Source organism: Gopherus flavomarginatus, chromosome 11, assembly GCF_025201925.1.
Source record: "Gopherus flavomarginatus isolate rGopFla2 chromosome 11, rGopFla2.mat.asm, whole genome shotgun sequence".
NCBI classification, from domain to species: Eukaryota; Metazoa; Chordata; order Testudines; family Testudinidae; genus Gopherus; species Gopherus flavomarginatus.
The window spans coordinates 13280550-13424728 of record NC_066627.1 but is presented as its reverse complement, the minus strand read 5'-3'; the positions used below and the strand labels follow the sequence as shown (position 1 = coordinate 13424728).

Here is a 144179-nt window from a genome sequence, read left to right as displayed (position 1 = left end):
CAAATGGTGTTACTATACTGTAATAAAACATGACTAGGATACAGCAGAGAGTGGAAGTGGGGAAGGAGCGGCTATACATTATAATCAGAGGGGTAGCCGTGTGAGTCTGGATCTGTAAAAGCAGCAAAGACTCCTGTGTCACCTTGTAGACCACTGCTTCTTGTTCTATCATTGGAGGCTAAGGTGAACAAGTTTTCTACCTCCTCCTGATGACACTCTTTTAGATACCTGAAAACTGTTATCATGTCCCCTCTCAGTCTTCTCTTTTCCAAACTAAACAAACCCAATTCCTTCAGCCTTCCTTCATAGGTCATGTTCTCAAGACCTTTAATCATTCTTGTTGCTCTTCTCTTGACCCTCTCCAATTTCTCCACATCTTTCTTGAAATGCGGTGCCCAGAATTGGACACAATATTCCAGTTGAGGCCTAACCAGTGCAGAGTAAAGCGGAAGAATGACTTCTCGTGTCTTGTTTACAACACACCTGTTAATGCATCCCAGAATCACGTTTGCTTTTTTTGCAACAGTATCACACTGTTGACTCATATTAAGCTTGTGGTCTACTATGACCCCTAGATCTCTTTCTGCCATACTCCTTCCTAGACAGTCTCTTCCCATTCTGTATGTGTGAAACTGATTGTTCCTTCCTAAGTGGAGCACTTTGCATTTATCTTTATTGAACTTCATCCTGTTTACCTCAGACCATTTCTCCAATTTGTCCAGATCATTTTGAATTTTGACCATGTCCTCCAAAGCAGTTGCAATCCCTCCCAGTTTGGTATTGTCCGCAAACTTAATAAGCGTACTTTCTATGCCAACCTCTAAATCGTTGATGAAGATATTGAACAGAGCCGGTCCCAAAACAGACTCCTGCAGAACCTCACTGGTTATACCTTTCCAGAAGGATTGGGAGCCATTAATAACTACTCTCTGAGTACGGTTATCCAGCCAGTTATGCACCCACCTTACAGTAGCCCCATCTAAATTGTACTTTCCTAGTTTATCTATAAGAATATCATGCGAGACCGTATCAAATGCCTTACTAAAGTCTAGGTATATCACATCCACCACTTCTCCCTTATCCACAAGGCTCGTTATCCTATCAAAGAATGCTATCAGATTAGTTTGACAAGATTTGCTCTTTACAAATCCATGCTGGCTATTCCCTATCACCTTACCACCTTCCAAGTGTTTGCAGATGATTTCTTTAATTACCTGCTCCATTATCTTCCCTGGCACAGAAGTTAAACTAACTGGTCTGTAGTTTCCTGGGTTGTTTTTATTTCCCTTTTTATAGATGGGCATTATATTTGCCCTTTTCCAGTCTTCTAGAATCTCCCCTGTCTCCCATGATTTCCCAAAGATAATAGCTAGAGGCTCAGATACCTCCTCTATTAACTCCTTAAGTATTCTAGGATGCATTTCATCAGGCCCTGGTGACTTGCAGGCATCTAACTTTTCTAAGGGATTTTTTACTTGCTCTTTTTTTATTTTATCTTCTAAATCTACCCTCTTCCCATAAGCATTCACTATACTAGACATTCCTTCAGACTTCTCAGTGAAGACCGAAACAAAGAAGTCATTAAGCATCTCTGTCATTTCCAAGTCTCCCGTTACTGTTTCCCCCTCCTCACTGAGCAGTGGGCCTACCCTGTCCTTGGTCTTCCTCTTGCTTCTAATGTATTGATAAAAAGTCTTCTTGTTTCCCTTTATTCCCATAGCTAGTTTGAGCTCATTTTATGCCTTTGCCTTTCTGATCTTGCCTCTGCATTCCTGTGTTATTTGCCTATATTCGTCTTTTGTAATCTGACCCAGTTTCCATTTTTTATATGACTCCTTTTTATTTTGTAGGTCACGCAAGATCTCGTGGTTAAGCCAAGGTGGTCTTTTGCCATATTTTCTATCTTTCCTAACCATCGGAATAGCTTGCTTTTGGGCCCTTAATAGCGTCCCTTTGAAAAACTGCCAACTCTCCTCAGTTGTTTTTCCCCTCAGTCTTGATTCCCATGGGACCTTACCTATCAGCTCTCTGAGCTTACCAAAATCGGCCTTCCTGAATCCATTGTCTCTATTTTGCTGTACTCCCTTCTACTCTTCCTTAGAATTGCAAACTCTATGATTTCATGATCACTTTCACCCAAGCTTCCTTCTACTTTCAAATTCTCAACGAGTTCCTCCCTATTTGTTAAAATGAAGTCTAGAACAGCTTCCCCCCTAGTAGCTTTTTCAACTTTCTGAAATAAAAAGTTGTCTGCAATGCAGTCCAGGAACTTATTGAATAGTCTGTGTCCCGCGGTGTTATTTTCCCAACATATATCTGGATAGTTGAAATCCCCCATCACCACCAATTCTTGGGCTTTAGATGATTTTGTTAGTTGTTTGAAAAAAGCCTCATCCACCTCTTCCATCTGATTAGGTGGCCTATAGTAGACTCCCAGCACGACATCACCCGTGTTTTTTACCTCTTTTAGCCTAACCCAGAGACTCTCAACACTTCCATCTCCTATGTCCATCTCCACCTCAGTCCAAGTGTGTACATTTTTAATATATAAGGCAACACCTCCTCCCTTTTTCCCCTGTCTATCCTTCCTGAGTAAACTATACCCATCCACACCAACATTCCAGTCATGTGTATTATCCCACCAAGTTTCAGTAATGCCAACAATGTCATAGTTGTATTTATTTATTAGCACTTCCAGTTCTTCCTGCTTATTACCCATACTTCTTGCATTTGTATATAGGCATCTAAGACACTGGTTTGATCTTTCTTCCCAGCTTTGCCCTGACTCTCCTTTCTCTCTGCCATTATAGCCCGTGCTCCCTCCTGTTTCCAACTCATATCCCAGGTCTTGTTCCCCACTTACCTGTGGGGTTTGCTCACCTGTCCCCGTCGAACCTAGTTTAAAGCCTTCCTTACTAGGTTAGCCAGTCTGTGCGCAAATAAGGTCTTTCCCCTCCTCGAAAGGTGAAGGCCACCTAGGAAAACTGTGCCTAGCAGTCCTTCCTCGAATAGCATCCCGTGGTCGAGGAAGCCAAAGCCCTCCTGGCGACACCATCTTCGCAGCCAGGCATTCACCTCCACGATGCATCTGTCTCTGCCCAGGCCCCTACCTTTGACAGGAAGAATCGAAGAGAATACCACCCGCGCTCCAAACTCCCTAACCCGTACTCCCAGAGCCCTATAGTCACTCTTGATCTGCTCAGTGTCACACTTCACAGTATCATTTGTGCCCACATGGATGAGTAGCATGGGGTAGTAGTTAGAAGGCCGGATAATCTTCAACAATGCCTCTGTAACATCTCGGATACGGGCCCCTGGCAGGCAGCATACCTCCCAGTATGAACGGTCAGGGCGACAGATGGGTGTCTCCATCCCCCTCAGCAGAGAGTCTCCAACCACCACTACCCTACGTTTCTTATTATCAGTGGTGGCAGCAGACCTCCCAGCCTTTGGGGTACGAGGCTTCACCTCGTTAACTGTTGGGGGTGATTCCTTCTCTCTTGTATCAAGAAGAGCATAACGGTTATCTAGTACCACAGCAGGAGGGTTCGCAGCAGGGGTGGAGCACTGCCTGCTGCCTGAAGTAACCAGCTGCCAGTGTCCACCCTGAGCCATCTCCTCCTCCACTGGTGTGTCAAATACACCCTGAGCCATCTCCTCCTCCACTGGTGTGTCAGTAGTCCTATGATCTGGGACAGCTACATCAGCTGTCTCCACATGGATACTGTCCAGGAATTGCTCATGGATGCGGATGTTCCTCAGCCTAGCCACCTCCTCCTGTAGCTCTCCCACCTGCTGCCTGAGAGATGCCACCAGTAGGCACCTTTCACATTGGATGCCACCCCCAGCCTGGATATCAGTAAGTGGAAATTGCATACATACACATTCTGTCTCTGTCTCTCTCACACATACATACCATTTGTCTCTCTCTCACACACATACACACTCTTTGTCTCACACTTACATACACAGTCTCTGTGTCTCACACACAAACACATGATCTCTAACTCACACATATATACACACTCTCTGTCTCACCACACACACACTGTCTCTGACACATACACACACACACACACTGTATCTTTCAGACTCACCTCCCAACATGTGTTGCTGTTGTTAGTTCCTGCAATGCATGTATATTCTTTTAATTTTATCCTTTCAAAGTGCAGTTGTTGTAATTTTTTAATGGTCTATGCATTTCATACTTTTACTTCACTATTATTCTTAAATTGAATTCTTTGAGCAATGAGTTCTAAAATGCCTAACCTGTTCTGAATGGAGTAATTATCCATATTGTAAGTTTTTAAAAATATATATTATATCTAGGTTTTTTGTTTCTACTGGTAGCACACATCCTCACATTAACTCAATATTGGTGCACATTATAAAATTAATTCCATACCTGGATGGAAGAAATTAAAGGGAATATTGGCATGGGAGAATATACTGTATATGTTGGATGGGAAAAGTGGAGGTGGATTTCTGTGTTATCAACACGAATGTTGTTTGTGACTGTTTATTTTGACAGTGGACAATGGAGACATGGATTAAAGCCCATATCAGATGAGGAGAAAATAACTGTTCCCTTTGCCCCTAACCCTAGCCCTAAGGAGTTCCTATGTTTGGAGACTAAAACAAAATCCTTTGTAGTCAATGACTGAGAGCCTTTCCTTTAAGGACTTTGAATCTGGCTCATGACTGTAAGATACAAGATGTTGGAGCATTGGAGCTATAGTGAGATAAAGAATGGTTTGGCCTCTCTTTTGAATCTAGTAACAGGATGACAACTTACACAGTAGGGGGCTGGGTGGTGATGGGGAGTTGACTCTTGGGTAAGAATTGATCTGATGATGTGCACAAACAAGTCCAACAGATACCATTCTCTCTCTAGTTATATTACAACCAATGCAATGTTACTTAGTGTTGATGAACTGTATAGTAAATTGCTTCACCCACTTTGGTTCATTATAAAAAATATTTAAGAGACCAAATAATCAATGGCGGTCAAGTTTATTGCTATAAACCAGTAATAGTATGATACAGGAAAAAGAGAATGGGTGACAGGGAATGGATCACTTGATGATTACCTGTTCCATTCATTCGCTCTGAAGCACTTGGCATTGGCCACTATGAGAAGACATGATACTGGGCTAGATGAACCGTTAGTCTGACCCAGTATGGCCATACTTATATTTTAAATCTGAGAGTCATTCATTGCTCTTTCTTAGGCATGTTTTGTTATAACCCATCTGTGATGGATTCACCCTGAGGGCACTACTTGGAACTGGAGTTCCCCGGAGCACTGTGACCTACCAGTCTGGGCTCCCTCTCACACTGTGCTGCTGTGGCAAGCTTCAGGCTCACTCTTGGTCCTACATTTCCTCCAGAATTCACACAGGTAGGGACACACCCAGCTGCAGTTTCATGCAGCTTTCTGACCAGCCACTGCATGAACCAACAATAGAGAAACTACAGTTAAGATAACCAGTAGTTCCCCAGCCAGAGACCCCAGAGCTGTACCACCCTGCCAGGGCCAGCTCCAGGGGTTTTGCTGCCCCAAGCAGCCAAAAAAAAAGCCCCAATCGCAATCTGCGGCAATTCAGAGGGAGGTCCTTTGCTCCGAGCTGGAGTGAGGGACCCTCCACCGAATTGCCGCTGAATACCTGAAAGTGCCGCCCCACTCCGGAGTTGCCCCCTCAAGCACCTGCTTGTTATGCTGGTGCCTGGAGCCGACGCTGCATCCTGCCCTGGTCAAAAAACTGACCGGTACAAATTTTTTACCCAGTTCACTTCTCAGTTCAATGTGGAGAGAAATATGTACATTTGTCCTAAGCCAGCTGAGATTTTTCCCCAGACACTTCACTTAAAGGCACGTTGGTTTAGGTGAAACTACAGACATGTTTATAAACTGCAAAAGACAGACTGTAAGTGATTATAAGGGACAGCAAACAGACCAAAGCAGATTACCAGCAAATAAATAAAAACTCAAACTAAGCATAAAACACTGGTTAGACTGACTATGAATGAGCAGTTTCTCACCCTGACTGATAATATCAGCAGTCTGGCAGATTCTCATGGCACAAGCTGCATTTGCTTTGCTACTTGGGTTTCTCAGGCTAGAAAGTGCTTTAGCCTGGGTCCAGCACTTCACCCAATTCAGTCTTTGTTCCTTGGTTCTTTCCAGCTGTCCTCTTGTGTGGACAGTGAAGAAGAACCAAGGATATTACTCCCTGTGTTATATAGCTTTAGCATAGGGTGGTAACACTTTGTTTCAAAATTTGGTTCCCAGAACAGTTTGTGAAAAAATACAGAGATCCCAAGATGGTGTCCAGAGTCATGTGGCCTAGTCACCCGCCTTTGTAGAGTCATAGCCACCATTAATTACAGGCTCTCTGGAGTGTTCTTAGAAAGACTCACCAGGTGGGAGATAAGCTCTCCTAAGGCTTATTGTTTTCCCTCATGGGTCATTAGCCTGAACAGACCCTTCCCAACCAACTATCTAGACTGTTAGCATCTTGTCTAGTGGGAGATACCCACTCTATTTAAAATAGATATATAGTCAATATTCATAACTTCAGATACCATAATGACACCTGCATACAAACAGGAAAATCATATTCAGGACATCATAATTTTTCCAATGACAGTTTCAATGACCCATCTTGCACAAAAGACGTAATAATTATGCCATAATCATATCATAATAATATCACTTGGAAGAATGTGGTGGGCAGTGTCACAACATCTATCTTCATTTAATTCCCCCCTAGATTAAACAAACAATTCTATTCTGTTTTATATGGAGGTGCCTGAGCGGGTATTTTTCTTTTCTAAATCAGATTATTCATTTTGACTATGCTGCTTTACCTTTTACATTGATGATCTATTGCCAGCTGCATCCTTATCCTAACGCTTCCTTCAGATTTTCTGAGATAAGGTTATAGTCCTTGCATTACCTTTTCCATTCTCTTCTACTATTGATGCTCTTCAATTATCTCAGGAAACTGAGCTTTGGGTTCCTATCTGGATGCCTGGATCTTACAGTGCTTCTTGGTGTCTTTTGTTATTATTCCCTTTCACAGAAATTAATGTCTCTCCTGGTTTGTAATTTCGCCTTCAGATGAGATGATGTAATCTCCCCTGATATTGCTGCTGGTGGGAATTTGAAATTATTGCCTAGATGAAAGTTAATATTTGTTTTTGAAAACAATAGTACAAGAACAATTCTATTACTAACCTCACAGGGGAGGTCATGGAAAACAACTGATTCCAAAGGGAAAATAATTGAGACAGAAGAACTTTGAATGTTAAAGGAAGTTGGGCACCTAACTTTTCTATGCTCCTTTGAAAATCCCCACTTTGATTCCTGATGGCCTAACTTACACCCATCCTTCTGGTCTTTGCTGAAAGAGCAGGGGGCTGCTTCTCCCAAAGTGCAAGGGACTATACTGTGGATGTGGGATGGGAAAGGTGGAGGTGGATTATTGTACTGTAAAATGTGAACATAGCCCATATGAGACATGGAGAAAATAACTGTTGCCTTTGTCCCATATGGGGCCTGACACAAACCCCCTTGTAATAAATAGACTCATAGACTCATAGGTCAGAAGGGACCAATCTGATCATCTAGTCTGACCTCCTGCACAAGGCAGGCCACAGAACCCCACCCATCCAATTTTATAACAACCCCTATCCCAGGACCGAGTTATTGAAATCCTCAAAAATGGTTTGAAGACCTCAAGCTGCAGGGAAACCACCAGCAAGTGACCCGTGCCCCACGCTGCAGGGGAAGGCGAAAAACCTCCAGGGCACCTGCCAATCCGCCCTGGAGGAAAATTCCTTCCCGACCCCAAATATGGCGATCAGCTAAACCCTGAGCATGTGGGCAAGAGTCACCAGCCAGCACCCAAGAAAGAATTCTCTGCAGCAACTCAGTACCCATCGCATCCAACATCTCCCCGCAGACCATTGAGCAGACCTGTCTGGTGGTAATTCAAGATCAATTGCCCAAATTAACGATCCTATCATAACATCCCCTCCATATACTTATCAAGCTTTGTCTTAAAGCCAGGAAAGTCTTTTGCCCCTACTACTTCCCTCGGAAGGCTATTCCAGAACTTCTCTCCCCTAATGGTCAGAAACCTTCGTCTAATTTCAAGTCTAAACTTCCTAATATCCAGTTTATACTCATTCGTCCTCGTGTCTACATTAGTACTAAACTTAAATAATTCCTCTCCCTCCCTAACGTTAACCCCCTTGATATATTTATATAGAGCGAGCATATCCCCCCGCAGCCTTCTTTTGGCCAGGCTAAACAAGCCAAGCTCTTTGAGTCTCCTTTCATAAGGCAGTTTTTCCATTCCTCGGATCATCCTTGTAGCCCGTCTCTGAACCTGTTCCAGTTTGAATTCATCCTTCTTGAACATGGGACACCAGAACTGCACACAGTATTCCAGATGGGGTCTCACCAACGCCTTATATAACGGTACTAACACCTCCTTATCCTTGCAGGAAATACCCCGCCTGATGCATCCCAAAATCGCATGACTGAGGCTTTGGCTACACTGCCACTTTACAGCACTGCACTTTCTCACTCATGCGTGTGAAAAAACAGTGTCGATAATTGTGACATTCTATACCTTGGAGGACCATACTGTAACCCCCATATTGCTCAATTTCATATAATCATAATCTTACTTATAAAGCATGTCTTGTAAGCTATCAGGGGAAAGATCTGCTGAAAGTCTTTTTTCTGTCCATATATGTAGATCATTAATGCATATGAAGTTATGAGAAGTGCATTGTATGGTTGTTACTAAAACATACTGTTAGATGGGGAATCAGCCAGATATTAGCGTCCCAGAGGCAACAGCAAGGAAAGTAACCAACGGCTGGGTGGGGTGTCAAACAACCCATCAACAGCCATTGCCCAGCAAGGGCGCTACAATGCGATGTCTCACCTGCATGAGGTCACACCAGAGGAATTGCTCAACCTTGCTGGGTGACTCAGCAATGCCCCCAGACATGCCTGGACTTGTGTTCTCCAAGCACATGGACTGAGGGTATAAACAGACAAAGTGGACACTACTGGGCCTTTCTCCTGCCCCCAGCTATGCTGCAAGCAACCAAGACACTGAGAAGAATACACAAGAACATAAGAACATAAGAACGGCCATAATGGGTCAGACCAAAGGTCCATCTAGCCTAGTATCCTGTCTACTGACAGTGGCCAATGCCAGGTGCCTCACAGGGAGTAAACATAACAGGTAATGATCAAATGATCTCTCTCCTGCCATCCATCTCTACCCTCTGAGAAACAGAGGCTAGGGACACCGTTCCTTACCCATCCTGGCTAATAGCCATTAATGAACTTAACCTTCATGAATTTATCCAGTTCTCTTTTAAAAGCTGTTTTAGTCCTAGCCTTCACAACCTGCTCAGGCAGGGACTTCCACAGGTTGACTGTGCGCTGTGTGAAGAAGAACTTCTTTTTATTTGTTTTAAAAATGTTGCTCATTAATTTCATTTGGTGGTCCCTAGTTCCTCTATTACGGGAAACAAGCAAATAATTTTTCCTTATCTACTTTCTCCACATCACTCATGATTTTATATACCTCTATCATATCTCCCTTTAGTCTCCTCTTTTCCAAGCTGAAAAGTCCTAGCCTCTTTAATCTCTCCTCATATGGGACCCGTTCCAAACCCCTGATCATTTTCGTTGGCTTTGAGCAGTACAAGATTCCTGAGGTATGGTGCTGGGAGCTTGGGGGTTTTCTCTCTGGTGCCTTTCTCTATGAGATTCAGGAGTGGCTCTGGGAGCATTAATATAATCTATCTGGGTGTGGGGCTGAAAAGTCCTAGCCCCTTGAATCTCTCTTCTTATGGGACCTGTTCCAAACCCCTAATCATTTCAGTTGCCCTTCTCTGAAACTTTTATAATGCCAGTATATCTTTTTTGAGATGAGGGGACCACATATGTATGCAGTATTCAAGATGTGGGCATACCATGGATTTATACAAGGGCAATAAGATATTCTCCATCTTATTCTCTATCCCTTTCTAAATGATTCCTAACATCCTGTTTGCTTTTTGGACTGCCACTGCACACTGCGTGGATGTCTTCAGAGAACTATCCATGACTCCAAGATATTTTTCCTGATTAGTGTAGGTAATTAGCCCCTATCATATTGTATATATAATTGGGGTTACTTTTCAATGTGATTACTTTACATTTATTCATATTAAATTTCATTTGCCATTTTGTTGCCCAGTCACTTAATTTTGTGAAATCTTTTTGAAGCTCGTCACAGTCTGCTTTGGTCTTAACTATCTTGAGCAGTTTAGTATCATCTGCAAACTTTGCTACCTCACTGTTTACTCCTTTCTCCAGATCATTTATGGATAAGTAGAATAGAACTGGTCCTAGGACTGACCCTTGGGGAACACCACTAGTTACCCCTTTCCATTCTGAGAATTTGCCATTTATTCCTACCCTTTGTTCCCTGTCTTTGAACAAGTTCTCAGTCCATGAAAGGATCTTCCCTCTTATCCCATGACAAGACTTCTACACTGGAGCCCAGGTTTGGGGCAATATCTGTATCTGAAGGGCTGCAATATTCTGTGGGGTGAGAAAAACTGCTTAATCTAGCTGCTGCTAGTGGAGTAGGGCTGAGAGTATAGACTGCGTGGTTATATTTTATTTCTTCTGGTAACTAACTCTGACTTTTTGCCTATCATTCAATATTATTTAAAATCAACCTTTTATAGTCAATAGATTTGATTACTTGTTTATCTTTGCCAGTGAGTTTGTATGAAGCGTGGGGCACTGATGAAGTGGTGAACCAGTTAATAAATGTGCATTGCACATCTTGAGCAGTGCAAAATGGTATATTCCTGGGGTACAGTGCTGGGAGCTGGGGGGATTTGGATCTGGTGCCTTTCTCCATGAGATTCACAAGTGGTTCTGGGGGCATTCGTGTAATCTATCTGGGAGAGGGGCTCCACATGCTGTTGTGCTGAGTGATCTCAGCGCCTGGAGGGGCTTGCTGCTGGTCACTAGCATGGCATTGTGAGAAACAGCCCAGGCTAGAGAGAATTCAGGACGTACTGCAGTTCCACAGTCCCAGACTACACACCAGGACGATCCCATCACAACTATGCACCAGCTACTCCCCTCATGGGAGTGGTATTTTTTACACTGCTGGGGAGGTGCCATGACTATACAGCCATATTAAAGTGCTGCCATGATAGCGCTGCCACAATCTTTCCCTTAGCTAGAGCTGGCTCTTGGAGCTGGCTCTTTATTATAAGATGCACGATGTTGGTGCATATGAGCCATATGATCCATGGTGAGACAAACAAATGGTTTGGCCTCTATTTTGTATCTATTAACAGGACGACAACTTATACAGTAGGGGTCTGGTCTGTGATGGGAAGCTGACTTGTGGGGAGGGGTGATCTGATGACATGCACAAACCAGTTCAACTGATACCATTTGCTCTTTTATTATATTTCAACCAGTACAATGACACTTAGTGTTTATTTATCATATAGTAAATTATTTCACCCACTTCGGTTCATTAAAATTACCTTCAGGAGACCAAGTAATCAGTCAGTCAAGTTTATTGCTATAAACCAGTAATAATAAAGTATAGGGAAGGGGGGGGGAGGGATAGCTCAGTGGTTTGAGCATTGGCCTGTTAAACCCAGGGTTGTGAGCTTCATCTTTGAGAAAACCATTTAGGGACCTAGGGCAAAAATCTGTCAGGGGATTGGTCCTGCTCTGAGCAGGGAGTTGGACTAGATGACTTCCTGAGGTCCTTTCCAACACTGATATTCTATGATACCAATCTCCAAGGAAGCCATCTCATGTTACATTCACCTGATGCAGAAGATGAGCTCCAAAATTTATACTGCGATGCCCATCTTTTTATACCTATCCTGTTTACAAGTAACAGATGTTGTATACATCATTTGAAACTGATCAGAGTTATACCTCCTTTTCTAGTACCATGCTGTACCACTTATCTCCTTGGTCTGAACAGATGCATTTGAAGTACCGAAGGGCATGAAAGCACCTGCTAGGCCTCTCCTAGGGCAGTACAATCACATGTTTTGTCCTCTTTGGGTTGTTCCAGTATAGGCCTGTAAAAACAATTTCCTACCTGTCGCTATAATAAAATAATTATCTGTCCTGTTTTGGACAACTGTCCAATCTACTTCAGCCAAAGCTGACTTAAGATAATGCAAGGAGTTGTGGGATACTTATCATAAGAGAATAGCAGTAGAGTTAAGGTGTAGGCCAATTTAAGCTGTATAACTGCTATGCTATTTGTGCCTACTATACACTAATGTGCAGATGGTTTGGATAATCCATATTTGTACCTAAATCATCAAAGTGCCAGTTGGTGTTGTATTCATACACCATGTATCACCAGGTCTTGAGAGATATTAGGTGCCTGACAATTAGAACTGAGCAAAAAAAAATTATATATAGGTCAGTGGCTAAATAAAAATATCCAGCAAAAAAATGTCTCATTTGAAACCAGAACTGGGCATTCGCCAGGCTGCTGTGTTGTGTCCCAGTACTCTAGACATGCCTGCATTAAGCTTTCCTGGATCTCAGCAGGCTGCAAAATGGTTTCTCCTTTCTAACCCTTCATGGAAATGAATGATGTGGCCCAGTTGTCTTTTCCTCCAGGCCCAGCGCTGATGCCCCAGAACCCGTAGTAGGTCAAGCACACCACACCCCAGAACTCCGCCCATATAGCAGCTCTGAGTTTATAGATTCCTCCAGGGGCAGGTGACAGGTGAAGCAAAGAGGTACACAGGCTTTGCAAAAGTCTCTAAACACAATTATTCTTTACTTAGATTGCATGAGAAGTATACTGTGGTGGAGAAAACAATAAAACACTTACATGCATTTCCCTGCCTCAGTTTCCTCACCCATCTGGGGCATTCTTAGAGCTTGGTCAGGAGTCCTTTAGGGTACCCAAGATTCCCATTCCTGCAGTTCATGGCCCCTTCTGTGAATCATGGACATTCTATCTCTGAGTGTCCTACTTTCTTTCTTAAATAACTGGTGAGAGACTCTCTATTTATAACCTCCGATTCCCTTTGTCAAGTGACCACTTCCAAATTCAGACCGATCATGTGATCAAAGCCTTGGTCTACGCTTAACCACAACCCCCAAGCAATACAGCTAAGCCAACAAAACCTCTGGGGTAGACACAGATATGTAGACAGAAGAGGACTTCTGTTTGCGTAGCTGGCATCGTTCAGGAGTTGCTGTTACTACACAAGCAGAAAAACTCCTTCTCTCAGCATTTGCTGTGTCTAGATGAGGGGACTCTGCCAGTATAGCTGTTGGTTAGCTGTAGCACCATAGTGTAGACACTTCCTTCATTGGCAGAAGGATGTTTTCCATGTAGTTAATCCACTTCCCTGAGAGGCAGTTGCTAGTTTAGTGGAATAATTCTTCTGCCGAATTAGCTTCATCTACACCAGGGGTTAGGTTAATTTAATTCTGGCACTCAGGGAATGAAACTTTTTACAGCCCTGAAGGACATAGCTAGGTCCATCTAACTTCTAAGCTCACTGAATAAAAAAAATAACACTGCTCAGCTATTCTCACCTCTTGAGTGTCTTCATGTTTCTTAGTTCTGCTCAAAATTTTCCCCTTGTGTCAATGGGGGGCATCAGTCACTGCCAGACTGGCGCCTCCTCCTGGTCACTCTGGGAATAAGCTCAATGCCAAAGCCCCCGTCTGACCATCACTCCATCTCTGCCTGTGCCTGCAGCCCCTCTCGCAGCTTTAAGAAGCACAGCACCATCTTCAAAACTAAGTACTTTACACTTTTCTGACAGTTCAAAACAGCCATTCATCATCCTCATCAGTAGTAGTATTTTACTAGCACCAAGGATCACCATTAATCAGGACCCCATTGTGCTAGGTGTAGTACAGAGAACAATAAGACAGTTCCTGCCCCACGCATCTTGCAGTCTAAGTAATGTCAATTTCACTGGGCAGTCTGCTCTGGCTGTTTTGCACCACTCAGGAGCAGCCCAAAGCAACTAGGGATTGCCAGGGAATTAGGACCTAAAAGTTTTTAAAAATCACAAAATGTCTGTGGGGACCCTGGTTGCAGGTCTGTACTTAAACAGATTCAACCTCTGTGTCATTCCAAGACAACATAACCTGCGCAATCTTGAGCGTATTGCCAGTTACACACAACACTATGCAGTAAAGGCTGATAACATGTATCAGTAATTTAGAGTAAACTATATTAGAAGGAATTTGTAATTACCCCAAAAGTAAGCACTGGAAACCAGGACAGTTTGTTGACAGTTAAGGTGAAACTAAAAAGGAATACAAGGCACTAGGACATTTCCTGACAGTTTGGAATTGATTGGATATGATTTTCAAAACTTGTTAGATAAATACAGACAGACAGACAGTCAAGGCTGATTCCCCACTTTGGCACTTTGAGTGCAGAAGGTGAGGTCCGCAAGGACTCTAAAAATTAACACTGGCCACTCCAGGCTTGTATTAAACTCCTAAGGTTACATGTTTTTTCTGATCTTGGATTGGTAAATGCTGCCACCAGCTGAATGCAAAATCCCTCTGGGAATCCAGGAAGGCGCTCTTGGGAATTCTTCCCTGTAGGGTACCCTCAAGTCCTTTCACCCTTCACTTCGGGAAGAGCTGAGAAAGAAACCAAAGGAAATCAGCTGTTGCCACCAGATAATTAAATAACTTGCACAAACCTCTTCGGACACAAAAGTCCAATCCTGTTCTTAAAAAATGGGAAATTTTATTAAAAATAAAAAGAAAGAAAACATCTGGAAACACAGGCTATTGCTAGATTTAAAAACAAAACAAAACACTTACAAGGATTAATGATCAAGAATAACTTTCTTGAGGTCCAGCTGAAAGGCTGACAGCAAAACAAAAGCATTTGAGGTTAGCACAGAGGAGTCCACAAGCCATGTATAGATAAAAGGGATTAACCTAATCGCATCTTCCTAAACATTTCCTCATCTCCTTACGTATCTTGGCTTTTAAATGAGTAGCTTCTAGGTATAATCCTAATGATTGTTTCATACCTGGCCCCAACCTTCTTACAGCATTTTTTTCCTGTTCCCTTGCTCTGGAAGAACAACAACAGATAGACAAAAGGGGAGTCTTGTTTCAATTTTAAAAAGTTCTATCCCTCCCATCGGCTCTCCTGGCCAGGTGCCCATTCACTTCTTTTAATCCTTTACAGGTAAAGTAAGTAGAGAACAGCTACTAAGATGGATTTTATAGCTAATTAGCTGGCTGGGTCTATAAAATGGAGCTCCCCCCACCCCGCTTCATTTATCACACAGACAGAGAAATGCCATCACACTGATGGCAGGGCCTCGCTTCCCTCAGCCAGCTAGGTAATGTGAGGGTTATCATATGGCCGGGTTTGTCCAGAAATGACCTTTCTTTTGATTCACCACCCTCCGTCCAGGTGGATTTTTCAAATAAGAGGAAATGTCTGGGAAAACTGTCACTGTACCACAATTGGTCCCTCCCCTACATCCACAGCTGCTGGATCCCACCCACCGCAGCCCACCCCACACCACCAGGTAAGCGTAGCCACCAAGCACCTCTAAGCCGGGCCACCTGTCCCACCGCGGGGCTTCAGAGCCTGGCTAGGAGGGGTGAAAGGGCCAGGCCCCACCTCCTCACCCTTGGGAGTAGGAGAATCTCGCAGGGAGGTGCTGACTGATGGGCTGGTGCTGTGTCTCAGGTCTGTGCCAGCCACTCTGCCACCATAAGAGGAAGCGACTCTGCCTCCCATCTTCAGTATGTGCCCCCACCCCAGTTACCTCCTACCGCACCCCCAAATAACCCTCCCAGTACACACACCCCTCCAGCTCCCCCTAAATATCCCCATTACCACCCAAATACTCCTTCCCAGTAGACACCCCCCCTCCAGTTACCCCCAAACATCTCCTGAAATACCTCTCCTGCACCCTCAATAGCCCCTTCTGCACTCCCCAAATACTTCCTTCCAGCACCCTCATTGTCCCTCTCAGGATACACACACCCCTCCTACACACCCCATATACTCTGTCCAGCACCTCCCAAGCACCATCTCCCAGTACACACACACTCCTCTAGCACCTCGAAAAAAACCCTTGAGCTCCTTCTCCCCCCTACTTCAGTGTCCCCTGTTAGGGAGCTTGAAATGCAGGTGAGGTCACCCTGATACAGGTGAATTGTAAAGGGGGTGTTTCTGTTCTCGCTCATGGAGTTACCGCACCAGGGCCGGGCTCTGGAAGTCTCAATGAGCTCCGATCCCAGCAGGTTCCCCAGAGGCAGTTCCCAGGCAGGTGGGGTGATTCCCTGCATAGACCAGGCAGAGGCCGTGTTGCCCTTTTCTTTCCTCTCATTCCGAAGGCTCGGCCCGGAGCCGTGACACAAGGTTGCTGGGCTGGGGACATGGTGGAAAAAGCTCTGAATCGGGGGCTCAGGCTGGTCGAGAGGGGAGCAGAGCCCGCAGGCCCCTAGCCTGGCTCTCTCTCTCCTTCTCCCCCCTCCACCTAGTACCTTGTGTCCCCTGCTGCGGCTGGGCTGAATCTTGCTCCAAGGGCCCAGCTGAGGGACATCCCATCTCTCTCGTGCTCTCCTGGCTGGGGGTCCACCTAATTTCATGCAACTGTTAAAGTTTATGTAGACCTTGACCAAGCTCTCTTGATCAAGCTCTTTAAGTAACCTCACTCATTAAGATGGGGAAACTGAGATAGGCCACAGCAGAACCATCCTCTGCTGCATGGAGAAGTTTGGGAGGTGATGGTGCTCCTTCTACAGTGCCAAAATAATTGTTCTTTCAATATAGTTGCAGCATTTTTTTCATGCTCCTAGCCAACCTAAGGACACCAGGAAATCTTTATTGTGTAGCACAAGCTGAAGAGAAGTAAGCAATCTTCTCCCATTAGTTCCTAACTCCCATAATCTTATTTGTAAATCTCAGCCATAGTCAATATAATTAATGACCAGGGAAGAGATTGGGAAAGTTCTTGGTTACTACCCCAACACGCAAGCAGTGGCATTGATTGGTCAAGCAGTCTCCATTGTCTTTGTGTTCTCTCTGGGAAGTCTTCTGGGATGGCCGTTGGGAAAGTGGATTCCCTTTGATGGGGTCATCAGTGTTTCTGCCTTATCCATTGTTGTACCTCAGAGGCTGGTTGTGGGTGTTCCCAACTTCACAACATATTTCAGTAACACACACAGAGCTAAACTTTGTAACTTCACACACATACAATCCAACAGTAAATCTATGTTGAACAGGTTAAGACTTTTAAAATAATTCCTCACAGGGCATACTTTGTACAAAACATATCATAATTATATGACAGCGGTGAATATAGGGTCTTCAGGGTGCTGTGTCATAAATCTGGTGAAGCTGTCCTCATTTACACTGGTGTAAATCTGGAATAATTCCACTGAAATGTGTTGGAGATAGTTACAATGAATGTGAATCCAGACTAAGAGCAAAATGCTGCCCTGTAAGTAAAATGTCTTCAGTTCCCGCTGTTTTATTCTTCCAGTTTTTCCAAGGACTTAGAGATATCATGTTTTCTGAGTACAGATGTAGAATTCCCACAGGATTTGCCTAAGTGGGTTGACATTAAGGTATGTCCCTGAGCTTGTCTAAAGGCAAGAGAGGCAGTTCCATCACCCAGCAGCCCTACTTTCCATCCATTACCTCCAGGAAAGTGTCTTCAGGTGTACCTTTAATGGAGTAGGAATAGCCAGTTACATGGTGTTTGTTTCCAGTGCACTCCATCTGTGCCATCAAAGCTGAGTGCCAGGAGTCCCACCCCTGGGCACACACACACACACTTTTGGTCCACTGTCTGGCCCCTTGTGCCCTATACCCACCAGTTTACAATCTTGGCATGGTATGGAAATATCTCTGGTATGATGGGATTTGAGCGTGACCGAGTCTATCTTGTTAGGTTCCTTGGGCCTGCTATGCAAGCAATCTGTTAGGGCAAAAAAAGATCATCCTTTAGATGGAAAAAGTTTTACACAACTTCTCAAATGGCATTTTCAAAGGGGCTAGGTAAGTGGATGCTGATTTTCAATGGGAGTTGGGTACTTAAGTCCCTCAGGCCCTGTTTAAAAATCCCAGCCAATATTACCTTGGGGAAAACCAAACTCTACCTTGCTGATAAAAACTTCCCTCTATGAAGAGCAAGCAACATCAGTTATGAGGAAAATGTGGTTAATTTTGTTCAGTACACCAACTCTTTGAACATATCACCACATGCATTGACATAATTTTGATAAATTCAAAATATGTTGATCAGAGCCACTAAAAAGTTTGACAAGACTCGGACATGACTTGAAGGCTATGACAATACTTTGTCATATCTGTCAACATTTGGATGTATATTTGACAGGCTTCTACAAACTTTTATATAACTCTAGCTCTATTACAAAATTTTGACAAGGCTTGAAAGCCCATACCTTCAAAGGTGTTTGGGTGTGTAACTCCCATTGACTTCAGTGGGAATTAGGCACCTAAATACCTTTGGGCATCTGGTCCAAAAACCTTTGCTAAGTCTCAGAAAGCTATGAAAGAAACATGGACGTGGCTCTGATAATTACAACATCCGTTTGACATGTGTCCACAAACTTTCACATGATGCAATTTGTATTTAAAATTATTAATAAAGAAATACTTGTCTCTAAAATGTTGGCATTGCTTTAATGCATCTGAAGACATTTCTATGATGTTCCCATGTCCTTAAAATGTATTTAACGACTTTGACATGTCATTGGAAGCTACAATAAAACTTTGACTTGTCTCTAGAAATCTGTAAATAACTTTGGCATGTCTCTGTAAACTTTGACTTCATTTGACATGCCTCTATAATGACAAAATATTGGAATAATCTCAGAAATCAACCTTACTCAGTTATGTTGCTAAAAATGCTCCTTGGATAATGAAATATCTCTACTGTCTTTGAAAAGACTGTGATGTATCACTGATAATTTTCATGAAAAATTGGATGTAATGTACTGGTATGTTTCCAAAACTATGGCATTTTGACATGTCACTAAAACCACTGACATTTATTTATCATGTTTTTAAAGTCATTAGTATAACATGCCTACACAAAACAACTTGACAATGGTTAGGCAGCTAGTGTGCTGAGATATGTGTCATGATTACCAATAACATAAGTACACAGAGCATGGTTTTGCATCCCTGCCCATCCTGGCTAATAGTCATTGATAAACCTATCCTCCATGAATTTATCTGTTATAGTCTTGGCCTTTATAACATCCTCTAGCAAAGAATTCCACAGGTTGATGCTGTTGTGCGAAGAAATATTTCCTTTTATTTGTTTTAAACCTCCTGCCTATTTATTTCATTTCATGAGCCCTAATTCTTGTATTATGAGGAGGAGCAAATAACACTTCTTTATTGACTTTCTCCACACCAGTCATTATTTCATAGATCTCTATCATATCTCTGCTTATTCATCTATTTTTTAAGATGAAAAGTCTCACTCTTATTAATCTCTGCTCATATGGAAACTATTTCATACCCTTCATTATGTTTGTTTCCCTTTTCTTTACCTTTTCCAATTCCATGTACCTTTTTTGAGATGGGATGACTACATCTAGACACAGTATTCAAGATATGGGCATAGGGTGGATTTATACAGAGGCAATATGGTATTTTCTATCTTGTTATCTATCCCTTTCTTAATGATTCTCAACATCCTGTTTACTTCTCTGGCTGCTGTTCAGATTGAGTGGATGTTTTCAGAGAAATATTCAGTGACTCCAAGATCTCTTTCTTGAGTGGTAACAGCTAATTTAGACCCCATCACTTTATATGTATAGATGGGATTATGTTTTCCAATGTGCATTACTTTGCATTTACCAACATTGAATTTCATCTGCCATTGTGTTGCCTAGGCACTAAGTTTTGTGAGATCCCTTTGTAACTCTTTACAGTCTGTTTTGGACTTAACTATCTTGAGTAGTTTTGTATCATCTTCTCATTTAATTACGTCTTTGTTCTCCCCTATCTATCTGTCAGTATAAGACTGTTGTCTTTTGCCAAATATTTAGATTGTAAGCTGTTTGGGGCAGGATAATTTTCTTGTTCTATCTTTGTACAGCACCTAGTACAATGGGGTAGTGGCCCATGACTTTGGCTCCTAAACACTACTATAATGCAGGCAATAGTACTACTAATAATATTGGGGTTTTATGTCATATTCTTTGATTATAGTTTTACATGAGTTTCACATGATCGTAGTAACTTTGCTAAGGCTTTAATAGACAAATTAAAATTATTGACATTGTCTCTTTCCATGTTTTCTGCTACAATCTGTAACCATCAGGACATCTTACAATGACCTCAAGTCCCCCTGCTGAATACCTTTTTCAAGATCTCTCTGACCTCTTTGTTTCTCAGTGTATAGATGAAAGGATTTAGAAATGGAGTTACTATTGTGTTCAAGATGGTGAATATTTTGGTCAGTTCCAAAGAGGTTTTTATGGATGGTTTAACATGTATAAAAATGGTGGATCCGTACCATATAATCACAACTGTGAGAGGAGAAGAGCACGTGGAAAAGGCCCTTTGCCGACCTTGTAATGAGGGAATTTTCAAGATGGTGGAGATGATATAAATGTAGGATACCAGGGTTATCACACAGGATCCTAGGTTGATGATGGCAAACATGATTAAACAGACCATCTCAACTAGGTAGGTGTCAGTGCGATATGTAACCTGTCACTTAAATCAGCTTCCATACTGGATGCTAGAGGATAACTAATGTGACATTATTTATTTTAAAAAAAAAGGCTCCAGTGGCAATCCTGGTAAATAGAGGCCAGTAAGCCTAACTTCAATATGAGGCAATCTGGTCACCCTAGGAAAGGGACATAAAAGAGTTAAGCACCCAATTCCCATTGACTGTCAATGAGATTTGGGCATCAAACCCCTTCAATTATCTTGAAAATCTGACTTACACAACAAATCTTCCTGTGGAGGGAGAAAATGTTATTTTTCCTCATCTGCAACATGTGAGCACTGAGACAAAGCTGGTTCAATGACAGAGCTAAGAATCAACTCCATTTTGACTCACTGTCAGCCATTCACCCTACCTATAGTTGGAATAAGTAGCTTTAAATGTTCATGACATCCCAGATCTACTGACTCAGAGGTGTAGCTGATTGACTACACACATGGCTTGGTCTTAAAAATGCTCAAGAGACCAAACAATGAATCAGAGCTAAATGTATTGTCTAAATCAAAGCAGTACAATACGAAAGGAGATATACCCTCATTCCTGGAAGCATATTCGTGCAGCATGTTCACCTTACACAGAAGGTGAGCTTCAAAGAGATGCATTTCAACTGGCAGGATTTATAGTACAATTATTCAAGTTGCAAAGCTCCTTACTCAACACTCAAATCCATCCCGCTAGTTTGTAACTGTTCCTAAACTTGCTGCTTTGTTCTGTACTTTTCTAATCTCTCTTTTGGATACTGTATGCTAAACCAGTTGGGTGTAGAGATTCATCCCAACTTGGTCTAGGACAAAGCCATTGGCTTTGATAGGCTTCCTATATCCTAATGCCAAAACTAGCTTCAGTTTTGCAAAGTGTTGTGGGATACTCGACACGGGGAAGCAGAATTGTGGGAAGAGCATAATACATATAGTTAATATAACTTCCCAACACATATATCTGTCAAAGTTCCCCTGATTCAATGGCTCATAGATACATTGCATATTACATTAATAAAGTGTGCATAATATCCATTGATGTGGTGTATGATACGCACAACTTGTATGTATTGGCTAACAACTCTGTTGGGGCCTAATTCTACTAAAGTCAATGGAAAGGCACCTGTTCATTCAGTGATCACTGGAGAGATTTTCCAAGGAATTAAAGGGAGTTAGGGCCAGATTTGCTGCAGAAGTTGTGGCAGAAGTTGGATATTGTGATTATCTTACACTTGATGCTACCCATCAAATTCATAGCAGCAATGGAAATGAATGAAGTTACCTGGACATCAAGGGACTAACACAGAAATCACCAACATCCTCAATTATCTTTGTGAGACTCAGGATCTAGAGCTGAATTTCACATACTAGGTCAGTCATTATTTATAAGTGGATCTGCAGTCATATGAAAATCACAGCACCCAAGTGTAACACCAGTTGGCAGGCTCAGAAGACATGTTAAGGGAAGACAGTCATGGTGAAGATGCTGTTATCTGAGTTCTCACCTAGAGAAATGACCTCCTTTGATCAGTTTTGAAGCACATTGTTGAATGGGACAATCTGGTGTGTGTGTGTGTGAGAGAGAGAGAGTGCTTATATTTTCACTTTTCTCTCCAATTATCTGTCAACCTAACCATCCACCTAATTATCCATCCTGTTACCTATCTGTCCATCAAGATATCTCTCCATTTTTCCTCCCCCCCGCACTTTATCCATCCAATTATCTCTCCATGTGTATTTCTAATTGCCCATTTACACTTCTGTCAATCTGCGATATCATGTGTTCATCTGCCTAATCATCTCTCTGTCCACTTGTCCAATGGTGTTTACATTCACCTGCTTCTATCTATCTGTCTGCTGCTAATTGGTCCATCCCTGTGGGAAATGGACTTCAGTGATCAGAGGCTGTTGACATTTCCTTATTGGTTTTCAAGGCCCTAGCTGGGATGATTTAGTTGGGGTTGGTCCTGCTTTGAGGAGGGGGTTGGACTAGATGACCTCCTGAGGTCTCCTCCAATTCTAATCTCCTATGATTCTAAGACATTTCTCAGTCACGGACACTAAAGGTAATTAAAAAATATCTATCATGATTACTGGTAACAAAAGGATATTCATCCTGACTCTGTGTGAAGCTAATTTAACAGGCAAAGCAGGTGAGAATTGAAGCTGACAAGGGGCTTGCAGTATGACTGTGACACTCTGCTAAGGGCATCAGTGGCAAGGGGATAGGCTGTAATAGGAGGTATCTCAGACCCTGGTGGCTGACCAGACAAGTGGCAATGAACAGTCTGTCCATAGGCTGTAAAGTGCTTGTCTGTAAGGATGCAGCTGTTTCTATAGGTCTGATAGCAGATCTGCAGTGACAGATCCCCAGCATGAAGGAACCCTGACCAGTGTCATCTGAAACATGTTAATTTCATTGACTCTTGCTTAGGATAAAAATAATAATCAGTTAAAACCTCTGCTTCATTATGTGCTCATTTGTAACACAGCTACTAAAGAGAAATCTCTCCAACTAGGCAGCAGCTCTATAAGGATTTACAGGAGGACACACAGGTTGTTATAACTCCTCATGTCATAATCAGCACTCTGAGAAATGTTTTGCTCAGCTGAAACCTGGGCACTGCCTGGAGATCTGACAAACATCTCGAGGAATTAAGGGCCAGCGCCAGAAACAAAGTTACTTTTCATGTTAATGGGTCCCATGGAGGATATTAGAATGGAATCACTGTTGGGAAATGCAGGTTGTGGCAGCAGTCCCATTGGGGCTGATTAGAAAGGAAAGTCAGAGCCACTGATTAATGTTAGACAAAGGAAGGGGAAGGTTTGTTCCTATGGCAAGAAGCCCCCTGATGTGTAAAGTGAAAGAGGTCAAGCCAGTTTGACCAGCTCCTGTGAAGGGTGATCCCTTCATTCATAAATTCCACCAGACTCTCACCTAGCTAGGGGATGTAGTGGGCCGGTGTGTGGAGTGCAGTGAAACTGACATGCAAACAAACCAGAGATTCCCACTGGGTTAGCTGAGGCAGCAGGGCCCAAGTACAGTGAGTGAAAGGCAATTCCAGCTGTCTAGGCCTCAGTGACAGATCAGCCAACGTATCTGGATTGTGACAGGCTTTGCTATCCTGCCCACATCCCCCAGCTCTGCCAGTGCCCCTTAGTCCTGACACATAGCCCTCTGCTTTCCCAGTCCTTGGTTGCCTTCACAGCTGTTCTTATGTACCTCAGTCCTGCCATGTAATACCCCTACTATTCCTAGCCCCAAGCCACTTCCCAGCACCGCCAATGACCATAATCATGAGTTACAACTCCTCTTTCCTGGCTGACCTGCCCCAAACACAACGCTGACAAATAGTCACATTTAGCCCTGCCCCTCTCACTCCCTTCCCCACACAGAGCTCTCTCAGTGCAGCAGAGCTGTGACTTGCAGCTCTGCCCACCCCAGTATTCCAGTCCTGGGTGTGCATGCACACGATCCTGTTGGCACACTAGTCTGCAGCACTGGCCAAGGAGAGTACTAAGGTGACCAGACATCAAATGTGAAAAATTGGGACAGGGATATGTAACCCTTCTGCCCCTCTAAGTTGGCAGCAACAAGGGCCAGGTTCAGTATCCAGGGGTTCCGTTCCAATAACACAATGCATAACCGGCTCGAGCCCCCACTCAGTGACCTGGGACAATTACATACCACCCCCCCCGAGTGCCTCCCCATTCGCAAGCACGGAGTCTGAGTGTAGCAAAATCTTTTTAATAAAGGAGGGAAACAATCACATCACATTAGAGAAACACCACAAACAGGATTATAAACAAACCATGAGCAAAAACCCACCTCCAAGTACGTTTGGCAATGTCCTTTCCTCCTTAGAGTCTTAAGTCCAATCACCCCAAAGTCCAACAACCCGAAAGTCTCTGGTCAGTGCCACCCTAGAGTTCAAAAGTTTATCTGCAGAGTTTTACCTCCCCAGTCTGGGTGGAAATGGGGAGAGGGGCCCACACAGGGTGTTAAGGGGCACCTTACATGGGCCAGGGTAAACTGCTCTGCCTCTCCTTGGAGTTTGCTGCAGTCTTCACCACGACCAGCTCCACTACACCAGCTGTGCCACTCCTCCAGCTGACCCATGAGCCACTCCAGCCGTCCCCGCAAACTGCTCCACTCCGCTCACTGTTCCATGGGCTGCTCCAACATGCTGCAAACTGCTCCACTCTGCCAGCCGCATTAGCGATAGGTCTTCAGGCTCCCCCACTAGTTAACACAGCACTCAGTGATCTCAATTCAGCTCTTTTAGTGATTTCAGCTCTTAGTGATTTCAGTTAATAGTGGGGAGCCCTGATGCTGGTGCACCATTGGCCCAACGTGAATTCAGCTCAGCAGCCTCTAGATGGACTCAACAGTGGAGAGAGGAGGATGTCTAACTGGTGTTCCAGGCCCTCAAAATGGGCCCATACCATCAGGTACACACAACAGTCTCCAACCTCTCTCAGTTCACTGAGTTTTGGAACCCATGTCCCTTGTCTAGCAAGTACTACTTAATTGAGGTTGAGTCATCTCTGTCATAAAGCAGTCTCACAGTTCCTCATTCATATAAACAGGGTGACAACACTTTATTCCTCCTGCCCCAATAACAAAGAAATTAGGGATCCCAGAGCTGCCAAAATAACCATCCCAGGCTGCTGTGGGCTATGCTAGGTGAGGTGGGTGTGCCAGTGCAAATACCTGAAATTCTTTCCGCACTCCCCATAATTCGCCACCAGATGTCAGGGTAGAGCTCATTCTGACTCTGCTTACATATATAAGAAAAAGATCCAAAAATCGAGACATCTGGCCACCCTAGAGAGTACACCTGCACTGCATTTTAACAGCCAGTCTCAGCCTGGGTCTGCAGACCTGGGCCCACAAGGCTCATGCTATGGCACGAAAAACAGCATGTCAGGCTGGAGCTCGGTTTCTGAAGCCTGGGGAGGGGATGGGCTTCAGATCCTGAGCCCAAATGTCTACACAGTTGTTATCAGTGGTATAGCAGGAGCCCAATTCTTTAGATCCAGGCTCCAAGGCTCACTGCTGAGGATTTCAATGGTGGACAGCAGCTAAATACTTGAACATGCATACACACTAAGCAGAGCTTGTACACTCCAGCAGGGGGCAGCAGAAAAAGACACAAAACAAATACACACACATTCCTTCCAGCAGGGTCCAGCAGTGAAACACACACACACACACACCTTTGAGATCTATGGCGATGCCACAGAAGAACCACATCTGGCATTTTGAAAGGAGAATATAGAAATTGGATATCCAAACTCCATTGATGTCAGGTGTCTAATTCCCTTTGGCTCCATTGAAAATCCCAGCCTAATTATTATTTTTAGCCTGAGTCATCCAATTTTGAAAATGTTTGGCCACAAATCAATGTGTCAGTAAATTAGTATGTACACAAACCTTTCTAAATCTCTTCACGTGGGAGGAAAGGGAGGTTACAATTTTCATTTATGGTCAGGGTGCTCCAGGCTAAAAGAATGTTTTCAACACATATTTTATCACATTTTCTCTAAGATCAGGTATACGCTAAAAAACTCCACAACCCTGACCAGCAAAGCTCTGCTGACAAAACTCTCAGTGTCAGGGTGTCATAAACAGATAGCTAAGGGTTAATGTCTCTTTCACCTGAAGCACCTGACCAGAGGACCAATCAGGAAACCGGATTTTTTCAACTTTGGGTGGAGGGAACTGAGTGTTTTTGTCTTTGTTTTCCGTCTGCCTGCCTTCTCTGAGCTTTGGAGAAGTAGCTCTACTTTCTAGTCTTCTGTTTCTAAGTGTAAGGACAAAGAGATCAGATAGTAAGTTCTATGGTTTTCTTTTCTTTGGTATTTGCATGAATATAAGTGCTGGAGTGCTTTGATTTGTATTCTTTTGGAATAAGGCTGTTTATTCAATATTCTTTTAAGCAATTGACCCTGTGTTGTATCATCTAATACAGAGAGAACATTTGTACTTATTTTTCTTTCTTTTTATATAAAGCTTTCTTTTAAGACCTGTTGGAGTTTTTCTTTACTTCAGGGAAATTGAGTCTGTACTCACCAGGGAATTGGTGGGAGGAAGAAATCAGGGGAGATCTGTGTGTGTTGAAGTGGCTAGCCTGATTTTGCATTCCCTCTGGGTGAAGAGGAAAGTACTTTTTGTTTCCAGGATTGGGAACAGAGAGGGAGATTCACTCTGTTTGGATTCACAGAGCTTGTGTCTGTGTATCTCTCCAGGAGCACCTGGAGGGGGGAAGGGAAAAAGGATTATTTCCCTTTGTTGTGAGACTCAAGGGATTTGGGTCTTGGGGTCCTCAGGGAAGGATTTTCAGAGGGACCAGAGTGCCCCAAAACACTCTAATTTTTTGGGTGGTGGCAGCAGGTACCAGGTCCAAGCTGGTAACTAAGCTTGGAGGTTTTCATGCTAACCCCCATATTTTGGACGCTAAGGTCCAAATCTGGGACTAAGGTTATTACATGGTGTGCAGCTGGTGGGACTAGAATCCAGAAGCCAGTAGGAATATTATATTTTTCTTTTCTCTGCTAAGGGCTTTTTAGCAGAGAGAAACAGTTGGTTTTAAAAGGGAACCAGAGAGAATTTTTTTTTCTGCTCTCTCTCGCAGTTTGTGGCTTGCATGTTAAGGGTCTTTTGTCATGCAATAGCCCTCCCATTAGGGGGCAAGTACCGGCACTTATATGCATGCAAATAAAGTGGTTTTTCTGGTTTCCCTTCATTGAACATTAGCTAGAGAGAGAAAGGGAAAAAAGCACTGTTGCTAGGCAGACTTCAGGAGGCAACAGAGAACCTGCAGTTCAGAAAATAAACACCGGAGGGCACCCCAACACAAGAAAACAGGAACCATGACTTCTAAGGCAAAAATTGACGCCGAAGAACAAATCAAAGACCCTGAACACAGGCGACAGATGGAGATGAAAGAAAAGGAAGAAAGCATCAAACTGGCAGCCTTCCAAAGAGAACAGGCGGCCCAAGAGGCAGCACACAAAAGAAAACTAGAAGAAGAAGAGGTGGCCCACCGCCGAGAAATGGAAAAGCACCAAAAAGAAATGGAAAAACAACAAAAAGAAATGGAAAAACAACAAAAAGAGAATGAAGAGAAGGAAAAACAGAGAAAACATGAACTGGAGTTGGCAAAAGCTGGGCTGCATGTGCCAGCCAACCCTAACAACCCGGCGCCCATTATTGCTCCACAGCACAGGAAATTTCCCACCTACAAGGCAGGTGATGACACCGAGGCCTTCTTGGAAAATTTTGAAAGAGCCTGTCTTGGGTACAGCATTCCCGAAGACCAGTACATGGTAGAATTGAGGTCACAGCTCAGTGGACCTTTAGCAGAGGTGGCAGCTGAAATGCCTAAGCACCAAATGAATGACTATAAACTTTTTCAAACCAAGGCCAGATACAGGATGGGGATAACCCCAGATCATGCCCGTCGGCGTTTCAGAAACCAAAAGTGGAAACCAGAGGAGTCATTTCCCAAACACGCCTACTACATTGCAAGAAACTATGAGGCCTGGCTAACAGGAAACAACATTCAAACCTTGGAAGAACTGAACCTCCTCATACAAATGGAGCAGTTCTTGGATGGTGTTCCTGAAGACATCACGCGGTACATACAAGATGGAAACCCCAAGAATATCGCTGAGGCGGGGGAGATTGGAGCCAAATGGATGGAACTGGCAGAAAGCAAGAAAGCTACTGTCAAGGGGAACGATTACCCCAGGGGGCACACAGACCATAAACCCTACAACCGAGGACAGCCAAAGACCCCACATACCACCCAAGTAAAGCCACAGATACCCTACCCTTCAACCTCACCAGTCTCCAGTAACTCACCTCGGCCCAGTGACCCATCAGATGGAAGATGCTTTAAGTGTAATGAACTGGGACATATCAAGGCCAACTGTCCCAAGAACACCATGCGAGTGCAATTCATTACACCACCATCACACCAAAGATCCCCAGGCCCGGATGCCTCTCAAATACCCTTGGAGCGAAGGGAAAATTTGAGAGTGGGCGGAAAGAAGGTTACGGCGTGGAGAGACACGGGGGCACAAGTGTCAGCTATCCACCAATCCTTCGTTGACCCCAAATTCATCAACCCAAAGGCCAAAGTTACAATTTACCCCTTCATGTCACAAGCTGTAGACTTGCCTACAGCTCAACTGCCTGTCCAGTACAAAGGCTGGTCAGGAATGTGGACTTTTGCAGTCTATGACAATTATCCTATCCCCATGCTACTGGGGGAAGACTTGGCCAACCAGGTGAGGCGGGCCAAGAGAGTGGGAATGGTTACACGTAGCCAAACCAGGCAAGCTTCCAGACCCATTCCTGTTCCTGAACCGTCCACAGAGGCCCCGTCTGTGTTACCAGAGACCCAGACAGAGGTAGAGGACCCGGATTCCATGCCTACCACTGAAACAGCCACAGCATCTCCAGTCCCAGGCCCGGAACTGGAACAGCAACCAGCACCAGCAAGTGCAACCCCATCTTCAAACTCAACGCCAGAGGGCGCCAGCGAGCCAGAACTGGCAGAAGCACAAGACAGCCATACCCAAAAGGCTCAGCCAGAGCCTGAAATACCCTCAGGTGCACCAGCGGAAAGCAGTACACCAGCAACGGATACAACCCCATCACCTACATCGCTTCCAGAGGGACCAAGCCCAAGTCCACAGTCTGAGGAAGAACTGGTGACCCAGCCTCAAGGGAACAGTTCCAGACTGAGCAGGAAGCAGATGACAGCCTTCAGAAAGCTTGGGCGGCGGCACGGAGCACCCCACCGCCTCTCAGCTCTTCTAATCGATCCCGGTTTGTTATAGACCAAGGACTTTTATACAAGGAAATTCTTTCTGGTGGACACCGGAAAGAATGGCAGCCGCAAAAACAGTTGGTGGTTCCAACTAAGTACCGGGAGAAGCTCTTAAGCTTAGCCCATGATCATCCCAGTGGCCATGCTGGGGTGAACAGAACCAAGGACCGGTTGGGGAAGTCCTTCCACTGGGAGGGGATGGGCAAGGACGTTGCCAAGTATGTCCGGTCTTGTGAGGTATGCCAAAGAGTGGGAAAGCCTCAAGACCAGGTCAAGGCCCCTCTCCAGCCACTCCCCATAATTGAGGTCCCATTTCAGCGAGTAGCTGTGGATATTCTGGGCCCTTTCCCAAAAAAGACGCCCAGAGGAAAGCAGTACGTACTGACTTTAGTGGACTTTGCTACCCGATGGCCAGAAGCAGTAGCTCTAGGCAACACCAGGGCTAACACTGTGTGCCTGGCCCTAACAGACATCTTTGCCAGGGTAGGTTGGCCCTCTGACATCCTTACAGATTCAGGGTCTAATTTCCTGGCAGGGACCATGGAAAAACTGTGGGAAACTCATGGGGTGAATCACTTGGTTGCCACCCCGTACCACCATCAAACCAATGGCCTGGTGGAAAGGTTCAATGGAACTTTGGGGGCCATGATACGAAAATTCATCAACGAATTCTCCAATAATTGGGACCTAGTGTTGCAGCAGTTGCTGTTTGCCTACAGGGCTGTACCACATCCCAGTTTAGGGTTTTCACCATTTGAACTTGTGTATGGTCACGAGGTTAAGGGGCCATTACAGTTGGTGAAGCAGCAATGGGAGGGGTTTACGCCTTCTCCAGGAACTAACATTCTGGACTTTGTAAGCAACCTACAAAGCACCCTCCGACACTCTTTAGCCCTTGCTAAAGAGAACCTAAAGGATGCTCAAGAAGAACAAAAGGCCTGGTATGACAGACATGCCAGAGATCAGTCCTTCAAGGTAGGAGACCAGGTTATGGTCTTGAAGGCGCAACAGGCCCATAAGATGGAAGCATCATGGGAAGGGCCCTTCACGGTCCAAGAGCGCCTGGGAGCTGTAAACTACCTCATAGCATTTCCCAATTCCTCACTAAAGCCTAAAGTGTACCATGTTAATTCTCTCAAGCCTTTCTATTCCAGAGACTTACAGGTTTGTCAGTTTACAGTCCAGGGAGATGATGCTGAGTGGCCTGACGGTGTCTACTACGACGGGAAAAAAGACGGTGGCGTGGAAGAGGTCAACCTCTCAACCACCCTGGAACGTCTGCAGCGGCAACAAATCAAGGAGCTGTGCACTAGCTTCGCCCCACTGTTCTCAGCCACCCCAGGACGGACTGAACGGGCATACCACTCCATTGATACAGGTAATGCTCACCCAATCAGAACCCCACCCTACCGAGTGTCTCCTCATGCCCAAGCCGCTATAGAACGGGAGATCCAGAACATGCTACAGATGGGTATAATCCGCTCATCTACCAGTGCATGGGCATCTCCAGTGGTTCTGGTACCCAAACCAGATGGGGAAATACGCTTTTGCGTGGACTACCGTAAGCTAAATGCTGTAACTCGTCCGGACAACTATCCAATGCCACGTACCGATGAGCTATTGGAGAAGTTGGGACGTGCCCAGTTCATCTCTACAATAGACTTAACCAAGGGGTACTGGCAAGTACCGCTAGATGAACCTGCCAAGGAGAGGTCAGCATTCGTCACCCATGCGGGGGTGTATGAATTCAATGTCCTTCCTTTCGGCCTTCGAAATGCACCCGCAACCTTCCAGAGGCTGGTAGATGGTCTACTAGCTGGACTGGGAGAATTTGCAGTTGCCTACCTCGATGATGTGGCCATTTTTTCAGACTCCTGGCCCGAACACCTACTACACCTGGAAAAGGTCTTTGAGCGCATCAGGCAGGCAGGACTAACTGTTAAGGCCAAAAAGTGTCAAATAGGCCAAAACAGAGTGACTTACCTGGGGCACCAGGTGGGTCGAGGAACCATAAACCCCCTACAGGCCAAGGTGGATGCTATCCAAAAGTGGCCTGTCCCACGGTCCAAGAAGCAGGTCCAATCCTTCTTAGGCTTGGCCGGATACTACAGGCGATTTGTACCCCACTACAGCCAAATCGCTGCCCCACTGACCGACCTGACCAAAAAGACCCAGCCAAATGCAGTTAAGTGGACTGATGAGTGTCAAAAGGCCTTTACCCAACTTAAGGCAACGCTCATGTCTGACCCTGTGCTCAGGGCCCCGGACTTTGACAAGCCATTCCTAGTAACCACAGATGCATCTGAGCGTGGTATAGGAGCAGTGCTCATGCAGGAAGCAACAGATCACAACTTCCATCCTGTCGTGTTTCTCAGTAAGAAACTGTCTGAGAGGGAAAGTCACTGGTCAGTCAGTGAAAAGGAATGCTATGCCATTGTGTACGCCCTGGAAAAGCTACGCCCATATGTTTGGGGACGGCGGTTCCAACTACAAACTGACCATGCTGCACTAAAGTGGCTTCATACTGCCAAGGGGAACAACAAGAAACTTCTTCGTTGGAGTTTAGCTCTCCAAGATTTTGATTTTGAAATTCAACACATCACAGGAGCTTCTAATAAAGTTGCTGCTGCACTCTCCCGTGAGAGTTTCCCATAATTCAGTAGTTAAAAAGTGTTCTTAAAATGTAGAAGTCTGTTAGTTATATACTTAGGAGTATATGTAAAGGTGTATGTGTTGTATTAATCTGTTTATTTTCAAGTTCTAGAAGGAAATCGCCGCCAGTGAGCTTCCCCACTGTCTGCAATTTGGGGGGCGTGTCATAAACAGATAGCTAAGGGTTAATGTCTCTTTCACCTGAAGCACCTGACCAGAGGACCAATCAGGAAACCGGATTTTTTCAACTTTGGGTGGAGGGAACTGAGTGTTTTTGTCTTTGTTTTCCGTCTGCCTGCCTTCTCTGAGCTTTGGAGAAGTAGCTCTACTTTCTAGTCTTCTGTTTCTAAGTGTAAGGACAAAGAGATCAGATAGTAAGTTCTATGGTTTTCTTTTCTTTGGTATTTGCATGAATATAAGTGCTGGAGTGCTTTGATTTGTATTCTTTTGGAATAAGGCTGTTTATTCAATATTCTTTTAAGCAATTGACCCTGTGTTGTATCATCTAATATAGAGAGAACATTTGTACTTATTTTTCTTTCTTTTTATATAAAGCTTTCTTTTAAGACCTGTTGGAGTTTTTCTTTACTTCAGGGAAATTGAGTCTGTACTCACCAGGGAATTGGTGGGAGGAAGAAATCAGGGGAGATCTGTGTGTGTTGAAGTGGCTAGCCTGATTTTGCATTCCCTCTGGGTGAAGAGGAAAGTACTTTTTGTTTCCAGGATTGGGAACAGAGAGGGGGGGGTCACTCTGTGTAGTTTCACAGAGCTTGTGTCTGTGTATCTCTCCAGGAGCACCTGGAGGGGGGAAGGGAAAAAGGATTATTTCCCTTTGTTGTGAGACTCAAGGGATTTGGGTCTTGGGGTCCCCAGGGAAGGTTTTTCAGAGGGACCAGAGTGCCCCAAAACACTCTAATTTTTTGGGTGGTGGCAGCAGGTACCAGGTCCAAGCTGGTAACTAAGCTTGGAGGTTTTCATGCTAACCCCCATATTTTGGACGCTAAGGTCCAAATCTGGGACTAAGGTTATTACACAGGGGCACTGGAAGGGGCAGGGGGGTGAGGGGGGACAGGGAGCCACGGCCCTTGCAAGTTTTGCCTTGGAACCCACCCCACCTCTTCTTCCCAAGTTCCTGCCCCCCTCCCCCTGGACAGGCTGGCAGCTGGAGCCCAGTTGAGGAGCCCAGGCAGCTGTAGGGAGTTGCAGACCCCACCCCCTGGACTCCCCACTCAAGACAAATGAAGGATCTGCAGCTCCACATAGCTGCCCACACATCTGTTACCATGGCTGGGCTGTGGCTCCTAGGCTCCACCCTCCAGTCAGAGCTGGTTTGGGGTAAGAGCTGCCCAGGCAGCTGTGAGGGGCTGCAGACCCTTGACCTGCCCTGGGCTAGGGGCCTGGGAGAAAGGAGACATGGGCTGGGGGCTGCTCTGGGGCTCCCTCCACCCCACACAGGTGGATGATCCATAGTTCCCCAGAGCTGCCTGGGCTGGGCTCATACTGCTGTCTCGGCCAGGCGGCGAAGCCTCACAGAAGAGGAGAGGAGAGGTGGAGCCACAGAGGGGTTACAGACCCCTGACTCGCCCGCTTTTGGGAAGGCTCTGCCACTCCTGCTCAGTGTATGACATCTGTCTGCATAGGCTCAATGGTGTAGACTTAGGGGAAGATTTGTAAAGGTATTTAGGCACCTAATGAAATTTCGAAAAGTACCTAAGCACCTAACACCCATTGAAATAAATAAGTTTGAGCGGCCCAAGAGCTTTGGAAATTCCCACTAGGCCCCTAAATCCCTTTAAAATCTGGCCCCTGTATGGCCAGAGCCCATAGCACAGGCCAGAGACCCTCGTTCAGCCATTGTAGCATGGAGATGAAGCCGATCTCATGTTTTGGGCACTGGACTGGACTCAGAAATCTCAGCTCAGTTCCTGGCTTTGTCCCAGACTCCCTAAGGGAGGATGAACAATGATTTCAACTTACAATTAATGGGAATTGTGTGTCCAAATCCCTTAGGAAAGTTAGAAAAGCTCAACCTTCATTTTTGTGGGCCATATCGCAAGCTAGTGTAAATCAGCCTTCTTTCCACTGGATTCAGTGGGACCAGATCCCCAACTGGTGTAAATTGACTGTAGCTACATAGGAGTGAATGGAGCCCGATTCCCAGTTGGTGTAAATCAGCCTTCACTCCATTGGAGTCCGATAGGTCAAATCCCCAGCTGATATCAACTAGACCTAGCTCCATTGGAGTAAATGGTCCAGATACCCAAGTGGTGTAAATCAACCACAACTCCATTGGAGTCAATGAGACTGTTAATCAGCTGGTATCAATCAACCATCAGACCAATGAAGTCAAAGAGCAAGATTCCCAGCTGGTGTAAAGGAGCCATAGATCCATCCAAGTCAATAGGGCCCGGGGCTACCTGTGTGACTGCATGTCACTTAAGCTGCCTTGTGCCTCAGTTTCCCCATCTGTGAAATAGGGATAATGGCTCCACCTTTCCTCTCAGGGGTGTTGTGACACTAAATTGTTAATTCTTGTCAGGCCCTAAGGTACCACAGTACCTCGGAAGGTGGCGTTGTAGAGTCTGAGGAATCAGCCATCTGTGCCTCAGCTCCCCTCCCTTTGGAATGAAGATGAAACTCTTTCCCTACCTTACTGACTGTGGAGAGTTGGGATACTGCTGTGCTCTGAAACCTTTAGCTACTTGGACAGACATTGCAATACCAAACAACTGCCCCAAACATGACCCCCCCCGAGAGAAAAGCCAAGCTCCCATTGGCCTCAGGGTTACCAGGATTGTGGCCTGTGGCCTGTGCTTGCTGGTGGTTTAATAATAAAAAGGCAAATATCTGAGCTGGCCTCTGGCCTGGCACACTGTGATCCAGTCCAAGTTCCGAGTGCTGAATGGCACTGGTGTTCTGGAATTATCACTGGCAAATACAGGGCCATAAGGTAAGAGTGAAGAAAAAAAGATGGAGCATGCAGATAGCAAAGAAATTTTGGTTTCTTTGTGAGATCACAAGAGAGCAGCAAAGGAGAAGGAATGAGACAGAAGAGGCACTGGATAGATGGAAATAATAATTCATAGATTTATAGATTTTTAAACCCAGAAATGACCACAGGGATCATCTATCCTGAATTAGATAACACAGTGCAGAGAACTTTTCTGAAATAATTTCTGCTTCAGTCTGATAGGTGAAGGTCAATTAGAGAAACAAATTCAGACAGGGGCAGCTGCTGTGAAATCAGAATGATAATTATGAACACATTAACCATCTCAATATGTTATTTATTATTAATTATTATTATTATTATAGAACCTAAAGCCTCTACATGAAATCAGGATTCTTTTGTAGTATTCACAGTACAGAAACAAAGTGAGAGACAGCCCCTAGGGTTCTGGTGGATTCACCATCACCAACAATTTTTAACTCAAGATTTGATATTTTTGTCTAAAACATCTGCTCTAGGGATTAGTTCAAGGAAGTTCTCTGGCCTGTGCTATACAAAAGGTCAGAATAGTTGATCAAAGGGATCCCTTCTGACCTTGTAATATATTCATCTATAATCCTTGATTACAGCCATAATGACAGGCCTGGGACCATGACTCTGTAGTGATGTATAAGCCAAGCATGGATCCTTCATAAAGTAAGGATGAAAAGGAAATCTCTACTTATTCAAAATAAGTCTGAAGGATACCACAATTTATTGCAATCCCCATTACAGATGATATACAGTACTACCTTTTCCTGTCAATCAGCTGGAATAACTACTAGTGCAATCATTGAGCCAAACAATCAGTTTGACCTGGGGGCAGTCAGGGAACTTCAGTTAAAAAAAATATATTAATGAAAGTCCATGTAATTCTTTTTTCTGAAGATCTATTTTGCTTAATTGACATAATGGATTTCCATAAGTATGATCACACCAAAACTTTGGATCACAGTTGTAGCCCTGATCCAATAATTTATTTGCTTCTCTTTTAAGCATGTGAGTACTCAATTGAAGTCAATAAGATGAATCATAAGCTGAGAATCAAGCACATGCTTAAGTGCTTGGTGGTAGTGGGGTCTATATAATTTAAAAGATTTTCCCCTATGTAACTGCCTCCCCTGAAATATCTCTCTCATCTGAAATTCAATATGGGTTTTCATTCCTACACAGGATTATTCTGTGACTCAGATTTGGCTCTCATTCACATATTATCAACAGCACTACATTCAGAGATTGGGTGGAGTGACACCTGTGTAGCTCCATTCAATCCTCAAGTGTTCTAAAGCAGACCAAAATCAACCTAGCTTTGCATGTTAACACTATTTACTTTGATGCAGATAGGCTGGTGCATTCAGTTGGGAATCTGGCCTGTTGACTTTGTTGAAACAAGCCTGATTTCCACTAGCTCTGGATCTGTCTAATTGACTGTGATGCAGCTATGGTGATTTACACCTGATGGAGAGCTGCCTCATTGACTTTACAGGATCAACAGAGAAGACACTACTCAAAGTTATTAGAAGTTGGCCTAATAATTATATTAGTGAAGACACAGAGGCATTTAACACAGAGAGTGAACTCAGATGATTTTGGACTAAGGATCACTGATAGTAGAAGTCTGAGTGTGAAATCCAGACCGCACTGAAGCCAAGGTCAGCCTTCCCATTAACTCCCATAAATGGGGCCAGGATTTCACGCTGAGATTTTACCCACTGACCTTCACTGATTAATATGGAATCTATCTTTATGGGTAGCACTATGTTCAGAAAGAAATGCATTGATGGAAAAACATGCTTTCTCCTGGACAATTCAGCAGAACAGACATTTGGACCTAAGATCTAAAGGAATTTTGCCAACTTAATGTGGAAAGTTTATTCATGCTGATTTAGGTGACTCCCATTTACCTTCTCCTTTGAGGCCTTGTTTGAGAGTTAACCTTTGTCCAGATTCACAAGGGATGCAAGATCTCCCAACAGAAGGCTGCTATATATGAAGATAAATGAGTCATAATTCAGTCTCTGCGTTTTATTTACAACTTGATCCATTGTATTGGAGGATTGAATGAGAGGTAAGAATATTCTTCTTGCTTGCTTGCTTTCTTCCTTTCTCGTAATTAGTGTTTCCAAGTGAAGTTTTCTGACCTTTTTAGGCTGACATTTCAAAGTTTTTAAGAGACCTTGTGAAATTCAGTGAGTTGAATGATTCATTCATTTTTACTCATTGAAAAATTGAGCTAAATTTAATTTCTGTGTTTTGTTTTCTTTTTTTGTTATTTGGCTAAAAGTTCTTTACAGGAATAAACATTTCCACCACTTGTTTGTTAATATAGGACCAAATGCTGATCTCAGTTTTACCAATAGAAATCTGATGTAAATTCACACATCAGGAAAGTCCTCTGTGTTTAATTGTAGCTGAGATTAAGTTAATGGAGATATAATATTATAATACTGATCTGAGATGTAGAAGATTGACAACTTATAGTCTATGCCCTCAAAAGTATGCAACAGAATTTGAAATGTAACACAATGGGTGACTTTAAAAACAAAACTAACAAAAAAAATCTCTCATATGCCTAGAGGTCATGGAAGTGCCTTCACTGGAGGTTTTCAAAAAGAGGCTGGAGCCATCTGTCTTGGATGGTTTAGACAGAACAAATCCTGCATCCTGCCTTGGGGTCGACTAAATGACCCTCCTAACCCTACGGTTCTATAAATCTATGATTAAAAATGACTCTAATATGATCTCATGATTAGGTAGTTTTGTTGGCCCTGAGGCTCTTCTGGTTTTCAACATTTTTACAATTCGATAACTTCATTGACATATTCCTGTAGGTTTCATAGTGGTAGCTGTGTTAGCATGTATCATCAAAATCAACAAGGAGTCCACATGGTACCTTAGAGACTCACAAATTTATGGGGTTTTTTTTGGTTTTTTTTCTATATTGCATGTGTGATATATACTGAAACCATCCTATACCCAGAAGTGAGTTACAGCCCACGAAAGCTGATGCCCAAATTGATGTGTTAGTCTCTAATGTGCCACAAGGACTTCTTGTTTTCCTTTTTTCATACTGCTGTAGTTTCTGATGCAATACCTGAACAAGACTTTAACCTTTGTTGCTATAGAAGGAACACTCAAGCAATGGAACATAGTAATCACACTAGAGTGACTGAGTTCATCATGAAGGGGCTCTTTGACCATCTTCACCACCAGGGGCAGTTGTTTGGGCTATTCCTGTGCATTTATATAGCTGTCGTCATGGGCAATTCTCTGATCATTGTGTCTATTGCCATCCACCCACCTCTCCACACTCCCATGTACTTCTTCATTGCCAGTTTAGCCCTGGCTGATATTTTGTGCACTTCCTTGGTTGTACCTAAAGTGCTGGAAAACCTGATGCAGGAGAAGAACATCATCTCCTTTGGAGGCTGCATCACCCAGCTCTTTGTCTTTACATCATCACTGACGACAGATGTTCTGCTGCTCACTGTCATGTCATATGACCGGTATGTAGCCATTTGCCACCCTTTGCATTATGTAAAACCCATGAACAAGGAAATTTGTATTTGTTTAGCAGCTGGTGTCTGGGCTGTTGGTACCATCAATTCACTTGTCAACATGTTGCTTCTGCTCCACCTGGATTTTTGTGGGTCCAACCTAATCCAGCATTTCTTCTGTGAGTTCCCAGCAATACTGGTGCTGTCCTGCAGCTCCACCTATGTCAACGAAATTATGATATTCATGGCTGACATTTTCCTGGCCATGGGGAACTTCCTTCTCACTATCATGTCCTGTAGCTTCATTGTCATCACCATCCTGAAAATTCAGAGCTCCAAAGGGAAACAGAGAGCCTTCTCCACCTGCTCCTCCCACCTGCTTGTGGTCACTTTGTACTACTCCACCATAATCTACACCTACAACCAGACAACCTCCAGTTACTCATCGGATAAAAACAAGATGGTGGCCATAATGTACACCCTAGTCACTCCCACCCTGAACCCTGTGATCTACAGTCTGCGCAATAAGGAGGTCAAAGTGGCCATGAAGAGAATCTTTTCATTCACCACAAAAAATAATTTTTTGAAGTGTGAACCTGATTGTCACCTGCCTTGTTCCTTTTAAGCCAGGTCCACAGATGTTGTAACTTGTTGCAAATCTATGAACTTCTTTAGACATTAATATTCACCATGATTAATTCACTTGAATAGAACTACAATGATTTACACCAGGTGGGAATGTGTTGCACTGACTGCAGTGGGGCTATGGTGATTTACATTAGTTGGGGATCAGGCCTCATGGAATATACTAGTCACACTAGCTGGGCTGTCATATTAGGTCAGGATTTTAAAGGTATTTAGATACCCTGTGAGATTTTCAAAGTCACCTAAGCACCTAATACGCACTGATTTCAGTACATATTAGGAGTTCCAATAAAACCTTTTAGGTACTTAAATACTGATAAAAATCTGGCTCATTGTGGAGCACATTATGAAAAATGCTCTGTCTTCTTGAGTAAATATGATAAAAAATATCAAACTGACTTTCTCTCTGTGTCTTATTTTCTTAGCAGGCATTAAACCCCAGAAACTTTTCAAACACATATTAGTTGAGTTCTGCAGGTCTCCAATCCATGTGTCATGGACTCAGATCAGAGATTTTAATACAAGAATTTCTATCATCTAACTATTTTTTTTTCAATAGACAAGTTGTGTTAGTAAGGTAATGTCTCAGTCCCAACAATATATAAAATATTAATCAAACCGTTGTTCACTGTTACAATAATCAATTCAGTGAGGTCATGGGTTTCATGTTCATTTATTGCTGCTGACTTTTTATAATTTATTGGGTTTTTTTGTATTTTTTCTATATTATATGTGTGATATAAACTGAAACCATGCTATATCCAGAAGTGGGTTATAGGCCAGGAAAACTTATGCCCAAATAAATTTGTTAGTCTCTAAGGTGCCACAAGGACTCCTCATTTTTGTTGTTGTTTTTTCATATTGTTGTAGTTTTCTGATGCAATACCTCACCAAAAATTTGTATCTACTTGTATCCATATAGCAGTCAATGTCTGGGCTGTGGGTACCATCAATTCATTTGCAAACATATTCCTTGTGCTAAGCCTGGATTTTTGCAGGCCCAACCTAATCCAGTATTTCTTCTGTGACTTCCCAACAATACTGGCGCTGTCATGCAGCTCCACCCACGTCAACGAAATCATGATGTTCATGGCTGACATCTTCCTGGCCATGGGGAACTTCCTTCTGACTACCATGTCCTATTGCTTCATTATCATCAGCATCCTGAAAATCCAGAGCTCCAAAGGGAAGCAGAGAGCCTTCTCCATCTGCTCCTCCCACCTGCTTGTGGTCACTTTGTACTATTCCACCATAATCTACACCTACATCCAGCCGAACTCCAGTAACTCATTGGATAAAAACAAGAAGGTGGCCATAATGTACACTCTAGTCACTCCCACCCTGAACCCTGTCTTCTACAGTCTGCGCAACAAGGAGGTCAAAGTGGCCATTAAGAGAATCCTTTCATTCACCACAAAAAGTAATTTTTCCAAGTGTGAACCTGATTATCACCTGCCCTGTTTCTTTTAAGCCAGGTGCACAGGTGGCAAAACTATGAACTTCATGAGACATAAATTTGTACTATGGTCCATTCATTTGAATAGAACTACAATGATTTACACCAGGTGGGAATGTGTAGCATTGACTACAGTGGGGCTATAGTGATTTACATTAGCTGGGGATCAGGCCTCATGGAATATACTAGTCACACTAGCTGGGCTGTCATATTGGGTTAGAATGTTAAAAGTATTTAGATACTAGTGGGATTTTCAAAAGCACCTACTCATTGATTTCAGTGCATGTTAGGTGCTCCAGGAAAACCCTTTAACTGCTGAAATACTGATAAAAATCTGGCTCATTGTGGAGCACATTATGGAAATGCAGTTTCATAGAATCACAATATTCCATTCTCTGCCTCCATGAGTAAATATGATAAAAAATATCAAACTGACTTTCTCTCTGCCTTATTTCCTTAGCAGACATTAAACCCCAGGAACCTCTCAAACACAGATTAGTTGAGTTCTGGAGGTCTCCAGTCCATGTGTCAAGGACTCAGATCAGAGATTTTAATACAAGAATTTCTATTATCTAACTATTTTTTTCAAAAGACAAGCTATGTTAGTAACTGTTGCTCACTGTTACAACACCAAAGAATTCACTGAGGTCATGGGTTTCATGTCCATTTATTGCTGTTGACTTATTATAACATCCATCATTGAATTTCTTTTTTAACTGTTTATAAAGTCCCAGAAAAAGAAACATACCCAAACAAAAACAGTTCAGATATATTTAAAATAATGTTTGAAAGAAGGATTTCATTGCAACAATCTCCCTTATTCTCTTTCCTTTCAGATATGCAGAGACTTTCATACACAAAACCTCTGTTTGGACTTTGTTTTTTAATGGTCTTAAAGATAATCTTAGAAAAGAGAAAATATCAGTTTTGATGACTATGACCTGCTGTTGTTGGAGTCAGATCCTGAAACAAGACAAACATGTATGAAAAGAGACAGAAAAAGACAGCAAAGATTGGCAGTGCTGCTTCTGACTCCTGTGCTGACTCACACTTGCAACCTCAGCCTAAAGAAACCCAGGCACAGCAGTCAGGTTGATTAGTCACACCTACATCTGGCAAACCAGGGTCTGTCTCTTTAAGGGGTTGCTTTTATCTGTCTTTTTGGTCACAGTCCCACAGCACTGTAGACAGACTCTTCCTAGACTAATGATAAATGGAGAGAGATAAGAAAGAGGAGAGACAAAGTGTTGGCATAGACATAGGACATCTGTCTTCTCCCAGTTCTTGCATTGCTCTGGACACCTTGACTGGAGCAACAGTGTGCATGCTCAGATGCAGCAGCAGAGGTGCTGGGGAATTTTTACTGCAGTAAGCAAAGTCTGAATGAGCTCTCCCCTGAGCTGGAGGAAAAAGGCTTCAGGACCAGACTGTGTTTACATGAAGCCCACTACTCTGCATAGGGATCCAGCAGACAGAGTTGTGTTGCCAAAGTGATCAGTGTTGGCTAGTGTTGGGTTAAAAATCACTTTAGTATTGAATGCAGGGTTCAGTAAATGTTGTTATCCTGATTGTACAAATAAAGGGAAGTAGAACTGCGATTAGTCTGTTCAGACTGAGGGAATCACCCTCAACTAGACTGAACTCACTAGGCAGGGGGCCTGGATGCCAGATCGCAGTGGAAAAAGAGAGAGCAAGAGTGGGGACAGGTGTTTCTGTATAGTGGTGAGAGCTCTGCATAAGAGTCATAGAAGCCATTTGACCTGCTCCACTCCCCTGTCTAAAGGCAGAGCTGATTAGGCTCCCATTAAGAGTGCTTTGTTTTGTTAAGTGACCACCTGAGCTGAAATCACTGATTATGAAGTCTAAGTGCTTAGATTGGCTGTGGGACAACAGTTCTGTGGAGGAGACAACCCAGCCTTCACTAGCAGCGTGGTTCCCTGGGCTGAGAGCTGAAATCACTGAGAGCTGGGTGAAACTCTAGGAGATGTACTCACAGATGTCACAGTAGAGAGACAAGTGTCAGCGGAACGTGAGGGTGTAGGGACATCAGTGACAAAGCATACGATGGTGCGATGGACCAAAAGAAGGCACGATGAACAAGGGCTCAGCGGTGGCAGCAGGCAGCGAGGCAGAGTGCATAGCATCAATTGTGAGTCAGTTGCAGTGGTGCGTGGAAGCTAAGACATTGCTGGACATTTCACCCCACTGCCCTTCAACCGCCCATCTGGAAGGTGAACTCATGTGAATGCACCTCTGATCTCTCTCCACAGGTCAAGCACAGGAGCTGTCAATGGGGGAGGGGCAGTAGAGGGAGAGGGAAGTGGCATCTTAAAGGGACTTTTCTCTGTTGGCTTTTCACACCATGAAGTGAGAGATATGGAGGCAAACGACACTGCTCAAAGTCCCCTGGAGAGGGAGTTTTGCTCATGGTTGAATATATTTGAATCATGGTTGGGGGAGTTTCCCAAACTGGTGCCAGGTTCCTTTTCTCTTTTCTTTAAATTTTTCTCTGCTGTGCACAGACTCAATAGTTATGAGTGGGGAAGTGTTGCCTCCGAGAGGCACCTCTGTGTGTGTGTGTGTGTGTGTGTGTGTGTGTGTGTGTTTAATATTCCCCGGTTACTGGGGGGAGGAGGGGTTGTGTTATATTGATGAGAGGGACCCTGGACATTGAACCCAGCCCTTGTTGTTGCTGTCTCCAGATAGCAGAAGGGTTACAGTGCAAAAACATAGTGCCAGGCAAAGGTCTCTATAGTGCTTGGCGGTGGCTGCTCAGGGGGTTTGTGAATCCCAGTGAGGCCTGATTCTGGGTTTTAGGTGCCTTAAAGTGGCAGTTAGATGCCTAAATCCTCTTGTAAATCTAGTCTCCAGATACTTTTGAAAATCTTACTGAGTGCTTAAATAAAAAATCTGGCCCCATGCGCTTAACTCATGTTTCAAACTCTGGTCCCAGGTGCACAACCTGCTCAAGCATTTGTGAATATCCCATTAAAAAAAACAAAAACACAAAAAAAAACTGTTCACCCATTAGTGTAACAACTCAGATGTTAGACAAATTCCTTATTGAACAGCTGTTTTTCACATCAATACAGCTCCAGCAGCTAAGTGCCATGATAAAGCCAAGTTCATATAGTACTAGAGCTAAAAAAAGATATTTATCTTCCATTATTATTAAGAGATTAAAACTTTTAATGATAACTGATAGACATTTACTAGTTTATCAAGGGAAAGACACCCCTCTTCAAAATATCTGTCTCTCTTGACCAGGGTTTTTCCAGGCTGCAAAATGCCCTGACTATACTGTGTTATTTCCAGCAAACCCTAAAAGGCCTGTAAATGCCCATAGTCATAAATTACCACACAGCACATTCTAAGCAGGCACATTTATTGTTCAAGTGAAATCATTACAGAGGAAACATCTTAAAACAATAAAAGAACCTACACAGATGTTAATGAGCCGACCAGGGATAACCCCACCTCAGTCCTTCAGGCTCCATCTAGAGGTTTTTCTGTGGTAACAAGTTCATAGCAGCTTTATCTCAGAACAAGAACCTGCATGCATAGGTCAGACTTTCCTTTATACAGCGTGGGCCTTTGATTTTCAGATTATGGGAAGAAGTAATCAGCAGGGAATGGTCATTTCTTGAGGAAGTAGCTTCAAAAGGCAGGGGTTTTGTACAACCAGAGGCAAAAATTTGCAGCCTCCTCTCCCTAGAGATTCCCAAGAGAAATCATTTGATACTGTTTGTTCAAAAGTCCATTCTTGTTCACTGAGGTTCATAATACTTCCTGATACTCACAACAATCCATCACCTTTGCTTTTAATGCAATGGATGCCAAAGAGACTTAAACACAATGTAATCATGTTTTTCAGGATACTGCAGGAAATTGCCATATCTATCCCCCCTATGTAGGAGCAGCAAAATGCTGTGATTGGGGAACTGCCCATCACATCATCTAAGCCGGAAGAGAAGGAGGGACAGAAGAGGAAGGACTGTGCTTGGGCTCAGTTACTTCCAAACCTCAAGACTCCCAGGAGGGGTGAGATCAGACCAAGATCTTTTTATTAAAACTCTTGAGTGCTTTTAAGAGTAAAGTGAGTCTGTGGGGCGGGGTGGGACTCACCCCTGTGGGGCCACCTGCTGGTCATCCAGGGAATTAGCATCTCCAGAACTCTGCAACCTGGTTTCCCACTGTCCTGCTGGGCCCCAGTCACTCGGTCCGGGGTGCTTCCCCCTGGCAGTATCTTTACAGGTCTGGGTCTCCTCTCCCTGGGGAACCTTCGTCCGCCTATCTCCACTTTGCCTCAGTGGCTAGTGCCAGTCATCATCTAGCCCCCGCTCCCTGGGGCAGACTTCAGTCTGTAAACCACTCATCATCAACAAGGAGGTTAAGAACTGCTGCCTTTGCCTATCTCTGGCTGCCTGTCTGCAGTCCCAGCACCCTTTTGTAGGCCTTTAACTAGGCCTGCAGCCTGGGGTTTTCCAGGCCAGAGCTCCCCACTGACCTCTGACCTCTCCCCAGCATGGAGCCACTTTAGGTACTTGGTTCAGCTTCCCAGCACCCAAACCCTTCTCCCTCGAGAGAGGGAGAAAGACTCCTTTTTTATGCTCCTGGCCCACTGCCCTCTTATAAGAGCCAGCTGGGCCCTGATTGGGGTGTGATCGCATCTGTGGCTGGTTCCCCAATCCGCCAAGGCTTGCTGCTTTTCTTAGTAGGAACCCTCTCCCAGCCTCAGCCCTCAACCAGGTCTGATTTTGAGCCCTTCAGGATTATAGCAGGTGGCCACCCTGCTACAGTCTGGTTAAGAAATCCCTCCGCATGGCCTTGCTTTCCTGCCATGCTGTCCCTGAAGGGTTTAAACAAGATGCTCAGAGAGACCATGGTGGGATGGAACTCTTGGGGAGTGCGTGTAAGCAAATAGAGTAGCTCAGGGAATCTGGGACACTTATTCCAGATTCAGGAGGCAACAGGATACCAGGGGTCAGAACCTGGGAGTGTGGAACAGGAACAGTGACCAGACTCCACCCAGAGCCAGTTAACTTTAGAAGCACATGGGATCCACTGACCCAGAACCCATGGTCAATTTTGGGAGTGGGCTTACTTTCCATATTTCTGTCTCCACGGAATGTTGGTGAGCAATTTTAATAATATATCAAATCAGGCTTAACCATGCTGGAAACATATTGCATCCATTCATATTTGTGGGTGTCAAACAAGGACGTCTTCTGCTGTTTTAAAAGTTATGTTAATACTCAAACATTCCCAGGTATTACCCAAAACATTTTGTGTTCAAGTTTTGCTAAACTGAGAAATAACATCTCAGTACTTCCTGTGGCCAAGGCAGTTTTATTTCTTAGTTTTGTTTGTTGCTTATACAGCAGCTAGGAAATGATGTTCACCTACCACCTCATATTCCATATTGTTTTTTGGTTTCCCCAGACCTATTTGTACCAAATCCACACTTGTATCTGCCTGCTTGTGAATGAGACTATCTGTCACTTGGGACAAGGAACTTATTCTCAATTACCTCTAGGTCCACAGTATTCATAATTCCTGCTCCAAAAGCAACTCCTCCTAATACGATGTCTACTACATCTCGTTTTGCTTGTCCATTAGAATCAATGTGTTTTTATCCATGACGTTGATTGGCTGGTAGGGCGTGAATTATTCCTTAAATATTGGCTTATGTAGAGGGCTGCATCTTCTCCCATGATTGCTCTAATTATCTGGGCACTAAAAGTTCCCAGAAGCAGATAAAGGGAGATCTTATGCTGGAGTCTCATTTTCCGTGGATTAGAATGGTCATGGTTAAGCAGCGCCTCGTGCTCAGGTTCTGAGATGTCCTTTTCTTCAAAGAATTCAAACATCATTATATATGTAAACAGATGAATTTGTGAAGCATGTATCTGTTTCACAATGGGGGGAGGGATAGCTCAGTGGTTTGAGCTTTGGTCCGCTAAACCCAGAGTTGAGAGTTCAATCCTTGAAGGGGCCATTTAGGGAACTGGGGTAAAAATCTGCCTGGGAATTGGTTCTGCTTTGAGCAGGGGGTTCAGCTAGATGATCTTCTGAGGTCTCTTCCAACCCTGATCTTCTATGATTCAGTTTTTCATTTTTTTCAGTGTAGTATATCAATCAGCTAAGGTGGTCCACTATGGAGCAAGGGCCTATCCACTTTGATTCCAGCAAGTGACCGCTTTTTCCCATTTTAAGGTACATAAATTGGTCCCATTTCTCATAGGTCTGCTTTTATGGGACTTCTTTTCTGAATTTTGTTGTTCATGTGTTTGATGGCCTGGTTAACCCTATACTGGAGTGTGGTTTTATCTTACTGTACCTGTTTGAGCCATTGAAAATATTCATACTCGGTTATATTACAGCTCTTTTCTTCACCTTGTACCAGGTAACAAGAATCAAGCAGGTAATCCAGCTCCAACTGAAATGATAAATATAAAATTACAAAAATTGTAAGTAATAGCAAGCAAATGCATTAGATTCTCTTTTGTTTTAGGTTGCAAATTTCCCCTATGCTAAGAGGGAGTTTTATCCTGATTTTTGTAACTGTAAAGTTAAGCTCAGAGGGGAGTCCTCTGTGTTTGAAATCTTCATTACCCTGTAAAATTACCTTCCATCCTGACTTTGCAAGTGTGATTCTGTTACTTTTTTCTTAAAAATAAATTTCTTCTTTTAAAAACCTAATTGGTTTTGAGTATCCTAAAAACTCAAGGGTCTGGTCTGCTCTCACCTGTTAACCTATTTGGTTTGTATGTTATTCTCAAGCCTCTGCAGGAAAGGGGTCGAAGGGACTTGGGGGATATTTGCGGGGGGATAGGGCTCCCTCTCCCTGAATGTTTGTTTAAATCACTTGGTGGTGGCAGCAGTACCGTCCAAGGACAAGGAAAGGAATTTGTGCCATGGGAAAATTTTTAACCTAAGCTGGTGAAATATAAATTTAGGGGATCTTTCATGCTGGTCCCCACATCTCTACCTCAAAGTACAGAGTAGGGAGGGAACCCTGACATGGTGGCAGTGGTGAGATAAATCTGAACCAGAAGCACAGACCTCAGGATTTTAAAACCTTTTTTTTCTTTTGGCTGATTGAAAACCAGGGTTTTTTGTTTTTGTTTTTGTTTATTTTTTTAAGCTGAGAGCAGCTGGATTTTTTTCTTCTTTGCCTGGAGGCAGAGTAGATAAGTCATGCAAGGGAATTCACAAGCTTTTTTTACTTTCTAGCTTTCATATCAGGCTAGGCTAAACGCAGGAAGGCTAGGATGATAGAAAGGGAGGTCCAAAAGAAACTAGATTTAGCCAGATTGGAAGCCAAGAAAAGAAAGGAAGAACCTGAAAGACAAATGACCTTAAAGCACTTTGAATTGGATGTGGAGGAGAGGGAGAAGACAAAACGCTTGAGGCTGCCCATATAAGAACCCTGGAGTTAAAAGACAAAGAAATACAGGCCCAGATTGAGGCCCAGATTTCAGCCCAGAAGTGATTATTCTTTTACTTATTTTAAAATCCAAACCTACTATAAAGTGGTGACCCTAAAAGGTCTGTTACTGCCTTGAACTCATCTCAGACATAGATCTGGCTGATGCATCTCTACCAATGGCCCATTAGGCCATTCCTTTCTGCTATTGAAAAAGGGTGGCTGGCAGGATATGATTAAATCACACACCATGCTACATTATTATTCTTTATCCTTTATTTTTAATTATACAAAATACAAACATAAAATCCTACTACTACCGTTGTGTCTATTTGTAACACACAGGTTGCCATTCGGGGTCATATATTGCCAAGTTATAACTCAGGCCTCTTTAACAGAGAAACAGATAACAAGAATCAATGGCTGGAAACTAAAGCCATCACAATTAAAATTAGAAATAAAGCAGACATTTTTAACACTGAGAGTGACTAACTGTTGGAACAAATTCCCAGAGAAGTGGTAGATTCTCTTCATGGCATCAAATTCAGACTGGAGCACTTTCTGAAAGATGCTTTATCCAAATACAAGTTATAGGGCTCAATACAAGTGTAACTGGTTGAAATTATCATGCCTGTGATATACAAGAGAGCAAATTAGATGATTTAATTGTTCCTTCTGGCCTTAAACTCTAGGAGTGAATATTTGATGGCGTTAGAAAAATATTACTTATTAGAAGAATTGTTAGGACTGTACATTCTGGTCATCGAGATACAAGAAGCACTCATACTGTGAGGTTGAACAAATGTCCAAGACGAGATGGCTTTTCAAAGAAAGTATGAAGAAAGGCAATGTCTTTTTTTTTTCAGAAAATCCCCACTTTGTGTAATTGACGCAATGGGCCTTGTCATGGTATAACCCCCACTCTGAACCTTAGCGTCCAAAAGATGGGGTACCAGCATGAATCCCCCTAAGCTTAATTGCCAGCTTATATCTTGTAGTGCTGCCACCAACCAGGACTTGCAGTGCCTAGTACACTCTGGTCCCCCCAAAACCTTCCCAGGGGACCCCAAGACCCAGACCCCCTGGATCTTACACAAGGAAACTAAACCTTTTCCCCCACTGTTGCCTCTCTCAGGCTTTCCCTCCCTGGGCTACCCTTGGAAGATCACTATGATTCAAACTCCTTGAATCTTAAAACAGAGAGGAATGGACCTTCCCCCCTCCTCTTTTCCCCTCCCCAAGAGGTAATACAGATTCAAGCTCCATGAATCTAAAACCAGAGGAATTCCACCTTCCCCCCTCCCTTCTCTCTCCCTTTCTCCCACCAATTCCCTGGTGACTACAGACTCAATTCCCTTGAGCCTCAACAAGGGGAATAATCAATCAGATCTTAAAAAAGAAAAGCTTTTAATAAAAGAAAGAAAAAAGTAAAAGTTGTCTCTGTAATTAAGATGGTAAATGTTACAGGGTCTTACAGCTTATAGACACTAGAGAGAAGCCTTCCCCCCAGCACAAATACAAATTAAAATCCTTCCAGCAAAATACACATTTGCAAATAAAGAAAACAATCAAAAAGACTAAACCACCTTTCTACTTGTACTTACTACTTGAAAAGAAAATTAGAGAGCCTGTAGGTACATCTGGTCACTCAGAACCCAGAGAGAACAACGGACAAACAAACAACACAAAAAAATACTTCCCTCCATCGAGATTTGAAAGTATCTTGTCTTCTGATTGGTCCTCTGGTCAGATGGTCCAGGTTCACTGCTTGTAACCCTTTACAGGTAAAAGAGACATTAACCCTTAACTATCTGTTTATGACAGGCCTCCGTAAGTGTGATGATAACATAACTCTGGGTCACATCTATGCTCTTGATCCAACAGTTGATCTGTTCAATTTCAATAAGAGTTTTCCTTCCTATACAGGATTATCCTGTTCTGATAAATGAATTGCGGGGTGGCTGACTTTTATGGACACCAGCCAGCCTGTAGCTATAAAATCTCTTTTAGTAGCTGGTCTCAAATTGCTCTACCTGTAAAGTGTTAAAAAAAATCTCAGTGCAATGCATAAGTAAAAGGAAGTGAGTGGGCACCTGGCCAAAAGAGTCAATGGGAAGGCTAAAACATTTTTAAAATTGAGGAAAGAATCCTTTTTTTCCGTCTGTTGTTCTCCGGGGAGAGGCAGACAGGGCACAGCTGTGCTATAAGAGGCTTGGGTCAGGTATGAAAAAAATCATCCGTCTCATACATGGAAATTACTCTTTTAAATCCCTGGATATGTAAGTAGATAAGGAAATAGCTAGGGAGACTCGATAAGGTGTATTTCTCTTTATTTCTTTATGGATTATGGATTCCTCAGTGCTAACCCAGGTGCTTTTCTTTTGCTTTTAACCTATAAACTGACTCAAGAAAGCTATTCTTGGTGCTTACTCCTTGTGGTTCTTTTTTTTTTTAAATCTAGCAATAGCCTGAATTTCCAGATATATTGTCCTTCTTTTTTTTATTAATAAAATTTACCTTTTTTAAGAACAGAATTGGATTTTTGTGTTCTAAGAAGTTTGTGCACGTCCTTTAATTAGCTGATGGCAACAGCTGATCTCCTTTGTTTTTCTTTCTCAGCTCTTCTCTGAAGGGGGGTGAAAGGGCTTAAAGGTACCCCACAGGGAGGAATTCCCAAGTGCACCTTCCTGGGCTTTCAAAGGGGTTTTGTATTTGAGTGGTGGCAGCATCTACCAATCCAAGGTCAGAGAAAAGCTGTAACCTCGGGAGTTTAATACAAGCCTGGAGTGGCCAGTGTTAATTTTTAGAATTCTTGCAGATCCCCACTGTCTGCATTCAAGGTGCCTGAGTGGGGAATCAGCCTTGACACCTGTAATTCAAATGTGGCTCTCATTTCTACTCTTTCATGTGATTCCCATTTACCTTCTCTTTCAGGGCCTTGTTTGAGAGTTAAATCTTTGCCAAATTCACAAAGGATGCAAGATTTCACTACAAAAACCTACTCTATAGTCACAACAATCATCTTCAACAAGCCATATCTCATTCAGAGTCTTTATTTCAATTGCTGTTTGGTTTATTGTGTTTGAAGATTGAATGAGTGGTAAGAATTTCTTTTCCTTTCTTTCTTTCTTTCTTTCTTTCTTTCTAAATCAAGTTTTCTTCTTAAGGATGATATTTTCAAAGGCCCTTAGATGTGTTAAGCACCAACTTCCTATGAAATTCAGTAAGAGTTAAGTTATTAATTCATTTATATGCTTTTGAAAGTCAAGCAAAATTAATTTATGTGCTGTATTATATTTTCTGTCATTTGTCTAAATGTGCTTTGCAGAAATACACATTCCTACAACTCTGTTTATATATCTTGAACCGGATTCTGATCTCAATTTGACAAAAAAATTCTAATTTAAATTCACATACATCATTGCAGTTCTTTTTAACCTAACTATACTCAAGTCTAAAGCCAGTAGAGTTACAATATTGTGACACTTATGAAAGGGATACAAGACTCACAACCTTTTGTCTGTTTCCTCAAAAGTTTGCAACTGAATTTGGGATGTGATGCAAAGCTTGACAACATATTTTACAAAATGCTTATTATAATACATGAAAAATTGGTCTAATATGATCTCATAATTAGATTTGCTGGGTCTGGTACTTTTATTTTTTTCATGATTTTTACACTTGAGTAAATCTATTGATTTTAAAGGAGATACTCCTGATTTACTCCAGTAGAAGTGTGAGGAAAATCAGCAAAAGCATTAAAGCAATAATAAGACTAGAGGCACCTGAAGACAAAGCAGGGAAACTTATCTGTAATACAACAGGGATTGCTTGTGAAATCACGTTAACACTATTCCTAATAATGAAGCAACATTTGTCTATTGACACATAGATTATCGCAAAAATGAAATATGAGAGGCTTGATTCCTCTCTTATTGTCACTAGCTGTATAGCAGTGCATCTCCAATGAGTGGAGAATTAGCCTCATTTATTGCAATGGAGTTATGTCTGATTTACACCAGAATGAGTTAAAAGGAAATCAAATCCTGCCTTTTGTGCATCTTCATTCCACTTACATATATGTATAACTCTGTTGACTTTTGTATTGTATACATTGTATGTTATATATACTGAAAATGTCCAGACCGCAATGGATGTATTAGTGTTCAAAGTGGAATACTGGTTACTAATAAGACTACTAGTGAAAGAATGATGTCTTGAGATCATACTGTGGACACCTAACACTCATAGTTTAAGTAAATAGTCTAACTGACTTTATGTGCCTGTCCTTGAGAACACCAGGATATTTCCCCCCTTCCACAGTCAAATGTCGGGAGATTATATATTCAGTAGCAGGGACACTTTATTGTGCTAATATATTTTAATGTAGCTCAGTTTGTTTATATATTGTGTGAAATATCTAGAGCAGCAAGAAAGATCTCTCTCTCTCTTTCACTCTCACTCTATCCCCATACATCCCTCTCCCATCGGTCCATCTAGATACTTCAGTCGCCTTATTGTTGTAGTTTCCGAAGCAATATCTGACCAAAACTTTAACTTTTGTTGCTATGGAAGGAACACTCAAGCAATGGAAAGTAGTAGCCACACCAGAGTGACCAAGTTCATCATGCAGGGGCTCTTTGACCATCCTCACCACCAGGGGCTGTCCCTTGGGCTATTCCTGTGCCTTTATGCAGCTGTCATCATGGGCAATTCCCTGATCATTATGTCTATTGTCATCCACCCACCTCTCCACACTCCCATGTACTTCTTCATCGCCAATTTAGCCCTAGTTGATATTTTGTGCACTTCCTCGGTTGTACCTAAAATGCTGGAAAACCTGATGAGAAGGAGAAGAAAACCATCTCCTTTGGAGGCTGCATCACCCAGCTCTTTGTCTTTACATCATCACTGGTTACAGAGCTTCTGCTGCTCACTGTCATGTCATATGACCAGTATGTAGCCATTTGCCACCCCTTGAATTATGTAAAACTCATGAGTAAGGAAATTTGTATCCATTTAGCAGTCAGTGTCTGGGCTGTTTGTACCATCAGTTCATTTGTCAATATATTGCTTGTGCTGGGCCTGGATTTTTGAGGGCCTAACTTAATCCAGCATTTCTTCTGTGAGTTCCCAACAATACTAGTGCTTTCCTGCAGCTCCATCTATGTCAACGAAATCATGATGTTCATGGCTGTCATCTTCCTGGCCATGAGGAACTTCTTGCTGACCACCTAATCCTATAGCTTCATTATCATCACCATACTGAAAATCCAGAGCTCCAAAGGGAAGCAGAGAGCCTTCTCCCACCTGTTCCTCCCACCTGCTTGTGGTCACCTTGTACTACTCCACCACCATGTACACCTACATTCAGCCGACCTCCAGTTATTCATTGGATAAAAACAAGATGGTGGCCATAATTCGCACCCTAGTCACTCCCACCCTGAATCCTGTGATCTACAGTCTGCGCAATGAGGAGGTCAAAGTGGAAATCAGGAAAATCCTTTCATTCACCACAAAACAACAATTTTTGAGAGCGTGAACCCCATTTTCACCTGCCTTGTCCCTTGTAGGTCAGATTCAAAGGTGGTGTAAATTTTCATGGAACTAATGATTTCAATACACATACATTTGTGGATAATCTAAGCACTTTACCCAGATGTCCAGACACTCTTCTCTCAATCTGTGTATTGCATACTTTTTTTTAAACATTGAATTTAATAATTAATAAAAAATATTTAATGCAGGGTTCAGTAAATGTTGTTATCCTAATTACACAAGTAAAGAGCAGTAGAACTGTACTTAGCTTGTCCTGACGGAGGGCGTCACCCTCAACTGGACTGAACTCACTAAACAGGGGGCTCAGATGCCAGATTGCAGTGGAGAAAGGGAGAGAGAGAGTGGGGACAGGTGGTTCTGCATGGTTGTGTGAGCTCCGCCTTAGAGTCATAGGCACCATTTGACCTCCTCCTCTCCCCTGTCTAAAGGCAGAGCTGATTAGGCTCTGTAGAAAGTGTTTTGTTTTGTTAAGTGACCACTAGAGCTGAAATCACTGATAATCACGTCGAAGTGCTTAGATCTGCTGTGGGACAGTATTTCTGTCAAAGAGATGGCCCAGCCTGCCCTAGCAGAGAGGTTCCCTCACTGAGAGCTTGAAATTACTGAAAGCTGAATGGAACCCCAAGTGACCAAGTCGCAGAGGGAACAGTAAAGAGACAGGTGTCAGCAGAAAGTGAGGGCATAGGGACAAGGGTGAAGGAGCATATGACAGCACGATTAAATGAGCAGTGGTACGACGAAAGACAGCAGCAGCACAAATGAGGGCACAGCGGTGGCAGCAGACAGCGAGGCAGAGTGCATAGCATCAGTTGTGAGTCAGTTGCAGTGGCGGTGGCAACTAACACATTGCTGGACATTTCTTCCCCACACCCCCACAGCTGGAAGGCGAACTCACATGAATGCACCTCTGAACTCTGGGTCTCTGCTGGTCAAGCACAGCAGCTGTGAGTGGGGGGCAGTGGAGGGAGAGGGGAGTGGCATCTTAAAGGGACCTTTGTTTGTTGGTTTTTCACACTGTAAGGTGAGAAACAGAGGCAAATGACACTGCCCAAAGTCCCCTGGAGTGGGAGTTTTGCTCATGGTCAGATATATTTGAATCATGGTTGTGAGGTTTTCCCAAATTGGTACCAGGTTCCTTCCTTTTTTTCATTAAAAGTTTTCTCTGCTGTACACAGGCTCTGCGTTTGTGAGTGGAGAAGTGTTGCTGGCTAGAGGCACACAGAGACGGGTTGTTTAATATTCCCTGTTTACTGGGTGGGGAGTGCGTGTTATATTGGTGAGAAGGACCCTGGATATTGAACCCGACCATTGTTGTTGCTGACTTCACTTGGCAGAAGAGTGCCACATATTAAATAGAATAAATGTTGGCTACCTGACAACTGTAATACTTGGATGCATAAATCAGGGGATCTCAAGCAGCTGTAGATAAGTTATTTTGCCTCTGTATTTTGCACTGGTGTATCTTCAGATGAAATATCATGTTCAGTTCTGGTGCCCGAAATTCATGAAGGATGTTGATAAATTGGAGAGGGTTCAGAGAAGAGGCACAAAAATTATTAAAGAATAAGGGAACATGCCTTGTAGTGATAGATTCATGGAGTTCCACTTATTTAGCTCAGGGATTGGCAATCTTTGGCATATGGCTCGCCAGGGTAAGCACCTGGTGGGCCAGGCCTGGTTGTTTACCTGCCGCGTGTGCAGGTTCAGCCAATCACGGCTCCCACTGGCCACGGTTCGCTCTTCCAGGCCATGGAGGCTGTAGGAAGTGGCGCAGGTCAAGGGATGTGCAGGCCGCTACTTCCCGCCGCCCCCATTGGCCGGGCAGAGCGAACTGTGGCCAGTGAGATCCACGATCACCTGAACCTGTGTACCCGGCAGTTAAACAACCCAGCCCGGCCAGCCAGGGTGCTTACCTTGGTGAACCGCTTGTCAAAGGTTGCCAATCCCAGATTTATCTTAACAAATAAAAGGTTAAGGGGTGACTGGATTACAGTCTATAAAAGTGGTTCTCAAACTTTTGTACTGGGGACTCCTTTCACATAGCAAGGCTCTGAGTGCAACCTCCCTTATAAATGAAAAACACTTTTTTGTATATTTGAGACCATTAAAAATGCTGGAGGAAAAGTGGGGTTTGGGGTGGAGGCTGAAAGCTCTCGACTCACCATATAATAACTTCATGATCAGGGCTGGTGCAAACATTTAGGCGGTCGCCTAGGGCTCTAGGATTTGAGGGGCGGCATTTTCTTCGGTAGTGACTGTGGCGGCCAGATCTTCGGCCATCCCGGTGGCTGCCAGCATTTAGGCAGAGGGAGCTGGGCCAGGGAAGCGAGTGGAGGGCCGCCTGCAGCAAGTAAGGGAGGGGGGATGGCACGCAGGGGAACTCCCCACCCTAGCTCACCACTGCCCCGCCTCTTCCCCAAGCACGTGGTGGCTGCTTTACTTCTCCCTCCTCCCAGGCTTGTGGCGCCAATCAGCTTAGGCGCCTCAAGCCTGGAGGCGGGACAAGTGAAGCAGCCATGGTGTGGTCTGGGAAAAGGCTGGCCAGGGGTGAGCTGGCACGGGGATGGGTGCCTCTGGGCAGAGGATGGGGGATGGGGAGTTGCCGCAGGGGGTGCGCCTCAGGGCGAAGGGAGGGAGCTGCTGTGGGGTGGGGAGGTGCCTCAGGGCAGGGGAATGGAGAAGGGCACAAGGTGGAAATTTTCGCCTAGGGCGTGAATCATCCTTGCATCGGCCCTGCTCACAATCCCCTGAGGGATCCCAACCCCCAGTTTGAGAACCCATGATCTACAAGTACCTATGTGTGGAATAAATATTTAATAATGGGCTCTTCAGTCTAGAATAGAATGTTACAATGTGACCCATTGGTTGGAAGTTGAAGCTTGACAAATTCAGATTGTGAACATTTTAAACAATGAGAGTAATTAACCATCGGAAAAATTTTCCTAGGATTGTGGTGGATTCACCATCACCGACAATTTTTAAGTCAAGATTTGATATTTTTGTCTAAACCATCTGCTCTAGGGATTAGTTCAAGGAAGTTCTCTGGCCTGTGCTATACAAAAGGTCAGAATAGATTATCACAGGGATCCCTTCTGATCTTGTAATCTATTCATCTATAATCCTTGATTACAGCCATAATGACAGGCCTGGGACTATGACTCTGTAGTGATGTATAAGCCAAACATGGATCCTTCATAAAGTAAAGATAAAAAGGAAACCTCTAATTATTCAAAATAAGTCTGAAGGATACCACAATTTATTATAATCCCCATTACAGATGATATACAGTACTACCTTTTCCTGTCAATCAGCTTGGATAACTACTAGTGTAATCATTAAGCCAAACAATCAGTCTGACCCAGGGACAGTCAGGGACTTCAGTTAAAAAAATGTATATTAATGAAAGTCCATGTAATTTTTTTTCTGAAGATCCATTTTGCTTAATTGACACAAATGACACAGTTGTAGCCGTGATCCAAGAACTTATTTGCTTCTCTTTTAAGCATGTGAGTACTAGATTGAAGTCAATAAGATGACTCATAAACTGAGAATCAAGCATGTGCTTAAGTGCTTGGTGGTAATGGGGTCTATATAATTTAAAAGACTTTCCCCTATGTTACTGCCACCCCTGAAATATCTCCATCATCTGAAATTCAATATGGGTTTTTTTTCCTACATAGGATTATTCTGTGACTCAGATTTGGCTCTCATTCACATATTATCAACAGCACTACCTTCAGAGATTGGGTGGAGTAACACTTGTGTAGCTCCATTGAATCCTCAAGTGTTGTAAAACAGAGCAAAATCAACCGAGCTTTGCTCTTTAACACTATTTACTTTGATGCAGATAGGCTGGTTCAATCAGCTGGGAATCTGGCCTGTTGACTTTGTTGAAACAAGCTTGATTTCCACTTGCTCTCGATCTGTCTCATTGACTGTGATGGAGCTATGCTGATTTACACCTGATGGAGAGCTACCCCATCAACTTTACAGGACCAACGGAGAAGACACTACTCAAAGTTCTCAGAAGTAGGCCTGATAATTATATTAGTGAAGACATAGAATCATAGAAAATTAGGGTTGGAAGGGACCTCAGGAGGTCTTCTAGTCCAACTCCCTTCTCAAAGCAGGACCAATTTCCAACTAAATCATCTCAGCCAGGGCTTTGTCAAGCCTGACCTTACAAACGTCTAAGGAAGGAGATTTCACCACCTCCCTAGGTAACCCTTTCCAGTGCTTCACCAGTGCTCCTAGTGAAAAGGTTTTTCCTAATATCCAACCTAAACCTCCCTCACTGCAACTTGAGACCATTATTCCTTGTAGAGTAGAGGCATTTAACACAGAGAGTGAACTCAGATGATTCAAGACCAAGGATCACTGACAGTAGAAGTCTGAATGTGAAATCCAGACCCCATTGAAGCCAAGGTCAGCCTTCCTATTGACTCCTATAATGGGGCCAGGATTTCATGCTGAGATTTTATCCACTGACCTTCACTGACTAATATGGAATCCATCTCTGTTGGTAGCACTATGTTCAGAAAGAAATGCATTGATAGAAAAAAATGCTTTCTCCCGGACAATTCAGCAGAATAGACATTTGGACCTAAGATCTAAAAGAATTTTGCCAACTTAATATGGAAATTTTATTCATAGTGATTTAGGTGACTCCCATTTACCTTCTCCTTTGAGGCCTCGTTTGAGAGTTAACTTGTGTCCAGATTCACAAGAGATGCAAGATCTCCCAATGGAAGGCTGCTATATATGAAGATGAATGAGTCATAATTCAGTCTCTGCATTAGAATTACAACTTGATCCATTGTATTGGAGGATTGAATGAGAGGTGAGAATATTCTTCTTGCTTGCATGCTTGCTTCCTTTCTCATAATTCATGTTTCTAAATGAAGCTTTCTGACCTTTTTAGGCTGACATTTCAAAGTTTCTAAGAGACCTTGTGAAATTGAGTGATGAATGATTAATTCATTTACACTTATTGGAAAATTGAGCTAAATTTAATTTCTGTGTATTTTTTTTTGTTATTTGGCTAAAAGTTCTTTGTAGGAATACACCTTTCCAGCACTTTTTTTGTGAATGTAGGACCAAATGTTGATCTCAGTTTGATCAATAGAAATCTGATGTAAATTCACACACATCAGGAAAGCTCCTCTGTATTTAGTTGTAGCTGAGATTAAGTTATGGAGTTATAATATTATAACACTGATCTGAGATGTGGAAGGTTGACTACTTATAGTCTGTGCCCTCAAAAGTATGCAACTGAATTTGAAATGTAACACAATTGGTGACTTTAAAAACAAAACAAAACAAACAAACAAAAACTATCATATGCCTAGAAGTCATGGAAGCGTCTTCTCTGGAGGATATCAGAAACAGGCTGGAGCCATCTGTCTTGGATGGTTTAGACGCAACAAAGCCTGCATCTTGCCCGAGGGGAGACAAAATTACCCTCCTAACCCTACGGTTCTATGATTCTATGATTTGAAATGACTCTAATATGATCTCATGTTTAGTCAGTTTTGTTGGCCTTGAGGCTCTTCTGGTTTTCATCATTTTTATAATTCAGTAATTTCATTGACTTCAAAGGAGATACTCCTGATTTACTCCAGGAGGAGTGAGAGGAAAATCAGCAGAAGCAATAAACTAGTAATAAGACTAGAGACATCTGAACACAATAAATGGGGACTTAACAGTAATGCAATAGAGAAGGCTTGTCAATCATGCAAATACCATTCCTAATACTAAAGCAACACACACACACACACACATATATTGGAGAGCACTAGTCCCCACCCCTTACACAAGTTTTATATCAGTGTAATTCTAGTGAATGGAGAATCATTGATAGAAAGGGAGTTATGCCTAATTTAGATTAGCATGAGTTCAATCGAAATCAAGTCTGTACTTTTGTGCATCCTGATTTCACCTAAACATACATATTATGTTATGTTTTTGTATTTTTTGAATATTGTATGTATGATATGAACTGAAACCATCCTATATTCCAATAGATATAATTTGTGAAATTAATTTGCAAAGTGGAATCTTGGTTATTAATAAGACTATTGGTGTATGAATGATGTTTAAGATCATATTATGAACTCGTATCACATGCAGTTTTTGTAAATAGCCCAAATGACTTCATGCACGGGTAATTGAGCACATCAAGTGTGTTATGTTCTCCCTTTTCTACTCAAATGTTGGGAGAATATGGATTCAGTAGCTGAGACAGCATATTGTGCTAATATATTTTAATGTAGTTTAGTTACTTTTTATGCTCTGTTGTGTTTACAGTATGACAAGAGATATATCTATCTGTCCCCATACAACCTATCTATCTATCTATCTATCTATCTATCTATCTATCTATCTATCTATCTATCTATCTATCTATCTATCTATCTATCTATCCAATACACACACACACTCCATCGACTCCTCTCAATGCTTTAGCTGACATATTGCTGTTGGTTTCATAGGGGTAGCCGTGTTAGTCTGTATCAGCAAAAACAATGAGGAGTACTTCTGACACCTGAGAGACTAACAAATTTATGGGGTTTTTTTTGTATTTTTTCTATATTTTATGTGTGATATATACTGAAACCATTCTATTTCCGGAAGTGGGTTATAGCTCACAAAAATTTATGCCCAAATAAATTTGTTAGTCTCTAAGGTGCCACAAAGACTCCTTATTTTTTTTTATATTGCTGTAGTTTCTGATGCAATACCTGACCATTACTTTAATCTTTGTTGCTACAGAAGGAACACTCAAGCAATGGAACATAGTAACCACACCAGAGTGACTGAGTTCATCATGCAGGGGCTCTTTGACCATCCTCACCACCAGGGGCAGTTCTTTGGGCTATTCCTGTGCATTTATATAGCTGTCGCCATGGGCAATTCCCTGATCATTGTGTCTATTGTCATCCACCCACCTCTCCACACTCCCATGTACTTCTTCATTGCCAATTTAGCCCTGATTGACATTTTGTGCACTTCCTCGGTTGTACCTAAAATGCTGGAAAACTTGATGCAGGAGAAGAAAACCATCTCTTTTGGAGGCTGCATCACCCAGCTCTTTGTCTTAACATCATCACTGGGGACAGAGCTTCTGCTGCTCACTGTCATGTCATATGACCGGTATGCAGCCATTTGCTATCCTTTGCATTATGTAAAACTCATGAGAAAGGAAATTTTGTATCTGTTTAGCAGTCAGTGTCTGGGCTGTGGGTACCATCAATTCATTTGTCAGCATGTTGCTTGTACTGCGCCTGGATTTTTGCAGGCCCAACCTCATCAAGCATTTCTTCTGTGACTTCCCAACAATACTGGCACTGTCATGCAGCTCCACCTACGTCAACGAAATCATGATGTTCATGGCTGACATCTTCCTGGCCATGGGGAACTTCCTTCTGACTATCATGTCCTATTGCTTCATTATCATCAGCATCCTGAAAATCCAGAGCTCCAAAGAGAAGCAGAGAGCCTTCTCCACCTGCTCCTCCCACCTGCTTGTGGTCACCTTTTACTACTCCACCATAATCTACATCTACATCCAGCCAACCTCCAGTAACTCATTGGATAAAAACAAGATGGTGGCCATAATGTACACGCTAGTCACTCCCATCCTGAACCCTGTGATCTACAGTCTGCGCAATAAGGAGGTCAAAATGGCCATGGAGAGAATCCTTCCATTCACCACAAAAAGTTAATTTTTCCAAGTGTGAACCTGATTATCACCTGCCTTCTTCCTTTTAAACCAGGTGTGCAGGTGGCGTAAATAGTTGCAAATCTTTGAACTTCATTAGACATAAATTTTTACTGTGGTCCATTTACTTCAACAGAACTACAATGATTTACACCAGGTGGGAATGTGTTGCATTGACTGCAGTGGGTGATTTACACTAGCTGGGGATCAGGCCCCATGGAATACACTAGTCACACTAGCTGGGCTGTCATGTTGGGTTAGAATTTAAAAGGTCTTTAGAGACCATGTGGGATTTTCAAAAGCACCTGCACATTGATTTCAGTGCATGTTAGGTGCTCCAGGACAACCCTTTAACTGCTGAAATACTGATAAAAATCTGTCTCATTGTGGAGCACATTATGGAAATGCAGTTTCATAGAATCACAGTAATCCATTCTCTGCCTCCATGAGTAAATATGATAAAAAATATCAAACTGACTTTTTTTCTTATTTCCTTAGCAGACATTAAACCCCAGAAATGTCTCAAACACATATTAGTTGAGTTCTGCAGGTCTCCAATCCATGTGTCATGGACTCAGATCAGAGATTTTAATACAAGAATTTCTATCATCTAATTACTTTTTTCAAAAGGCAAGTTTTGTTAGTAAGGTAATGTCTCAGTCCCAACAATGTATAAAATAATTTCCAAACCACTTCTCACTGTTAGAACAGTTAAAAAAATTTCACTGAGGTCACGGGTTTCATGTCCAATTATTGCTACTGACTTACTATAACATCCATCATTGAATTTCTTTTTTAACTTTTTATTAAAGTCTGAGAAAAAGAAACATACAAACAAAAACAGTTCAGATATATTTAAAATAATGTATTAAAGAAGGATTTCATTGCAACAGTTTCCCTTACTCTTTTTCCTTTTATATACAGAGAGACTTTCACATGCAAACCTTCTGTTTAGAGGATGTTTTTTTAATGATCTTAAAGATTATATTAGAAAAAAGAAAACATCAGTTTTGATGGCCATGATCTGCTGTTGTTGGAGTCCGATCCTGAAACAAGACAAATATGCATGAAAAGAGACAGAAAAAGACAGCAAAGATTGGCAGGGCTGCTTCTGACTCCTGTGCTGACTCACATATGCAACCTCAGCCTAAAGAAACCCTGGCACAGCAGTCAGGGTGATTAGCCACACCTACATCTGGCAAACCAGGGTCTGTCTCTTTAAGGGGTTGCTTTTATCTGTCTTTTTGGTCACAGTCCCACAGCACTGTAGACAGACTCTTCCTAGACTAATGATAAATGGAGAGAGATAAGAAAGAGGAGAGACAAAGTGTTGGCATAGACATAGGACATCTGTTCTTGCATTGCTCTGGACACCTTGACTGGAGCAGCAGTGTGCACGCTCAGATGCAACAGCAGAGGTGCTGGGGAATTTTTACTACAGTAAGCAAAGTCTGAATGAGCTCCTCCCTGAGCTGGAGGAAAAAGGCTTCAGGACCAGACTGTGTTTACATGAAGCCCCACTACTCTGCATAGGGATTCAGCAGACAGAGTTGTGTTGCCAAAGTGATCAGTGTTGGCTGGTGTTGGGTTAAAAATCACTTTAGTATTGAATGCGGGGTTCAGTAAATGTTATTATTCTGACTGTACAAATAAAGGGAAGCAGAACTGCGATTAGCCTGTCCAGACTGGCTACTAGAGTAGCTCAACTGGACTGAACTCGCTAAGCAGGGGGCCCAGATGCCAGATCACAATGGAAAAAGGGAGAGAAAGAGTGGGGACAGGTGTTTCTGCATGGTGGTGTGGGCTCTACCCAAGAGTCATTGGATCCATTTGACCTGCTCCACTCCCCTGTCTAAAGGCAGAGCTGATTAGGCTCCATTAAGAGTGTTTTGTTTTATTAAGTGACCACTAGAGCTGAAATCACTGATAATCAGGCCTACGTGCTTAGATTGGCTGTGGGACAACAGTTCTGTGAAGGAGACAGCTCAGCCTTCACGAGCGGTGAGGTTCCCCGGGCTGAGAACTGAAATCACTGAGAGCTGGGTGAAACCCCAGGAGAGGAGACCTACTCGCAGAGGTCACAGTAGAGAGACAGGTGTCAGTGGAAAGTGAGGGTGGAGGGACATCAGTGACAGAGCATAGGATGGCGCTATGGAGCGAATGAGGGCACGATAAACGAGGACTCAGTGGTGGCAGCAGCTAAGACATTGCTTGACATTTCACTCCCCCACCCTCCAACTGCCCAGCTGGGATATGAACTCATGTGAATGCACCTCTGAACTCTGGATCTCCACAGATCAAGCACAGCAGGTGTGAGTGGGGGGCAGAAGAGGGAGAGGGAAGTGGCATTTTAAAGGGACCTTTGTCTGTTGGCTTTTCACACCATGAGGTGAGAAATGGAGGCAAATGGCACTGCTCAAAGTCCCCTGGAGAGGGAGTTTTGCTCATGGTCGGATATATTCGAATCATGGTTTTGGGGTTTTCCCAAACTGGTGCCAGGTTCCTTTCTTCTTTTCATTAATTTTTTCTCTGCTGTACACAGACTCAGTACTTGTGAGTGGGGAAGTGTTGCCTCCTAGAGGCACCCGTGTGTGTGTGTGTTTAATATTTCCTGGTTACTGGCGGGAGGGGGGATGGCGTTATATTGGTGAGGGGAACCCTGGACATTGAACCCAACCCTGTTGTTGCTGACTCCAGACAGCAGACGGGTTACAGTGCAAAAATATAGTGCCAGGCAATGGTCCCTAAAATGTTTGGCAGTGGCTGCTCAGGGGGTTTGTGAATCCCAGTGAGGCCTGATTCTGGGTTTTAGTGCCTAAAGTGGCAGTTAGATGCCTAAATCCTCTTGTAAATCTAGTCCCCAGATACTTTTGAAAATCTTACTGAGTGCTTAAATAAACAATCTGGCCCCATGTGCTTAACTCATGTTTCAAACTCTGGCCTCAGGTGCACAACCTGCTCAAGCACTTGTGAAAATCCCATTAAAAAACTGTTCACCCAACAGTGTAACAACTCAGATGTTATACAAAGCCCTTATTGAACAGCTATTTTTCACATCAATACAGCTCCAGCCAAGTTCATATAGTACTAGAGCTAAAAAAAATGATATTTATCTTCCATTGTTATTAAGAGATTAAAACTTTTAGTAATAACTTATAGAAATTGTCATAAACAGATAGTTAAGGGTTAATGCCTCTTTTACCTGTAAAGGGTTAAAGGGTTAAGAAGTTCACCTCACCTAGCTGACACCTGACCAGAGGAACCAACGGGGAACAAGATGTTTCAAAAGGAAGGAGTGAAGTTTTCCTTTGTTTAGTCAGTTTCAGTTTCAGCCAGAGAGAAAAAGATTAAGGAACCAGCTTCTTATCAGAGTAGTAAGTTTTAGAAAAGAATAAATAGGTTTATGTTTATTTTCTTTTGTAAGTTGTCTTGCCATTAGGGGAATAATCAAATTTGGGTATTCTTGTGTGTAATAAGGCTTTTGCCCAAGGGAACATCCTGTGTTTTAAATCTGTTGTCTGTGAGGTCAACTTGTATGCTATCTCGCAGAAGTTTTTTTTTTTCTTTTACCTTTCTTTTCTTGAATTAAAAGCCTTCTTTTTAAGAACCTGATTGATTTTTTCCCTGTTTTTTAGATCCAAAGGGATTGAATCTGGACTCACCAGGGATTGGTGGGGAGGAAAGAGAGGGAGAATGAGTAATTGTTCCTTGTTTTAAGATCCAAGGGGTTTGGATCCGTGTTCACCAGGGCAGGGCCGGCTTTAGGAAGTGCGGGGCCCAATTTGAACATTTTCAGCGGGGCCCCAGCAGGGATGACGTAAAAAAAAATGTAAAAAAATGCCTCTTATTTCTTAGCAACTGTTTTCCTATAAAAAGTTCTGATTTAAGGGATTGCCACAGTATATATTTTTTCTACCAATAGGGTTATCATACGTCCGTATTTCCCTATCAGATGGCGATTTAAGAACCAAAAAGCCTGACATATCCGGAAAAATATGGATGTACATTTACCCTATCTAAAGTTCTTTTTTAAAAAGATGGGCCTGAACTAGAAATGAGCTCTGTTTCACATGTGTGGGTCTCTGCCACTCCCTGGAGGTGTGCTAGGGTGACCAGATGTCCCGATTTTATAGGGACAGTCCCAATTTTTTGGGTTTTTTTCTTATAAAGGCTCCTATTACCCTCCACCCCATCCCAATTTTTCACACTTGCTGTCTGGTCACTCTAGGGTGTGCATATATGTTGGTCCCAGCTGCTCCCTCTCCCCCTCATTGAAGCAGGTGTGCAGGGTTACTACCCTGGGAACTGCAGGGCACCAGTACACATGGGGCTGGCTGGAGTCAGGGCAGGGGCTGACTGGAGGTAGGATCTGGCTGCAGTCAGGGCATGGAGTGTGGGGTTGGCTGGAGACAGGGGTGTGTGGGGTGGGCTGGCTGGCTTCAGGCAGGGCCGCAGGGGAGTGCAGCAGGGGTTGGCAGGGCTGGAAACAGAGGAGTTCAGGACTGTCTGGCTTCAGTCAGGGGAGTGCGGCAGGGGTTGGCTGGAGAGAGGGCAGGGAGTGCAGGGCTGGTGTAGGCAGGACAGGGGGTACAGCCTACCTTGTACGGTGAGTGCCCCCTCCTCCTCCCCTCTCCCCCACCGGGGTAGCAGCAGCAGGCCGGGGCTTGGGGGCTATTTAAAGGGCCCAGGGCTCCCCTGCATCCCCTGCCTCGGCCCTGTAAATAGCTGAGGGAACATTAGGGAAGCAGCACGGCTCCGGGGGCTATTTAAAGGACTAGGGCAGCAGAGGCAGCTGGAGTTCCTGCCCTTTAAATAGCCCCCGGAGCCCCCTGCTATCCCAGGGCTCTGGTGGCTATTTAAAGGGCCGGGGTGGTAGAAGCAACAGGAGCCCTGGACTTTTTAAGTAGCCCACAGAGCCCCATAGTCATACCCCAGGACTCCAACTGTGGGGCTCTAGTGGCAATTTAAAGGGCCTCGGGCTCCAGCACCTGACTCCGGATCACCTTCTGAAAACGAGTGTTCCACTGTCCTGCTGGACCCAAGTCATTCAGTCCAGGCTGCTTCCCCCTGGCAGTACCATCACAGATCTGAGTCTCCCCTCCCTGAGGACCCCCCTCCGCCTATCTCCACCTTGACTCCGTGGCTACTGCCGGTCATCACCTAGCCACCACTCCCTGAGGCAGACTGCAGTCTGTAAACCACTCATCATCGGCAAGGGGGTTAAGACCTGCTGCCTTTGCCTATCTCTGGCTGCCTGTCTGCAGTCCCAGCACCCTTTTGTAGGCCTTTAACTAGGCCTGCAGCCTGGGGTTTTCCAGGCCAGAGCTCCCCACTGACCTCTGACCTCTCCCCAGCATGGAGCCACTTTAGGTACTTGGTTCAGCTTCCCACCACCCAAACCCTTCTCTCTCTAGAGACAGAGAGAGACTCCTTTTTTATGCTCCTGGCCCACTGCTTTCTTATAAGGGCCAGCTGGGCCCTGATTGGGGCGTGACCACATCTGTGACTGGTTCCCCAATCAACCAAGGCTTGCTGCTTTTCCTAGCAGCAGCCCTCTCCCAGCCTCAGCCCTCAACCAGGTCTGATTTTGAGCCCTTCAGGGTTGTAGCTGGTGGCCACCCTACTACAGTTTGGTTAAGAAACCCCTCCGTCTGCCCTTCCTTTCCTGCCATGCTGTCCCTGACGGGTTTAAACTAGAAGCTCAGAGAGACCACAGTAGGATGGAACTCTTGGGGAGTGCGTGTAAGCAAATAGAGTAGCTCAGGGGATCTGGGACACTGATTCCAGAATCAAGAGGCAACAGGATATCAGGGGTCTGAACCTGGGAGTGTGGAACAGGAACAGTGACCAGACTCCACCCAGAGCCAGTTAACTTTAGAAGCACATGGGATCCACAGACCCAGAACCCATGGTCAATTTTAGGAGCACACTTACTTTCCATATTAATACCCAAACATTCCCTGATATTACCCAAAGCTTTTTGTATTCAAGTGATGCTAAACTAAGAATTTGCATCTCAGTACATCTTATGGCCAAGGCAGTTTTATTTCCTAATTCTATTTGTTGTTTATACAGCAGCCAGGAAGTGGTGTTCAGCTACCACCACATATTCCATTTTGCTTTTAGGTTTTCCAGACTTATTTGTACCAAGTCCACAATTGTATCTGCCTGCTTGAAGTAGGGACAAGGAACTTATTCTCAATTACCTCCAGGTCCACAGTATTCATAATTCCTGCTCCAAAAGCAACTCTTCCTAATTTGGTATCTACTACATCTTGTTTTGCTCGGCCATTAGAGTGTCAATGTGTTTTTATCCAGGCTGTTGTAATAGGAAGGGAGTCGGGTGAACATTTGGGTTCCATTTTAGACACGTTCATCTGAGTCCAGTCCATACCAATTTTTATTGTTACTAATATTTAACAAGACTTTTACTGGATCACTTTGAGTCACAAACAATTTTGGTTTCTTTATCTTAATTGCTGTGCCTCTTTCAAATGCATAGTCGCTGGTCCAGGTTCTGGTGCATGTGTCTGGGAAGCATAGTTTCCATTCACCATGGAGTATTGGACTGTACCCCACAATAACTGTTAGTGTAGTTCCTGTCTTAACAGGATCATCCCAGTGATATGGTAACTGTGAGTAGCTGGAACTTCAGGTGGTATCCCTCTATTTTAACCCCTATTTCCCAGTGGTTTGGTATCCCTGTGGTGTTTAAAAGGTGAACTTTAAGTCCCACTTCCCCTTCCCAGGCATACACATTGATATTTCCTAAGGATTTAAAAATGTGGCTAGTGTTGTTATCATACCATGCCATGAGGATCACCGGATCACGAATAGGAATCCATGATTGGTTGTTGGGGAGTGAATTATTCCTTAAATATTGGTTTATGAAGAGGGCTTCATCTTCTCCCATGATTGCTCTAATTATCTGGGAACTAAAAGTTCCCAGAAGCAGGTAAAGACAGACCTTACGCTGGAGTCTCATTTTCTGTGGATTAGAATGGTGATGGTTAAGCAGCGTCTCGTGCTCAGGTTCTGAGATGTCCTTTTCTGCAAAGAATTCAAACATCATTATATATGTAAATAGTTTAATTTGTGAAGCATGTACCCATTTCAGTTTTTCAGTTTTTTCAGTATGCTATACCAATTGGCTAAGGTGGTCCTCTATGGAGTAAGGGCCTATCCACTTTGATTCCAGCGAGTGACCCCATTTTCCCATTTTAAGGTACATGAATTGGTACCTTTATGGGCATTTGCTTCTGAATTTTGTTGTTCATGAGTTTGATGGCCTGGTTAACCCTACACTGGAGGGTGGTTTTATCTTCTTGCACCTGTTTGAGCCATTGAAAATAATCATGTTTGGTGATATTAGAGCTCTTTTCTTCACCCTGTACCAGGTAACTAGGATCAATCATTTGGCACATTGGTTGTTGAAACAGAATTTGAAAGGGTTGAATTTTTGTCCTTAGTCTATTACTGCTCTGGATGACAGTCAAGATCATGGGCAGTTTTTCCAGCCAACTTTTTCCTCTGTGATTTACTTCCTTCTGGAGCGGTTCCTTAATAGTGCTGTACATGGCCTGAGGACTGAGGCCGGTGTGGTATATGGAGGTTTTGTTTAATTTCCAAGATTTGTATCATTATTGTAAAGATTTCTCCGACAAAGACTCCCCTATTGTCAGAATCTATTATTTCAGGGGTGCCATATCTATATACTACCTCATTAAAGAACTTCTTGTCACCACCCTGGTGCTATTATCTTTAGTAGGAAATTCCTCCACTCGTCCTGAAAAGGAATCAATTATTACCAATAAGTACTGGAATCCTTCCCTACTCCTTGGCAATTTATCAATAAAATCAATTTGAACCCTGTGCCATGGACCACACCTTCATTGGTGTATCATGGGTTGCCAGTGCGGTGGACGAGCCTTGTCCTGAGCGGACCTCACACAGTTTCGCATCCATGTTTTAAAATCAGCTTCCATACACTCTCATTCTGCTACTTGCTTTAGCCTTCTTAAAGTCTCTTCCATTCCATGCATAAACTGATGGTCTACATTAACTCCTTTCTAATTTTCCTCGAACTTGTTTAGGGCAGTCTGCAGTACCATCTCTTGGCTCAGATTTGTCAACACCAATGTCTGGTTGTTTTCTGACCTCTGGTTACAACTGCTATGTCATGCTGTTGGGCTATCGTATCTACCTAATTATTCCAGGTGGCCTCCATACCCATTTGTCATAAATATAAAGGCAAGGGTAATATCCTTCATGTATGCAGTAACATCAAATCCCTCCTGGTCAGAGGTACAGAATCACTTACCTATAAGTGGTTAATCAATTCAGTTAACCTAGCTGGCACCTGACCAGAAGGACCAATGGGGAAAGAGGATACTTTCAAATGTGTGTGTGTGTGGGGGGGTTGATTGTGCTCTTTGTTTTGTTCTCTCTCGGGTCAAAGAGAGAGACCAAGCAGATAATCCAACTCCTACTGAAATGAATGATACATATAAAATTACAAAAATTGTAACTAATAGCAAGCAAATGCATTAGATTCTCTTTTGTTTTAGGTTGTGAATTTTCCCTATGCTAAGAGGGATTTTTATTCCTGTAATTTTGTAACTGTTAAGTTAAGCCCAGAGGGGAGTCCTCTGTGTTTGAAATCATGTGTTATGCTGTAAAGTTACCTTCCATCCTGATTTTGCAAGTGGGATTCTATAACTGTTTTCTTAATAATAAATTTCTTCTTTTAAAAACTTGATTGGTTTTTAGTGTCCTAGAAACCTAAGGGTCTGGTCTGCGCTCACCTTGTTAACCTATTTTGTTTGTATATTATTCTCAAGCCTCTGCAGGAAAGGGGTTGAAGGGGCTTGGGGGATATTTTGGGGGGGATAGGGCTCCAAGTGTCTCCTCCCTGAATGTTTGTTTAAATCACTTGGTGGTGGCAGCAATACAGTCCAAGGACAAGGAAAGGAATTTGTGCCTGGGGAAAGTTTTTAACCTAAACCAGTAGAATATATGTTTAGGGGGTCTTTCATGCGGGTCCCCACATCTGTACCCCAGAGTTCAGAGTGGGGAGGGAACCCTGATATGGTGGCAATGGTAAGATAAATTTGAACCAGAAGCACAGACCTCAGGATTTAAAACAATTTTTTTTCTTTTGGCTGATGGAAAACCAGGAAGGGTTTTTTGGTTTCGGTTTGCTTTTTTTTAAGCTGATAGCAGCTGGAATTTTTTCTTCGTTGCCTGGAGGCAGCTTAGTTAAGTCGTGCAAGGAATTCACAAGCTTTTTTTTCTTTCTAGCTCTCAGGTTAGGCTATGCTTGTCAGAGCATTCTTTCTCAGATCTGAACCTTAGAGTTCAGAAAATGAGATACTAGCATGAATTTCCCTAAGCTTAATTACCAGCTTAGATCTGATAGGCTGCCACCACCCAAAAATATAGTGTTTTGGGGCACTCTGACCTCCCCAACCTTCCCTGGGGACCCCAAGAACCCAGACCACCTTGGATTCTTAAAACAAGGAGAAATAAACCATTCCCCCACCTTCCCCTCTCAGAACTTCCCTCGCTGGGCTATCCTGAGATACTGATCTAACCTCTTAAATCACCAAACAGAGAAGCATCTCCCTTCCTTTCCACAAAGAGGCAAACAGATTCAAGGAAAACAGAGAGAGATTTTATCTCTCCCCCTCCCGTCTCCCCACCCGTCCTGGTGAGTTATCCCAATCCCCTGGGATAAAACACGGGAAACAGAGAAAAAACAATCAATCAGGTTCTCTAAAAAGAAATCTTTTAATAAAAGAAAGGAAAAAGTAAAGAATTATCTCTGTAACTTCAAGATGTCAATATACAGGGTCCTATAGCTTGCAGATACCAGAAAGAGACTTTCCGCCCAGTACCAATACAAATCAAAATATTCCCAGCAACTACACATATAAAAGTTAACCAGCCAGATCCACAAATGCAAATAGTGTAAAACAATTAAAAAGCCTAAACCGCCTGTTTTTTTTACTCACTACCTGAAAAGAGACTTAGAGAGCCTGTAGTAATGTCTGGTCTCTCTCAGACCCTCCGAGAGAAGAACAAAGAACAAAGAACTCACACCCAAACTTCCCTCCACCCAAATTTAAAAGTATCTTGTCTTCTGATTGGTCTTCTAGTCAGGTGTCCAGTTTCCTGCTTGTAACCCTTTACAGGTGTAAGAGATATTAACCCTTAACACTCTGTTTATGACATGCCCCCCACAGTGCAACAGTGGGGAATCTCACTGGCGATGATTTCTTCCTAGAACTCAAAAATAACCAGATTAATACAACACATGCACCTTTACATATACTACTAAGTATATAACTAACAGACTTCTACATTTTAAGAACACTTTTTAACTACTGGATTCTGGGAAACTTTCATGACAGAGTGCATCAGCTACTTTGTTAGGAGCTCCTGAAATGTGTTGAATTTCAAAATCAAAATCTTGGAGAGCTAAACTCCATCGAAGAAATTTTTTGTTGTTCCCCTTGGCAGTATGAAGCCACTTTAGCGCTGCATGGTCGGTCTGTAGCTGGAACTGCCGTCCCCAAACGTATGGGCGTAGCTTTTCCAGGGCATACACAATGGTGTAGCATTCCTGTTCACTGACTGACCAGTGGCTTTCTCTGTCAGATAGTTTCTTGCTGAGAAACACAAGAGAATGGAAGTTGAGATCCAGTCCCTCCTGCATGAGAACTGCTCCTATACCACGCTCAGATGCATCTGTGGTTACTAGGAATGGCTTATCAAAGTCCGGGGCCCTGAGCACAGGGTTAGACATGAGTGTCACCTTAAGCTGGGTAAAGGCCTTCTGACACTCATTAGTCCACTTGACTGCATTCGGCTGGATCTTTTTGGTCAGGTCGGTCAGTGGGGCAGCAATTTGGCTGTAGTGTGGTACAAAACACCTGTAGTACCCAGCCAAGCCTAAGAAGGATTGGACCTATTTCTTTGACCTTGGGATAGGCCACTTTTGGATAGCATCCACCTTGGCCTGTAGGGGGTTTATGGTTCCTCGACCCACCTGGTGTCCCAGGTAAGTTACTCTGTTTTGGCCTATTTGACACTTTTTGGCCTTAACAGCTGGTCCGGCCTGCCTGATGCGCTCAAAGACCTTTTCCAGGTGTTTTAGGTGTTCGGGCCAGGAGTCAGAAAAGATGGCCACATAATCGAGGTAGGTAACTGCATATTCTCCCAGTCCTGCTAGTAGACCATGTAGCAGCCTCTGGAAGGTGGCGGGTGCATTTCGCAGCCCGAAAAGAAGCACATTAAATTCATACAGCCCCGCATGGGTGATGAATTCTGACCTCTCTTCGGCAAGTTCATCTAGCGGTACTTGCCAGTACCCCTTGGTTAAGTCTATTGTAGAGATGAACTGGGCACGTCCCAACTTTTCCAATAGCTCATCGGTGCATGGCATTGGATAGTTGTCTGGACGAGTTACCGCATTTAACTTACGGTAGTCCATGCAAAAGCGTATTTCCCCATCTGGTTTGGGCACCAGAACCACTGGAGATGCCCATGCACTGGTAGATGGGGGGATTATACCCATCTGTAGCACGTTCTGGATCTCCCGTTCTATAGCAGCTTGGGCATGAGGAGATACCTGGTATGGTGGGGTTCTAATTGGGTGAGCATTACCTGTGTCAATGGAGTGGTATGCTGGTTCAGTCCGTCCTGGGGTGGCTGAGAACAATGGGGCGAAGCTAGTGCACAGCTCCTTGATTTGTTGCCGCTTCAGACATTCCAGGCTGGTTGAGAGGTTCACCTCTTCCACGCCACCGTCTTTTTTTCCCTTCGTAGTAGACACCGTCAGGCCACTCAGCATCATCTCCCTGGACTGTAAACTGACAAACCTGTAAATCTCTGGAATAGAAAGGCTTGAGAGAATTAACATGGTACACTCTGGGCTTTAGTGAGGAATTGGGAAATGCTATGAGGTAGTTCACAGTTCCCAGGCACTCTTGGACCGTGAAAGGCCCTTCCCATGATGCTTCCATCTTTTGGGCCTGTTGCGCCTTCAAGACCATAACCTGGTCTCCTACTTTGAAGGAACGTTCTCTGGTATGTCTGTCATACCAGGCCTTTTGCTCTTTCTGAGCATCCTTTAGGTTTACTTTAGCAAGGGCTAAAGAGTGTTGGAGGGTGCTTTGTAGGTTGCTTACAAAGTCCAGAATGTTAGTTCCTGGAGAAGGCATATATCCCTCCCATTGCTGCTTCACCAACTGTAATGGCCCCTTAACCTCGTGACCATACACAAGTTCAAACGGTGAAAAACCCTAAACTGGGATGTGGTACAGCCCTGTAGGCAAACAGCAACTGCTGCAACACTAGGTCCCAATTATTGGAGTGTTCGTTGACAAATTTACGTATCATGGCCCCCAAAGTTCCATTAAACCTTTTGACCAGGCCATTGATTTGATGGTGGTACGGGGTGGCAACCAAGTGGTTCACCCCATGAGTTTCCCACAGTTTTTGCATGGTCCCTGCCAGGAAGTTAGATCCTGAATCTGTAAGGATGTCGGAGGGCCAACCTACCCTGGCAAAAATGTCTGTTAGGGCCTGACACACAGCGTTAGCCCTGGTGTTGCCTAGAGCTACTGCTTCCGGCCATCGGGTAGCAAAGTCCACGAAAGTCAGTAAGTACTGCTTTCCTCTGGGCATCTTTTTTGGGAAAAGACTCAGAATATCCACAGCTACTCGCTGAAATGGGACCTCAATTATGGGGAGTGGCTGGAGAGGGGCCTTGACCTGGTCTTGGGGTTTTCCCACTCTTTGGCATACCTCACAAGACCGGACATACTTGGCAACGTCCCTGCCCATCCCCTCCCAGTGGAAGGACTTCCCCAACCGGTCCTTGGTTCTGTTCACCCCAGCATGGCCACTGAGATGATCATGGGCTAAGCTGAAGAGCTTCCCCCGCTACTTAGTTGGAACCACCAACTGTTTTTGTGGCTGCCATTCTTCCCGGTGTCCACCAGAAAGAATCTCCTTGTATAAAAGTCCTTGGTCTATAACAACCTGGGATCGATTAGAAGAGCTCAGAGGCGGTGGGGTGCTCCGTGCCGCTGCCCACGCTTTCTGAAGGCTGTCATCTGTTTCCTGCTCAGTCTGGAACTGTTCCCTTGAGGCTGGGGTCACCAGTTCTTCCTCAGACTGTGGACTTGGGCTTGGTCCCTCTGGAAGCGATGTAGGTGATGGAGTTGTTTCCGTTGCTGGTGAACCGCTCTCCGCTGGTGCACCTGAGGGTATTTCAGGCTCTGGCTGAGCCTTTTGGGTATGGCTGTCTGTTGCTTCTGCCAGTTCTGGCTCGCTGGCACCCTCTGGCGTTGAGTTTGAAGATGTGGTTGCAATTGCTGGTGCTGGTTGCTGTTCCAGTTCCGGGCCTGAGACTGGAGGTGCTGTGGCTGTTTCAGTGGTTGGCATGGAATCCGGGTCCACTACCTCTGTCTGGGTCTCTAGTAACACAGACGGGGGCCCTGTGGACGGCTCAGGAACAGGAATGGGTCTGGAAGCTTGCCTGGTTTGGCTACGTGTAACCATTCCTACTCTCTTGGCCCACTTCACCTGGTTGGCCAAGTCTTCCCCCAGTAGCATGGGGATGGGATAGTTGTCATAAAATGCAAAAGTCCACATTCCTGACCAGCCTTTGTACTGGACAGGCGGTTCAGCTGTAGGCAAGTCTACAGCTTGTGACATGAAGGGGTAAATTGTCACTTGGGCCTTTGGGTTGATGAATTTGGGGTCTACGAAGGATTGGTGGATAGCTGACACTTGTGCCCCCGTGTTTCTCCATGCAGTAACCTTTTTTCCACCCACTCTCAAATTTTCCCTTCGCTCCAAGAGTATTTGAGAGGCATCTGGGCCTGGGGATCTTTGGTGTGATGGTGGTGTAATGAACTGCACTCGGTTGGTGTCCTTTGGGCAGTTGGCCTTGATATGTCCAAATTCATTACACTTAAAGCATCTTTCAGCTGATGGGTCACTGGGTCGAGGTGGGTTACTGGAGACTGGTGAGGTAGAAGAATAGGGCGTCTGTGCCTTTACTTGGGCTTGTGAAAGTAGAATGAATTATATTGTGAAAATAGAAAGGATTAAAGAAATGTTGTCTGTATCTTTAAGCAAAGATGTTGGAATGTTACAACCAGGTGTCAGGAATACAGACATTAACATAGAACAATTGCACCGTTTAAGGGCAATTGGTGAAGTATTAGCCTTAAATCGATAACAGTTAGTAAGGAAATAGGATATGCATGCTGTGCCCCAGGTGAATTTTCCTGTTTTGCTTTCTTTGTCCCTTTGTCTAATTCCCGCTCTTTATCTGTATAAATAAGACTGTTTGGGTCTTGCATGGCCACTCACATATTCTGAATGTTATTGGCGGAGCGCTGCGCTAATAAACAGAGTGGTCTGACAAATTGTGAGTCCTGATTCTAACTTTGACAATTTGGAGGTTCCACCGAGATGGCAACCGTCTTCACTGGGGCTGTGTGATTCCTGACTGTTTTTGTGGGATGACCGTGGCAGCCGGCACCTGGGCGTTTGGCCCAAGCGGTCCCCCACTAGAGCGGAAAGGCGCACAGCCACAGTGAGGTCTACGCCATCGAACCTGTTGGTTCCCACTCTGTTCTGGTAGGGATCCCGGGATCTGACATCAGGAATCTGGTCAGGTAATTATTTCTGTATTTTGTCCGGACTGAGGACTGTCCTGTCTCTGTGTCTATCTGTCCTCTTGTGGAGTGTTTGAGTCTGGGTGCCGTCTCTGTCTGGGGATCGGCTGACCAAGGGGTTCCTGTCCCCGCGGTCTGAGTGAGTGGAATCTGCACAATTGCAGCCGCACCGCACTTTGGGTAAAACCCCTGGTGTGAAAGCAAGGGCAATTGAGGCAGTAGCCTGTGGGCTCCTTTTGTGTGTTGCAGCAGGCATCGCTCTGAGGAACCTGAATTTCCTTCTTGTGTGATTGGTGTGTGAAGTCCTCCTGTATTGGTAAACAGACGTCTAAGTCGGGACAGTTCCCTAAATGAACGCCGGCTCATTTTATGTATTTAGGATGGGTCCAGACTCCTGTAAAAAGGGTCCAGACTCCTGTAAATTTCTGGGAAAATGGTCTAGGCTAACTCAGGGGGATCCCAAAACTCAGTGGCCACTGTTAAAATCTTGGAACAAAGACTGAGTGGACGTCTTAAAGGACAAACTCGGCCAACCTAAAACTAAATTTGCTAAAGGAGAGGTTAATCGTTTCATGCAGTGGTGGCAAGAGGCAAATCATAGGTGGACAAAATGAAAACTGGCCTCTCTCACTTATTCAAATAATAAGTTAAAAGCTTTATTAAAAGCCTCCTCTCCCACCACTAGACCGAGCGCTCCCCTTTACCCCGTTCTCCAAACCCCGGATCGATCCAAACCCCTTAATACTCCCATCTCATTGTAAAAAGGACAAAAAGTCCCTTGTTCTGTTCCCCTTTATCTGCCTCAGAAACTGATTCTTTATAGTGTCCCACTACCAATTCAGCAAGGCTGGGGGCGGGGGGAGCTCCTCAACTAGCCCCCACCCTTCCTGGTCCCTTTCCTTGAGCATTTCTTTCAAAATTGTGAAATGACCACAATATCACTCACAAATGGTTCAATGAAAAAAAAAGCAGGATCGGGCCCAGACAAGCAGGCAAGCAACAGATAAAGAAACTGAAAAACAGGTTGGAAGCCCTAAGGGCATAGTGTCAGAAGTAAAAAAAAAAAAAAAAAGGCAGTAAGTGCAGGCATAAATCCCTGGAACAATACTTAAAATGATGAAATCTGAGGTGATAAAGGTGTCATTTTGGGACATAAACAAGTGATTTAAGGAAAGAGAGTAAAAATTGACTCTATAGAGGCTGGAGAGAATTAAGCAGTTAAATTTTGTGGAAAATGTTAAAAAGGACCATGTTAAAGAGAGAGAATTCTTGATTTCTTTGCAGCCATTCTGAAGGGAAAATGGGCCCTTTTCCAGAAGAGTGCCTGTAAATAATCCATATATATATATATATATATACAGCTATGCAAAAACAAAGCAGTGTAAAAAAAAATGTTAAGGAAAAGAAAATGTGTATGTATCTATTTGTCTGTGAAAATATGTAAAGTTCTAAGAAACTAAACCAACACATCTGGTTTGTAAAACTACTGTTTTGTAGGTGTAAGATAAATTGATTTTGATTTTGTTTTTAATGCCACTAGTGTAAGATAAATTGATTTTGTTTTTAATGCCACTAAAAATTCATTTGACTCTTTAATTCAAAGTTGCAAAACTGACAGACCTGTTTGCAAGACACAGGTAATTAGTGTTGTTTGGCTTTGGGCTTTAGCATTTAACCCTTAAGGGGTAACTTGATTCTTTACAAAAATTAAAATGTTTTGAAATAAAGACCAAGTCATGGCTGCAATAGGGCAGTCAGAATCAGGAGAATAGGTAGAGATTCTGGAGTCTTTTTGTTTGTTTGGTTTGTTTTTTTTTTTTTTTTTGTAACAATAGCAGATAAGAGCTGTAATGACAGAATAAGAAATTAACAGTGACCCTCTGAAGCAACAGCAGAGGTGAGGTGCACAAAACAAAAAGAAGCAATGTTAAAAACACTGAGCCTTAAAATGACTCTGTGTAATCAGACTGTCACTTTAATAAAAGTACATGAAAACTCTGTAAAAACAAAACAAACAGTTATACCTTATGTAAAAATTAATATGGCTAATGTTTTTGAAAAGTTATAGTATAGAAAGAATGTGCATTTTCCGTAGGACATGTGCAGCGTATATTGTAGAAAGGGATGTAAAAAAAAAAAAGCAAATGAAACATGCTGCTAAATTAAAATCCTATTAGGGCTCCAAAAAGAGCCGCAATAGGCTGTGTTTTCTTTTTCAGATCCCTGTGTGTTAAGACAGAGTCTCTGAGCTCTGCTGATGGCTTTGAATCCAAAAGCCTAGCCTGTGTTGATGCAAATTACCTAACTGATAAAGAAAGGTGAGAACTGCCAGCACAAACGAAGCTGCAAATAAAGAACATACCTGGTCAGCAAACAAACTGCTTACATAAAAGGCATGGTATAACAAGATACCTTTAATAGATTTGATGCTAATGTTACTGTTAATATTAAACATTAAAATAACTTTAATGTTAGTGAGTACCCCTGTAACAACTTGTAGTGTGTATGATTTTTGGAAAAATCCTTTAAAGTAATATGGTAATGATGCTTCTCAGCTATTACCTGTGAATAAACTTAAAGCTTAACACAGCAGGAAAAACATTACAAACTTGGTCTGCTATATAAAAGGCAAAACTGAAGGTACACCACCTCATGAATTTAATAACTAAACGGTGGAATAATTTTTGCATAACCCTTAAAATGTAGAAGCCATTAAAACCTGGCCTGCCTAAAAAAAAAAACCACAGGAAAATATGGGGTAATTCCTCTGTTTTGCCTGCAGTCAGGAAGGGTATTTGTAAAAGAATGGAATCTTTAAGCAATAATCAATGCCACCCCAAAAGGGGTAGAAAACTGTTCTTTTTGTCTTTCAGATAATCCAAAGTACTGTATAATGGACTATGTGTATGTGTTAATTCTTGGGGAAAAGTGTTTAAAAAGTGTTAGCAACCCACCAGAAGACAAATGTAAATGTAATGTAAGTACTGTGTTTACCAATAATCACATTTACTATTTGCCACAACAACAACAACAACAACAGAGTCTCAGCTTACTGTAAGCACTGATTTACCTGAGTTCTCTATCAATCTTGGCATTGAATGGCAAACAATTACCAATCATCTGTTAAAAGGTAAAAAGGTGACATGGGTCCTAAATAAATAAATAAATAAAACAATGTGGAAAACTGGACTATTCATATTATACACGCAAATGGGGATATGTTAAAAATTGTCACTGCAGAAAAGCATAACAGCTTACCATTGGTATAACATATTTTCTGGATGGTCTCCCACAACTACTGGCATACTAATGTTACTACCCCTAATTGTTTTTGGTTTTAAATTGTATGTGTTTAATTGAAATGTTTAAAATGTGCTGGTGGATAAAACAAATGTATGTAAAGCTAAAGCCACAGGCCCAAATCACCTCCCAGTATTTTCTATTATGTGGACTAAATAAGAAGTGACACTGGCGATTAATAATCTTAGTGTCAAAAGGGGGATATGTAGGAGCAGGATTTTATAATGTCCCATAAGAACTAAAGTATAATTGATTTCATCCCGCTAGCCACTTTTTTTTAAATAGCAGAAAGAACTGACCCCCTGGGACTACAAGATTCTGTTTTCCCATATGCATTACAAATTGGGGCCCCTCTAACTCTTTGTTTTAAAATTTAAAATAGTATTTAAAATAGTAAGAGACAGGATTCTCTATTGTGTCTGTGTTAAGTAAATTAGAGAAACATTGAAGGCCTGGGTCTCAATGTAAATTGTCTTAGTTATCAATTGTAAAACTTAGCAAGGTTTAATTTGCAATGCCTTTTTTTGTTCTATATAAAATACTACTGTTTGTATTCTCAATCTGTTTGTGTGAATGAGGAATGTATGCATCAGGAAAAGACAAGGTGTGAAGGCCATTGTTACAGCCAGAGTCAAGGGACAGCTGTTAAACTGTCTGGCATCTCAGAGTGGATACATGCTTCGCGGTGTAAGAATGCACCACTCCCAGTGAACCAACCACCACCCCAGGACCACGCAGAGTCAATTTTTTTTTACTCCAGAAGAAGACGTAGAGGAACAGCCTGCAATAACTTACAATCTACGCTCTCGTAAGGGTTGCCAGAAGCAGATGACTACATAAAGCAAGGCCCAAGAAGAAGCAGCAGTGAGCTTAGCGCCTGCTGTCTGGTGGACATAAAACTGTGACTGCAGTTCCCTCAGTTGAGGTTGTCAGAACCAGAAGGGCCCTGCCTCCAACATGCGCCTCTGGTGGTGCCTGTTCTTCGGCTGCTGGTATCTTAAGGTCTGGGGAATCCACAAGGACAATTCTTTTATCCAGCAGCAAGTGTGGATAGCTCAGACCCTTATTATTTCTAAATGCTGGGTCTGCAGCCACATCCCAGCCCACTCTCAAACTGGTGTTCCTGTCCTGGCTATCCCACTCAGTTCCCCAGACCTCACTGGAGGACCTTGTCCGTTTAACACAATATGGAACAGTCATGACACCTGGAAGAGGCTATTGGCAGTTCCTTTATCCCACTTGGGGGAGCAATACACCAGGCAAAAAAAAAAAAGGCTCCTAAGTAGTTAAATAATGGCAAATAAAACCAGAGAAAGTTTAAGAGCCCTGGCCAAAGAAACAGGGGCGATCGGACAGGTGGCCCTCCAGAACCATCAGGCATTGAACATAGTGCTGACGGCCAAAGGAGGGACCTGTGCTCTCACTGGAAAACAATGTTGTATGTTTATACAATACCAATGAGGTAATAGATCGCTATAGCCACTTAGAACAAATCGCATATCTTCCTAATGAAGAGCTGAGTTCTTTATGCAAGTGGCTAAGTAACCTGTTCAATTTCTCTGGCATAGGAAACTGGTTGTTTCAGGGAGCCCTAACTATCCTGTTTGGAATCTTAGTGATTTTTGTATGCTTTCAGTTAATCTCCTGTTGTATCTAGAATTGTGTCACCCAGATGGCTGCCCCAAAAGAGAGTGCTAATATGATGATTTTGAATATCGCTGATGAACTAAGAGATAAGGAACGGTTAATTTGTGGAACCCAGTAATTGTTGGTCATGGCGTGCGCTTGACCAAAAGGAGGGATTGTGAAAGTAGAATGAATTATATTGTGAAAATAGAAAGGATTAAAGAAATGTTGTCTGTATCTTTAAGCAAAGATGTTGGAATGTTACAACCAGGTGTCAGGAATACAGACATTAACATAGAACAATTGCACCGTTTAAGGGCAATTGGTGAAGTATTAGCCTTAAATCGATAACAGTTAGTAAGGAAATAGGATATGCATGCTGTGCCCCAGGTGAATTTTCCTGTTTTGCTTTCTTTGTCCCTTTGTCTAATTCCCGCTCTTTTATCTGTATAAATAAGACTGTTTGGGTCTTGCATGGCCACTCACATATTCTGAATGTTATTGGCGGAGCGCTGCGCTAATAAACAGAGTGGTCTGACAAATTGTGAGTCCTGATTCTAACTTTGACAGGCTGTAGGTGGGATATTTGGTTGCCCTCGGTTGTAGGGTTTATTGTCGGTGTGCCCTCTGGGGTATTCGCTCCCCTTGACAGTAGCTTTCTTGCTTTCTGCCACTTCCATCCATCTGGCTCCAATCTCCCCCGCCTCGGTGAGATTTTTGGGTTTTCCATCTTGTATGTACCGTGTTATGTCCTCAGGAACACCATCCAAGAACTGCTCCATTTGTATGAGGAGGTGCAGTTCGTCTATGGATTTAACATTGTTTCCTGATATCCAGGCCTCATAATTTTTCCCCACGTAGTAGGAGTGTTTGGGAAATGACACATCTGGTTTCCACTTTTGGGTTCTGAAACGCCGACGGGCATGATCCAGGGTTATTTCCATTCTGTATCTAGCCTTGGTTTGAAAAAGTTCATAGTCATTCATTTTCTCCTTAGGCATTTCAGCTGCCACCTCTGCTAAAGGTCCACTGAGCTGTGGCCTCAGTTCTACCATGTACTGGTCTTCAGGGATGCTGTACCCAAGACAGGTTCTTTCAAAATTTTCCAAGAAGGCCTCAGTGTCATCACCTGCCTTGTAGGTGGGAAATTTTCTGTGCTGTGGAACAATCATTGGTGCAGGGTTGTTAGGATTGGCTGTGTTTTGCTTAGCCTTTTCTAATTCCATGGCGTGTCAGTGGGCTTCCCTCTGGAGTTCCAGCTGTTTTTGGTGGTCTGCATCTTTGGCTGCTTGCTCTCTTTTGTAGGCTGCCTCTCTTTCTCTTTCTCTCAGCTCCATCTCTTTTTGTTTTATTTCTAGTTCCTGTATTTTTTTTCCATATCTCGCTTGTGCTCTGTGTCTTTGATTTGTTACTCGGCGACCATTTTTGTCTTGGTAGGCATGGTTCCTGTTTTCTTGTGTTGGAGTGCCCTCCGGTGTTTATCTTCTGAACTGCAGGTTCTCTGTTGCCTCCTGGGGTCTGCCTAGCAACAGTGCCTTTTTCCCTTTCTTCCTCTAGCTAATCTTTTAAATGTAAAGTAAACCAGAAAAACCACTTTATTTGCATGTGTATTGCTGGATACTTGACTCTCAATGGGAGTGCTATTGTCTGACAAAAGACCCATTTGTCACAGCTTAATGGTTCCTTGCTTAATATGCAAGCTACTGCCAGGAGAGAACAGAAAAAAAATTCTCTCTTCTTCCTTTTAAAACCAAACCCTCTCTGCTTAAAAGCCCTTAGCAGAGAAAAGAAAAATATAATATTCCTACTGGCTTCTGGATTCTATCTATCCCACCACAGCACAACATGTCATAACATTTTTCCCAGATTTGGATCTTAGCGTCCAAAATATGGGTGTTAGCATGAAAACCTCCAAGCTTAGTTTCCAGCTTGGACCTGGTAAAGCTACCACCACCCAAAAAATTAGAGTGTTTTGGGGCACTCTGGTCCCCCCAACAACCTTCCCTGGGGACCCCAAGACCCAAATTCCTTGAGTCTTACAACAAAGGGGAATAAACCATTTCCCCCCCCCCTCTTCTCCCTTCCAGGTGTTCCCTCCCTGGGTTCCTGGAGAGATACACAGAAGCAAGCTCCGTGAATCTAAACAGAGGGACTCCACCCTCCCTATTTCCAGTCCTGGAAACAGAAGTACCGAGAGGTCTAATCCCCCGCCCCCCTTCACCCAGAGGGTATGCAAAGTCAGGCTTAGTAAATCTAACACAAAGAGATTTTCCCCCTGACTTCTTCCTCCCACCAATTCCCTGGTGAGCTGCAGACTCAATTCCCTGGAGTCCCCACTAAAGAAAAACTCCAACAGGTCTTAAAAAGAAAGCTTTATATAAAAAGAAAGAAAAGGACATAAAAATGGTCTCTCTGTATTAAGGTGACAAATACAGGGTCAATTGCTTAAAAGAAATATGAATAAACAGCCTTATTCAAAAAGAATACAATTCAAAACACTCCAGCAACTACACACATGTAAATATAAAAAACAAACAATATAAACCTACTGTCTTATCTCTTTGTACTTACAACTGGGAAACAGAAGATTAGAAAGGCAGGAGACAGAAAGATCACTCTCAGAATCGAGAGGGTCAGACACAAGACAAAGGACAAAGAACTTACACACAAACTTCCCTCCACCCAGATTTGAAAAAGTCTCGTTTCCTGATTGGTCCTCTGGTCAGGTGTTTCAGATTACAGGTAAAAGAACATTAACCCTTAGCTATCTATTTATGACGCCAGCTTTCTGCCACAAATACTAAGAATCACTATGAATTGCCATTATGAAAGACAATGGACCTGGGATGCTACAGCCCAGTAGTTCATACACTCACCCAGCATGTAAGCCACCACAAATAATGGGTCCTAGGTACCTAATTAACCATCTACCCTTTTCCACTGCAGGTACAATGCTATTTTGTGTGTGTGTGTGTGCTTTCCCAATCAGAAAGGGAATTCCTAAGCAAAATAATGCACAAAACAAAAACTTTGTTAAGGTTGTGAGTGGTTAATAGTAACTTAACAGCAAGAACTTCAAGGAGTTCATCATTCTTATAAATGTCCTCCCTGCAGGTATAGTTCAAGGACCCTAAATGGAGCAGGAGAATCTCACCAGCCCTATGACAGAATTTATTTTGGGGGGCATCTCTCAGAGCAGTGAGCTCTAGAACTTCCTCCTTCTGGTCTTCTTCCTAGTCTATGGGACTACATGCCTTGGGAACCTCATTCCTTCAATTTTATATATGTATACAGCCTCTATAACAGAGTACCTGAGCACTGCACAACCCTAAGTCCTTACAACACCCTGGTGTAGTAGATAAATTCCATTGTCCCTCTTATACAGAAGGGGAATTGAGGAAGAAAGAGATTAAATGATTTGCCCAAAGTTACAGAAGAAGTCCCTGGAGGATGAAGGGAACCAATGCAGGTCTTGACACTGCCAATTTAGTTCCTGTTAGGATATAGATATTCAGGCCTGTCTGTAAAGGCATATATTTTAAGAATTTGGGCTTATTTGCATCTGATGAAGAGGGTATTCACCCACAAAAGCTCATGCTCCAAAACGTCTGTTAGTCTATAAGGTGCCACAGGACTCTTTGCTGCTTTTACAGATCCAGACTAACATGGCTACCCCTCTGATACTAGGATAGTATAAGGCCTGGTTCTTAGGCTAAGGCCTTTGACTAAGCAGCAGAAACAGCCATAAGTTGGTACGGTCACATCCTCACAGTCGAAACTAGTCACATTGAAATAAGATGTTATGGGGCTGTAAGGAATACAGTCCTTTCCTGAAAATCACCATCAGATAAAGAGACCTAAATATGATGGGGATAGTTCAGTGGTTTGAATATTTGCCTACTAACCCCACAGTTGTGAGCGCAATCCTTGAAAGGACCACTTAGGGAACTGGGGTAAAAATGTGTCTGGGGATTGGTCCTGCTTTGAGATGGGGGTTGGACTAGATGACCCACCTCCCAGAGTCTACAGGAAAGCTTGAGACAATAGCTCTGGGAGGGGAAACTGCTTTGGGTTTGACTGATGTAGCTACATCTGCCTGAATGTGCAGAGACCCTGAACCAGTCACAAAGATAAATACATAAGGTTGAGGAGAAGGCTACTGCTCTAGGATTGCTCTCACCATTGGTGGACAGATGGGACAATTCAGGGAGATAGAACCCAGTTTTTTACAAAAATGTCATCATTTGTCCTCACTCTCACCGGGGGTTCCTCTAAGGTGGCCCTCCACAAGCCAGAGTAGGTCCTTCCTCTGGCTGTGTTTCTCAAACTGGGCATTTCCCGGTCTCTGATCTCTCACTATCACTGTCATTTTACCTTGGGGCCCCTGGCCTAGTGTCTATATATTTAGCAGCCAATTTACCAGCAGGGAGCACATCTCACAGATTTCTGTTTGTGAACTATAATCTAGAGATTTAAGAATATTTTATGTTTATTAAAATGGAATAGAGGTTCTAAGCAATGAGAACCTTGTATAGTGGAACAAACATAAAACCAGGCATCATGGTACAGATACTGAGGTCACATCAACTGAAATAGCTCCATACCACTATGCTAATTTACAGCATCTGGAGATCTGGTCTCAGTGACTCTAACTGCATTATGGCAGTTTTACGCAAGGTTTGTGTGGGGGTAGTGTGCGGATTTGACTCCTTAACGCCAGTGGAGCTACACTTGATTTACATCAGATGAGGATCTGACCACTCCTCATTGTTCAGTCTCTCTGTCATACCTACAATAAGTGTGAAAAAAACGTTCCAAAGATGTCATATCACATTGCACCTTCAGCCTAATGAGTCTTTTATTTTATTGATGTCTGCAGAAAGAAACCATATAATTGCTGAGAAAGAAAGAAAGAAAGAAAGAAAGAAAGAAAGAAAGAAAGTGGATCCATTCATCCAAATAGAAATTGAAAATCAGACACAGAAAATCAAAGCAACACTGAATTCCTCCAAAGTTCTCTCCCCATTGGGAAAGAAATTCTCCTTAGCCATTGAAAGTTCCATTCTTTAATTGAATTCCATAGGGCAAAGAGTTAAGAACCTGCAGAATGGTTAGCAATTTCTATCTCCTCTTCAGAGTCACTGGCAAAGAATATGTATTTGAAATTGATGAATGGGCCAGATCACCAGCTGGTGTAAATTCCTAGAAGCTCCATTGGAGTTAATGAGGCCTAATTCCCCAGCTGTTGAAAACTACATAGTCCATCGGCATCTCATCCCCAGCTAGTGTAATTCAAAGTAGCTCTGTGGAAATCAAAGGGAGACATCTCCACTTGGCGTAAATAGTCCTAACTATCCAAAACTCAATGGAACTGTGTCAATTTACACCAGTTTAGGATGTAGCTGGGAGCTTTTAGTGTTTGCCTCTGGCTGCTTCTTAGTGACCAACATCAAACAGCCAGGGCAGCCTGAGCTGTGGCTTCCTGTGGTGGCTGCATCTCAAGAACTGCTAATGAAATGCAGAGAAAAACATCTCTGCTGCCCAAGAGCTGTTTAGGTGGCGTTATTGAAGGAACAGGCTATTCCAGGCCAGCTGGGGCTCTGGTGCCACTGGGCTCTGAACTATAGTAGGCCACATGTCTGTGCTTCAAATACATATTTTATTCTGCAGTCTCTGTGAGATGCCACTTGTCATTCCGCCCTGCCTTGTTCCTGGCCAAGAGTTCTTCCAGGGATGCTACCATCATATGAAACTCAGAGTGGGCCATTTCCTCCTATGGGGAGTTAGATTTGGTTAAGGTTGGTTATCAGGGTGGTTTCTTTCCAAGGTGAGATGAGAGCTGGGCTTACATCTCTGGGGAGTAGATTCAGCTATTTAACACCAGGACAGGTACATCTTGAGCTGTGATCATATCTGAATCCCACATAACTCAGGATCAGCTCTAGAGTTGGGAAGGGCTTTCAATCTCCCATCCTATTTAGTCCTTCACCTCTCAGCCAAGCCTGACCCAGGAGGGGAGCAGGGAGTGGTCATCTGTGGAGTGGGTCTTTGTCTGCTTAGAACTGCAGAGACCCAACCTCTGAGGGAATATGGTGAAGGGGCAGGGAAACAGCTGCAGGATAACACAGTGGTGGGGGCGTTATTGAGAGATATAGAAACAGAAAATGACTGAGAATCCTGGCAGTGGACTATCAAATCCTTCTCAGGATGGGAAACATTCCACATTCCACAAAGACCAACACTGTAAGTTTGCTATTTACGTTAATAGATTTAGGTTTTAATATACTGGAGAAAATATAATAATAGAAGTACGAATTACACTGAAACTGTAAGTCTTTTACAATAATTTAATAAACATCTAGAGCTCAGTTTTTATAGAAATTGTGGAAATCAAAACTTTTTTTAATTTTGTGCATCGAGAAGCAAACAATTGCTGTTAAAAACTGCAGAAATCTGGAAAAAAATTGATTTTACCAATACATATGTTGTTTTTTATTGATAGTAATGACTTTTCAGGAAAATGTTTTCAATTTTAAATCCAATTTTCCTTTGGAATAATTGAAATGGTTTGGAAACTTAGATTGAAAACAAACAGATTGGAAACAGACTGAAAATTTAGCCCAGATTGGAAATCTATAATTAAGCCTGAATGATAATATTAATATTCTCAAATAACACCACAATTACAAACCCATTCACTCTATTGGAGTCAGGTTTAATTGCCATTTCATATTGTTACTTACAGGATGGTAAAACTGTGTAAAGAGCAAAGCTGATACCCACAGAATATGTGTTATACATGCAGGCACCTTTAGATTTAGGCACAGACAGCTGAAGCCCCCAGCCAAAGCCTGTCTCTTCCCAAGGACATAGAGAAGGGCAGTGGAATTGTGAAAACCAAAACTTTTTTTCTTTTTGTTCTTTGAGAACCAGACAATTTCAGGTAAACTGCTTAAAACTGAAACATAGTCACTGAATTTAAAATAAAAATGTTTTGACTTTTCAAGTACATAGGTCGTTATTCAAGAATAACAGAGACTAGCTTGAAGTATGTCTCAGTTTAAAATCCAGTTTTCCTTTGAAATAATGTAAAGTGAAAATATCTGAATACACCAGATTGAACATGGAGATTTCAAAGGGGGTAGAAACACTGATATAGTCCAATCATTATACAATTTGAACCCTGCAACTCTGTTGCAACTGTGTTTATTTCTCTTTCAAAGAGACACTTGTCTAATGGTAAAACTGAGTAAACAGCAAAGCTGGCAGACAAAATCATGGGTATTAAACATACTAGCACCTTAGACAGAGAACAGTGAATTGAAGTCCCCAGCCAAGGCCTGTCTCTCTTATCCCTGCTCAAGGACATAGAGCATGTCAATGGGATTAGAACTGAGATATTCTGCTCTAGCGCCATACGTGCTGTCCCACAGTGCTGCCCGCTAAACAGAAATGCTGTAAATGGAGGCAGTGAACATACATATAATAAGACACAGCTCATCCCCCACAGAACTTACAGTCCAAGGAGACAAGACAGAGAAATTGAAGGAGGGGAAAAAGAGGCACAGGGAGGGGAAGTGACTGGCCCAAGGCCACAGACCAGGTCAGTGGCAGAGCCAAGAACAGAACCCAAGTTTCCTGATGACCACTGAGCCACACACTCATAAAGTGACAGAGCCAAATGACACAGCAGAGAGGTAGCAAAGCGATGCTGCTAGCCCATTGGTACACAGAGAGAGAAATGGAGTGAGGATTTGGGGTTATAAATCAATATATTTGCAGGCAGCCGGCCATATACGTGGTGTTGAAGTGAAATCATTACAGGTGAGCTGTCATACACAATGTCAAGTCCATCTTGTATATCCATGAAAAGAGGATATCAGGCAGTGCTGCCCAAATCCAGAGCCTGCTGTTTGTAGCAATAGTGGATCCATCTTGGCCAGAATTGTTGCATTGGGATTGCACTTTGCACCATCCTTCACACAGCATTTTATTAAACAACATCATGAGCCGGATCTTCAGATGGTGCAAACTGATGAAGCTCCATTGACTTCAAGGAGCTGTGCCAATTTACATTCATATGATAACTCACCACTAATCCTAGTTAATAGCAGTGATGAATGCTGTGCATTGTTGACACTCACTTCATATTGCTGCAGGAAATCAGGGCCACTCCCTCTGTCACTGAAATTCCCCCACTGTCTTTGTCCTTCCCTCCACAGCCATCAGATAATGAACTGAGAAAGAAAAAGTCCAGCCAAACCACCTCAACTGAGTTCTTTCTCCTGGGATTCTCTGATGTTCGGGAGCTGCAGATTTTGCACTTTGTGGTGTTCCTGCTGATTTACCTGGCAGCCCTGATGGGGAATCTTCTCATCACCACAGCCGTAGCCCTCAACCGCCATCTTCAAACCCCCATGTACTTCTTCCTGGTGAATCTGTCCTTTCTAGACTTTGGGTCCATCTCCGTTACTATCCCCAAGTCCATGGCCAACTCCCTCATGAACACCAGGGTGATTTCTTATCCTGGGTGTGTCACCAAGTCTTTCTTTTTATCCTCTTCGCTGCAACTGATCTTGCCTTACTCACCATCATGGCATACGACCGATATGTTGCAATCTGCCAACCACTGCACTATGAGAGAGTGATGAACAGGAGAGCTTGTGTCCAAATGGCAGCCAGTGCCTGGATTACTGGTATTGTCTATTCTGCCCTGCACACTGGCAACACATTCAGGTTACCCTTTTGTCAGTCCGATGACATCAACCAGTTCTTCTGTGAAATCCCCCAACTACTCAAGCTCCCCTGCTCTGATTCGTACCTCAGTGAAGTTGGAGGTATTGCTGTAGGTGTGTTTTTATTGTTAAACTGCTTTGTTTTGATAATTGTGTCTTATGTTCACATCTTCAAAACTGTTCTGAGAATCCCTTCTGAGCAGGGCCAGCATAAAGCCTTCTCCACCTGCCTTCCTCACCTCACTGTGGTCTCTTTGATGGTTTTCTCTGGCATCTTTGCCTACCTGAAACCGATCTCCAGCTCATCATCAGGTCTGGACCTTGTGGTGGGTGTTCTCTATTCCCTGGTGCCTCCAGTGATGAATCCCATCATCTACAGCATGAGGAACAAGGAGATCAAAACTGCATTGAAGAAACTGATTGTGTGGAGGTTATTCACCAAGAGTTAAATTGTCCATTCCTGCAACTTGATTGTGATTTCATTCTGAGTTTCTTTGTAGATATAATCAACTGATGACAAAATTGTCTCTTTGAGAGCATTGGGTGCAATCTGTTGATGAAATCATGAAATCTGGACTAGCTTCACTGAACTCAGATGAGTTAGAATAACATTACGCAAGTGTACACAAGATCAGAATCTATCTACATCTGCACCTACCTATCTGTCACAGGGATTTATAGGGCTACTATCACCTATAGCTTGGGATTTGAGAGTTTTGCCTTGTGTGTTTCCTTGTTTCTTTTTCATTTTGTTTGATTTTGTGGATTCATTCGTTGACTTGTTTCTTTGTTTCAGGTGGCTTTTTTGGGGGAGGGTGAAGCTTGGGAGGGTGGAGTATGTCTGACTAAATGGTGGTATCCATGTATTTTGTCATCTATTCAAAGTGTCAATGTCAGAATCACCTTGATGGAGTTTTCTGAGAGTTTTGATGTTTTGCTTTCCCAATTAATAAAGAATTGTAAAAAAGATTCTGCCGGTGTCTGTTCAAGTGATGATTTTAATGCTGATGGGATTTTATTGTGTCATGTGTGATGTGTTCGGGCACCCAGAGCCTTATATAACTTATATATGTATGTATTATTGCTATTTATTTAAATTTATTAAAATAAATAAATACTATATTATTCTTCTCATGATGGAAAGATATTTGCAAGAGAAAGGTATTAAAATGGTTCCTAAAGACAAACTAAGTCTGAATAGTAAGGCCAAATTTTGATTCTACCAAACTACTGCAGTGATCCATCTGGAAGTGCTCATATTTTCTCTTATGTTGTGCTTTGTTCCTATTGTAGTAAATAAATTACACTTTGCATGGTGAAGACGTCTAGTCACTCAACTTACTACTGTGGGAAGAACTGCAGGTACCAAACACAGTTGGAGAAATCACGGTTGGGACCCAGTTTGAGAGATGGGGAATCACATGATTCCACCCAAAGACAGAGATAGGCACAAAGCTTAGACTAGAGCATTTATAGTAAGAGACCAGCGCCTTGAGAAGAGTTTTAGCTAAACTTTTAGTCATAACAGTTGGGATATAGCCATTCACTTCAACATGTAGCTTTTTATGTAACCATTCGTCTTTCATTCGCATAAGTATCTAAATGTGTCTAGATCTCCAAAGCTGGTTGCTGTAATTATTATTAATTAATATTTGTTAAACCATGTTTATGCATGGTTGTGTGTACTACATATACAATAGATAAAATAAGATCATGTAGTTAGATAGATAGATAGATAGATCGTGAAAAATCAATCCCAAATTATCATGCCTCTTTTTATGTCTATGACTGTTGATGTCCAACTCATGATTGTCCTGTGACTATTTATCATTTGTTGTTATTGCTCTTAATGTTTCTCACTCCATTACTCTTTTACAAGAACTTCATTATATGCAGTACCTGTCAGCATTGAGCCTTTTAAATTAATGCATTATAACATGCTCTGTTTCTTTGTCTTATTGGATAAAATGAGCTTTCTTAAAAACAAAGCTACTCAGTTTGTCTAAATCATAGTTGTGATGGGTTGGATCACAGAACCCCCCTTGGGAGCTGCCGTCCGATCTGCCAAGACTACTTCTACCCAGCCTTCCTTGCCAGCTCGGGGCCCCAGACACTCCTGTCTGTGCCAACAAAGACCCAGGGTCTCAATTACTTGCCCCAAAGCTGCAGGATTACCTGAAAGCAGCTAACAGAAGTGTTCCTGTCTTTAACACTCAGACGCCCAACTCCCAATGGGGTCTCAACCCACATAAATCCATTATATCCTATATAAAGCTTATACAGGGTAAACTCCTAAATTGTTCTCCCTCTATGACCATGATAGAGAAATGCACAGTTGTTTGCTCCCCCAGGTATTAATACATATTCTGAATTTATTAAATACAGAAAGTAGAATTTAAGTGGTTCCAAGTAGTAACAGACAGAACAAAGTAACTCACAGAGCAAAATAATATAAAATGCGCAAATCTATGTCTAATCAAACTGAATACAGATATGATCCTCACCAGTTCAGGAATGCTCCCTTTTACAGACTAAGGAATCACCTGGGTAAGTCACATGTCCATGCATGACTCACAGTTTTTACAGGTAGCATCCATTGTTTACATGCTACTTTGAAGGTCCTCAAGCAAACTTCTTAAGTAGATTGGCACATTCCAAATCCATTGTCCTTTAAGTGATTCTCGATTTGGTACTTAATTTCAACATTCCTTTCTCCAGGAACTGACCAAATGCTCTGCTAAGGTTATTTAGAAAGCAAGCCAGTACATAGCCAATATTCATAACATTCATAACAGGAATACAAAAATGATACATGCATACTAATAGGATTAATACAGTCAGTAGATGATAATCTTTGAGATATGTTACATGGCATATGTAGCATAAAACACATTCTAAGCATATTTCCATAAAGTCTTGTGGGAGGTACCATCACAATAGTAGCTTCTTGTCCAAACACTCAACGATTATGAATTTAAAACTCACACTCCTTTGAAATATCCTTTCATGCAATGTTGTGCTATATATTTCAATAGTTATGCTCATTGACCACCAGGTCACACAACTCACTCTTTTATTGTATGCACCGGCTTTGAACTCATCGCTACATAACACATCCCAATGTTTGGTTGGCAACAATTGTCCATTTTGATGGCTATCACAATCTCCTTGGAGAGAAAATGAAGTGACTGGGATTGAGAGATTGAACTACTCCCTCCACTTCTGAGTTGATCTCTTTGTCTCTGCTGAGGTTGCTCACAGAGGGTCTAATTTGCAGATACAATGAACTCAGGCCTAAACAGAGACTGGGAATGGTTGGTCATTACACTAATTGAATCCATTTCCTTATGTTAAGTTCTCCTCACACCTTCTATGGGTCATCTAAAATAACACTTCAAAAGTTTTTTTTCTCCTGCTGATGATAGTTCATCTCAATTGATTAAACTCTCCTGCTGGTATGCATACTTCCACCTTTTCATGCTATCTGTATGTATAAATATCTCCTGTCTGTGTGTTCCATTCTATGTATCTGAAGAAGTGAGCTCAAGTTCACGAAAGTTCATACTGAAATAAATTTGTTAGTATCTAGGGTGCCACAAGGACTTATGTTCTTTCTGCGGATGCAGACTAACATGGCTGCTACTCTGAAATCTAAAAGATTTGGTTTGCAGGGCAGTTGTGTGTTTTGCCTTTCTAAATACTTCCAAGATTTCCTAGGTATCTGGATGCTCAAATCTCATTAATTTTCACGGGATTTAGGGATGTTTAACCTCTTAGGCAGCTTTGAGTTTCTAAACCTTCAATCTAAAATTATATATTTTTTTAATTTAAGGAGAAGACCCACATGAAGGAACCTGATTATAGCCCTTATGACAGGAGTGGGCAAACTTTTTGGCCCAAGGGGACATTGGGTTTGTGAAATGGTATGGAGGGCTGAGTAGGGAAACCTGTGCCTGCCCAAGAAGCCTGGCCCCCGCCCCCTCACACTTCTCGCCCCCTGACAGCCGCCTTCAGAACCCCCCCATCCAATCCCCCCTGCTCCTTGTCCCCTGACTGCAGGGAAGAGAGAACAGCAGGAAGTGGCCAGGGGCTAGCCACCCCAGCTGGGAGCTCAAGTTCCAGGCAGGATGGTCCTGCGGAACAGATGTGGCCAACAGGCCATAGTTTGCACACCTCTGCTCTATGAGATAGAATTGTTGGACAAGATTTTCAGTCATTCAACATTATGTACTTATATGGATTCCGTTACAGAGTATCTGAGTGCTTCACAACCCTTAGTCCTCACAACACCCTTGTGTAGTAGACAAATGCCATTGTCTCTGTTATACAGAAGGGGAACTGAGGGAGAAAGAGATTAAATGATTTGCCCAAAGTTACAGAAGAAGTCCCTGGAGGATGAAGAGAACCAACGCAGGTCTTGACGGTGCCAAGTTAGTTCCTGTTAGGATAGAGATATTCAGGCCTGTCTGTAAAGGCATACACTTTAAGAACTTAGGAGTATTTTTATCACAACTAGTTACAGGGCTATAAAACAATGAATCAAAATCACAGTCCACCTGTGTATGGGCCTTCTCTCACTAGGATAGTCTGAGGCCCGGTTCTTAGACTAAGGCCTTTGTCTAAGCAGCAGAGGCAGCCATATGTTTGGAAGGTACAGTCACATCCTCAGAGTCCAAACTAGTCACATTGAAACACATTGGTCTGTTAGGAATGCAGTCCTTTCCTGATAATCACCACCAGATAAAGAGGGCTAAAGATGTGGAGGAGGGATAATTCAGTGGTTTGAACATTGTCCTGCTTAACTTGCAGTTGTGAGCTTAGTCCTTGAGAGGACTATTTAGGGAACTGGGGAAAAAATCTGTCTAGGGATTGGTCCTGCTTTGAGCAGGGGATTGGACTAGATGACCTCCTGAGGTCCCTTCTAACCTTATGATTAGTTTGATAGCATCATGTCTGGGAAGAAATCACTTCTCAAGAGCTACAAAGAGTCCTGTGGCACCTTATAGACTAACAGACATGTTGAAGCATAAGCTTTCATGGGTGAATACCGACTTCATCAAAACCAGACTAACACAGCTACCCCTCTGATACTTCTCAATAGTTGTGGTTGTGAAGCCCTCATTTCTAATTTGGGTAGTGACATATAATTGGTTAGAGAGTTATGTTACAATATATTAGTATTCGCTAGATAGATTTCAGTAAAATGATTGGTTAAGGTGTAGCTGAGAATATTACAATATAAATTAGGCACAAAGAGGAAGTAAATTGGGATTGCAAAATAAGGAAAAAGGAACTTGGATTTAAGCTTGCTGGAAGTTCACCCCAATAGACATCAAATTGTTTGCACCTTCGGAGTTCGGGTATTGTTCTCTGTTCACACAAGAAGGTCTAGGGAAGTGGGAGGGTGAAGGAATAAGTCCTCTAAGAGTTCCCTAAACTGATCCATTCACATCATTCACACCCTTTCACATCCTTTTTCTCTCTGACCATCAGAACCCCAAGAAAGAGTGTGATTCTATGTAAGAGATGATACAAAAGATCATCTTAATATCACATTACTGCTGTCTTTTTATATAATCTGGAGTCTTTGTATCTTTACTAAATGTTCTAATAAAATTGTTAATGTTTTCTTTCTCCCTCAGTGCATCATCATTCTACATATCGGGGTTCCTAACCAGACGATTAGACAAAAAGACCTTCTGTTTATCACAGGTCATTAAATACCACCCAATGACCTCTATGTTAACCCCACCTCCAAGAATCTACAGAAAGTTTCAGACAATAGCTCTGAGAGGGTAAACTGCTTTGGGTTTGACTGATGCAGCTACATCTGCCTGAATGTACAGAGACCCTGAACCAATCACAAAGATAACTACATAAGGTTGAGGGGCAGACTGCTGCTCCAGGATTGCTCTCACCATTGGTGGACAAACTGGGAACATAGAACCCAGTTTTTTACAAACACGACATCACTTCTCCCCACTCTCTCCGGGGAAGTCTCTAAGGTGACCCTCCTCCAGCTGGAGTAGGTTCTTCCTCTGGCTGGGTGTCTCATACTGGGCATTTTCCAGGTCTCACCATCACTGTCATTTTACTTATGGGCACCAGACCTAGTGTCTATATATTTAGCAGCCAATTTATCAGCACGGAGTACATCTCACAGATTTCTGTCTATGAACTATAATCTCAAGATTTTAGAATATTCTATGTTTATTAAAATGGGATAGATGTTCTAAGCAATGAGAATCTCATATACTGGAACAAAACAAAAAAACAGGCATCATGGTAAAGATACTGAGGTCACATCAACTCTAATAGCTCCATACCTCTATGCTAATTTAAAGCATCCGGAGATTTGGTCTGATATTCTACGACTAGTTTGACAGGGTTTTCCAAGTGTGCCACAGCTTTGATTTCCACAATGACCAAGGCCATTTAAAATCTAGGACAGAAAAGTGAAAGGAAAATTTTCTGCTGCAAGTACTGGAGGAACCAACTACGGGCAGATTTTTTCTTGACCTGCACAGCACAAAGAGGGAAGAATTTAAAGGGGAAGCAAAAGTGCATGGGAACCTGGGAGGCAGTGACCGTGAGATGGTCAACTTCAGGATCCTGACACAAGGAAGAAAGGAGAGCAGCAGGATATGAAGCCTCAGTTTCAGAAAAGCAGACTTTGATTCCCTTAGGGAACTGATGGGCAGGATCCCCTGGGACAATAACATAAGGGGGAAAGGAGTCCAGGGGAGTTGGCTGTCTTTTAATGAATCCTTATTGAGGTTGCAGGAACAAACCATCCTGAGGAGTAGAAAGAATAGTAAACATGTCAGGCAACCAGCTTGGCTTAACAGTGAAATCCTTGCTGATCTTCAACACAAAAATGAAGCTTACAAGAGGTGGAAGCTTGGACAAATGACAGGGGAGGAGAATAACAATATTGCTCAGGTATACAAGAGTGAAATCAAGAAAGCCAAATCACATTTGGAGTTGCAGCTAGCAAGGGATCTAAAGATCTTGAGAGTAACACGAAGAGTTTCTTCAGGTATGTTTGCAACAAAAGAATGTCAGAGAAAGTGTGAGCATCTTACTGAACGGATGAGACAATCTAGTGAGAGAGGATATGGAAAAAGCTAATGTTGTCAATGGTTCTTTTGTCTCTGTCTTCACAAACAAGGTTTGCTCCCAGACTACTGTACTGGGCAGCACAGTATGAAAAGGAAGGACTAGCCCGCTGTGGAAAAAGAAGAGGTTCAGGACCATTTAGAAAAACTGGACAAGCACAGATCCATGGGGGCAGATGCCCTGCATCCAAGGGTGCTAAAGAAGTTGGCGAATGTGATTGCAGAGCCATTGGTCATTATCTCTGAAAGCTCATGACAATCGGGGGAGGTCCCAGATGACTGGAATAAGGCTAATGTAGTGCCCATCATTAAAAAAGGGAAGAAGGAGGATCTGAGGAACTACAGGCCAGTCAGACTCACCTCAGTCCCTGGAAAAATCATGGATCAGGTCCTCAAGGAATAAATTTTGAAGCACTTAGAGGAGAGGAAAGTGATCAGGAACAGTCAGCATGGATTCACCAAGGGCAAGTCATGCCTGACTAACCTAATTGCCTTCTTTGAGGAGAAAACTGGCTCTGTGGATGCGGGGAAAGCAGTGGATGTGTTATTCCTTGACTTTAGCAAAGTTTTTGATACGGTCTCCCACAGTATTCTTGCCAGCAAGTTAAGAAAGTCTGAACTGAAAGAATGGACTATAAGGTGGATAGAAAGCTGGCTAGATCATCGGGCTCAAGGGGTAGTGATCAATGGCTCCTTGACTAATTGGCAGCCTGAGATATCCCTTCATTTTGTCTTCAGCTGGCTAAAAAGAGAGCCTCCCCACCCCCCAGGATACTTGGAAGCAACTGGAACAAAGGGCAGTGACTGCAAGGGGGGCGAGTGATTGCTAAAACCAGGCTAAAGGATTAGTCTGTAAAAGAGAGCATTCTGGAACTGGTGAGGATGTGATCTGTATTCAGTTTGATTAGACATAGATTTGCACATTTTATTTTATTTTACTTGGTGACTTACTTTGTTCTGTCTGTCACTACAGGGAACCATTTTAATCCTACTTTTTGTATTTAATAAAATCAGAGTATGTATTAATATCTGGGGGAGCAAACAACTGTGCAAATCTCTCTATCAGTGTTATAGTGGTTGAATAATTTATGAGTTTACACTGTATAAGAAATATTCAAAGAAATAACAATAAATAATAAGTAGTTACAGGAAAATCATGAGTTGGATATGATCAGTCATAGACATAAAAAGAGGCACGATAAATTGTCATTGATTTTTCATGATCTATCTATCTATCTGTCTGATCTTATTTTATCTATTATATACATAGTACACACAAACATGGTTTAATAAATATGAATTAATAATAATAATAGCAACCAGCTTTGGAGATCTAGATACATTTGGATACTTGAGTAAATAACAACAATACATAGTTATATACAGCTCTAGCTGTCATAGCATATCATACATGATGCAATAAAATCCCATCAGCAATAAAATCATCATTTGAACAAACACCTGCAGAAACTTTTTTTCAATTCTTCATCAATGGGGAAAGCAAAACTTCAAATCTCTAGGAAAACTTCATCAAGGTGATTCTGACATTGATATCTTGAATAGATGACATAATAAATGGATACCACCATTTAGTCAAACATACTCCACCCTCCCAAGCTCCTCCCTCCCTCCAAAAAGCCACCTGGAACAAAGAAACAAGTCAATGAATTAATCAACAAAATCAAACAAAATGAAAATGAAACAAGCAAACTCACAAGCTAAAGCTCTCATACTCAGGCACAATTTTTATCCCAAGAAAGAAGAAGAGCCACAGACTTCATGAAGTCCCTTAGTCACTTAGATATGGCTGTTGATATTTGGTGCGGTGACAGTGGCCCTATAAATCCCTATGACAGATATATAGCTGCATACGTAGATAGATTCTGATCTTATGTACACTGGTGGAATCTTATACTAACTCATTTGACTTCAGTGAAGCTAGTTCAGATTTCATGATTTCATCAACAGATTGCACCCAATGCTCTCAAAGAGACAATTTTGCCATCAGTTGATCATATTTACAAAGAAACTCAGAATTAAATCATAGTCAAGTTGCAGTGGTGGACATTTTAACTATTAGTGAATAACCTCCACATAATCAGTTTCTTCAATGAAGCTTTGATCTCCTTGTTCCTCATGCTGTAGATGATCGGATTCATCACTGGAGGCACCAGGGAATAGAGAACACCCACCACAAGGTCCAGACCTGATGCTGAGCTGGAGGTGGGTTTCAGGTAGGCAAAGATGCTAGTGAAAATCAACAAAAAGACCACAGTGAGGTGAGGCAGGCAGGTGGAGAAGGCTTTATGCTGGCCCTGCTCAGAGGGTATTCTCAGCACAGTTCTGAAGATCTGAACATAAGACACAATTATCAAAACAAAGCAGTTTAACCCTAAAAACACACCTACAGCAATACCCCCAACTTCACTGAGGTACGACTCAGAGCAGGGGAGCTTCAGTAGCTGGGGGATTTCACAGAAGAACTGGTTGATGACATTGGACTGGCAGAATGGTAACCTGAAGGTGTTGCCAGTGTGCAGGGCAGAGTAGACAATACCAGTAATCCAGGCACTGGCTGCCATTTGGACACAAGCTCTCCTGTTCATCACTCTCTCATAGTGCAGTGGTTGGCAGATGGTGACATATCGGTCGTATGCCATGATAGTGAGTAAGGCAAGATCAGTTGCAGTGAAGAGAAGAAAGAGAAAGACTTGTGTAACACATCCAGGATAAGAAATCACCCTGGTGTTCAGGAGAGAATTGGCCACGGATTTGGGGATGGTGACAGAGATGGAGCCAAGGTCTAGGATGGACAGATTCACCAGGAAGAAATACTTGGGGGTTTGAAGATTGTGGTTGAGGGCGATGGCTGTGATGATGAGAAGATTCCCCATCAGGGCTGCCAGGTAAATCACCAGGAACACCACAAAGTGCAAAATCTGCAGCTCCCGAACGTCAGAGAATTTCAGGAGAATAAACTCAGTCAGGGTGGTTTGGTTGGACATTTTCGTTCTCAGTTCATTGTCTGATGGCTGTGGAGGGAAGGGCAAAGATAGTGAGGGAATTACAGTGACAGAGGGAGTGGCCCTGATTTCCCGTAACAATTTGATTTGAGTGTCAACAATGCACAGCATTCATCACTGCTATTAACTAGGAGTGGTGAGTTATCACTTGAATGTAAATTGTTGCAGCTCCCTTAAAGTCAATGAACCTTCATCAGTTTGCATCATCTGAAGATCTTGCTCGTGATGTTGCTTAACAAAATGCTATGTGAAGGATGGAATAAAGTACAATCTCAGTTGAACAATTCTAGACAAGATGGATCCCCTATTGCTACAAACAGCAGCCTCTGGACTTGGGAAACCCTGCCTGAAATCCTCTTTTCGTGGAAATACGAGATGGACTTGGCATTGTGTATGACAGCTCGCCTGTAACCAGGGCCGGAGCAAGGATGTTTCGCGCCCAAGGCAAAACTTCCACCTTGCGCCATCCCCCTTCACTGAACCCCCACCCTGAGGCCCCCCCCCACAGTTTCTCTTCCTCTCCTCCCTAAGGCACCCTCCTGCAGCAGCTCCCCACCCTCTGCCCTGAGGCATCCCCCCATCCCAACTCACCCTTGTTCCGCCTCCACCTCCAGCACACCATCGCTGCTTCACTTCTCCTGCCTCCCAGGCTTGAGGTGCCTAAGGTGGGAGGTGGAAGAAGTGAACTAGCTACGGCGTGGTCGGGGAGGAGGCGAAGCAGGGGTGAGGTGAGGTGAGGAGTTCCCCTGTGATCCGCTCCCCACCCCTTACTTGCTGCAGGCGGCCCTCCAAATGCTTCCCTGCCTCAGCTTCCTCCGGCCACCCGGTCGCAGCCAAAGAAAATGCCGCTCCTCAAATCCACCTAAATGTTTGCACCGGCCCTGTCTGTAACAATTTTACTACAACACCACATAGATGGTCAGGTGCCTGGAAACATATTGATTTATGTCACCAAATCTGACAGCATTTCCATCTCTGTGTACCGATGGGCTAGCAGCATCGCTCTGCTACTTCTCTGCTGTGTCATTTGCCTCTGTCACTTTATGGGTGTGTGGATCTGTGGCCCTCAGGAGACTTGGGTTCTGTTCTTGGCTCTGCCACTGACCTGCTCTGTGGCCTTGGACCAGTCACTTCCCCTCCCTGTGCCTCTGTATACCCTCCTTCCCTTTCTCTATCTTGTCTTCTTTGACTGTGAGTTCTGTGGGGGATGAGCTGTGTCTTATTATATGTATGTTCACTGCCGCCATTTACAACATTTGTGTTTAGCGGGCAGGATATGGCGCTAGAGCAGAATATCTTAGTTCTAATCCCATTGACATGCTTTATGTCCTTGGGCAGGGATAAGAGAGACAGGCTTTAACTGGGGACTTCAATTCCCTGTTCTCTGTCTAAGGCACTAGTATGTTTAATAGCTGTAATGTTTCCTGCCAACTTTGCTGCTTACTCCGTTTTACCATTCAACAAGTGTCCCTTTGAAACAGAAATAAATACAGTTGCAATAGAGTGACTGGGTTCAAACTGTATGATGATTGGACTATATCAGTGTTTCTACCCCCCTAGAAATCTACATGTTCAATCTGGTGTATTCAGACATTTTCAGTTTAAATTATTTCAAAGGAAAACTGGATTTTAAACTGAGACATACTCCAAGCTAGTCTCTGCTATTCTTGAAAAACAACCTATGTACTGGAAAAGTCAAAACATTTTTTTTAAATCAGTGACAATGTTTCAGGTTTAAGCCGTTTACCTGAAATTATCTGATTCTCAACGAACAAAAAGAAAAAAAGGTTTGTTTTTCACAATTTCTATGAAAAGTGAACTTCTGTTTCCTGGAGGGGAGGGGGAGCTTTGGCTTGGGGCTTTAGCTGTTAGTGCCTAAGTCTAAAGGTGCCGCATGCATAATGCATATTCTGTGGGTATCAACTTTGCTCTTTACACAGTTTTGCCATCCTGCAAGTAACAGTATGAAACAGCATTTAAATATGATTCCAATTTAGTGAATGGGTTTGTAACTGTGGTGTTATCTGAGAATATTAACTTTATCATCCTGGCTTAATTATAGATTTCTAATCTAGGCTAAATTTTCAATCTGTTTCCAATCTGTTTCTTTTCAATCTATGTTTCCAATCCTTTTAAATAACTCACCAACAGATGTCGAGAGAGTTGGAAAGTTCCAATGGAGCAGGAAACCTTGGAAATAGCCTGACATAAGAAGTGAGTTCCAAAAAGAGAAAATAGATAAAGAGCAGAATGATACACAATGAGGGTAACAAGGGTATAACTGCCCTGAAAAATGAGGAGGTAGTAGAGCCCATCTGCAGAGAACTATGGAGAAGTTCTTCCTCAGTTCTTGGTAACTATATGCCTTCCTCTGTGTGTGCTATCCTTACTAACTATTAATGTATACATCTAATTAAATTTGACTTTTCTGAAGTTTGTTACAAGTAAACTAAACTGAATACAGGAAAAGTCCTCTTGCTAAGTATATAATCAGAGTTGAAATATTTACTAATTATTGGTTATCAAGTCATTGGTTGTTGATTTTGACAAATTATTAATGATCAATTATTGATTATCAACAGGACCCTGCCTATTTACACTGGTGTGATAATGCATCTGACTGAGTGTGTGATTGTCAGAGTTGAGGACTGCTCCATCCTGACCTTTGTCCTGTCCTCCCCTCCACAATGTACTGAGAATGAAAATGTCCAGCTGACCACCATGACCACGTTCATAAACTTGGGTTTCTCTGAGCTGCAGATTTTGCACTTTGTCATGTTTCTGGTGATGTATCTGACATCCCTTTCAGGTAACCTTCTTGTAATCACCATTGTAGCCCTTAACTGCTGCCTTCACACATACATGTACTTTTTCCTAGTGCATTTCTCCATTCTAGACCTCAGATCCATTTCTGTCACTGTCCCAAAGTCCATGGTCAATTTTCTACTGAACACCAGGTTGATTTATTATTCTGGATGTGTTGCCCAAGTCTTTATCTTTGGCTTCTTAACTGTGACCAATATGTCCTTATTCACCATCATGGCATATGACTGCGATGTCGCCATCTGCCAACCACTGCACTATCGGTGAGTGATGTATAGGAGAGTTTGTGTTTAAATGGCAGCCTGTGCCTGGATTACTGGTACTGTCTATGCTTCACTGCACACTGGGAACATCCTCAGGTTACCCTTCTGCCACTCTAATGCCATGAACCACAGTTCTTCTGTGAAATCCCCCAGCTACTCAAGCTTGCCTGCTCTGACTCAGACCTCAGTGAAACTGGAACTATTTTCTTTAGTGTATCCCTATTCCTAATCTGTTTTGCTTTAATAATTGTGTTGTATGTTCAGCTCTTCACTATGATGCTGAAAATTCCCTCTGAGAAGGGCCAGCATAAAGCCTTCCTCACTTGCCTTTCTCACCTCATTGTCATCTCCTTATTTTTCCTGCTGCCTTTGCGTACATGAAACCCTCCTCCAGCTCAGCATTAGAACTGGATCTTGTGGTGGGTGTTCTGTGTTCTGTGGTGCCTCCAATGATAAACCTGATAATCTACACCATGAGGAAGAAAGACACCAAAGCTGCCCTGAGTAAAGTGACTAGGTGGAGGTTATTCATCAGGAATAAAACAGCTGTCTTTCTCCCTTGAACAAGATTTCATGCTGTGTTTTAGCAACACTGTAGGGGGAGGATAGCTCAGTGGTGTGAGCATTGGCCTGCTAGACGCAGGGCTGTGAGCTCACTCCTTGAAGGGGCCATTTAGGGATCTGAGGCAAAAATTGAGGCTTGGCTCTGTTTTAAGCAGGGGGTTAGACTAGATGATCTCCAGAGATCCCTTCTAACCCTGACATTCTAGGATATACTCAACTGATGACAATATCTTTTTCCATGAAAACATAGCATGCAACCAGATTAGGTAGTGGTAAAATCTACACCAACACCACTCAAGTTATTGGAGTTACTGTAGAATTATAGCAGTGGAGAGAAGATCAGAATGAATCTATCTGTCTGTCTAGTTGGTTTTATGCTTCCATCAGGCTATCAGAGTGCCTGGCAGATAAAACCAGTAGCCATAGCTACATCATGTTGGACTTCCTGGAATCTCTTTTGGTGTGTGTGTGTGGGGTGGAATTCTACCTAGGACATGAGGGGCTTTGTTTGTTTCCTTGATTATCTCTGGTTTCTTTGTTTTGTTTCATTGGTTGGTTGGTTGATTTGTTTCATTTTTCCAAGTGGGTTTTTTGGGGAGGAGGAGTTTGAAAGGATGAGATATTTTGAGTAGATGGGGATATCAGGTGGTTTGGTTTTTTTTTCATATACTGGAAATGTCAGTGTCATCATCTCTTTAGTGGGGTGTTCTGAGAGAGTTAAAGTTTTGCTTCCAACAATGATGAAGAGGGAAAAGAGTTTCTGTAGATGTCCAGATGGCTGAGTTCCTACTGAATGATTATTTTAATGTTTCAGAGGTTTTAGTATATTATTAATTAGTTGTTAGGGCAACTGGAGTTTTATATAGGCCTCTAGTGCCCCAGACATGCCCTGGCAGCTATAATACACATATGTCTGGTCTACACTTAAAATTTAGATCAACATCACTCAGGAGTGGGAAAAGGTCTGAGTGATGTAGCTATGACAAGCTAAGCCCAGGTGTACACATAGTAAGGTCGATGGAAGAATACTTCAATCTAGTTGCCATTGCTCAGCTAGGTGATTTTCCTATTAACCCCCCATCCCTCACTATTGGTTGTGTCTACGCTACAGGGTTATTCTGGCACATCTGTGGAACCTTGGCTCTGCTGCTATAGTTCCCAAAGTGCCAACACGGACTCCGAGACTGAACTGTCAGAACTAGTGCCAAACTTGTTTCTCTCTATAGACGAGCTGTGTGTAGCTGGCTTTGAGCTTTGCTGGAATTAAAAGGCCTATGATGTGGGATTTTTCTGTGTCTATTTCAGAAGGGCTTGTGAGAGTAACTCTCTGGAACCCTACACAGCTCAGAAGTTGGGGGATTTCCTTTCACCCCTCCCTCTGGTTCTTGTCATGCAGACAGAAAGCAAAAGGTCAATGTTTATTGGGGTCAGTTTCAAGCGAGCATGTCCATAGCTCTGATGCCGCAGAGCCTTTGTCCCCATGTTCCTGGTCCCCTCCTTTTTAGCAGGCCCAAATATGCCTGCAGTGCATTCCCTCAGTCCCACGTCTTACAATTCATGGTCATGTTTCATTTTGGAGGGTCTTGAGCATGGGGGCTACAGTACCACTTCTTTTGTATCCCATGAGAGAGGTAAGAAGTGAGGTTGTGCTTTGGTCAGGAACAGACATTTCTTTGGCTTTTAGTGTTTCTTATGCCTCCCCCCAACATTCCTTCTTGCCCCTCCTAATTGGTTTCTTGACCTTGGCTTAAGAGAGGAGCCAGGCAGCGTTCCAGAGTATGCTCATATATTACACTTCCGCCATGCCCAGGGTCACTTTAACTATATCCCTTATCTTTTCTCATTGTACTGTTAGGCCCATCTGGTTGTGGGAAATGCAATACACAGTGTCTTTGTTCACACATATTAGTAAAGATATAAAAGTATCAAAAGTCAAACAGGCAAACAAAACCCAAAATTCTATCTCAGGCTAACAGGTCTACATGCCAACAGATTCATCAATATCCATGCCAAAAGGGACCATTGTGATCTTCTAGTCTGACCCCTGCATAGCACAAGTCTTAGGATCTCCTGCAGTGTTTCCTGATTCCAGCCCAGCTTCTGTGTTTACAAAGTCATTTAGGCACCTAAGATGGAGACAGGCACTTAGTGTGCTTTATCAAAGCTCCTATGTGAGCTAGGTGACTAAGTCCTGTTCACTTTCAATAGCAGTTAGGCATCTAGTCTGCTTAAGTGAATTGTAAATCCCACTGGGCACCTATTAGAACAGTTAGGTGCCTAAGTTCTTTTGCAATCCTGGCTCTGTCTCTATCTTGTTAACTTCCAAGGCCTGGAGTTCTCCTGAATTTCAGAAATATTAAGCCTTTGATTTGCAAAAAGAACCTAATAGAACAAACCTTGGGTTTATATGACCACTATGTCACCATCTGGAAACCCATGCAGCATAAGACTGTAATTGTTTGTAGCCAGGGAAACATAGACACTTACAGAGTTAGGCAGCAGTTGAGCAGAGGTTTTGAGGATGTAAATTTTCAACTTAGGTATCTAAATCCTTTTGTGGATCTGACCACTGCTCAGTGGGGTTGGGTTGGGACAGTTGGTTTAGAAATGAAAGCAACTGCTTCATCTTTTATCTCCCAAGCCAGCCTGTCCCTTCCTGCTCTGAGATGTCTGTAGCAGTTACATGGAAATGGGATATGAACTGAGACATCATGTCCTTTCACACGTCCAGTGGGGGCTGAGGCCAGGGATTGTCCTGCTTTCTAATGATTCCTTATTGGGGCACAATCTAGTCTCAGGCCTTGACACAGCATTAAGCTTCTGAATAGTGTTCAAGGGACATATCAGCCCGAGGATTCAGGTACTTATAGCAACCAAAACAATCAAACCGAGAGGGGAATCCCCTAGGAAATCCCCATGAGGAGTGCAGAACCGTGATTATCCCCACTGGGAATTAGCAGGGGAATTATTGGAAAAGATCTTATCAGGATGGGCCAAAGTTATCCTAGGTTCATATCCATTGATTTTCATGGAAAGGCACCAGGAACAAGGTTGGCCCAGTGGAGGGACCTGCAGCAGCTTGTGCAATTAGAGTGGGAACAAAGGGATGTGGGTGCTGCAGAGTCTGAAACAATACAGTGAATTCTTACTCCAGGCTGTGATCTGTGACAGGGGTTGTCAGAGTGCCTTAAAAGAATCAGGTGCCCATTGACTGAACAATGTGTGTGACCCACCTAGATCCTGGAGATCCTTTCAAATATCCCAGCCTTCATTCAGAAAGATTTCTAAAAGCCCCTTGGTATTTTATTTTTCATTGCTCATCCTAAGTCTACATGGCCAGATGATTAGCCCAAGGGTCTAAAGTTTTAATTTTTTCAATAGAACATATAGAAGCCTTGGAAGCAGCTGTGCAGTCTTCCCCCACTCACCAGAAACATGCCTCTAGCCTCCCCAGGAGGGACCTTTCTCTAGATGTCAGAAGCAAGGGCTTGAACCTGGCTCTCCCTCCTTCCAGACAAGTGTCCTAAACATGAGGATGGAAAAAGACTTGGGCTTTTCCCCCATTTTTCTTGTTGGAACCATTCAACTTTGTCTAAATAATTAACTCCTCATTGAGACAAAGATAGTGACTCTGTAGCCAACAGTTGGGGGCCCTGTGAGAGTCCCTGTTTTCCCTAATTCAGAGCACCCCTAGCCGCGAACACTTGGACTGTTGGCTCTGTTGGCTCTTTCTCCAGAAATTCCATTCTGCCAGAAGCAGTTCCTATAGGAGGAATGGGGGTCAAGTACCACCCAAGATTGGCCTATTAGGGGTGGGGAAGGAGAGGGGCTCTGTCCTTCTCTCCCTGTGCCTCCCTCTGGAACATTTCGCTGCTCTCCCTGGTGAGGTGAGCGTGTGTGTGTGTATGTGAAAGCGAGTGTCCCAACTAGGCTCTCACAGGCAGAAGCCTTCCCTCCCTCATCTTCCCACAATTAAAATGGGCTGGGGAGAGCGCTGTGGCTGCGGGCTGGGTGCAGGAGGCAAGAGGGGTCATGGGGCTGGGGAGACACATGGGGCAGTCACGCTTTCTCCCCTTTAGCCTAGGGAGGCAGCTGCCTGGCAAGCCCCATCTACCAAGTGCCCTGTGAAGTGGACTTCTGAGGATTTGTGAGCCTAGCAGCCAGGCAGTTGTGGAGCAGGTTGGCTGGCAGCTGGAGTGACAGGACCCCAGGGGGAGACGCACTGGTCAGCCAGATAGCCTGACTTCCTGTCTGGTGGTGTCAGTTGTTGGCTGTGTCTGTGTTCTTGTGACAGATTTTCATTACTAATCTGCCAGGGGCCCACAGTTGATCAGGCTGGGGCTACAGGATCTTTTGGGGAGGAGATGACAAAGCACACACCAAGTGTCTAAATTTTTAAAGCTTTATTGACAAAATAATAAAATAACAGTGGAGAGTGCTGGAAATGCTTCCACATCACTCAGAGGAAGGAAGAAAACATTAATGCCCCAAGTCCTAGCCCACTTTCATATTCACATATGCCCAACCCAAAGCTGGCCAAGCCTGGGTGTAACATAAGAAGAAGAGAAGAAGAAGTGGGGAAAGGTGGATAGGAGTGCTGTCCTGGGCCCAGGTCATCCAAGAATCTGCAGTGTTCTCTGATTTGCTTCAGCTCTCAGAAGGGTTTTTAAGTCCTGGGTTCTTTTTGGGGGTGTCTCCTTCAGGAACCTTTGTTCTCCGTGCTCTGTGTACCAGTTCAAACCAGCCTTCCGCGGTTTCTCAGCTTTCCCCAAAAAACATCACCTTTAGGACTGTGAGACAGTTCTGTTTGTTCCTGGTTGGCCTTTGCCATCGTGCTCCTTTCCCAGGCCCCTGCATTTCTTTCAACAACTCTCCTTCCCACAGCTAGTCCGGGGGGACGGGGTTTGGACTTCCCTCTTCTGTCTTGGCAGTTAGCAACTGGCCTTGGGATGGAGTCAGCTTCTTATATTCAGACTGAGCTTGCTAGCTGCAGTGTCAAGTTAACCCGTTCTCTGCTCTTCTTCCTTCTCCCCCCCTCGGCCTCTCGGACTCTGCAAAAGAAACTTCCACTCTCCACTCACGCACCTTTGACCCTCCCCAAAATGCTTTGCGATGCTTGCAACAGTGTTAGCAATATACAGTGCTGATCTACCTTCTCAGAGGACTCCCTGAAGGAGGGGGCTATTGGGGTGTTTCCTTCTCTCTGTGTGCTGCATTGGCTCTGGGCAGGTAGCCAGTATGGCAGACTCTGATCGAACTGCCCAAGAAGACCACAGACTCAGTTCAGAGGCCAAGGCACTCGGCCAGGTTTATTGTCAATGAACAACAATAATAGCACCCCATAGATCGTACAGGGATACTAAGACACATATGCCCATTACAATGGGCCTTCTTCTCCTCCCTCAGCCAGACAAAGACACCACCTCTTTGACCCGTCTTCTATACATTGATACAAACAAGTCACATATTGCCCTTCTGACGTATTTAGTTACCACCCTTTACCTTGTACCTGTTGGTTAGATCAAAACATCTCTATCCATCATCCTGTCATCCTGACCTTATCCTTAGGAGGGGTTGGTGTGGCTCTGTATCACCTTCAGGGAGTGTGTTTATACCATGCCTGGTATCGGGGTGTATTGATACCGCCCTTCTGGGGTGCGTGTACTGTGCCTAGAACTTCTTTGGAGTGTTTCTGTTTTTACAGCACTAGCCCTACTCTTGCCAAGTTCACGTACCAGACAGTGACTCTGCAAGCAGACCTCTGCTTTGTAACAAGGCCTGATTTTTGCTCAGAGCCTGACTTTTGCTAACTTGGCTTTACATCAGCAGGGCATGACTTTTATTTAGGCCTGAGCCTGAAACATGGAGCCTGGTGTAAGGGCTTTCTCCTTCTCCTACACGTGGTTTCCATTGAATGCTTTGAGGAAATTAACACATTCCCTTAAACAGCTTCACTTCTGTTGAAACTGCATGATCTGACCAAATAGACAGAAAGAATCATGAACAGAAAAACTGGCATCTATCTATCTATCTATCTATCTATCTATCTATCTATCTATCTTTAGGGTTTTATAGTGCCACCCATCTTCATGCTACCTAAGCACCTTGCACACAAAATCAATAGCCATAGTAAGATCTCTAATGGACTTCATGGAACCTTTTGGTTCTTCTCCTTTTGGGGGAAAAAAGCTCTGCCTGGGAAAGGAGAGTTTGGCGGTTTATATTTGTTGACATTTGATTTAGAGAATCCCAGGAGATGGATCTTGGTCACAGTGGTGTGGTTAGACATTTTCCTTCTCAGTTCATTGTGTGCTGTCTCTGTGAAGGGAAGGACAAGGGTTAGGATTAGAGTGCTCCTGACCTCTGACCATCAGATCACTTATCAGGTGCATTATCACATGAGTGTTAATTGTCCTAGTTCTCTTACAGTCAATGGAGCGTTGTCCATTTCCACCATCTGAGGATCTGGTTCAAGATGGGTCTCAATGCAATGCAGTATAAAAATGGAATAAAATTACATCCCAAATTAATGATTCCTTGGAATGACAGTTGTCCTATTGCGGCAATGGGAAGCCTGTTTTACAAGAGATGGCTAAAAGAGTTCAGCTTGTTTAGCCTGGAAACGTTGAGGTCTTCTGTGAATACAGCAAGGAGTAAACACCAGGGAAGGAGAAGAACTGTTGATGCTACAAGACATTCTTCGGATTCTTTTCTTGAATTTTAAACTGATCTGCTGTGTGAGCTTGGGTCAGTCACTTCCCCTCCCTGTGAATCTGTTTCCCCTCCTTCCCTTTTTCTGCCTGGTCCACTAGGACTGGGAGCTCTGTGGGGGATAGTCTATGTCTTACCATGTGTATGTTCTGTGCACTCACTTACAGCATTTTGTACTCCGCTGGTGGCAGTGCTGTACAGTCGCTATGAAGCTACACCAGGAGATCTGGTTTCTAGACCCATTACCCCTTGTATGTCCGCAGGCAGGGTCAAACTTTGGTTGCCTAGTTCAACTCTGACCTTGACTGTAAAAGTGCTAGTATGTATAGAACATATTCTCTGGGCTCTTAGCTTTGCTGCTACTCAGCTTTGCCATTCTGCAGCTTCCCTGTGAAATCGAAATGAAAATGGCTGCAATAAAATGAATGGTTTTGAAATTATGGCATCAGTGGACAATATTAGTGTTCCCCAACAGAACTTAGTGCTATGTTTCCAGTGTGGGATGAGGTGGCCAGAAATTTTCTCTTTAAATTCATTTGAAAGAAGAATCGAGTTTTCAAGCAAACAACTTTTCCAAACAAGTCTCAGCTACCCCTCTGTGTGTATCTATATACAATTATATCTATATCTATTTTTGCATATATATCCTATTTTTGCATATCTATAGCTCTAGATATGCAAAGCAAAAATAGGATTTCTGTTTTTTCTAGATATACAGAAAAAAGAAAAATCCTTTGGTGGGGGGAGAGTGATGGTTGAAAATGTTCAGTTTTCAGCCATTTGTGGCTGAATAGGTTTGGTTCTTGGTTGCCAAAACCCCACAATTTAGGGATTTTGGGAACTTCTTGAAAAATCAATTGTTTTTCTGCTTAAAAAAAAGCTACCAGGTTCAGTATGCTTTAGAGGATTGATAGCGAAAGTCTTAAGAAGCCCCATCTGTTATTCATATCTATAGATATAGATATAGATATTCATATATATAGAGAGAGATTCTTAAATTTGTTCTATATGTTAAAACTGTATCATATGTAACTGAAATAGCAAACTTACTGTGACAGTTTTTGTGGATTTTTTACTCAACTTGTGATGGCTTTGATCCACCAGAACTGAGGAATCATGGGTCATTATCTGTCAATCAATCACTGTATTATCCAGCGGCCATTTCCATGTCTATTTGTTGGATTTCCCGAGTTGTTGGGTCTCTCTGCAGTTCCTAGCAGTCAGGGATCCACTCCACAGATGGGCGCTCTCTGCTCCCCTCCTTGGGCAGGCTTGCTGGGATGTAAAGGACTATGGGCTTGTCTACATGAACATTTAATTTGAGGCATGCTGGGATGTGAATCTACACTCCACTAGCCAGTGGGCTAACTGTCCATGTGACCCTGCTGATCTTGTCCTGTTTCAAAGAGCACTAGATCAAAGTGCTGTAACCAACTGTTACTGCATGTCAGCAGGGTGCGTAGGGACAGTTAGTCTGCAGCAGGTTAGAGCAGGGCCCTTTCACTCACCAGCTGGCTGTGAACAAATTGTTCCTACAAAGAAGCCCTAAATGGGATCAGGGACTTAAACCTCTTCCCAGCTCCAGGGTTGGCTTTAGCCAGTGCAGGGCCGATTCGTGGGGCATGTACTCTCTGGCGGACACTTAGGATTTCTGCGCTTGGGTGGTGGTAGCGGGGCCTCGTGGTAGCGGGGCCATGGGGTTCCAGGTCTTTGGCCGTGGAAGCCGGGCAGTCGCACTTACCATGTTGGGGCTGGGGGACCGGGAACATGGGGTTGCGGGGCTCCAGCTGAAGGAGCGTGGATGCAGGATTGCAGGGCTCCGGCCGGGAGAGTGGGACCATGGGGTTGCGGGGCTCCGGCTGGGGGAGCTGGACCGCGGGATTGCGAGGAGCTAGCCTGGGTAGTGGGCCCTCCGGGCTCCAGCCGGGACAGCGGGGCCTCGGGGTTGCGGGGCTCGGGTCAGTGTAGCGGGGCCATGCAACCTGCCGCACTGCCACCGGGGTAGCGAGACAGCGGGGTTGCGGGGCTCTGGCCAGGGTAGCGGGGCCGTGGAGTTGCTGCGCTCTGCCGGGGGAGTGTGACCACGGGGTTGCTGTGCTCCAGCAGGGATAGCTGGACCAAGGGATTGTGGGACTCCGGCCGGGGGAACGGAACCGCGGGGTTACAGGGCTCAGACTGGGAGAGCAGGGCTACTGGGTTGCAGGGCTCTGGCTGAGAGAGAGGGGCTACGGGGTTGCAGGGCTCCGGTCATTGTAGCGGGGCCGTGAGACCTGCTGCGCTGCCATGGGGGTAGTGGGACCACGGAGTTGTGGGGCTCCAGCAAGGAGAGTGGGGCTCCGGGATTTTGGGGCTCTAGCTGGGGTAGTAGGGCCTCTGGGATCTGGTGGGGAGAACAGGGCTGTGGGGTTTGCGGGTTCCAGCCAGGGGAGGGAGACCGCGGTGTTGCAGGACTTTGGCCAAAAGAGAGGAGATGCGAGGTTGAGTGGATCCGGCTGGGGTAGCGGGGCCACGAGGATGCGGAGTTCCGACCGGAAGAGCGAGGATCCAGAGTTGTGAGTCTCCAGCCAGGGGAATGAGGCCGCGGGGTTACGGGGCTCCAGCCGGGAGACTGGGGCTCTAGCCGGGATAGTGGATCCTCTGAGCTCCGGCCTAGAGAGTGGGGTCCTGGGTTTGCGGGGCTCGGGTCGGTTTAGCGGGACCGAGGGGTTGTGGTGCTCTGGCCGGGAGAATGGGGCTATGGGGTTGCGGGACACTAGACTGGGTAGCAGGGTGTCCAGGCTCCGGCCAGGAGAGTGGGGCTACAGGGTTGGGGGACTCTGTCTGGGGTAGTGGGGCTCCGGGGTTGCAGGGATCTAGCCGAGGTAGCGGGGCCTCTGAGCTCTGAACGGGAGAGTGGGGCCGCGGGGTTGCGGGACTCCGGTTGGGAGAGCGGGGTTGCGGGGCTACGGGGTTGCGGGGCTCTAACCAGGGTAGCAGGTCCTTCGGGCTCAGGCCGGTAGAGCGGAACCTCAGGGTTGCTGGGCTCCGGCTGAAGGAGCGGGTATGCGGGGTTGAGGGGCTCTGGCTGGGGTAGCATGGCTGTGACGTTGCGGAGCTCCGGCCGAGAGAGTGGGTTGCAGGGCTTTAGTGGGGGTAGCGGGGCCTCCGAGCTCCGGCTGGGAGAGCTGGGCAGAGGGGTTGCGGGGCTCCAGATAGGGTAGCGGGACCACGGGATTTGCGGCGCTGGGCTGGGGTAGCAGGGACGTGGGATTGTAGGGCTCTGGCCGGGAGATTGGGGCTACCTTGTTGAGGAGTTCCAGCCGGGAGGGTGGGGCTGCAGATGTGATGGGCTCTGGCAGTGGTAGCGGGGATCCAGGGTTGCTGGGCTCTAGCCAGGATAGCAAGGCCTCTGAGCTCCGGCCAGGAGAGCAGGGCTGTGGGTTTGTGGGGCTCAAGTCGGTGTAGCGGGACCATGAGATCTGCCGCACTGCCACGGGGGTAGCGGGACCACAGGGTTGCGGGGCTCCAGCCAGGAGAGCGGGACTACGGGGTTGCGTTGCTCTGGGCAGGAAAGTGGGGCTATGGGGTTGCGGGGCTCTGGCCGAAGGAGTGGGGCCCCGGGGTTGTGGAGCTCTGGGTGGGAGAGCAGGGCTGCAGGGTTGCGGGGCTTTGGCCGAGAGAGTGGGTCTCCAGTGTTGCGGGGCTCTAGCTGAGGTAGCAGGGCCTCTGGGCTCTGGTTGGGAGAATGGGACAACGAGATTGAGGGTCTCTGGCCGAAGGAGCGGGGATGTGGAGTTGAGAGGCTCTGCCGGGAGAGCGGGGCCACGGGGTTGCGGGACTCTGGCTGGGGTAGCGGGATTGTGAGTTTGTGGGGCTCCGACCGGGAGAGCGGGGCTGCGGGGTTTCGGGGCTCTGGTCGGTGTAGCGTGGCTGCGGGACCTGACGCACTGCCACCAGGGTAGCGGGACTGCTGGGTTGTGGGGTTCCGGAACGGAAAGCGGGGCTCTGGTATTGGGGGGCTCTAACTAGGGTAGCGGGGCCTCCGGGCTCTGCCCTGGAGAGTGGGACCGCGGGGTTGAGGAGCTCTGGCCAGGATAGCGGGGTTGCAGGGCTCCGGCCAGGAAAGCGGGGCTGAGGAGTTGAGGTGCTTTGGCAGGGATAACGGTGCAGCGGGGTTGCGGGGCTCCGACGAGAGAGTGGGGCCACGGGGTTGCAGGGCTCTGGTCTGTGTAACGTGACTATATCAGGGTTCAGAAAAGAAGTTCATGAAGGATAGGTCCCTCAATGGCTGTTAGCCAGGATGTTTTCCAGAGGCTGGGAGTGGGCAGCAGGGGTTGGATCACTTGTGATTACTTGTTCTGTTCATTCCCTCTGAAGCACCTGGCATTGGCCGGTGTCAGAAGACAGGATACTGAGCTAGATGGACTTTTGGTCTGATCTAGGATGGCCATTTGTCATAAACAGATAGCTAAGGGTTAATGTCTCTTTCACCTGAAGCACCTGACCAGAGGACCAATCGGAAACCGGATTTTTTTCAACTCTGGGTTGAGGGAATTTTGTGTCTGAGTCTTTTTTCTGTCTGCCTGCTTTCTCTGAGCTTTGGAGAAGTAGTTTCTGTTTTCTAATCTTCTGTTTCTAAGTGTATGGACAAAGAGATCAGATAGTAAGTTATATGGTTTCTTTTCTTTGGTATTTGCATGAATATAAGTGCTGGAGTGTTTTGATTTGTATTCTTTTTGAATAAGGCTGTTTATTCAATATTCTTTTAAGCAATCGACCCTGTATTTTGTCACCTTAATACAGAGAGACCATTTGTATGTATTTTTTCTTTCTTTTTATATAAAGCTTTCTTTTTAAAACCTGTTGGAGTTTTTCTTTACTTCAGGGAAATTGAGTCTGTACTCACCAGGGAATTGGTGGGAGGAAGAAATCAGGGGGAGATCTGTGTGTGTTGGATTTGCTAGCCTGATTTTGCATTCCCTCTGGGTGAAGAGGAAAGTGCTTTTGTTTCCAGGACTGGGAATGGAGAGGGGGAGTCACTCTGTTTGGATTCACAGAGCTTGTGTCTGTGTATCTCTCCAGGAGCACCTGGAGGGGGGGAAGGGAAAAAGGATTATTTCCCTTTGTTGTGAGACTCAAGGGATTTGGGTCTTGGGGTCCCCAGGGAGGGTTTTTCAGGGGGACCAGAGTGCCCCAAAACACTCTAATTTTTTGGGTGGTGGCAGCAAGTACCAGGTCCAAGCTGGTAACTAAGTTTGGAGGTTTTCATGCTAACCCCCATATTTTCGACGCTAAGGTCCAAATCTGGGACTAAGGTTATGATACCATTCTTATGTTCTTAGGATGTTTTGGACATTGCTTTTAGCTGCCTCTTTGGTCAAAGGCTTACAGAAATGTGGCAGAAGATGCCATCTTGGCCAGCTAAGCCAGACTTTTAATAGACAGAAGGAAAAAGAAGAGGGAGAAAAAAGAAAAGGAAAAAGGTGGGGAAGGAAAAGGGCATATGCGGGGGAGGGAACAGCAAAGTCTCCCATCTGAGGTAATGGCTGAGCTTTAGCTGGAGTCAGTTGAATGGGAGATATCATCTGAATCCCTGTCTCTGGCCTGGTTTGATGAGAACATCTCTCACGATTAGGATGACAAAGGCCCAATAGTGTCATGACGGACACTGGTATCCCAGCAGATGGTGGAGGTGGCAGCCAAGATTGTGAAGCTCACTTCTTCCCCTTTCCTTGTCTTTCAGTCAGCCAGAGTCCACTTCTGTGTCCCCATCCCTCAATTGTCCCTCTGAAGTCTCTTTTTAAGGACCAGAAGATATAAAGAGATAAAGAGATCCCCTTCTTATTGTGTCCATCATTTAGAACTAATTTCCGACACACCAATTTAGGTCCATTGATTTCCAGTCCCACACTTACCCTGTGTACCAGGCATGCAATATTAACACAGTCCTTGATTATATCAGGAGGCCTTTTTCTTCAGACTAACCCAGTCTCTCTGTCTCCCTTTAGTACCTTTTCCCATCAACATTTGCTGCTATAGGTTATAATAACTGTTTATGAAGCATTATGCACTTTCCTGCAGTTAGGCTCACAACTGGGATTGGTCTGCTTGGCCAATGAGTGCTGCCACACCTCTGCCTAGCAGCTGAGTGAAGGAGCCTCCCAGGGAAGCACCGCCCAGAGCCTGCCTCACCCCATCCCATGCCCCAACCCCTTGCCCCCTCCCATAGCCAAACTCTACTGCTGCCGGGGGTTGGGGGGTGTAAGAGGCATGAAGCCAGGTAGGGAGCCCCGCCAACCCCTCCAGCACCAGTGGCAGCAAGGCCCGGGTGCTGCTGCCTACCTCCCTCCCAGCACCTGGGCTGCCCTCCCCCACCACCCACAGTGCACCTGTGCAGCCCCCTGCAAGCTTTAGTCAAGGATATATAGTAAAAGTCACGGACAGGTTAAGGACCATGAATTTTTCTTTACTGCCCATGACCTGTCCATCACGTTTACTAAAAATACCCATGACAAAAACATAGCCTTATGTATGAGGCATAGGTGAAGAAGGCTTCTAGGAGCCAGGCTGCACACTGGGAGAAGGCTTCTAGGAGCCAGGCTGCACACTGGGGAAATCAGATCGGGGAAACCTGACTCCCCAGGCGGCTGCCTTCCAGATCAAGACAAAATGCCCCATTTCCATTATCCCCTCCATTTCCCTTCCATCATTTTTTTCCCTGAAATTTTGACCTTTGGTCCCAATCATCTGCATGTTACATAAGGGGAACTGGGGCATAGGGAGATTCAAATGACTTACTGAAGGACACACTGGTTTTGAGATTGTCTAAGAAAAGTCTAAATTTTACATATGAAAAATATTTCCAGGACATTTCTGAGCATCACTAGGAGTAAGATAAAATAGAAGAAACTTATATTTGCTGACATTAAGAGAGAAATATAAACTTTGATACATCCTGAATCTCTCTCTCTCTCTCTCTCTCTCTCTCTCTCTCTCTCTCCCCCTCTCTCTCTCTCTCCTAATCCCAACCTCAGCTATTTAATTTTTCACCCATTGCTATAGCATCTGGGTACCTTCTGTTATGCTTTTCTGAATATTTTTTTGCAGATCATTGGAAATATGTGGCCATATTCCACCCCTGCCTTTTCACTTTTCTCAGCACTCCTTTTATCTCTTTATTCCTGAGGCTGTAGATAATAGGGTTCGGTACCGGTGGTACAACAGCATACAGCACAGGAGCCAACATGTCTTGAGTGGATGGGGCCCTAGAGTTTGGCTTCATGTACATGAAGAATCCAGTGCCGATGAACAAAGAGACTACAATCAGGTGGGGCAGGCACATGGAAAAGGCTTTATACCTGCCCTCTGCAGAGGGGATTCTCACTACAGTATTGAAAATGTGAATGTAGGACACAAAGATAAAGGTGAAGCAGATAAAACCATAGCAGAGGGCTAAGATTATGTTGTGGACCTTGTTGGGCTGTGTGTCAGAGCAAGAGAGCTGCAGGAGGGGTGGGATGTCACAGAATAACTGGTGAACAAAGTTGGGCCCATAGAAGGGTAAACTGAATGAGTTACCCACGTGCAACACTGAATACAGTGCTCCTCTAAGCCAGGACCCTGCAGCCATCTAGACACATGTTCTGCTGGTCATGACTGTCCTGTATCTCAGAGGGCTGCCGATGGCCAGGTAGCGGTCATATGCCATGACTGTCAGCAAGGCCAACTCTGCTGTCCCAAACATGATGAAGAAAAACAACTGCAGGAAGCAGCCGTGGAAAGAAATGGAGTGGCGGTGCATGATGGCATTCACCATGGATTTGGGGACAGTGGCAGAGATGTAGCAGAGGTCTAAGAACAACATGTTCTTGAGGAAGAAGTACATGGGGCTGTGGAGGTGATGGTTGAAGGTCACGAGGACAATGATGAGGAAATTCCCCATGAAGGCGGCCATGTAAGCAAACAGGAACACAAGAAAGTGCAACATCTGCAGCTCAGTGATGTCTGAAAATCCCAGGAGATGGAATTCAGTCACAGAGGTTTGATTGGTCATATCCTATCTGGCAAGAATGGGAAAGACAAGGAAGAGCCATCAGAAAAATGCAGTTAGAATGAAGAGAACTAAAACAAACATCTTTTCCCAATGCATAAGTTCTACAACACTTTATATGCAGAGGAAGGTTGTGACACTGCTGTCTGTTATGCATAGGGAAGTTAAATAAAAAACATTAAATACTCTTGCTGGAAGGCAGCAATATAACACTACATTCATTTCTGAGAATAACATAGAAGAACCTAAAACCGGAGAGAGAGAAAGCAGGCTGCTTCCTAAGGAGAGAAACACAACTAACCCCATTTTACCCTAGTCTGGCTCTATGTAAACTGAATGCCAAAGCCACACACTTCCCTACAGAGTTCCCTAGTCTGCTATTTGGAGCAGGAAACCCCTCACAAACTTAGAATGATAGCTTGTCCTGTCAATACACCACCCTGGTCAGTCGTTACTCGTTCTCTGAGTACCCAGGACACATCAGCATTATCCAACCATATTAATATGTGTCCTGCCACCTTTTATTGTAACTTTCAGGTTCTAGACAAGTTCTTCCTAGACCTGGTCAGAAGGTGTTTCCTCTTACTTCCCTGAAAAAAAATTAATGGCAAAAAAATACTTTTCTTTTCTTTTCTTTTCTTTTCTTTTCTTTTTTTTTTGAAATTTTCAGTGGAAACTTGTGATATTTCAACCAATAAAGTTCCAAACCATTTTGATTTTTGTAAATGAAATGCTTTTTCTGACACCCTTCCCTCTCGATTGAAATATTTTCTGTATCTTGGCTGAAATTGTTCAATTTTCCCTTGCAAAAACTGAATATTTTGGGGGACAGATAACAGTTTCCACAAAAAGTTTTGCTAGATAGAAAATTTTCTGCTAAAAGAAGAAAATTGACAGAATTTCTGATCAAGTGTAATTCTTGTACATTTCTGGGAGATCTCAAAAGAAGAATAACTCATGATGGTCAACTGAGATTCAAGCTCACAGCTCAGGTTTGGAAGCTTAGTGTTCTAACTGCTGAGCTACCGGATCACAAAAAAATGCTCTCGGTCTGATTTTCGAAAAAGATCAGCACCTAACAATTCCTGTTTAGACACACAAAGAATGAAACCAGATCGTCAAAGGAATTTACCATTCTTAGGAGGAGGTTCTGGCTGCTCTGCTCTTTGAAAAGATTGGTCACTTCATTTAGGCACCTATAATGGGAGCTGAGATCATCTGAAAATCCAGCTTCACTTCAGGAAGATTGGTAGGGAAGGTGGAAAATTTTCCTCCACAACATTTGTTATGATGGAAAACTGGATTTTTGAATAAATATTTATTTTATTTGTATTTGTTTATTTATTATATATTTATTGTGCCCCGTGACTGCTTTCCAGCGTGGTGCGCAGGGAGCGATTTACTGACTAATTGATTTTTTGAAGAAACCATTATGAAGGGTTTTTTTTGCATTAAAAAGTCAAAATTTGCCAATAATCCCTGGGATGAATGGACTCTGTATCTCCCTTCTACTTTTGAAAACTTCAGCATCAGCCCAAGTTTCAATTATATTTACAAGTTCTACTGATCACTGAAGCAAAGTGCTGAGGCAAAAGCCAGGTCACAATGAGCTATTCACATGAATAAGAAAACCCTGGAATCTGGTACAGGAAGAAAAAAATCTTAGCAAATATGATTCGTTGTAACAATGGCATTTTTAAACTAGATTTTATTCCGTTTTTCTCTCTCTAAACAACACATCTATCTATCTATCTATCTATCTATCAGACCTCCCAGATCTCTGTGATTAGTTATTACTTTAATTAAGTAACCCTGAATCCAGGAATATCAAGAAGAACCACTTCAATCCATGTTTATATTAAATGACAGTTGAGCTCCAATATCCGTTTGAAAATCCCCCAGCGCCCCTAATGAATATGAAACCATACCAGGAAAAAAAAATGACTTGCTGTTGCTGATAATATCCCCGGTTGTCTGTCCTGCTTTGCAACCCATGAATTATTATAAAGAAGGCAAAAAATATGAAGTCCCTGAAGAGATTCACATGCACCTTCATTTGCTTCTGACAAAGGAGTTACGTCAATGAGTGATGCAGAGGTGAGAAGAGTGATAAATTGTCTTTGCTCCTATGCAAGGTCCTATATTAATGCTTCATTACAGTCCTTTGGGATGTAGGTCCCATGAAGCATCTCATAATTTTATCTGGAAAGAATATTTGTGTTCAGTTCTTTTCTTTGTTGTTAACACTCAGCATAAGAGGGTGGATTGTCTGGATTTTTCTTGGAGGCCGCATGGGGGAGAGAGAGAGAAAAGACAATAATTCCTGTCTTCTACACAAAATTATAGAGAGAGATCACAATGTAAATGTCCTTCCTATGAATAAGCAACAGAGTCCTGTGGCACCTTTAAGACTAACAGATGTATTGGAGCATAAGCTTTCGTGGGTGAATACTCACTTTGTCAGGCACCCATGAAAACTTATGCTCCAATATATCTGTTAGTCTTAAAGGTGCCACAGGACTCTCTGTTGCTTTTTACAGATCCAGACTAACATGGCTACCCCTCTGATACTTGACTTCCTATGAATGGCTGAATTCAATCAGAGCCGTTTACATCTGTGCCAAGTGAGTGTGAAACTCTATTGCACCAGAAAGGTAGCATCTGACACCCACTTTGCATTCAATTTTGCAAAAATATAAGCAATTGCCCAACATGCCAGGCAATAAACAATTAGACCCAAGATGTGTTAAGCAGGATGCTATATGTGACACATTGGAAAGCAGGAGTGAGTCAGCTTGATTTTGCTCTCACCCAATATGGTGTAAATCATTAAAGTCAAGTCATTCATGCCCAGAAGGTTCAGGTGAATGAGCTGTAGGGAAGCGTCAATGAATGGGCCTAAGACTGATCCCTCAATGATGATCCCTCCTGGGGGGTCTCAAACAGGTTTCAGGGGATCCACCTAGCAGGGCCAGTGTTAGACTCACTGAGGCCCAGGGCAGAAAGCTGAAGCTCTGCTGTATGGGGCTGAAGCCTGGGGCCTTGAGCCCCGCCACCGGAGGCTGAAGCCAAAGCTTTGAACAACTTAGCTTTGTGGTGCCCCCTGTGGCATGAGGACCCAGGCAATTACCCTGCTTGAGGTCCTCTAATGCCAGTCCTGGCTTCTATAAGCAGAAAAACCAGTTGTTGTGGCACAGGTGGGCCGTGGAATTTTTATAGTATGTTTGGGAGGGTCCTCAGAAAGAAAAAGGTTGAGAACCCCTCGTCTAAAGCAGTGGTTCTCAGCTAGGGTTTGGGCTCCGTGGGGAGCTGCAGGCAGGGTTCAGGGGGTCTACCAAGCATGGTCAGCACTAGACTCACTAAGGCCTAGGACAGAAAGTCAAAGCCTGCTATGCTGCACCACAGCCTGGGGCCCTGAATCCCACCACCCAGGGCTGAAGCCGAAGCCTGAGCAACTTAGCTTTGCGGTGCCCCCTGTGGCGTGGGGCCCTGGTCAGTTGCCATCCTTGCTACCCTCTAACACCAGCCCTGGCTTTTATATGTAGAAAAACAGTTGTTGTGGCACAGGTGAGCCATGGAGTTTTTATAGCCTGTTGGGGTGAGCCTCAAAAGAGAAAGGCTGAGAACCCCTGGTGTAGACCATTAGTATCTCTGCTGGAGTTGGCAGGTATCAAAGGAGGTAAGCCCAGTGTGAACGAGATCACAGTCAGACTCCGACTGACCAACATTTTCACGTTAATTTCAGGGAGATTTGCAGAGCCCTCATTACAAGCCCCTTGAGGCAAGGGGAAGATCATGGGGAGAGCTGATCACTGGCACCCGCATGAGGGGGCTAGCCACTGGCATCTGGGGGAAAGGGCAGACCTGACATGGGATCCCTGTACCCCTGATTCTGAAAGCAAGATCCACTGGGGCAGCCTGACTGCTGAGTGCTTTGGGGAGGGGGATTCCTTGGCTTGTCTATCCCCCCGTGGGAAAGGAGCATCCAGCTTCCCATTATCCCATCTTGTCTGTGCTGCCTTCATCTCCTCTTTCCATCCACCTTCTCCAAGGTCACTGAGAGTGACAGGCATCGTGGCCAATGGAAAGCCCCCAAGCACTGGTTCTAATCCAGCCCAGTTGCCTATTATTGTCCAGTCACATTCAGAGAGTGATAACATTATGCAATGGGAAGTGGGGAGGTTCCTGGTTGCAAAGGGCAGTGTCCCTGACACACTGAGTGACCCAGCCAACCTAAGCAGGCTGCAAGGGTCAGATTCACAGAGGGATGTAGGCATTGCAAAGGCAGCTTCTCGCCTAAGCTAGCCAGGGGGAGATGCCAGGGAGACAGGCATTCACAAAGCCCTGCCTCCCTTGAGAATTTGGCACCTAAGTCTGAGCTGCAGGAGGTGCCTCTCTCTGGCTGGGATTCCCAACTGTGATCCCTTTCTGGGAGTCAATGGAGGAAGATGGAGGGTAGAGGGGAGACATACCTAAGCCACAGATCAATCCATGAGCCAGGGGACAACAGATGATCGTCCCCTAACTTGGCTGCATAGCCAATGCAGTAAGTCTGCCCAGAGTTTGCCTACCGGAGCGGGACACCATAGGCATGTCACACAGAATGATGGAGCAAGAGTACTTCCCTTGTAGCTCTTAGCCATCATGGTCAGCACATTCGCCTGGGGTACTGGAGACAGAAGGAGGGATGTGCATCTAGGATCTCCCACTTCCCAGATGATACCCCAAGTGCTGGGCTAATGGTTATGAGGGAGCTCCTGCTTTGCCGCTAACATGGTCTAAGCTCCTAACTCCAGGAGAGGGGTCACAGCTGGGAATCCCCAGCAGCGGGACACGCTTCCTGTAGCCTACACTTAGGTGCCTACCTCTGAGAGAGGGGTAGGGCTTAACACACTGCCTTTCCCACTGGCCACCTTACCCGAGGAGCTGCCAAGCACATTGATGTTTATAGATGCCATTCTGAGGTGCCATCATTCCTCATTCATTGAGCACCAAACACAGGCTTTTTGAACCCTAGTGATTTTCTAGGTATCTAATACTTAGCTGTGGGGACAACTCAGTATTGCAAGGTTCTGTTTCTTTGTGAGTCCAGCCCCAGATGCCTAAAGTGTCAGCTGGCACCTCAAGTCTCTTGTGAATCTAACCTTGAGGGTTTCTAACATGTTCAGTTCCTCAAGGTGCTAACCACTGTAGCCTGATCCAACAATGAGCTGAAGTACATCTAATTGACTGTAAGCAAATGATGAACAAACCCTTTCCAGTCAGTACCTTTAGCTGTTAGACAGTTGAAGTGGTCAGAAATCTTTGACAAAACAATATTCTCAACAAAACAAACAGTTTCACTGACATCAATTTTATTTTATTTTATTTTTTTGTGGGAAAATGTCATTTTCAATTAAATATTTTTATTTTACATTGGGAACATTTTAAACAGGGGTTTCCATTTTGAATTATTATTTCAACTTTATTTTTTGTACTGCCATTTACGTGCTAAAGTGCCTTATGTGGGCCTTTTTTTCTTATTTCAATGTAATCTTACGTTAGGTAAAAAACGCCAAAAGTACCGATGTTTTGAAATGTCAGAAATCAGGACATTACTGAAAAAATCTTTCAATCAGGAAAGTGGACATTGTCCATGACATCACTGTTGGATTTTACTTGGAAGAGAGGATCACTGAGCCAATTCCTCCACCCAGAGTTCTTGACTCAGCTTCCTCAGAGATCCCTGCTTAATCCCTATGACTACTAGTTCCCTCCTCTCTCAGCCCCACTCCTTTGACCTGGTCCCAGGTGCATGGAACAGTCCACCCACTCCTGCTTTCTTCCCCCTACCCCCATCTCCAAGCAAAAGACTATTTCCCCTGCTTCTGCCCATTGGCAAGCTCTGGTCATTACTTCCGTCTTCTCTCACTCTCCTCCTTCCTGTGCCTAGCCAGTCCCCCTGTCCTGAACAGTGCCCAGGGTGGCCTCTGCCCAGCATGGCTGAACACACAGTTGAACTGGGAAACTCACTGCCACAAGGTATCGCTGAGACAAAGAGCTCAGCAGGTGAGACATTGGCACGGATGATGAGAGCCTCCATGGTTATGTTAGATAAGAGAATGAAATAAACCTGCCTGGCGAAGGTCTCCACCCAGCCTCTAGATCACTGGGAAACTCCCTGACATGAAGGTCAGTGCAGAATTGTCCATGGGAGAGGGGGTGCTCCCTGCCTCTCCCTCTATAGCAGCTGGGGTTGGTCCCACCAGGAGTCACTGCTCTGAGCAGGGCTGTTCCCTAGAGCCTGGGGAAAGAGGCACATTTAGTCCCATAAATTTCTGCCAGCTCTCAGGGCTGGGTTCAGACACTCCAGGGCCATGCATGGGGCTCTGCCCCTTTGACCCTGGACCCATGGAGTGACAGCAGCGGTCCCTCCAGTCCTCACTTGTCCGCCAGACAGTATCTGCTTGTGTGATGAGGTGGGGACAGTTGTGCTCTTCCCCGCCTCCCGCACACAGAGCCCCATGCTGGGGGTGGGATTGGTGGGGTTCTCAAGAGCAGTGGGGCTGGGAGGTGAACACCCATGGAAAAGCCTGGAGCAGTTTCACTCTGTCAGATCCATTGTCTCAGGCTCTCCACAGACCCAGGCAAATGATCCTGCATTGGCTGCACTTAGAGCAGCTCCCCAGCACCAACTCCAGCTGTTCTGGGTGGTGCAGCATTTGATACTGGGCCAAGTGAGACCCTGGGCATTAGGCTCTGGTGATTCGTACATTCCTGTGGGAAACAGGCAAATTCTGTTTTGAAAAAAAAGCAACAAATATTTCACCCAGATCCATGAAAATCTATCTACCTATGTATCTATGTACATCTATCTATGTATCTGTGTATCTCAGTGAAGTTGGGGTTATTACCTTTAATGCAGTCTTAGGATTAAGCCTTTATTTTTAATAGTAGTGTCTTATGTTCAGATCTTCACCACAGTGCTGAGAATCCCTTCTGAACAGGGCCGACATAAAGCCTTCTCTATATGCTTTCCTCACCTCATTGTGTTCTCCTTGTTACTTTGCACTGGGACCTTTGCCTATCTGAAACCCACCTCCAGGTCTCGGTCAGGTCTGGATCTTGTGGTGGGTGTTCTCTATGCTGTGGTGCTTCCTATGATGAACCTGATCATCTACAGGATAAGGAACAATGAGATCAAAGCTCCATGAAGAAACTGAGTGAGGGGAGGTTATTCATCAAAAATAAAATGTCCAGCTGTCTCTCATGACCATGGTTTAATTCTGTGTTTCCTAATTAATCTAACCAATGTGTGAAAATGTTGTGTCCATGAGAACATGGTGCCTGATCTGTATACACAAAATGCTGCTTTTACAGTGGTAAAACAACCCCAATAAAACGAACAAACAAAAAATCAGACTAATACTACTGAAGTCAAACAGTTTCTTTAGGATGGAAAGGCTTTCTAGAAGAGCAAGTTTTTGACACATGTCCTAAAGACAACACACTTTACACAATGCACTGTCAACCTGTGGAACTCTTTGCCAGAGGATGTTGTGAAGATCAAGACCATAACAGGGTTCAAAAAAGAACTAGATAAATTCCTGGAGAATAGATCCTTCAATGGCTGTTAGCTAGGATGGGCAGAGATAGTGTCCCTAGCCTCTGTTTGCCAGAAGCTGGGAATGAGCAACAGGAGATGGATCACTTGATGATTACCTATTCTGTTCATTCCCTCGGGGGCACATGGCATTGGTCACTGTTGAAAGACAGGATACTGGGCTAGATGGACCTTTGGTCTAACCCAGTATGGCCGCTATTATAAACAGATAGTTAAGGGTTAATGCCTCTTTTACCTGTAAAGAGTTAAGAAGTTCACCTAGCCTAGCTGACACCTGACCAGAGGAACCAATGGGGGAACAAGATGTTTCAAAAGGAAGGAGGTAAGTTTCCTTTGTTTAGTTTTTTTTCAGTTTCAGCCGGAGTGAAAAAGATCAAGGAACCAGCCTCTTAGTAGTAAGCTTTAGAAAAGAATAAATAGGTTTATGTTTATCTCTTTGTAACCTGTCTTGTGCAATTAGAGGAAGAATCAAATTGGGTATTTGGGCATTTTTATTGGTGTAATTAAGTTTTTGCCTAGGGGAAGCTCCTCGGTGTTTTGAATCTGTTGTCTGTAAGAGTAGCTTTTTACCTTTCTTTTCTTTAATTAAAAGCCTTTTTCAAAATAACCTGATTGATTTTTCCTTGTTTTTATATCCAAGGGGGCTGGATCTGGATCCACTAGGAGTTGGTGGGAGAAAGGAGGGGGGATGGCTAATTTCTCCTTGCTTTAAGATCCAAGGGGTTTGGATCTGTATTCAACAGGAAATTGGTGAAGGCTCTCAAGGCTACCCAGGGAAGGGAGTGCTTGGGGTTGGTGGCAGCCAGACCAGATCTAAGCTGTTAATTGAGCTTAGAGCTTCTCATGCAGGTCCCCCACATCTGTACCTTAAAGTTCAGAGTGGGGAAGGAACCTTGACAGCCTCTCTTATGTTCTTATATTTAGGATTCCACAAGTGCAAATAAAATCAAAATCTATATTTGTCTCATTCTTCCAGACGTTTTTGTTTTCTGGGGGTAGATATACTTGGGGAATAGGAATGATTAGTTACATGCAGTAGTCAATGTTTTGTTCTTTCCTAGTCTTCCCATATGTCATCTCTTTAATGGGGTTTTCTGAGGGAGAAGATTTGTTCCCCACAATGTCAGAGGGGAACAAAAGAGTTTCCATAGGCATCTCATGTTGAGATTATTATGTTAATGCATCTATGATTTTATTGTGTTAATTATGGTTAATAAGGGTGCCTGGAGCCTTGAATATGTATCCTTTTATCATTTTGTACCTAAAGACATACATCAATACCATGACATTTTTCCTAGGATGGAAAGGCTTTCTGGAAGAGCAAGGTTTTGACATGTGTCCTAAAGACAAGCTGATTTGGGAAAATGAAGTCAAAATTTGATCCTATTTCTGTTGCTGGGATTTAACCTCTCCCTTTGAAGGGATTCAGGTTTGGCAAATGGTTAATACACACAAAGATCCAAATATGGCTAAAGGTACCATGGAGAAGATGAGTGGAAGGTTTGTAAGTATTTGACTTCCAGCTCAGCTGGACCTATGCAGAGTCGCTCCATTGACATCCATGTTCAACACTAAGGAGTTTCCACCCAAAGACTCCAGGATAAACTCAGTAGTGACATAATCAGTGGGGTAAGTTATTTGTGAGGAGTCATTTTATTATAACCTTTGTGTAAATGGAGCAGTGCCTTCATATGCACTGGCCTGGCATTCCATATAGATGTAGTCAAATGCAGAAAGAATACAGTGATTAGATAGAGAGCAGGGGAGGCTCTAGGGATTTTGCTGCCCCAAGCACAGCAGACAGGCTGCCTTTGGTGGCTTGCCTGCAGAGGGTCCCCTGGTCCAGCGGCTTTGGCAGACCTCCCACAGGTGTGCTGGGGCCTGGAGCCGCCTCCACAGAGAATATGTCTTCATGGCAAAGAAAAATCTGAGTCTCAGAGTCCAGGTTTACAGATTTGGGCTCGCACTAGTGTGTTGGTGTCTGAGCACATTTCAAGTGACTACGGCCTTGGCTACACTGGCGCTTTACAGCGCTGCAACTTTCTCACTCAGGGGTGTGAAAAAAACACCCCCCTGAGCGCTGCAAGATACAGAGCTGTAAAGCAACAGTGTAAGCAGTGCCGCCATCTGGTTTGTACTCTCTCTTCTGCTAGAATTCTTTGAGGGGTGGGGTCAACAAACATATGAACAATGGTTATCCAGTGTATCTGGACTTTCAGAAAACCTTTGACAATGTCCCTCATCAAAGGCTCCTATTCAAAATAAGCAGTCATAGCATAAGAGAGAAAGCCCTCTCATGAATAAGTAATTGATTAAAAGACAGAAAACAAAGGGTAGGAATAAATGGTCATTTCTACAAATGGAAAGAGGTAAATAGTGGTGTCCCCCAGCAATCTGTATTGAGACCAGTGCTGTTCAACTTACTCAGAAATGATCTGGAAAAATGGATAAACAATGAAATGGCAAATTTGATGATGGTACAAAATTACTCTAGATAGCTAAATACAAAGCAGATTGTGAAAAGTTACAAGGGATGTCACAAAACTGGGTGACTGGACAACAAAATGGCAAATTAAATTAAATATCAATAAATGCAAAGTAATGCACATTGGACATAAATCCAAGTATACATACAAAATGATGGGGTTTAAATTAGGAGTCACCGCTCAAGAAAGAGAGCTTGGAATCTTTGTGAATAGTTCTCTGAAAACATCTCAATGTGCAAGTGCAGTCAAAAAATCCAAAGAGAATTTTAGGAACCATTAGGAAAGGGATAGATAATAAGACAAAAGATATCACAATGCAACTTTCTAAATCCATGATATGTCCACACCTTGAAAATTGTGTGCAATTCTGTCACCTCCATCTCAGAGAAGATGTAGAAGAATTGGAAAAGGTACAGAGAAGGGCAACACAAATGATTACGGAAATGGAACAGCTACTATATGCGGATAGATTAAAAAAACTGGGAGTTTTCATCTTGGAAAAGAGATGACTAAATGGGATATGATAGAGGTCTATAAAATTGTGACAGGCATGGAGAAAGTGAAGAAGGAAGTGTCATTTACGCCTTCACAAAACACAAGAACCAGGGGTCACCCAATGACATTAATAGGCAGCACATTTAAAACAAAAAAGAAAGTACAAAGGAAGTACTTCTTCACACAACGCTCAGTCATTTAGTGGAATTTGTTGTCAGGGGATGTTGTGAAGTCCTGACATATAAAAAAGAATCAGATAAGTTCATGGAGAATAGATCCATCAATGACGATTAGCTGAGATGGTCAGAGATACAACTCCACGGTCTGGGTGTCTCTAAGCCTCTGACTGCCAGGGGATGGGACTGGATGACAGGGGATGGATCAATCAATAGTTTCCCTCTTCTGTTCATTTCCTTTGAAGTATCTGACATTAGCCATTGTCAGAATGCAGGATAATGGACTAGATGGACCATTGGTTTGACCCCATATGGTCGTTTATATATTTTAATGTTGTAATGTAAAACTTACAATTTTCTTAACATTGCATGGACATAAAATGGCTGGGCACTATTTCTTGTTCAATATGAATAATTACATTGGTACAAACTATTTTCAATTTAGCAAAATTAAATGAATTAAAGATTGATGCATTGCATACCCTTTGTGGAAAGTAGCTATTTAGTCCATGAAACAGAGGGGGATGGGAGGGTGGCACACAGGAAGCTGGTGGGGGGGGGAAAAGAGGAAAGCAAGAAGCCCCTGATGTGTGCAAGGGGCTGAGCTGACAAAAGCTACGAAATGTGAGACTCCATCTATTACACTGAGTGTTATTGTTACTGATGTATCTAGAAGAGAAGAGCACATTTATGAAAAAAAATGGGGAAAGTATCTAAATGCAGATTTCACGTGGAAGAATGGACAACAGCTAGAGGAAGGTAAAAACATATCTATATTTGCAACTATTCAGGAAAAGTATTATAAAATACTTCATCCATGCTAAGTCAGTCCACTTAAGCTCAGGAAAAGGTATAAGAAAGGGAAACCTAATGTCTAGAGAAGGTGTGAAGGCATATATGCTGGGATTGCATTAAGATAATAGTACAGAAATTAGACAATATTTTTGACTAATTAAACAGATTTGTCAGGAATATTAAAGAAAGGCCACCTATAGAACCCAGAATTATTGTCCAACGTTGGTTACTGACTCAGGGAAGAGCACACTGATAACACAATTACTTAAGGTAACAAGATATGTGATAGCTCATGTTTGGAGAAGGATAGATTCACCAACATTAATGGCACAGGGAAATAAAATATGGGCAAACCTTCTAATAGATAAAAGGGCAGAGACCCATTAATTGATTTAGCTGGGATTAGACTCATAGACTCATAGACTTTAAGGTCAGAAGGGACCATTATGATCATCTAGTCTGACCTCCTGCACAATGCAGGCCACACAATCTCACCCATCCACTCCTGTAGCAGACCCTTAGCCTATGTATGAGTTATTGAAGTTCTCAAATAGTAGTTTGAAGACCACAAACTGCAGAGAATCCTCCAGCAAGTGGCCTGTGCCCCATTGTGCAGAGGATGGCAAAAAACCTCCAGGGCCTCTGCCAATCTGCCCTGGAGGAAAATTCTTTCCCGACCCCAAATATGGCTATCAGTTAACCCTGAGCATGTGGGAAAGACTCACCAGACAGCACCCAGGAAAGAATTCTCTGTAGTAACCCAGATCCCATCCCATCTAACATCCCACCACAGATCACTGGGCATAATTACCTGCTGATAATCAAATATCAATTGCCAAGTGAATTGCCAGAATTAGGCTATCTCATCATACCATCCCCTCCATAAACTTATCAAGCTTAGTCTTAAAGCCAGATATGTCTTTTGCCCCCACTACTCCCCTTGGAAGGCTGTTCCAGAACTTCACTCCTCTAATGGTTAGAAACCTTCATCTAATTTCAAGTCTAAAGCTTTAAGCAGGAGGTTGAACTAGATGATTGGCCCTGAGCAGGGGTTGGACTAGATGATCTCTTGAGGTCCCTTCCAACCCTGATAGTCTGTAATTCTATGATTCTATGAATTGGGGTCAAGTAGAGTACATATTGAATCATTGCTATGTTTGGAATTTGGACACGAGTACAAAGTTCATGCTAAGGCATGGGGCTGGTGGCAGAGCTTTGTACTTCCCATCTGTAACATGTGTCTTTATCTTGACAAAGACGATGGTGTATGAAATGAGCAGAATGATGAACATGACTATGACAAGCATCCCACAAATGGAAACCATCAGCAGCTTGACCAAGTAGGTGTCCATGCAGGCCAGTTTGATGACTTGTGGGATATCACAGTAGAAATTGTCCAAGATGTTTGGACCATAGAAAGGCAACTGGAAGATCAATGCAATCTGAACAGCAGCGTGAGCCAATCCACCCAGGCATGCCCCTGCCACCAGCCCCATGCACACAACATGGTTCATGATAGTCAAGTAACACAGTGATTTATAGATGGCTACATACCGATCAGCAGCGATCATCACAAGGGCTACAACCACAGCACCGGCGAAGAAGTGGAAGAACAACATCTGGAGGATGCACTCATTGAACGAGGTGGTTCTGTGCTGGGAGAGGAGATCCAACAGCAATTTTGGAGCATTGACTGATGAGTCACTAACATCTAGGAAAGCCAAGATGGCCAGCAGGAAGTACATGGGGGTGTGGAGTCGGCAGCTGGTGATCACAGTGGTGATGATGGTGAAGTTTCCTAACCAGGTTGTCAGGTAGACTATGAAGAAAACAACGAAGAGGCATTGTTGCAGCTCTGCATTCTGGGTGAGGCCCAAGAGGACAAATTCTGTCACTATGGAGCTGAGGTTCTGCTGTTCCATTTACTAGCTTCAAAACATGTCTAGAGAGGCAACTGTAATAATTAGTATGAAGATGTTCTTATTATTCCCTTCTTGAATTACTAGTATTAAGTCAATATTAATGCCTCTTGACAGACATTTTGTTTAATAATTATCTTAGTTCACTAAATTCAGTCATCCTCAGTGCAGGGCATCCCTGCTACAGCAGACCCTATGAACTACACCAGTTGTCATCCTGAGTTTGGGGATCATCGGGAGGGAAAAGGAGCAGCCTACCTGTGAACTCAAGCCTTTGCCTAACTGTTAGGATAGAAATATTCAAGCCTGTCTGGCTTATACTTTAAGAATTTAGGTAAATTCTTATCACTTAGCTAGTTATAGAGATATTAAAGAAAGAATCAAAATCATTGTCTATCTGTGTAAGGACCTTCTCTCACTGTGACAGTCTGAAGCCTTGTTTAGTCATATTGAAATAAGGCAATCTGGGGCTGTTAGGAAAATGATCCGATCTATTACCTCCAGAGAAAGGAAAGAGCCTAAAACATGTAAAAGGAAATTTAGTTTTATAGTTTTCTGTCTGGTAAGAACTCACTTATCAAATAGACACAGCTGGAGAACCCTTATATCTGTATAGATGTAATTGTGAAATCCTCACTTCTGTATTGTTTTGTACGTTTATTTGCATGGTCTCTGTCTGGTTCTGTGATTGTTTCTGTCTGCTGTATAATTAGTTTCGTTGGGTGTAAACTAATTAAGGTGGTGGGATATAATTGGTTAAATAATCATGTTACAATATGTTAGGATTGGTTAGGTAAATTTTAGTAGAATGACTGGTTAAGGTATAGCTAAAAATATTACTATATAAATTAGGGGCAAACAAGAAGTAAGTTGGGATTCGAAAACAAGGAAAAAGGAACTTAGATTTAAGCTTGCTGGAAGTTCACCCCAATAAACATTGAATTGTTTGCATCTCAATGTGGGGGTCATAAGAAATTGTCAGGCATTCATGACAAACAGAATGCCCTTCCCATATTCATATGTGGCAAGAAGGTCCAACGTAGTTCCTGATTTAAACTGAAGAAGGGTTGGAATGGAAAACTGGAGAACCACTTATTTAGAGGATTCACATGCCCAGTGTGTGCCCTTGATTACAAGAAGAGAAGAATTAACTCTAATTGTGTTTAGAAGCAATTGCATGTGCTCACCGCATCTGAAATAAATCCAGTCACTGTATTAGGTGCCTATGGATTCTGGTGCATAATTTTGAACACCTGAATTTGAAAGCTGTGAACACAAAAAGATTTCTGTCTATGCACCCCTGATTAAATATTCAAAATTGCTGTGGGACTATGGATTCTGAGTTCCCATTAACATTTTTGAAAATCTCTAATACAGATTTTAAAAAATGTTCCCAATAAAACACATCTTTGAAATAGTCAATATATCTTCCAAGGTGGGCTGTTGGTAAATCCAACTCAAGTATTTGGGAAGCAGCTTCTCTGAAATGGCTTCTCCACTAAGGCTGGAGGAGTTTGCTCAGCAAACTCGTTTCCAGTGATTCAGCTGGGATATGATAGGGTTTTATAAAATCATGACTGGTGTGGAGAAAGTATATGAGGAAGTGTTATTTACTCCTTCCCATAAAACAAGAACTAGGGGTCACTAAATGAAATTAATAGGCATCAGATTTAAAACACACAAAGGAGCTATTTTTCACACAAAGCACAGTAATCTTGTGGAACACCTTGCCAGAGGATGTTGCAAAGGCCAAGATTATAACAAAGTTAAAAAAGAGCTAGATACATTTATGGAGGATAGGTCCATCAATGGTTATTAACCAGAATTGGCAAGGATGGTCTCCCTAGCCTCTTTTTGCCAGAAGCTGGGAACGGGCGACGGGATGGATCACCTGATGTTTACCTGTTCTGTTTATTCCCTCTGGGGCATGTGGCATTGGTCACTGTTGGAAGACAGGATACTGGGCTAGATGGACCTTTGGTCTGACAAAGTATGGCTGTTCTTATGTTCTTACATTCTTATGCTTAGTGCACAAATATCTGCCTAGCAAGACTTTTGTTCTGTCTGCTGGCAAAGACCATGTGATCTGGGACACACTGTCCCGCACTGAGGAACCAGAACGCTTTCTCTGCAGACTTCAGGGATCTGGAAACATTTTTCAGCCCCTGCTGTTACTCTACAGTGGAGAAGGTGTGCTTGTTTGGGGCTGAATTTGGGATGCCAGGGCCAGATCCTGCAGCCCTTACTCAACTTTCTGGCAGCAGTCAGTGGCAGTGCAGTCCGAGCAATGGCTGCAGGAATGGGACCCATCCAACTAGATAATCTCTTACATAGATATAGCCTTGTGGCGTGAGCCATAGGTTCATGTAACCACAATATTTGTATTACTTATCTATTTTGACTGATAAAAGAGCCCAAACTGTAGGTCTGTGCCCAGTAAGGTAAGAACACATGTAAAAGACATTGACTTGGTCCACTAAATACTCAGCAATTTATCCAGCATAACATTCTCCTTCCTTCAGCAAACAATTTCCCCATTAACTAACTGTAATTTCCCCCATTAAGCAAACGGCAATTTTTTCTCCACCAATGAGCTAGCACATTCTCTTTCTTCAAGAAGCCATACTTTTCTCTGCCCTTCTCTACCCCTACACTTCTCCACCTTCCAAATTCACATATTTTCCCTTCCCCACCTATCTTCCACCTCATTTACAATCTACAAAATTCCCCCAATCAACACTAGCCTTCTTCCCTTTTCAGTGATGAGAACATGCCCCATTCACCAACCATAACATTCTACCTCCTCAGCCAACAAAACCTCCATATAATTCTTCCCAGTCATATCATGTACTGTGTTCATGTCTTCAAGGAAAGCTTTGGAGAATGGCTTAAGCCACAGGTCACATCCTGAAGTTTAACAGACTTAGGCTGTGGGTTCAGAAAGCATTCACTGTCAATGAACCAGCATTGGTTTGCTCAGTTGTTTCAGCAGATTCTGGATCTCCTGGTGTCTAGATGAAGATAGGAGAGGAGAGGAGAGACACTGCACTTTCATGTTTCTAATGATTGCAACTTCTGGAAATGCTAACAGTGTGTGGCCAGAAAGTTGCTCTGATAGGTGGTGAATGAACATGAGTATTTACTGAAATATATAGCAACAAACAAAGCTTGTAAGTAGAGCTGGGCAAAATGTAGGATTTCTGATTCATGCGAAATACTGCTATTTGGAAATTTCACTCTAACCAGAAACTCTGAATTAAAAAACATTATTTATTTTTATTATTTTTTTTTTAAAAATATCAACACACAGTGTCTCAGAAACAAAATTTGCTTCCCCGGACTAAGGCATCTGCTGAGTGAAACTGACAATCTTGTCAGTTTCAGAACTGCTATTAGCCTATCAGCAGCTGTAACTGACAAGATTGTCAGTTTCATTCAGCGGCTGCGTGGGGCTTAGGGATTGCTGTTCAGGGACAGGCCAACCATGGAACTGTTCCAGACTAGGGAGTCTGGAAGCCCTCAGGTTCCTGGCCCAGGAGAGTCTGCATGGAAAGTTTACCCCAGAGCCATGGACTCTGGGATTCCAGGCTACCAGCTTCATACCATGGAATCTTGAAACCCTCAGACCCCACTCTTGAGCCAGGGTTCTTGGGGTTTCCAGAATGAAGAGCTGAGAGTTGAGCCCCCATTCTAGCCAGGCACCCCCAACTGTGATCTCTGATCCAGGGATAAAAAGTAAAAGAAAGTCAGGGAGCCTCTAGCAGGAGGTGCATAGAGGATACCCAGGGCCAGAGAGAACTTTTGAAGAAACTCTCCAGAGAAGCCAGAGGGGAGGCCTGGCTTGAGTGACCTGCACTGCAGAACAGGAACAGAATCCATCAGCATGAGTTAGGAGCCCAGGAGACGCATAATGGCCTGGTGAGTCTGGGCAAAGGCAACCCAGAGATTCTAGCTTTGAGAAAACTCTTATTCTGTGTTAATAAACCAGTCCCCAGAAGGAGTGAGTAATTTAAATGCATCAATTGTAGGAGATGGATTAATCGGGGAAACAAAATTATTCAGGTGATGACAGTTCTGATACCAATTTAGACCTAGTCCTAGCCCTAATCCAATAAAGGATGAGTTTTAAAATATAAATAGTCTGTGGAACTACTCACGTGTTTAAAGTTAAGCACTTTCTAAAAGGGTTTGCTCAATCAGGGCCTTAGTGCAAAACATTCAAAGAAAGTGAGCTATGGATTAATAATCATGAGGGTTGAGAGCAGATTCTCAGCTGGTGTAGGTTCTCAAACTCAATTGATTTCAGTGGAGCAATGAAAATTTAAACCAGCTGAGGATTGACACCTTCATATGTAATGAACCCTGGTGTGATAATTCAGTGTATCCACTCAAGGAAGAGAAACAGTGCATGTTAAAAAGGTTGCCAGTGAAAAAGACTCAAACACCAGTTACTTAGGATGAGCTGCTTGTAAATGATCTGCAGAGTAAGATAATCATAGATGTTCTTTGGTAAACAATGTTTAACAATGTATGCTTATAGACAGACACGAAGAGGAAATGAGTCACAATAATTAGTATTATTTATCTATCTATTGAGCAATCTCTCTCTCGAATCACATACTATGCTTTTGTCCCTCATATATGAATTGTATAAATCTATGCAGAAAGATGGGTATTCTAATACTAATAATAGGCCTGGATTGTGAGATCCTTTCTTACCTTGGATGTGACTAGTTTTACATGTATGATGAATGAAACACCAAGTTGTGACACAGCAGGGAGTGGAGAGTATTGAGCTGGGGATTGTCTGCATTGGGGATGGGAGACTTTCCTTGAGGGAAGACACCTGAGCATGTAACATGAGGGCCCAGGAAGGTGACCCCTTCTGCCAGAGAAACTAGAAAAAGGATGCAGGAGGAACAGGAGTGAGACGGCTGGAAGGGGTTTCAGTTTACAGCTGGCTGGGGAAATGGAGGGATCCCCAGGACTGGAGTCTAAGTTCCCTGCTCCCCAGAATGACTTGACTGAGGGCTCCTGGTTGTACCTACAAGCTCTGTTTGGGACTGTGTTCCTGTCATTCAATAAACCTTCCATTTTACTGGCTGGCTGAGAGTCACGGTGAATCGCAGGAATTGGGGGTGCAGGGCTCTGACTCCCCCACTCTCCGTGACACAGGTCAATGCATGTGATGGTACTTTTCCACTTAAACCAATATTATAAAAATATGACACCAGGAAAATTGCTCATACCAGTATTTATTAGAGAGAGAAGGTGGACCTTATGCACAGCTCATCTCCAGACCTGAAGAAGAGCTCTGTATATGTTTGAAATCTCTTCTTTCTCCCCTGCAGAACTTGGTCAAATAAACAATATTTCCTCAGCTACCACGTCTCTCTAATATTTGGTGACCAACATGGCTGCAAAAACACTGCATACACCAGTGTTTATATCACTATTGAATTTAGCCTTGTGTCTCTGAGCCAGTATCAAACCAGTTATGTTGATGGAGCTACTCTGCATTAGCAAAGGATTAGCTGAGATATGGAAAACATAGAGGAGTCTTTGTGGCACCTTTGAGACTAACACATTTATTTGGGCATTAGTTTTTGTGATCTATAACCCACTTCATCAGATGCATGGAGTGAAAAATATGGTAGGTTCTATATTTATACCTGTCTACTGTATTTTTTACTCCATGCATCTGATGAAGTGGGTTTTAGCCCACAAAAGCTTATTCCCAAATAAATTTGTTAGTCTCTAAGGTGCCACAAGAACTCCTCTTTCCTTTTGCTGATACAGACTAACACAGATACCTCTCTGAAACCTGAGATGGGGAATTTACTCATGCACTTCTGTTGCACTCACATTCTCCCGGCCACCATTACCCATTCTTGGATCGTTGTGTGTATTGGCTATTGGACAAATCCTGATACATTTGAAGTGAGTGGCTAAATCCCAGTGATTTAACAGGGATCAAAACTGGACTCATTATCCTGTGTGATTGTCTTTAAGAAATACTCCACAGCTTCCTCTTCAACCAACAAACAACTCTTTCCCACCATAGCACACAGGACACACCATGGATTGATTTATTTAGGGTTACAATAATGAAAAGATGTTTACCTAAGGCTCTTGGTTCCCTAACACATCATTAAAAGTACGATGATATTCCAGCCCTAGTCATATAATTATTTCAACAGAAACTCAACCATGCAGACACTTCTTGCGCACATCTTTATCATTGTGGAAAGAAAACTTTCAGCTTGCTCAGAAAACCCCATCAAACAGATAACATTTGGGCACTCCAATAGGTAACAAAACATCGGCAATGCTGTCTAAGTGAACACTTACCATCTGCCTAGTCATTCCCACCTTAAAAAAACTTCAAACAAAGAAAGAAATCAACTTTCCAAAAAAAAACCCAAAAAACAAACAAAAAAACCCCGCAGAGACAGAGGCAAAAAAACTAACAGTTACTGCACTGATACTGCAATCCAATTTTTACTTCAAAAAAGAAGAGGCAGACACTCCTTGAGGTCCACTAAGGACTTTGATATGGCTAATGATTTTAAGTAGAAGATGCTAACATAATATGGTGATGGGTGGCAGGACACAATCCTGTGATAGATAGATATACAGGCAAACAGATAGATAATGATATTATTTACATTGGTATGCATTTACATTAAATCCATTGACTTGAGTCATGTTTTCATTTTTGCCACTCCAATTTCCTCTTTTTGCATAAAGAGATGACAAACCATGTTCTCATGGAGTCAATTATATCATCATTTGATTATCTTTGTAAGAAAACATAGAAGGAAATTAAAATCAAAAGAGAAAGATGGACATTTACTTGGTCATAAATAACCTCTGCCCAATCAGTTTCCTCAGGGCAGCTTTGATCTCCTTGTTCCTCATGCTGTAGATAATTGGATTCAGCACTGGAGGTACCGTGGAATAGAAAACATCCACCATGAGATCCAGACCTGATGTTGAGCTGGAGTCGGGTTTCAGGTAGGCAATGATGCCAGTGAAAACAAACAAAGAGACAACAGTGATGTGAGGCAGGCAGGTGGAGAAGGCTTTATGCTGGCCCTGCTCAGAGGGGATTCTCAGCACAGTTTTGAAGATCTGAACATATGACACAATTATTAAAACAAAGCAGCTTAAGACTAAGCATGCACTAAAGGCAATAACACCACTTTCATTGACGTCAGAGTCAGAGCAGGCAAGCTTGAGTAGCTGGGGGATGTCACAGAAGAACTGATCCACTCTGTTACCTCCACAGAAGGATATTACAAACGTGTTCCCAGTGTGCAGGGCAGAGTAAAGAATACCACAGATCCAGGCACTGGCTGCCATTTGTATACAAGCTCTCCTGTTCATCACTCTCTCATAGTGCAGTGGTTGGCAGATGGCGACATATCGGTCGTACGCCATGGCAGTCAGGATGCCAAGATCAGCCAAACCAAGAAACAGGAGAAGAAAGACTTGGGAGACACATCCAGAATAAGAAATCACCCTAGTGTTCATGAGGGAATTGGCCATGGATTTGGGGATGGTGACAGAGATGAATCCAAGGTCCAGAATAGACAGATTCATCAGGAAGAAGTACAAGGGGGTGTGAAGATGGTGGTTGAGGAATATAGCTGTGATTATGAGAAGGTTCCCGACAAGGCCTGCCAGGTAAAGCACCAGAAACATCACAGAGTGCAAAACCTGCAGCTCCCGAATATCAGAGAATCCCAGGAGAATGAATTCTGTAATGGTGGTTCGGTTGGACATTTTCTTCTTCAGCACGTTGTGCGATGGCTGTGGAGAGAAGGAGAAGGTCCATAATCAGGATTCAAGTGTCAGAGGGAATGGCCTTGATTCCCTTATGAGTAATTTCCCACGATCCTCTATTAAATGTGCACAGCACTCCTCCCATCTTTCCGTTGACTAGGAGCAGTGAGAGCTCCTCACTGCTGACTATCAGAGCACTAGAGAGAGAAGGTCAGTGAGGTAATAGATGCTATTGGATCAGCTTCCATGAGTGATAGAGAAAAGCTTTCGAGCCTCACATACTATCTCACCAATCTTGTCTATTTAATATTCTGGGACCAATATGGCTACAAGTACTGCATACAATCAGACCATTATTCAGGTGTGTTATCGCACTGGTGTCAATTAGCATAACTCCCATAAAATCCATGGGGCTGCATCAGTTTGCACCATCTGGGGATCTGGCCTAAGATGTCACTTGAATAAATGCATTAAAGACTGGAACAAATTGCAAAAATCCCCCACAGATCAAGCAAAGATGGATCCTCAACTCTGTCAGACAACACAGGAAAAACTTGGGCACGAAACTAAAGTACTAGAACTCCAAGACAGCCCAATTCCCACTTTCTAGGGGAATATGACAGACTCGCTGAGCATCCTAAGTGCTAGCTTGTCTGTAACAATTCCTCCCCAAACCCTGTTTACAGATGACCTGCCACATGGTTACAAATTGATTAATATCAAGTATCAGAGGGATAGCCGTATTAGTCTGGATCTGTAAAAACAGCTACTTCTGTTATTCTATAAGGTGCCACAGGACCCTTTGCTGCTTTTACAAATTGATTAATGGCACCAATCCCAGCAGCACTCCCATCTCTGAGTAAAGATGGGCTAGAAGCATTGCACAGTTACTGCTAGGTTGTGTCGTTTCCCTCTTTGACTTTATATCTGGTCTGTGCAGGTCAGAGGCAGTCAGGAGACTTGGCTTTTGTTCTTTTCTCTGCCAGGGACCTGCTGTATGACCTTGGGACATTCACTTCCTCTCCTCAGTCCTCTGTTTCCTCCTCCCTCCTTTTCTCTGACTTTTTTTTATGAGCTCTGAAGGGGATCGGCTGTGTCTTATCGTGTATCTGCACTGTGAACCCATTTATAGACTCTGTGCTCAGCTGGCAGCAGTGTTGCACTATGTGCAGTGTTGCACTATGTGGCACAGTGTTGCGTCAATGGTGATAGACGAAGAAGTCTGGGTTCCTATCCCACTGACCTCCAGGGGGTTCACCTACATAGCAGAGGGGAATAGCTTCCCAGATCCAGTAGATGGACATGGGCTAGCTCTGCTCAAGTTACTGCACAAAACATACCCATGTAGCCAGAGGTAGCCTGGGCACCAACTCAGGCTTCATCCAACTATGAACCCATGCTGTTAAGGCAGATTCATATTGAGGTGGCTAGACTGAGCCGCTCCCTGTGCTAGCCCCATCTGCTCCGCTATGAGCTAGTGAAGTCTACCTACCTGAGTTTGGAAGCATGCCCCCAGCTGTGGTGTAGATATGCCCTTAGTGTCCTTGGGCAAAGTCCAGATAGACAGCCTGTCACTGCTTGATTCAACCCAGACTCTGAGTTTCAAGGTTCTAGAATGTCTGTTAGGTACAGCCCATATTCCCTGGGTGTCAGCTCTGCTGTTTATTCAGTTCTGTTATGTCTTTGAAACAGAAATAAAAATGGATGTAACAGAATGACCGTGCTTTTATTTTGTTATATTTTTTATAATTGGAGATATATCTATCTATCTCCTAGAAATGGAAGGGACCTTGAAAGGTCATCAAGTCCAGCCCCCTGCCTTCACTAGTAGGACCAAGTACTAAGTTTCACTCCAGATCCCTACATAGCCCCCTCAAGGACTGAGTTTAGCAGGCTAATGCTCAAACCACTGAGCTATCCCTCATTAGATAATAGTAGTGCTTCCCACTCTGATCAATAATATTCTGCTTAAAATTTTAAAGAAAATTTGTGTTTTCAGTTAAAAAATTTTCATGGAAAGTATCTATCTATCTATCTATCTAAAAGCTGATTTTTTTTCTTTAGGGAGGGGGAGATTTTCGTTGGAATTTTTCAGTTTTCAGCAGAGAATGATTGGTTCTCTGTTGCAAAAATCATAATGTTTGGAAATTTCGGGGACTTCTATAGAAAGACAAAATTTTCTAATGAAGAAAAAAAGACAACAGCAAACTTACTGTGTTGGTTTTTGGACAGCATTTCCCAACTTGCAAGCATTTGATCCTGCAGTGCTAGAAATTATTGGCCACTATCTATCTATATATCTCTATGCACAACAGTCTCTTTGTCTCTCTCATTAACCCATCACTGCATTACCCAGCATTGATTTTCATGTTCTGTTACTGGATTTCTGAGTTGCTGGGTCTCTCTGCAGTTCCAAGCAGACAGGGATCCACTCCACAGATAGGCATTTCCTGCTCTGCTCCTGGGGCAGGCTTGGCTGAGAAGAGAAGGATTAAATAGGATGAGGGACTGAAAGTTCCTCCCAGTTGTACAGCTTGACATGGCTACAGCCCAGGAAGTCCCTGCTCTGGGGCTAAATAGTCGAATGATGTCTCCAGGGTTGTGAGCCCAGCAATGATCTCACCTCTGAACAAACAGCGCTGACAAAATACTGTAACTGACCCCACAGAGGGAGAACACAACCCAGCCTGGATCTTACACAGTGGCAATGTCCCTGGAAGGACCCTTGGCTAAAAAACAAGTCAGGGCTGAGGCCAAAGAGTGTCCCAAGATATTTGCCAAATCAAATATATATTTATATCACAGACAGGTGACCTACAATATCTTAGAGCCTAGTGGCACCAGAAGCTCAGCTGGCCTGGAATAGCCTCTTCTTTCATACATGCCGCATAATTACTTCTAGAGGGAACAGAGGGTTTTTTTTTGTTTTGTTTTTTTCCCTGCATTGGATCAGCAGCTCTTGGGATGCAGCCAGCAGAGGAACCCACAGCTCAGGCTGCTCTGGCTGCTTGAAATGGATCACTAAGAAGTAACCAGAGGCAAACATTAAAAAAGAAGGGTCATGTCCTGAGCTGGTGTAAATTAAGACAGTTCCATTGATTTCAGAGTAGCTAGAGCTGGTTATGCGAATGATGGCCTGATCCTATGGCCGATTTATATCAGCTGAGGGTTTGACCTGTCAGAGTTCAATTTGTTTAGTTGGGATTATCGATGTCTTTTGAAAGACCATTTTGTGTGTGTAGCAGGGGATAGGGCCGGGCTGGAGACTGAAGTTCCAACAGATTTTCCTGAGGACCACCACCCTCTCCTCTCCTTCTATGGCCTGTCTAGGGCTCATCATTCATCCTGGAGGTGGCGACAGGATGGGAGTTGTTGGATGGTCCTCAGTGTGCCATGTCCTTGTGTAGATGATGAAGCTATGTCACAGAGATGGCCAACAGGAGATGGACCACACATGGCCAGGAATGGGCTAAACAGCCTATAGCCCTGGGTAGAGAGGAGTCTGATTGCAACTCTGTTCTGGTTTTAAGTCCTGTGCTTGGACCACGCTCCAGATAAACCTTCCATAAATTAACAACCAGCCACCATTGCGACCTCCTGGCCTGGGGCAGGAAACTGAGGATCTCACTGGAGGTTCATCAGATCAGTGTCCACCAAGGCTGGTAGCCTGTTGGAGAATCGAACTCAAGCATTTTGGAAGCAGCTTCTTAGAAATGGCTGCTCCACCTAAGGGGGTGTTTGACAGTGCGCCCCTTAAGGCTTTATGGGTGGGTGCTTATAAATGTAAGTATGATATAACCAAAACAGGGTTTTGCTACATATTCCATGTAACATATCTATGTAAAGGTTATGATCTACTGGTTATGTTCATCCTAGTTGTATGCAGGCATCATTTGTGTGTACAAAGTTATGAACATTGGCATTGACATTATATAAATTGCTTGATTTCTAAGTAGCCTTAGTTAGAACATTTGGTCACTTCTTGGGAAAGGAAAGTGCAAGTTAAGTGCTCAATCAGGAAGCACTTAACAGACAAAAGATCTTGGAAGACCCCAATCCACATAAGAAGTCTGCCTGAGGATGTTCAAGGTAGCATGAGGGTAATGGTTGCTACCTGCAAGTCCTGAGTCATGCATGGCCATGTGACTTGCCCATGTGATTCCAAATCTTCATTTTGTGACTGGATCCTACACAGGGTGTGTCATAAACAGATAAGTGAGAGTTAATAGAACAGAAGCACTTCATATCTCTTTTGCCTGTAAAGGGTTAACAAGATCAGTGAGCCTAGCTGTCACCTGACCAGAGGACCAATCAGGGGACAGGATACTTTCAAATCTTGAGGGAGGGAAGTTTGTGTGTGTGCTGTTAGATTTTGGTTGTTGTTCTCTCTGGGTTCTGAGAGTGACCAGACGTGCAACCAGGTTTCTCTCCAATCTCCCTG

General features: G+C 43.6%; 4 protein-coding genes and 4 pseudogenes across 4 annotated transcripts; 4 read left to right on the top strand and 4 right to left on the bottom strand.

Annotated features, from left to right (window-relative positions):
• The first annotated feature begins 38423 nt into the window (after positions 1-38423).
• Positions 38424-40894, top strand: LOC127030805 (olfactory receptor 13G1-like). Its single transcript, XM_050917539.1, has 2 exons — positions 38424-39367; positions 40423-40894. Exons 1-2 carry the CDS (start codon positions 38424-38426, stop codon positions 40892-40894), a joined length of 1416 nt encoding a protein of 471 aa, XP_050773496.1.
• Positions 40895-52897: 12003 nt separating this feature from the next.
• LOC127030804 (olfactory receptor 13A1-like) lies at positions 52898-53851 on the top strand (annotated as a pseudogene).
• Positions 53852-60655: 6804 nt separating this feature from the next.
• Positions 60656-61592, top strand: LOC127031223 (olfactory receptor 13A1-like; annotated as a pseudogene).
• A 24790-nt stretch (positions 61593-86382) lies between these two features.
• LOC127030803 (olfactory receptor 14A16-like) lies at positions 86383-90394 on the top strand (annotated as a pseudogene).
• An 8738-nt stretch (positions 90395-99132) lies between these two features.
• Positions 99133-100089, bottom strand: LOC127031326 (olfactory receptor 14A16-like). The gene has a single exon (XM_050918073.1). It carries the CDS (start codon positions 100066-100068, stop codon positions 99133-99135), a length of 936 nt encoding a protein of 311 aa, XP_050774030.1. The 5' UTR covers positions 100069-100089.
• Positions 100090-109687: 9598 nt separating this feature from the next.
• LOC127030802 (olfactory receptor 14A16-like) lies at positions 109688-118479 on the bottom strand (annotated as a pseudogene).
• Positions 118480-131182: 12703 nt separating this feature from the next.
• On the bottom strand, positions 131183-131953 carry LOC127030801 (olfactory receptor 4D1-like). Its single transcript, XM_050917537.1, has one exon. The coding sequence runs from the start codon at positions 131951-131953 to the stop codon at positions 131183-131185; it is 771 nt and encodes a 256-aa protein (XP_050773494.1).
• A 6849-nt stretch (positions 131954-138802) lies between these two features.
• LOC127031227 (olfactory receptor 14A16-like) lies at positions 138803-139738 on the bottom strand. Its single transcript, XM_050917990.1, has one exon. It carries the CDS (start codon positions 139736-139738, stop codon positions 138803-138805), a length of 936 nt encoding a protein of 311 aa, XP_050773947.1.
• Positions 139739-144179: the final 4441 nt, after the last annotated feature.

Bases quoted from the DNA above. Each gene is read 5' to 3' on its own strand.
- LOC127031227 (XM_050917990.1), bottom strand. From the start codon at position 139,738: ATGTCCAACCGAACCACCATTACAGAATTCATTCTCCTGGGATTCTCT.
- LOC127030801 (XM_050917537.1), bottom strand. From the start codon at position 131,953: ATGGAACAGCAGAACCTCAGCTCCATAGTGACAGAATTTGTCCTCTTG.
- LOC127031326 (XM_050918073.1), bottom strand. From the start codon at position 100,068: ATGTCCAACCAAACCACCCTGACTGAGTTTATTCTCCTGAAATTCTCT.
- LOC127030805 (XM_050917539.1), top strand. From the start codon at position 38,424: ATGGAACATAGTAATCACACTAGAGTGACTGAGTTCATCATGAAGGGG. The intron at 39,368-40,422 runs GTGTGAACCTGA...GGATTTTTGCAG, and splicing joins ACAAAAAATAATTTTTTGAA to GCCCAACCTAATCCAGTATT.